Raw genomic sequence first — 130,875 nt, 5'->3', positions numbered from 1 at the left:
AATGACCACAATAAGAAATGTATTTTACATATTCTTTCTCTTCCCTGTTCCTCCACCTCTTTCTAATCTCTGTCTCTGTCTCTGTTTCTGTCTCTGTCTCTATCTCTGTCTCTTTCTCCCTGCCTTACAATACTTACTATATATATATTTAAAATATATTAAAATATATACATAAAACTTTCATGAAACATGCTTATTCTTGCTTGGTACCCTGATAGCTTATATTCTGTCCCATTTTGTTTTTTAAAATGCCACTTGTGACCCACTAAACCGATTTCATGACCTACTGTAGTTTAAAAACCCTTGGTTCTTCTCTGTCTTCTTGTACTGCAGAGGCTTTAAAGCTAAGATGTACATTTCCCAAACACCCTTTGCAGCTAGGCTTCTAGGTGCAATTAAGTTTCCATCAGTCAGATTCAGATGGAATTTGGAAGGTGGGAGTGAGGTGGAGACCATATTTGTGATGCATCGTTTTTTCCTGCTCTGGTCTCCAGGGATGGAGGCATTTGGTCTTGCTGAGGCAGTTTCACCAGAGATGTTGACAGGGGCAACATTGATTAAAATCTTGACAAGATTTTTTGCATAGAACCTGGCAAAATAATTCTAGTAAAGAAAAGTAATGATTTGGGGCTTCCCTCTTGGTGCAGTGGTTAAGAATCCGCCTGCCAATGCAGGGGACACGGGTTGAAGCCCTGGCCCGGGAAGATCCCACATGCCGCAGAGCAACTAAGCCCGTGCGCCACAACTGCTGAGCCCGTGCTCTAGAGTCTGCGAGCCACAACTACTGAGCCTGTGTGCCCCAGCTACTGAAGCCCGTGCACCTAGAGCCTGTGCTCCACAACAAGGGAAGCCACTGCAATGAGAAGTCCGCGCACTGCAGCGAAGAGTAGCCCCTGCTTGCCGCAACTAGAGAAAGCCCGCGCACAGCAATGAAGACCCAATGCAGCCAAAAATAAATAAATAAAATTAAATTTAAAAAAAAGGAATTATTCGAAAGTATTTAACAATCCCAAAAAATAAGAGCAAGCAGAAGGGACTCAACTTCCTAGATATTGAAACTTTTGAAGCCGTGGTGTCAGTGTAGCAATAGATAAGCAGATCAATAGAACATAATAGATCCCAGAACAAGACCAAACATATATAACAATTTGGCATTTTTTGAAGATGGCATGACAAATCAGTGGGAAAAGAACGAACTATTCAGTTATTGATGTGGGAACTACTGGGTTTCCGTATCAAAGAAAACTAAATTAGGACCTTCTCACCGTAACAAAAATTCCAAATAAGTTGAAGACCTAAATGGAAAAAGTCAAAACTTTAAAACAACTATAAAGTGGTATAGGAGAATGTTCTTATGACCTTGGGGGATTGAGGGATTTTTCAGACAAGAAGTAAAAATCACAAATCATTTTTAAAGAGACAGATTGATATGTTTCACTGCATCTAAACTTAAAACTTCTTTGTGTATGACTAGACACACCACAAAGTTGAAAGAAAAGCAATAGATAGGAAGAAAATACTTGCAACTGCTGTAAAAAAAACCAGGATCAATATCCAGAATATAGAAAGAATTAGTGCAGATGAGAAAGAAACAAAGTTTACAAAAATATTTTTAGGCAGTTCACAGATAATAGATGCTCAGCCTCAGTAGAGGATCAGAGAAATGCAAATTGAAAAAAGATTAAGTTGTATAAAATCAATTAGATTGGAGAAAAAGTCTAATACCAAATTTTGGAAGATATGAAGAAAAAGGAATTTACTTACATCCTGATAGTATAAATTTATTCATCAACTAGATTGTCAGTAGCAAGTGAGGTTGAAAAATGTAAATGTTCTATGACAGGAATTTTGCTTCTATATCTATGTCGTGGAAGAGTTTTCAGATATTTTGACTAAAAGTTTAAGAAAACTTTCACACTGACACACAGTACACACACATATACATATCCACACATATATATATCACCAAAAAAAGTTCTATAAAATAATACTTACTAGATACATTGCATTGTATTTTCTATGGTATTATATTTTACTTTAAAATGAAAAAAATGTTGGTGAAGACACACAAAAGTGGTTTCACAATTCATATGCAAATCAAACCAAACAGTTGGAAAAAGTGAAACAAAATTTTTGCTAGATCAAAGTTATTTCATGGTTAAATTCTTAAGTGAGTGACAGGAGTATTTGCCAGTTAAAGAGATTCAAATGCTTTTTAGGCCATACTTTACAGTCAAGACTGTTGATATTCTGTTGCAGAATTCTGTTATTCCCACCCAAATGAAGTGTTATCCCTCTTCCCTATAGGTCTAAATTTCTCTTGGAAAAGAGCTTTGCATCTGTGGAAACATTTGGACTTCTCAGCTGAGACCCTAGAGCTCTGTAATACAAAGCTTAGAAGAGATTACTTATTTATTAAAAAATGTCAAGGGCAGATGTAGTCAAAGTAGTATTAAAATAACTTCAGTCTAGACTTGGCAGAACAATTGATTTTGAATAGAATAGATGTTGATGGAATTTCTTTGCTTCAAAATATAACTTCAAGAAATTGAGTGTAATGATTGTGTAAGATGGGCAAAAATGCACACAATTTGGAAGTGAGTTTAATCAATGAATGATTTACCAATATGTAGGCAGAGCTTCCAGAAACCACAGAACAGAAGGCAGTATGCAGAAGGAAGCCCATTGATACAGTCCACACAGCATAGGTCGAGGAGTGGATCCGGAGAGGTAAACTGTCCAGCACTGGGAAGTACTTGAAAGATGGTAAATATTTGTCATGTCAGATTAGGGTTTTTAAATTGTAGAAGCTACAATATGCTTGCCGGTGATAATATAATAGATTCATTTGTTTCCTAGAGCCACTTTAATTATTAGAGATGCATTTAACCATATATAGGATGTTTGCTTTCCTATTGGCTATTGCAGATGGCATGCATCTATTTAGTTGTGTAGCAGGATCAAGTTATATGTATATGAATATAAGAGGGACTATAACATGTTTTACATTGCCTGCAACTGGAGTGTGATCTGCCAAACGACCTCCCTCAACCGCTCTGATTCTTTCAATGGGTTCTGAGGAAATACTAGTAACATCAAGGGCAGCATTTCACCATATTGATGATATTTCTTAAAGAAACAGGTTGACGATGATCCCCAAATATTTTAAGGTCTCACATCTCCCCCCACTAATTTCCCTGAAAATACAAAATAGAAGAATGGTGAACTGAAATGAATTGTTATGTCTATGATATGCTTGCCTCTAATACAGCAGAGTTAGATTGGAAAACTTAATTCTGAAGTTAACAGGGAAGAAAATTGGTAGAGAGCAGCAGTTCACTTTCAAATAATACCCTTCCCGTACTATTTATTGTCATTAAGTTTTCCATTATAGTTTTCTCTGAATGGATGCTATAACCAAGAGAGAGGAGGAGGAAGAGGAAGAGTATTTTGCTTTTACTGGCAGAATGGCAGCAGAATAGACGGGTGGTTAAGAAATGCCAATCAGGGGCTTCCCTGGTGGTGCAGTGGTTGAGAGTCTGCCTGCCAATGCAGGGGACATGGGTTCGAGCCCTGGTCTGGGAAGATCCCACATGCCGCGGAGCGGCCAGCCCCGTGAGCCACAATTACTGAGCCTGCGCGTCTGGAGCCTGTGCTCCGCAACAAGAGAGGCCGCGATAGTGAGAGGCCTGCGCACCGCGATGAAGAGTGGCCCCCGCTCGCCGCAATTAGAGAAAGCCCTCGCACAGAAACGAAGACCCAACACAGCCGTAAATAAATAAATAAAATACACACACCTTTAAAAAAAAAAAAAAAAAAAAAGAAATGCCAATCAAACTAACTTTTCCATAAAGACTCCCAAGACCCTTTTTAGTTTACATAAGTAATCGGGTGTTACATTAGTTTCCTATTGCTGCTATAACAAAATACCACAAACTTTAGACAACACAGATTTATTCTATTACAGTTTTGGAGGTTAGGCAACGAAGTGAATCATAAGGGGTTAGAATGACAATGTCAGCAGGGCTGTTTTTTCCTGAGTTCTTGGTGGGGGGGTGCATTGGGGGATATCCATTCCTTTGTCTCTTGCAGCTTCTCTCGCAGCTTCTAGAGGCTGCAGCATTCCTCGCTCCTGGCCACATCACTCCAGTCTTGTCTAACACGGCCTACTCGCTCTGACCTTCTGCCTCCCTCTTATAAGGACCTTTGTGACTACATCAGGCCTACCCAGATGATTCAGGCTCCTCTCCCCACTTCAAGATCCTTAATCACATCTGCAAAGTCCCTTTTGCTGTAAAAGGTAACATTCACAGGTTCTGGTGATTAGCATGTGGCTATCTTTGGGGGCCAGTATTCAGCTTATCACAGGTGTCTTAAGTGTGTGTCATTAAAGTTTTCTGAGTAGATGAGACCTGCTGGAGTCATCAGTGTATAATTTTAAGTTTTATGGGAAAACCTAGTCATTATCAAGAGAAGCTGGACCCAGACCACAGGTAACAGCCTCAAATCTACTTTTATTATTGAGTTTATAGACCCAGTTGTCTAAGCCTGAAGTCTTCCAGTTACTGTTTGAAAAAATGAACTGCTTACAAAAGAATTTGAACCTACTAAGACTTTATTTCTGAGGGTTTTTTTGTTGCTGTATCTTAACAATTTCCAGTAGTTTTCTTATCAAAATCAATTGTTATTATCTCTACCTTTGTTACATGCTCTTAAGCATCCTATACTTTTCCATAATTATAGTACTTACTGTGTAATTTAATAAACGATGATGTCTTCCCTACTAAGCCATAAGCTCTATGAAAATTGGGTGCATGTCTGTCTTTTTTCCTACTACATTCCTGCCCATAACACTGGACCCAGTGTTTATTAGGCATTCATATACTTTTAAAGAAATGCATGAATCCCTCACCTCTCTTTCCTGTGAGCTCAGTCAGTACATTGAACTCAAAAGCAACCAAGGGGGCTGTATCTTACTCATCTTAGTAATTCTAAGAACTAGCACAGTATTGGGGACATGGTAGGCATTTATTAAATTTTTAAATGAGTGAATACCTGGACACAAGGTAGTCAAGATTTGCTTAACTGACCTATCAAGTAATATTCTCAAACGGGATATTCTTCCCCAAGATCAATTTGAAAAGAAGGACTATGGATTATTTAGCTCTGAGAAAACTACTCATAGGAAACTAGAAAAACCTTCATTCCACGTTAACCTTCCTATCACGTAAATCACCATTTTGAGCAAAGTTAAGAGTTAGGATTAGAATATGTTCAAGAGAGAAATGATCCCTTTTAAATGTCTACCTTGGTCTAAAATGTCTACCTTGAAAATAGAAGTAAGCAAAGAAGGGTTGATTATTAAATAACAATCTTGTCCATGTATTTATAGGCTTATTACTAAAATACGATTCTTCCCACTGAGTTGTAGGATAATTTTAATTTGGTGATTCTTTTCTTTTCACTGAGGCATCTCCCTCTCCCCATAGAGAGACGTTCTACCCTATGAAGGTATTCTTTGGAGGAATTTTTGGTATAACCTTCAATGTTGTAATATTCACATCTCCTAAAATAATTCATCTAGTGGAAACAACATGTAAAAAGTTCAGACTGTCAATTTGATTCCACGTGCTTGAGGGATCAGCCCAGTAAGAAAAAAGTTTTTAGGAGTTGGATCAATGTCTAGATTTTCCTGTTTGCTAGGTGATTCAGAAGCTGGCTTTAATGTTGACTAAAATATAAGTTTTCCTTGATTTATCAGAGGAATGCTTTGTCAGAGGAATGAATAAATACCTGAAAACAACTCAGAGTAAAGCCTAAGGGGAATGCTGGACAGTTACGCTAGTTGTACTTACTTCTCTCCTGCCATATCCAGAAACTATTTATTATTGGTAAGTTCCAAAGCATCTTCAAGGCCAGAAAATGCATTCAGATGCTGTTGAGCTATAGAATTCTATAATGATTGATTTGCCAATATCAAAGCAGAGTCAGAGCATAGCAGATGCATTTCTCACAGTGAAAGAATTTATTATCTTCCCAATCCAGTCCATCAGGAGAGAGATGAGGCTTGATAAGGATTTAACTGATAAAGGAAAGAATGACTTGGTAAAAAGTTGAAGACCTGGACAGCAGCAGAGAATTTGGGGAAAAAATCAGAGAGCAAAGGTAGTGTTGTTTTGTCTTTTGGAACAAAGTATTTGAGTTAAGCAGAGGTATAGAATCATTAACAGGTTTTGTTGACAAAAGTATCATAAAATGACATCCAATGAGAAGTGGAGTGACCACCTAGGCTTTGTATATCTTTAAATTTTCTTTCAAACCACCCAGATAGCTTCAAGTTTATCCTAGGAAGATGTGCACAAAAGATCAAAAGATTTCCTTAATTAGTTTCTTTGTATCAAAAGATTATTTCAGGGAAAAAAATCATTTACTTATTCATAAAATATTTAGAGTACCTACTATGTGCTGTGTCCTATTCTTGGTGCTGGGTTAAAAGAAAGAACATGTATTGAGCATCACTCTAAACAGCTTCTATTTCTTGGTACATCCAATCCTCAGAAGAAAACTATGAAACGTATACTATGGATTCCATCTTATGGATGAGAAAACTGAGGCCCTAGTTAAGTCACCTCCTCAAATCAGGCAACTAATAGTTGGCAAAGCCTGGATTATCTGACTTCAGAGGCCATTTCTTTTTTTTTTTTTTTCTTTTTAAACATCTTTATTGGAGCATAATTGCTTTACAATGGTGTGTTAGTTTCTGCTTTATAACAAAGTGGATCAGCTATACATATACATATATCCCCATATCCCTTCCCTCTTGCATCTCCCTCCCTCCCATCCTCCCTATCCCACCCCATAGGTGGTCGCAAAGCACCGAGCTGATCTCCCTGTGTTATGTGGCTGCTGCCCACTAGCTATCAATTTTACATTTGGTAGTATATATATATCCATGCCACTCTCTCACTTCGTCCCAGCGTACCCTTCCCCCTCCCCGTGTCCTCAAGTCCATTCTGTACGTCTGCATCTTTATTCCTGTCCTGCCGCTAGGTTCTTCATAACCATTTTTTATTTTTAGATTCCATATATATGTGTTAGCATACGGTATTTGTTTTTCTCTTTCTGACTCACTTCACTCTGCATGACAGACTCTAGGTCCATCCACCTTACTACAAATAACTCAATTTCGTTTCTTTTTATGGCTGATTAATATTCCATGGTATATATGTGCCACATCTTCTTTATCCATTCATCTGTCGATGGACACTTAGGTTGCTTCCATGTCCTGGCTATTGTAAACAGAGCTTCAGTGAACATTGTGGTACATGACTCTTTTGGTGGTACGCGGGCCTCTCACTATTGTGGCCTCTCCCGTTGTGGAGCACAGGCTCCGGACGCGCAGGCCCAGCGGCCATGGCTCACGGGCCCAGCTGCTCCGCGGCATGTGGGATCTTCCCGGACCGGGGCACGAACCCGTGTCCCCTGCATCGGCAGGCAGACTCTCAACCACTGCGCCACCAGGGAAGCCCACATGACTCTTTTTGAATTATGGTTTTCTCAGGGTATATGCCCAGTAGTGGGAATGCTGGGTCATATGGTAGTTCTATTTTTAGTTTTTTAAGGAACCTCCATACTGTTCTCCACAGTGGCTGTATCAATTTACATTCCCACCAACCAGAGGTCATTTCTTAAGTGACTAAGCTATACCACTACAATTCTAGCGGGGCTCTTAAATTTTAGCCAGGCCTTATATTTTCCATAGGCTGTTTGATGATACTGATGATGGTGATTATAACTACTATGCATTGAGTACTATGCATTGAGTACCATGCACCATGTCACCATGTCAATACATTCTGTGGTTATGTCTTAAAATTCTCACAACAGTTCTATTAGGTCGTGTATAATTCTTGCTCTGCTGATGAAAACAACGAAGCTTAGGGGCATTACATAACTTTTTCAAGGTCACAGCTAATAAGAGGCAGTGTTCATTCTAGATCCCATTTTGTCTTACGCCAAGGCCCAGACATTTTGATTAGGCTCTTTCTGGAGGCAGAGCGTTTTAAGGATTCTAATTGGTTAATGACTCTCCCTGTATTTTAGAAGCATTGAGGGTTTTTTTCTCTCCACAATTAAATCAGTAAAGGAATACATTTGTCAGTCAAAAATGTGGATTCAGAAGCTCATCAAGATTCCGACTCCTCATTAATGGGCCAAATCCAGCTATGATCTCATAGAGAAGATGGAAAAATTCTCCGTATCTCTGGAGTACCCTTTGAGGTTACTTTCATTATTCACTTTAGGGCAACTATTAACCTACCATTTCACCAAATATATTCAAGAAAAATTCACTGAGCGCCTACTGTGTACTAGGCATTGTCGTAGGCTTGGAGTTGTCAAAGGTCAGTCAGGTGGGTTTCTCAATCTGTGAGCCTTCCCAGAGGGATTTAAGTACTACAAAGATGAAAAGGCCTTGGTGAAATTGAGATGGCCTCTGGGATCCAAGTTTGGGAAACTTGCTAGTGACAGAAATGGATTTCTTTTTCAATGAAAAATTTCTTGAGCAGTGAGGTCGCAGGCTGAGACTTTTGATAGTGATTTCAAGGAAGTCTAAGTTACGGAACTTTGGAGCTGTCCCTCACCCTATGCTTTTAATTATGCCAACAATTAAAATTAATTAACAGGCTAAAGCCTGTTATCTGGGGAGAGTAAGAGTGCTGCTATCAGCAAAGGCACACCTAAACATTTCCTCTTGTAAATACTCTTTCCCTTTATCAGTTAAAAGTCCAGTGTAAAGACCAGGCCTTCCCGACTGCCACCATTTTTCCCCCCACATTCCTCATTAAATTTCTTTATTTGATTCTTAATAACTTTTAGCTTTGGAGTAGTTCAGAATATTCCCAAAAGATATTTTAAGTACCCTCTGAAATCGTCACAGTATTGCAGGAATATGGTTTTAGAATCAAGAGAGATTTTTTTTTCTCATTCTCATTTTCCTTTTCTTTAACATGAAATATTAATAATATCATTTTTATTATAAGTCCTTGTGCTGATTACTAAGTAATGTGTATGTAAAACTCCAGCTGCCAAGTAGGAGGGCTTCAATAAATTCTACTACCTAGAAACTGCCAAAGATTTTAAAACAAGGATTTAATACACACATTTTTTTAAATGTTTAAAAATAAAGTGAACTCTCATGGTGCCATATTTTTTTCCAAAAATTGATAAGGAATGTTTCAAGAAAACATATTTTCAATCTGGTCCAGTTCATCCGCCACCTAATCATGTAACTGAGGAAATAAGACTTTGGTAAGACCACTTCCTTCTTATCTTCCTTGAAGATCTGTAAGCTCCCTTCCCCCTTTCCCCTCCCACTTTCCTGAGGAATCCTGGTTTGGGGAGGAGCCGGTAGCCTCCTGGTGGGAGGAGAGGAAGGACTATAAAATCAATTTCCTCTAGCCCTGGACGGCAGATCTTCTCTCTTTCCCTTTTGGAACCAGCTTGGAAGGGTAAGTGTGGGAGAGAGGCAATTAGGGTGTGTGTGTGTGTGTGTGTGTGTGTGTTTGTGTGTGTTTCCCATCTAGAGCTCTATAAGGGAACTGGGGAGAGGAAGCCACGAACACCGACTGCACCATTCTCTGGGCTGTAGGGAGAGGGGATGATTCTTGAGGATTCTTTCTGGCTGTAGGTGTGCTCAGGAAGACTGTGCTCTGGCCAGAGTGGCATCTGTGTTTAAATCGTTGAAACTCAAGGGAGCCTTAGGTGAAGGAACAGGAAGCAAATTCAGTTACAATATGTGGACCACCCTTAAGGTTGATGGACAGGTCTTACTGTTTTGAGAACAAACAAATATTACCACTCATTTGTATCTAGTTGTTCCCATGGGTTCTATCCCTTGCCCTTTTCCCTTTCCACTTTATATACACTCCCTGAGCAATCTCAATGCCATCCACTTTGAATATTGAATTTTATTATTTGTATATCTTTTCTCTGATTATAAAAATATCAGTATGTTAACTTAAAAAAAAAAGAATCAATGGAAAGAAAGGTAACATGGAAAGTAAAAATTGGATGCACTCCCACCACCCAGAGAAGACCATTTTAACTTTTTCTACATGTATGGGTAATGTTGTGACCTACTTTTTTCTATCTATCAATAATATCACAAACATTTTTCTGTTATTAAATATTATTTTACTGTATAACTGTTAAAGGCTACAAAGTATTCCATCATATAGATGAATTGTAACTTATTTGCCAGCGTCCAATTGTTGTTTAGTTTATGTCCATTGTTTCCTATTATAAATGAGGCATACAGAGAGTTGGCATACCCCTTATGTTTCCTTCATATAAATTTTAAGATGCAGACTCATTGGGTCAATGGGCATGATTTCTTTAAAGTTTTGATGAAAATTATCCTGTCAGTTTACATTGCCCTTGTTAATAAACATGAAGGCCACATTTCCAGCAGGCTTCTCAGCACTATTACCTTTTTCTAATTTTTGCCAAATTATCAAATTGGGGGATGGGCCAGATGAAGGAGTATCTCATCCTTAGAATTTCATTTGCATGTTTTTTTTTGCGGTATGTGGGCCTCTCACTGTTGTGGCCTCTCCCGTTGCGGAGCACAGGCTCCGGACGTGCAGGCTCAGCGGCCATGGCTCATGGGCCTAGCCACTCCGCGGCATTTGAGATCTTCCCGGACCGGGGCACGAACCCGTGTCCCCTGCATTGGCAGGCGGATTCTCAACCACTGCGCCACCAGGGAAGCCCTGCATGTTTTTGTAATTAGAGATGTAATCGTTTTTTTTTTTTTTAATTAATTAATTAATTAATCTATCTTTGGCTGCATTCGGTCTTCGTTGCTGAGCGCGGGCTTTCTCTGGTTGCTGTGAACAGGGCTACTCTCACTGTGGTGCTCAGGCTTCTCATTGCGGTGGCTTCTCTTGCTGCGGAGCCCTGGCTCTAGGTGCGTGGGCTTTAGTAGTTGTGGCACGTGGGCTTCAGTAGTTGTGGCTCACGGGCTCTAGAGCGCAGGCTCAGTAGTTGTGGTGCACGGGCTTAGTTGCCCTGCGGCATGTGGGATCTCCCCGGACCAGGGCTCGAACCCATGTCCCCTGCATTGGCAGGTGGGTTCTTAACCACTGCGCCACCAGGAAAATCCCGGGGTTTTTTTTTTTTTTTATGTTTATTAACCATTTGTATTTATTCTTCTATGGATTGCCTACTCGGATACTCTGCTTATTCTATATTGTGGAATTATGTTTTCTAATTTTGAAGTTTTTAATTTTTATTTAAAGTTTTCAGGACCTTCAGCGTATGTTCTTCATATACACAAGTTTAGATAAATGTTGATCTCCTTTTTCTTCTGGTTTCTTTTGTGATTTGTTTTTATATGTAACTCCTTCATTTACTTGAAATTTATTTTGGTGTATGAAAGGGTATAGGAGCCTGGCTTTTTTTTTTTTTTTTTTTTATTCCTGAATAGCTGAGCATTTTTCTTTCATCTCAGTGGTTCATATTATCCCCACAGATTAAAATGCCACCTTTATCTCAGAACCTGTAAGGATCCAGAGCTTGTGCATGGTCAGGGTTTTTCAGGCAGAAGAAGGGAGGTGGGTGTGAGGGAATGGGGCTTGGGAAAGGCAGAAAGTAAGAAGACTTCAACTTTGTGAGTAGTATTATGTCAATTACACTTTTTAAAAAAATCATTAGCAAAAAATGACAAATGTTTTCATTTGTGAAGTCTAGATGTATGGGTCTAGAATTATTTTCTGTATTTTTCTGGTGCTGTAAAAAAATTTATGAGAACTGTATATTCCCTGGAAGTTTAAAAGAGTCACCAGTAAACTGAGCCTGACACCTTCTTAACAGTTTTATAATTTCTTCTATAGCGGTTGCCCTTAAAATGTTCTTACTTCTTTTGAGTCAATTTTCCTCATTAATTTTTTCTAGGACATTATCCACTTTATTCAGGTGTTGAATTAATTGGTATGTGGTTTAACAGAGTAACCTCTTTATATCTGTGACTATATCTTTCTGATTCCTATTTTGTATATTGTAATTGTCTTTTTTTTACTTGATGAGATTAACTGAAGTGTCTTTGTGTTTCTGTTGTTTTTAATTATTTTTTAAAAATTTCCAGGTAGTTGGAATTATTTTGTATATAATCATTATTACTTTTTGTTGTTGTTTTGCACTGGTCAAAATATGTAGTCAGTACAGTTTCTTTTTAGAATATTTAAGATTCTCTTTGCCATGATTTTTCCGTGTTTTTTACGAGCACTTGATAAGACTGTTCATGTTTCTGTTTTAATTTTTGCCTACTTGATCTGCCAGGGACTGAAAGAGGAGTGTTAAAACTTCCTACCGCAACTGTGTTTATGCCAAATTCTTTTTGGACTTCTAGTATTTTATGCTTTATATGATTATTCTTAATGTTAGTAATTGTACATGAAGATTCTTACTTGATTACTACATATTCACAATGCCTATTAAAAATAGCAGAAAATTGAAATGACTGTGTTCCATATGCAAGTCTATAAGGGAGTTTAACCCACTGATATTTATTGTCATAATTGATATTTCGGGCTTCTGTCATCTTATGTTTTCTGGCTTGTGTATTTTCTTGCTATATTATATATTTTCTATCTTTTTCTATATGAATTGTGTTTTTTTTATTGTGATAAAATATACATAACATAAAATTTACCATTTTAATCACTTTTAAGTGTACAGTTCTGTGGCATTAAGTACATTCACATTGTTGTACAACAATCACCAGCATCTATCTCGAGAATTTTTTTCATCTTCCCAAACTGAAACTCTATTCAATAAGCACTAAATCCCCATTCTTTCTCTCCCCAGCCCCTGGGAACCACTTTTCTACTTCCTGACTCTATGAATTTGACTACTTTAGGTACCTCACACAAGTGGGATGGTACAATATTTGTCCTTTTGTGACTGGCTTATTTCACTCGGTAAAATGTCTTCAAGATTCATCCATGTTGTTAGAATTTCCTTCCTTTCTAACGTCATGTACCATTCCATTGTTTGTATATACCATATTTTGTTTATCCATTCATCTATTGATGGGCACTTGGATTGCTTCTACCTCTTGGCTGTTGTGAATAATACTGCCATGAACATGGGTGTGCGATATCTGTCCAACTCCCTGCTTTGATTTCTTTTGAGTACAATACCCAGAAGTGAAATTTCTGGGTCAGGTAGTAACTATATGTTTAATTCTTTGAGGAATTGCCATGCTATATTTCACAGCAGCTACACGATTTTACATTCCCAGCAGCAATGTACAAGGGTTCCAATTTCTCCACATCCTCGCCAACATTTATTATTTTCTGATTTTTTAAATTACAGTTTTCCTAAAGGGTGTGAAGTGGTACTTCATTGTGGTTTTGTTTTGCATTTCCCTAATGATTAGTGATGTTGAGCGTCTTTTCATGTGCTCATTGGCTATTTGTAGATCTTCTTTAGAGAAATGATATTCACGTCCTTTGCCCATTTTTTAATTGTTTTGTTGTTGCTGAGTTGTAGAAGTTCTTTATATATCCTATATATCATTCCCCTATCAGATATATGATTTGCAAATATTTTCTCTCATTATGTGGATTGTGTTTTCACTTTCTTGACAATGATTTTTGATGCACAAGTTTTTTTGTTTTTGTTTTTTACGTCTTTATTGGAGTATAATTGCTTTACAATCTTGTGTTAGTTTCTGCTGTACAACAAAGTGAATCAGCTATATGTATACATATATCCCCATATCCCTCCCTCTTGAGCCTCCTTTCCACCCTCCCTATCCCACCCCTCTAGGTTTTCACAAAGCATGGAGCTGATATCCCTGTGATGCACAAGTTTTAAATTTTGGTATAGTCCAATTTCTTTTTACTTTTGTCACCTATGCTTTTGGTGTCATATCCAAGAAACTGTTGCCAAATCCAATGTCATAAAGCTTTTCCCTTATGTTTTCTGCTAAGAGTTTTATGGTTACTGTGTTTATGTTTAGGTCGTTGATCCATTTTGAGTTAAATTTTGTGTGTTGTTTAAGGTAGGGATCCAACTACATTCTTTTGCATGTGGAAATCCAGTTGTCCTCATGAATTTGAGTAAATTTTTCACGATAGCTGCATAGTGGTATACTTTCTAAATTTGTATATTTCTGAGGATATTTTTGCTGTCTTCATGACGAATAAAAATATTTTCCCCCAAAACTTTGTTGGTTTGCTTGATTACAGTCTGTCACTCATTGTTGTAGAGAAGTCTGAGGCTATCTCATTTTTTGCTCCTTTTAAGGTTATTTTTCTCCATCCTGCATACAGTAGAATTCTTTACTTATCATTTATTTATTTATTTATTGTAAATTTATTTATTTATTTTTGGCTGTGTTGAGTCTTCATTGCTGCGCGTGGGCTTTTCTCTAGTTGTGACGAGCAGGGGCTACTTTTCGTTGCAGTGCACGGGCTTCTCATTACGGTGGCTTCTTTTGTTGTGGAGCACAGGCTCTAGGCGCACAGGCCTCAGTAGTTGTGGCATGCGGGCTCAGTAGTTTTGTCTTTTGGGCTCTAGAGCTCAGGCTCAGTAGTTGTGGCACACAGGCTTAGTTGCTCCGCGGCATGTGGGATCTTCCCGGACCAGGGCTCAAACCCATGTCTCCTGCATTGGCAGGTGGATTCTTAACCACTGCGCCACCAGGGAAGTCCCCTACTTATCATTTAAATTGTAAAGATTTGCCTGGACACACCTAACTAATCTTGTCTCTTCAGTTATGTTGTATAGAACATGTGAGTCCTTTATCCTCTGGATTCAGGTCTTTTTTCATTGGAAGAAGCTTCCTTCTATTTTTTAATTTAATTATTGCTTCTGTTCTATTTCTTCTCTCTTCTTAAGGTACACCATATGTAGGATTTCCATTTTCTTTTCTTTATATCCATCATCTTCCCATTATGTTAATATTTTTGTCCTTTTTCTTTGCATTAGAGGAGGTTTCTCAATTTTGTCCACATGATTAATTTGACTTACAGTAATGCAGATTCTTCTCTTTCTGTTTTTAATTGTTTTAAATTCACTTTGATTATTGTTATATTTCTCACAATCTTTATTAAACTAGTCCAGCCAGATCCCTCTTGCCTTAGAGTTTTATCTTTTGCCTTTGATTTAATCAATTCCATGTGTTTTTTAAAATTTTATATACAACATGAAAGCAGAAACCCCCTAAATCTTCTTATAGTACTTTCACAAATATTCTCATGCTCCATGTCTTGAATGATGCTCTTCCTCCATGTTTTTAGGTTATATAATATTTTCACAATCCCATGTTAATTATTAAGTGTTTATGAACCAAAAGGACAAATCCAGTCCTGATGCTTGCCAGGAAATTTCTTGGATTCTTACTGGAGAATCCCCTCACCTGAATACTATTAGAATTTTACTCCCTGGATTTTATCTTTGGGAAATTGTTGATAAAAGTTTACCTAGGTAATTCAGTGTCCCAGGACCTGAATGGAGGGGAGACAGAGCTTGGTCTGCAGGCTGTTTCAGCAGAGGAAATTTGTCTCCTTCAGGCTGGGCAAAACCTCAAAGCCAGGGTCTGGTTTACTGAATTTAATTTTCTGTTTGGTTTAGCTGCCACCCTAGGGGGTCAATGTGCATGCATCCCGGTTCTTACTAGTTTATCCTCCCAGGTCTAGCAGGCTTACAATCTGGTTGGGCTTCTTCTCACCTAGAGACTTCCAATACAATAGCCTCTGAGACTGGTGCCTCACAACTGGGAAGTGGGAGAGGTGAAGCACATCTCCTCTAGCTAGTATCCTACCCTCGCTTTCCAAGTTAGGGTGATTAATGGGTTTCGGCAGAACCCATACCTACCTACTATAACATATATCCCATCCTCACTATCGTTACAGGGAATTGGCTCTCGGTGTCTTCCAATTTGTATCCCTCTGCAGGCTAGTTCCAATGTGAATTAAAAAACAAACATTTTTTCATTAGTCAATTCAGTTGGCTTGGGGGTGAGAGTAGAGGAGGGTTTGTGATGCCTGGGTGTATTTTGTCATTTGATTGGAAGTCTATGGTCACTCAGTGCCTCCTAACTTAATATCTCTATTTGGTTGCCATCTTTATGCCATCAGAGGGATTTATTTCTAGATGCAAATGTTATCATTTTACTCCCCAGCTTAAAAACTCTCAAGCGTTCCCCAGTACCTACAGGACAAAGTTCAGATGCCGCTTCATGTTAGGCCCAGCCATTATCTGGACGCTGCTGACCTCTAGGGTCTCAAATCCGACCACTTTTTCACCTCATTCCAGCAACGACTAACTCATTCCAGTTGCTTAAATACCTTAAGCCTACGTTCTGCTAAGCATTATGCTGGACTCTAGGAAAACAGAATCTTTCTAATAAATTCTAATTTTAAGGATCTTTTAAGACTGGTTGAGGAGACACAGAAATGTATCAGTTTTATTATCAATCCAGTTTTGATAACTCCTATAACAGGAAGCATATAGAGAATGCTTTAGGAAAGTTGTTGTGACTCCATGTTTTCTTTATTTTTTTATTGAGATGTAATTCACATACCATAATATCCACTCTTTTAAAATGTATGCTTCACTGTTTTTTTTTAGCATTAACTATCACCACTCTCTAATTCCAGATTATTTTCATTACCCCAAAAAGAAACCTTGTACCCACTGGCAGTGGTTCCCCATTCCCACTTGTTCCCAGCCACTGGCAATTACTAATCTATTTTCTGTCTCTATGGACTTATTATAGATGCTTCATATAACTTGTGGCCCTTTGTGTCTGGCTCCTTTTACTTAGCATGTTTTCAAGCTTCATCCATATTGTGGCATGTATCTATCCGTATTTTATTCTTTTTTATTGCCAAATGATATTCCATTATATGGATACACTACATTTTATTTATTCATTCATCAGTCAGTGGACAATTAGGTTGTTTCTATGTTTGGGCTATTATTAGTAATGCTGCTATGAACATTCAGGTACAGATTTATGTGTGAACATATGTTTTCATTTATCTTGGGTATATACCTAGGAGTGCTGGGTCATCAGATAACTTTCTGTTTAACTTTTTGAGGTCCTGCAAAATTGTCTCCCAATGTGGCTGCACCATGTTACATTCCCACCAGCAATTTATGAGGATTCTAACTTCCCCTTATCCTCCCAACATTTGTTATTGTCTGTCTTTTTGAGTATAGCCATCCTACTGGATGTGAAGTCACATCTCATTGTGGTTTTAATTTGCATTTTCCTAATGACTAATGGTGTTGAATATCATTTCATGTGTTTATTGGCTTATCTGTATGTCTACTTTGTTGAAATGTGTATTCAGATCCTTTGCCCATTTCTTAATTAACTGTCTTTTTATTGTTGAGTTTTAAGACTTCTTTATAGACTCTGGATACCAGACTCTTTCAGAAATATACATTGCAAATATATTCTCCCATCCTGTAGGTTATCTTTTCACATTTTAATAGTGATCTTTGAAGCACAATAGTTTTTAATTTTTATGAAGTCTAGTTTATCTATTTTTCTTTAATTGTTTGTGCTTTAGATATCATGTCTAAGAAATAATCGCTATTCCAAGGTCATGAAGATTTACACCTATATTTTCTTCAAAGAGTTTTATAGTTCTTACATTTAGATCTTTGTTCCATTTTTATTTAATTTCGTATATGGTATGAGGTATGGATCCACATTCATTCTTTTGCCTATGAATATCCATTGTCTCAACACGATTTTTTGAAGGATTGTTCTTTCCCATCAAATTGTCTTGACATTCTTATTGAAAATCATTTGGTCGTAGACATATGGGTTTTTTCCCCTGAACTCTGAATTCTATTCCATTGTTCTAGATGTCTGTACTTAATGCCAGTGTCACACAGTCATGATTATAGTTGCTTTGTAGTAAGTTTAAATCAGGAAGCATGATTCCTTCAACTTTGTTCTTCTTCAAGATTTCTTTGGCTATTCTTTGTCCCTTGTACTTGCATATAAATTTTAGAATCAGCTTGTCAATTTCTGCCCCAAAAGGTAGTGGGAATTTTTGTAGAGATTGTGCTGAATTTGTAGATCAGTCTGGGGGGTATTTCCATCTTAACCATAGTAAGTCTTCCATTCAATGAACATGAAATGTCTTTCTACCTACTTAAGTATTATTTAATTTCTGTGTTTTTTAATTTTCAGTGTACAAGTCTTATACTTCTTTGGTTAAATGTATTCCTAAGTATTTTATTCTTTTTTATGCTATTATAAATTGAATTATTTTAATTTCATGTTCAGATTGTTCATTTCTAAGTGTATATTAATAAAACTGACTTAACTGATTTAGTATATTGGTTTTGAGCTTATATCCATCAACTTTGCTGAACTTGTTTATTAGCACTAATAGATTTGTGTGTGTGTGGATTCCTTATGATTTTTTATATACAAGATTATGTCATCTTCAAATAGAGATCACTTTACTAAACTCCCTCATGGAATTTTTTTAACTTTTCAAGACTCAGTCTAAGTGTTCCTTCTTCAGTGAGGTTTTCCTTAACCTGCTGGACAGTACTGGTCTTATTTACTTTAGCACTGTTAATGGTCTTGCTCGTACTTATCACTGTTATTATCACCTTGTATGACAATTAAGTGTCTGTGTTTCTCTCATCATGAAAACAGTCCTTTTGTTTCCCTTCCATGAGTTTGGAACTCTTCAGTGTGGCGCCATGTTTAATGTAAAGAAAATTGTTCTCAGTGTTCTATAGCTTAACTTCAATACACACAGCTACCCTGAAAGATTTTACTTAAGGCTTTAAAGTAGCAAATACAAATTTCACTTATCAAAAGATTAAAAACTACTTATTGATAGACCTCCAAATGGCAGACAGATTTGTCAGTTATGTGTTCTTCTATCCACCCTACACAGCAGTCTTGCTGTGAGTGATTGGCTTTTACCCAATTTAGGGTTAAAAACTATATGAAGAATAATTACTTCACCCCCAGCTTGTGGACAAAAGCTGTTATAATCCTTTCATAATTACATCCATGGATTGTTCTGTCTTTACCTGGGTCGTCTCAATTAACCTGAAATATTTTTAACAGATATTTGGTTTAGGAAGCTTCTAGAAGTAGTTAATCAAAAGGAGTTATGTTGAGCTATACTGGGTCCCCAAGCTGAGGTACAAAAACTGCAGACCTGGTTAGCCTTTATGCTATTTCTTTCATTTCCTTTTTAGTAAGGCCTGTGTATGATTAATTTGTTGCCCAGTGTCATTCAACATTGCCTTTTATTTTAGATCATTTTAGTCTCATTTAATGATTGTGGTATAGTTAGACTTAACTGGGAAGCTGAGGATTTATGTAATCTTACCCTTAATTGGATATTAAAGAGGAAATCGGAATCTAAGCAGTTTTTGGTGCCAAGAGCCCAGAAGCCCTTGGATCTCTCCAGTGCTAATGACTGGCTACTTGATGTAATAAGGCAAGAATTTACTGAGAAACAAGATCATTATTTGAAATAAACGCACAGGAGCTGGGGATAAAGGCTTACTCTTTACTTCTTGGTTGATAGTATTCTGGCTGCTTATGACTGATGGGGGTTGTCATAGTGATGGGAGAGAATGATCTGTGATAGACATTGCAGTGTGGAAGAATAGGACTTAACCTACATATCTTTTGTTAATAGGACTTTGTTATAGCCTTCCTCTGAATAGGGCTTGTAATATCATGTTGCCTCTCTTGATGCTAGAGTATAAAATGAAGACAGTAAAATATCCTGTGGTTCTGCAAATCAGACTTGTCTCTGTGTTCACTCCATTATCCCATGACCCTAAGGAGGCTTACATACTGAGACAGAGACTTGGTAGTAAGAAAAATTTTAGTGTTTTATGATAAGTTTAGGAACTAAAGCAAAATGTAAGAGTTATTTCAGTTGGTACCAGTCACTTGGCACTTCGTTCCACCATGATTTTTTTTTTAATGTTTAATAATAAAGACTCCTTGATGTTTAGGAATCAAACTTCATTCATTCTTTTTTTTTTTTTTTTTTTTTTTTTTTTGCGGTATGCGGGCCTCTCACTGCTGTGGCCTCTCCCGTTGCGGAGCACAGGCTCCGGACGCGCAGGCTCAGCGGCCATGGCTCACGGGCCCAGCTGCTCCGCGGCATATGGGATCCTCCCGGACCGGGGCACGAACCCGTATCCCCTGCATCGGCAGGCGGACTCTCAACCACTGCGCCACCAGGGAGGCCCCATTCATTCTTTTCTTATTGTTGTTATTGTTTTCTCTGGATGGGTTGACCTTGATCACTTTTATTGAAGGAACATCTGCCCAAAAGGCCAAATTTTTTTTTCTCAACATTGACTGTAGATTATAAACTTCCATAAACCCATGGTAAAAAGCTATGTTTTCCTTGGCATTTGGTTTCCTTAGTCATGTTTCAAGAACAAATATTGTGGTTTCTGAGTAGTGAAGCAGAGAAGGGGGTCTGAGTGTTTCTTTTGGTGATGAAGCCTCCAGCATGCACTCTGAGAGGAAAGAAGGGGCATTGTTCCTCATGTAGCCTTTGTGGGCTTTCTAGGTTTCCTAAAGTCCTGAGAGAAAGCTCAAAAGAAAGATTTTACTTTAGTAGGTTCCAAGTTGGGGATCTAAATCAAGAATGCTATGTTATTGGACTTCTGGTGGCACAGTGGTTGAGAATCCTCCTGCCAATGCAGGGACCACAGGTTCGAGCCCTGGTCCAGGAAAATCCCACATACCGTGGAGCAAATAAGCCCATCCCCCACAACTACTGAGCCTGAGCACTAGAGCCTGCGAGCTGCGACTGCTGGAGCCCGTGCACCACAACTACTGAAGCTCGCGTGCCTAGAGCTCATGTTCCACAACAAGAGAAGCCACTACAATAAGAAGACCACACACTACAACGAAGAGTAGCCCCTGCTCACCACAACTAGGGAAAGCCTGCATACAGCAACGAAGACCCAACGGCAACCAAAAATTAATTAATTAATTAATTAATTAATTTAAAAAAAAGAATGCTATGTTATCAAGACTTTTTGGGAGACTCATTTGAAGAAAAATAACAAAGAGGGAATTGTGGTGTAAGAGTGAGCTTTCTGTGGTCGTAGGATTGAAAGTCCTGAGTAAAGAAAAAGCTGTCCCCAGCTTCTGGTAGAGGTGGAAAGAGTAGCAGAAACATGTCCCAGAAAAGTAAGAAGCTCACCCTTCAGAAGACACCAGCTGAAATGTTGTTGCCCTTCCTGGGGCAATTGGTTGACTGATGTCAGGGAGTGAACAAAGGGCGGTGCCTTTGTTTAGGCCTGTTTAGCCCTGGGGAACCCACATGAGGTCTTCAACAGAGGAGTACTGGTGTGCAGTGGCTGCTGGAACAAAATACCACAGACTGGGTGGCTTAACAGTGGAAGTTCTTTTCTCAAGGTTCTGGAGATTACAAGTCCAAGATCAGGGAGTCAACAGGTTTGGTTTCTCTTGAGGGCTCTCCTTGGCTTGCAGATGGCCACCTTCTCACTGTGTCTGCACATGGCCTTTCCTCTGTTCACATGCATCCCTGGTGTTTCTCCCTCTTTTTATAAGGACACTAGTCAGATTGGATTTGTACCCACTCAAATGGCCTCATTTTAACTTCATTGCCTCTTTAAAGGCCCTGATTCCAAATACAGTCACATTCTGAGATACTAGGGGTTAGGAATTCAACACATGAATTGAGCAGGGGGGCAACATAAGTTCATAATAAGAGGGGATAGGAGGGAAAGCCCTCCCCCACTTCCCCCCCCAAAAGACCTGTAATTTACAATACTTGGCAACTAATGACCATCTAAGTATAGTCAAAAGAGCTGAAATGTATTCAAAAGAACTGAAACCTCTGGGGTAGTTGGGCACTTTATCCCCATTTATCTTTCTCCCAGAGCAGCAGGAGAAGGAGACAGCAGCAGCGGAATGGTAGGAAATATGCTTATGCTCCTGGAGAAATCAAGGTTTATCAGCATGTCCAATCAGCCAGAGATCTGCTGAGCACTCAGGAGAGTGCTGAGAGGTGGAAGACACAGTCCTAGACATCAGAGAGCACAAAATCTCATTAAAGCACAAGGTAGGAACATGTGGAAAGTTATTAAGTTCAGAGAAATGATCCAAACACTTACCAAGGTTTTTCTGAGACCTCTGTGTGTCCAGCCCTAGGCAAGGCACTGGGAGTTTACTAAGAGCCAAGCAGACCTGGTCCCTGACCTCTTGTGGCTTCCACTCTAGAGCAGGGAACAGATGTGGTCTAAATGCCACACATTTAATCTCAAACTGTGATAAGTGCTCTGAAATCAAAGGGCAGTGGGACAGGATTGAGAGTGACAGAGAGAACGCATTCTGATCCAACTCAGGAATTCTGAGGAACTGACATGCAAGTTGAGGCCTTAAGGATAAGGAACAGTTAGCCAGGCAAAGAATCAGAGAAGCATTGTTCCAGCAGAGAGCACTGTGTGTGCTAAAGCCATAAGCAAAAGACAGCTTTAAAAAAAGAAGATAATGTGAAAGTTTTTTCTGATTATATAAGTGATGCACGCTTATAGAAAATGTTTTTTATGCAGGGAACTGTAAAAAAAATTACCTGAAATTTTACCTTCTTGAGATAACTACTATCAGAATATATGCTGTTTTACCTGGTGAAGAACAGCCTTAAGCTTCTTTTGCTTTTTTAGTTTCTTCCCATCTTCCTTCCGCCTCCTCCCTCTCTGTCTCCCACTTACAAGCCATTTGTACCCCATTTCTTTTTCTTTTTTTTTTTTTCGTGGTACGCGGGCCTCTCACTGTTGTGGCCTCTCCTGTTGCGGAGCACAGGCTCTGGACGCGCAGGCTCAGCGGCCATGGCTCACGGGCCTAGCCACTCCGCGGCATGTGGGATCTTCCCGGACCGGGGCACCAGTGTCTCCTGCATCGGCAGGCGGACTTTCAACCACTGCGCCACCAGGGAAGCCCTGTACCCCATTTCTTAACTAATAACAACAATGTGTGTATATATCTGTACTTTTTTCATGTTCATATATATATACTTTTCCCATGTATTATTATATATGATATATATATACTATATATAATATATGACATTTTATATAAGTATATATATTTTTTATCTATATCAAATAGTGTGTCTATATACACCAAATATAAATGTAGAAGAAAGATATACACTCAGATTGGGGTTGTTTATTTGTCATTGTTTTAAAAAATCGCATTATGGGGACTTCCCTGGTGGCGCAGTAGTTAAGAATTCGCCTGCCAGTGCAGGGGACACGGGTTCGAATGCTGGTCCGGAAAGATCCCACATGCCGCAGAGCAACTAAGCCCGCAAGCCACAACTACTGAGCCCATGTGCCGCAACTACTGAAGCCCACAAGCTCTAGGGTCCACGTGCTGCAGCTACTGAAGCCTGTGTGCCTAGAGCCCATGCTCTGCAACGAGAAGCCACCGCAATGAGAAGCCCATGCACTGCAACAAAGAGTAGCCCCCGCTCACCACAACTACAGAAAGCCCACGCACAGCAATGAAAACCCAATGCAGCCAAAAAATTAATAAAATAAATAAATAATTAATTAACATTTTTAAAATGGCGTTATGAAATGCAACCTTCCTGGCATCTTTAGTAATTTGTTATGGACATCCCTCCAAGTTAACTGCCAAATATAACTCAATGACTGTCACCCTAACTGACCCCCAGAGACTGATTTAATTGGTTTGGGGTGGGACCCAAGCATGTTTTTCAGAAGCTACTCAGATGATTCTGTGTGTAACCAGGGTTGAGAACTAATCCAAATCATTCTTTTAAATAGTTACACGCTGTTGTATGATGTGGATGGTCAGATTTTTTTTTTACTTTTTAAAATATTTATTTATTTATTTTTGGCTGCATTGGGTCTTAGTTGTGGCATGCAGGATCTTTCCTTGAGGTGTGCGGGGTTCTCTCTAGTTGTGGTGCATGGGCTCCAGAGCACGCTGTAGTTGTGGTGCACCGGCCTTCTAGTTGTGGCACTCAGGCTTAGTTGCCCTGCAGCATGTGGGATCTTAGTTCCCGACCAGGGATCAAACCCACATCTGATGCATTGGAAGAGACCTCTGGACCACTGGGGAAGTCCCTAAACAATTTTTTTAAAGATTATACTCCATTTATAGTTATTATAAAATATTGACTATATTTCTTGTGTTATACAATATATCCTTGTAGCTTATTTTATACCTAATACTTTGTACCTTTTACTCCCCTACCCTTATATTGCCCCTCCCTCCTTCCCTCTCCCCACTGGTAACCACTAGTTTGTTCTCTATATGTCTGCTTCTTTTTTGTTATATTCACTAGTTTGTTGTATTTTTTAGATTCCACATATCAGTAATATCATATAGGATTTGTCTTTCTCTGACTTATTTCACTTAGCACAATACCCTCCAAGTCCACCCATGTTGCTGCAAATGGCAAATTTTCATTCTTTTTTATGGCTGAGTAGTACTCCATTGTATATATATATATATATATACACCACATCTTCTTTATCCATTCATCTGTTGTTGAACACTCAGGTTGCTTCCATTTTTTAAAAAATTTATTTTATTGTATTTTATTTTTGGCTGCGTTGGGTCTTTGTTGCTGCACATGGGCTTTCTCTAGTTGTGGAGAGTGGGGGCTACTCTTCATTGCTGTGTGCGGGCTTCTTATTGTGGTGGCTTCTCTTGTTGTGGAGCATGGGCTCTAGGCGCACGGGCTTCAGTAGTTGTGGCACGCGGGCTCAGTAGTTGTGGCCTGTGGGCTCTCGAGCACAGGCTCAGTAGTTGTGGCGCACAGGCTTAGTTGCTCCGTGGCATGTGGGATCTTCCTGGACCAGGACTCGAACCCATGTCCCCTGCATTGGCAGGCGGATTCTTAACCACTGTGCCACCAAGGAAGTCCCAGGTTGCTTCCATTTGATGGTCACATTTTATTCAACTATTCCAGCAATGATAGGCAACCCTTTTGTCTTTATTATAAATAATGCTGTAATAAACATCCTTATATTTACATTTTCTAGTACATTTGTAAAATGAGAAAAGTAATAGTACTTATCTCACTGGGTTGTCATGTAGATAAAATGGCTTAATATTTGTAAAATATTTTAAATGGTATCTGGCATATAAAATGTTTTTAATATATGTTAGCTATTATTATTGATTGTGTTGTCATTATTACTTATATCTGGTATCTTCATATATGATCATTTATTTCTTTGAATTAGATTCCCAAGGGTGAGGTAGAGAAGCAATGGCAATGGCGGTCAGGAGGAATGGATGGATGGACCTAAGAGTTATTTTAGAGGCAGACAGGATTGAATGGAAGACTGAATGTGGGAGGTGAAGGATAGGAAAAAGACAAAGATGACTTTAAATTTGGGATGATGATGGTTCCTTTTTCTCATCTCCATAAAACTGGACAAAGAGCAGATTTGGGAGAAATATCGAGGGTTTAGTATGAAGAAATGAAAATAATCATAAAGGAATATTATTATATAAAAGTTTGTGACAATAAACTTGAAAATTTAGAGGAAATGGATGATTTTTGAGTCAACTATAAACTGCCAACATTGACCCTAGAAGAGGTAGAAAAATTAAACATATCAGTATTGAGAGATGTTCAAAAATAAATTTTTTTATTTTTAAAAGGACCAAGCTAAAATGCTTTGGCAGCTGAGTTCTATCTAAGCTTTGAAGAAAAGACATTCCTTACATTATTTAAGCCATTCTAAACTCTCAAAAAATATAGATGAATTGCAGCATTGTTTGTTTCCAGGCAGAAACCTGGAAACAAAGGGAATGCCCATCAGAAGTGGAGTAAATTGTGACATGCTTATACTATAGACTATTATATAACTGCTTAAGGAGTGAATTCTGTCTATAGCAGTAAACATGGCAGGGTAAGGGGGTGGGAATTTCCACACTATATTGTTAGGGAGATACAGAGAAATTGTATATAATTCTCTCCTATTTCCTCGTCAAGCCATAAACCTTTGTGAGGGCTGCTTCTTCCTGGAAGATCTTTTTCACACAGGTATGGTCAGCTCACCAAGCATTGGCCTTGTAGGACTGAGTCTACCCAGAGGGGCCATCCTTCCTGATTTGCACAGTGGTGTTAAAGCAGCCAGTATCAGCCCTGAGTCCCACAACAACAGTGAATCAGACACAATCTATGCCTGCAAGGCTGACAAGCTAATAGAGATGGATAATCTCATAGACAACTAGCTGCAAAATAAATCACTTTAAAGAACTTCTGTCCTATCAGTGTCTAAAATCCTTCAAAGGCTCTCCAGTGCCTACAAGGAAAAATCAAAATACCTTAGCCTTGAATTCAGTGCCTTGTGTAATCTCTTCAAGCTAATCTGGCATCCTTCAAGTGTTCTGCTCTGACCACAGTCCCTGGCTATGTCTCTATACCTGTGCCCAGCTGTTATCCCTGGCTTAGGATGCCGCCTCCCACCTACCTCTCTTATCACTCACCTCAGCCTTCCCTCCCATGCTTCCCTACAGCAATTCCTGTCTGGGCCAGCTGGGGCTTGACTCTTCAGTATAGGACTGATGATAACCACTCTTTATACTATGGCCTCAACTCTCTAATTTTACCTGAGGGAGGAACCTATGGAATCAATAGGATCTTTGCATTTTGGGCACCCAACACAGGACTTGGACAAAGCAGGAGGGCAATGAGTTTGGTTGTATCATCTGAAGATTCTTTTAAAATTTCCCAGTGTACTTTCAAATATTAAATGCTTGCCCTTGAAATTGTGTAGCTACCTTGAAAAGATAGACATGTACTGCAAAATGATTTATGAATGTTCTCTTACTGCCTCTGACCTACATTTGTTTCTTTTTCTGATTATATCTTTCCTGCCTCAGCATGATACATCTTAATAAAGAAAACCAACATAGAAATATATACGTTACAGTTGCACTAATAGTATTTTCCTACTTTTGAGCATTTATAAGATTGGGTCTGTTTTCTGATTATGCAAAATAATGTTGGCAAAACTGGAAAGCAAATATAAAAAGAAGCATCAAGAAATGAATTCATTTTGTTTTATTTTAAATAGCATTTGTAGCATTTACACCTTTTTCTGATTATAAATAGCATATGGTCTTTGTAGAAAATGTATAAAAACCAATTCACAAAAAGAAATAAGCCCATAATTATTCCACCATCCACAAATAACAACTGTTAATTTCACTGCATATTTTTCTCCCTCTCCTCTTTGTTCTACATATTCTTAAAAATTTCCAAAATGTCTGTTTAAAATATATTATTCAGAAAGACCACTGTCCAAGGCAGTAATAGCACATTTACTTATGCAGAATTACCCGCCTGATTTTCACTCATAATATTAGACTTAATTATTTAAATCTGACTTGTTAGCTGTCTGATTTTAAAATTTTCAATTACTATTAGCGTTTTAATAACTAGCAATATTTGAGATCTAATAATGAGAGTTCAAAACAGACACTATTGGATGTCTGGTCTCTGGTTCCACATGTAAAGAGCTTGGAAGTTACTACTGGATGCTTACAATGACAAAAAAGGCTGAGCAGACTGAAAAATCAACTCCTCTTGGATTAGTAAAAGAGGAGATAACACAAGGCAGACCACTCTCCCCCAAATTGAAGAGACAGACAAGCAAATACAGGGAGTCACAGAGCAGAGGCATGGACATAGAAACCACCATGGGAACCAGCACCAAGGTAGGGAAACCTGCACTGTAATTGATGAATTGCTGGAAGCTCAATGCAGAAAACTCCAGGGACCTGGTCATGGGAGGGCCTTCACAATTTTGTGAGACTTACCTTTGGGTTCTCCACCAGATCCTCACAGTAAATATCAGAAAGCACAAAACAAAACAAAACAAAAAATTCCTCGTGCTTCCTGCAGGGGAGGGAAAATGAACCAGAGCAATCTATTCTTTTTAGCAAGGCCTGTCCTCAGCAGAAACTGGTTAACCAAAACCTAACCTGCTGGGTTATTATCAGACCTGAGAGAAGGGAAACTCTAGTAAGCTCTAACTTTCCATAAGGGAGAAGGAGGATAGCCAACACCAGTCCACTCTAGCCATCCTGTCCCACTTCAGGAAGGAGGATAAAAACCCTGAGAAACACTAGTGAAGTCCATGGTCCAAGGCACAGGCTCACTAAAAGACTGATCATAGGACTCTAGAATATTTTCCCACCACCACATTACTAGAGCCTATTTACATCAGTTCTTTTACCCAGCACATTATGTTTGACAAGAAAAAATTACAAGGCATATGAAACAACAAAAAACACAGTTTGAATCAGACATGGCAAAGATGTCAGAACTTTCAGATAGGGAATTTAAAACAACTATAATTAATATGCTAAGGGTTCTATTGGATAAAGTAGACAGCATATACTAACAGATGGGTAATGTAAGCAGAGAGAAGGAAATTCTAAAAAAGAACCAAAAAGAAGTGCTAGAGAAGAAAAAAAAACCCAAAACATTGAAACAAATGAAAATGCCTTTGATGGGCTTATTAGTAGACTGGACATGGCTGAGGGAAAAAAATCTCTGAGCTAGAGACTATCTTAATAGAAACCTCCAAAACTGAAAAATAAAGAGAACAAAGACTATAAAAAACTAGTTAAGGACTGTGGGAAAATTGCAAAAGGTGTAAATACACATAATGAGAATACCAGAAGGAAAAGAAACAAACAGAATATTTGAAACAATAATGACTGGTAATTTCCCCCCAATAAATTGCAGATACCACACCACAGATCCAGGAAGCTCAGAGAATACCAAGTGTAATAAATGCCATAAAAACTGCACCTAGGTGTATCATATCCAAATTACAGAAAATCAAAGACAAGGAAAAAAATACTGACCTATAAAAGAACAAAGAAATTACATCTGATTTCTCAGAAATGATGCAAGAAAAGGGTGGAGTGAAATATTTAAAGTGTTGAGAGAATAAAAACCACCAATATAGTATTCTTCAGAAATGAAGGAGAAAGAAAGACTTTCTTGGACAAACAAAAATTGAGAGAATATGTTACCATTAGACTTGCCTTGCAAGAAATGTTAAAGAAGTTGAAGTTCTTTAGAGAAGGAAAATAATATAAGTCAAAAACTTGGATCTACATAAAAAAAAAAAGAACATTGAAGGAGGAATACAAGAAGGAAAATAAAAACTTATTTTTCTTATTCTTAATTGATCTAACAGAAAACAATTTGTTCAAAATAATAATGGCAACAATGAATTTGACTATGTGTATTTCTGTATATTATATATATGTGTGTGTATATATATAATACATTTATATATATACATACACATTTAAGTATGCTTATATATAAATGAATGATAACAATGATACAAGGGATGAGAGGAAGAAATTAGGATTATTTCGTTATTATAAGGTACTCACACCACCTGTGAAGTGGTATAGTGTTCTTTGAAAGTAGACTTGGGTTAATTATAAGTGTATATTGCAAACTCTAGGTCAACCACTTAAAAAATGTTAAAATAAGTTAACTTATTAATTAACTGATATGCTAAGAAAAGAGAGAAAATGGAATCACAAAAAATGCTTAATTAAAACCCCAAAAGGCAGAAAAAAGAGTGGAAGACAAAAACAGGCACAAAGAATAAGGGCAACAAATAGAAAACAGTAACAAACATGTTAGATATGAATCCAACTATATCAAGAATCACTTTGAATGTCAATGATCTAAATTCACCAATTAAAAGACAAAGATTGTCAGAGTGGATCAAAAACCAAGACCTAAGGCCCAACTGTATGTTGTCTACAAGAAACCCACTTTAAATATAAAGATAAAAGGTAAATATATGGAGAAAAATACTCCATGCTATCTCTAATCAAAAGAAAGCAGGAATAATTATATTAATTTCAAACAGCAGACTTCAAAACAAGGAAAGTTATCAGGGGTAAAGAAGGACGTTATGTAATGATAAAGGAGTCACATCTCCAAGAAGACATAGCAGTCTTTAACATGTATGCACCTAACAACAGAGTGTCAAACTATGTGAGGCAAAAACCAACAGAATTGCAAGGAGAAATAGATGACACCATTATCATAGCTGGAGACATCAATACTCCTCTATCAGAAATGGACAGATCCAGCAAGCAGAAAATCAGTAAGGACATAGTTGAATTCAATAACACCATCAACTTGTTAAAAGTTGTTAGTTGTTAAAAAACAACTAAATATTTATCTAATAAAAATACCAAATATAATTGATATCTACAGACTATTTTATCCAACAGCAGAATACACATTCTTCTTGAACTCAGATGGAACATTCACCAAGACAGACCACATTCTGGGCCATAAAGCAAATTTAAAAGAACAGAAATCATACAATGTCTGCTGTCAAACCATAATGGAATTAAACTAAAAAAACAATAACGGATAACTGGAAAATCCCCAAATGCATGGAGATTAAATAAACAACACACTTCTAAATAATACATGGGTCAAAGAAGAAATCTCAGGAGAAATTGTAAAATATTTTGAACTAAATGAAAAAACACAACCTATCAAAATTTGTGGGATGCAGTGAAAGCAGTGCTTAGAGGGAATTTTATGGCATTGAATGGATATATTAAAAAGGAAGAAAGATCTAAAATCAATAATCTAAGTTTCCACCTTAGGAAACTAGGAAAAAAATCCAAAATACACAGAAGAAAAGAATAAGAATTAGAGCAGAAATAAATGAAATTGAAAATAGAAAATCAATAGTGAAAATCAACAAAACTAAAACTGATTCTTTGAAAAGATCAATAAAATTGATAAGCCTCTAGCCAGACTAAGAAAAAAAGAGAGAGGACAGAAATTACTAATATCAGAAATGAAAGAGGGGTGGGACTTCCCTGGTGGTGCATTGGTTAAGAATCTGCCTGCCAGTGCAGGGAACATGGGTTTGATCCCTGGTCCGGGAAGTTCCCACATGCTATGGAGCAACTAAGCTGGTGCACCATGGCTGCTGAGACTGCGCTCTGGAGCCGGTGAGCCACAACTGCTGAATCCTGTGCGCCTGGGGCCCGTGCTCCACAACAAGAGAAGCCACCACAAAGGCCTGTGCACCACGATGAAGAGTGGCCCCCGCTCGCCGCAACTAGGGAAAGCCCCTGTGCAGCAACGGAGACCCAACACAGCCAAAAATAAATAAATAATTAAAAAAAAAACAATGAAAGGGGATATCACTACAAGTCCTATGAACATTAAAAGGATAATAAAGAAATACTATGAACGACTCTATGCCCACAGATTTAATCACCTTGATGAAATGGACCCATTCCTAGAAAGACATAATTTGCCAAAACTCATAGAAGAAGAAATAGGCAATCTGAATAGGCCTATATGTTTTAAAGAAATTGAATCAATAATTAATAACCTTGCAAAACAGAAAGCACCAGGCCGATGTGTGTTCAGTGGTAAATTCTACTGAACATTTAAGGAAGAAATTATACCAACTCCCTAAAATTTCTTTCAGAGGATAGAAGCAGAAGGAATACTTCCTAATTCATTCTATGAGGCCAGCACTACCCTAATACTCAAATGAGACAAAGACATTACAAGGAAAGAAAACTATAGACCCATATCTCTTATGAACACAGATGCAGAATTCTTCAACAAAATATCAGTAATGATGTATAGAAAGAATTATACACCAAGACCAAGTAGGATTTATCCCAGGTACGCAAGGCTGGTTCAACATTCAAAACTTAAATAATATAATTTATCACATCAACAGCCTAAGAAAGAAAAATCACATGATCATATCAATAGAAACAAAAAAAGTATTTGACAAAATTTAACACTGGTTTGAGATAAAAATTCTCAGTAAACTAAGAATAGAGGGTAACTTCTTCAACTTGGTAAAGAATATCTACAAAAAACCTACAGCTAACATCATATTTAATGGTGAGAAACTAGAAGATTTCCCACTAAGATCAAGAACAAAGCAAGGATGTCCCCTCTCACCACTCCTTATCAACATCATACTGGAAGTCCTTGCTAATGCAATAAGGCAAGAAAAGGAAATAAAAGGTATACAGATTTAAAAAGGAAAAATAAAACTTTCTTTGTTCTCAGGTGACATGATCCTCTATATAGAAAATCTGAAAAAATCAACAGAAAATAACCCCTGCAACTAATAAGCAATTATAGACAGGTTGCAGAATATAAGGTTAATATACAAAGCCAATGGCTTTCCTATATATCAGCAATGAGCAAGTGGAATTTGAAGTTAAAAATACAATGCCATTTACATTAGCATCCCCCCCAAATGGAATACTTAGGTACAAGATCCATAAATAAATGAAGAGATATTCTATGTACATGGATAGGAAGACTTAACATTGTCAAGATGTCAGTTTTTCCCAACTTGATTAAATGCAATCCCAATAAAAATCCCAGCAAGTCATTTTGTGGATATTGAGAAATTGATTCTAAAGTTTATATGGAAAGGCAAAAGACACAAATAGCTAACATAATATTGAAGGAGAGAACAAAGTTGGAGGACTGACAATACTTGACTTCAAGACTTACTGTAGAGCTACAGTAATTAAGACAGTGTAGTATTGACAAAAGAATAGACAAATAGATGGATGAACAGAATGGAGAACCTAGAAACAGACCCCTATAAATATAGTCAATTGATCTTTAACAAAAGAGCAAAGGTAATACAATGAAACATAATATTTTCAACAAATAATGCTGGGACAATGGACATCCATATGCCAAAAAAAAAAAAAAAGAAAAGAAAAAAGAATCTAGACACATACACTCTTCACAAAAACTAACTCAAAATGGATAGTAGGCCTAAATGTAAAAAACAAAACTGTAAAAATCCTAGAATATAGCTTAAGAGAAAACCTGGATGACTTTGGGTATGGTGATGACTTTTTACATAAAGTACCAAAGGCACCATCTGTGAAAGAACTAATGAATAAACTGGACTTCATTAAAAGTAAAAACTTCTGATCTATGAGAGACAATGGCAAGTGAATGAGAAGACAAGCCACAGACTGAGAGAAAATATTTGCCAAAGACACATCTGATGAAGGACTATTACCCAAAATATACAAAGAACTCTTAAAATTTAAGAAGAGGGCTTCCCTGGTGGCGCAGTGGTTGAGAGTCCGCCTGCCGATGCAGGGTACGCAGGTTTGTGCCCTGGTCTGGGAAGATCCCACATGCCGTGGAGCAGCTGGGCCTGTGAGCCATGGCCACTGAGCCTGCGCGTCCGGAGCCTGTGCTCTGCAACGGGAGGGAGAGGCCACAACAGTGAGAGGCCTGCGTACCGCAAAAAAAAAAAAAAAAGAAGAAGAAGAAAACAAAAAATCCAGTTAGAAAATGTGCCAAAGACCTTAGCAAGACACCTCACCACTGCCATACAGATAGCAGATAAGCATATGAGAAGATGCTCCACCTTATAAGTCATCAGAGAAATGCTAATTAAAACAACAATGAGATACCACTACACAACTATAAGAATGGGTAAAATCTGAAACACTGACAGTACAAAATGCTGGAGAGGATGTGGAGCAGCAGGAAATTATAATCATTGCTGGTGGAAATACAAAATGGTACAACCACTTTGGAAGACAGTTTGGTGGATTCTTACAAAACCAAATATATCCTTGTCATACGATCCAGCAATTACCCTCTTTGGTATTTACCCAAAGGAGCTGAAAACTTACATCCACATAAAAACCTGTAACTGGATGTTTGTAGCAGCTTTATGCATAATTTCCAAAACTTGGAAGCAACCACGATGTCTTTCAGTAGGCGACGGATAAATAAACTGTGGTACATCCAGACAATGGAATATTATTTAGCACTAAAAAGAATGAGCTATCAAGCCATGAAAAGACATGGAGGAACTTAAACGCATATTACTAAGCGAAAGAAGCCAATCTAAAAAGGCTACATACTATATGATTCCAACTATATGACATTCTGGAAAGGGTGAAACTGTGGAGACTCTAAAAAAGAATAGTTGCCAGGAGTTGGTGGGGGCTGGGGGTGGAGGAGGGATGATTGGCAGAACACAGGTTATTTTTAGGTCAGTGAAAATACTTTGTACAATATTATAATGATGGATACATTTGTCCAAACCCATAAATGCATAACACCAAGAGTCAACCATAATGTAAATTAGGACTTTGGGTGATAATGGTGTGACAGTGTAGGTTCATCAACTGTGACAAATGTACCACTCTGGTGGCAGATGTTGATAATGGAGGAGGCTATGCATGTCTTGGGGGAGGGAGTATATGGGAAATCTCTACCTTCCTCCCAATTTTTCTGTGAACCTAAAACTGTTCTAAATTTTTTTTTAAAAAAGATACTATTTGATTACACAGTACTTACATTTTCCCATAAAATAACACAAAATGTATTATCTATGAGGACCTGGTAACTTGATTGTATTTTCATTATAATCAATATCTTTGGGTTTCTTTATTTAAAAATGATCTATAGTAACACTTTTTTTTCTGGTGAAAAGTTGTATGAATTTTAACATATCTACAGATTCATGAAAACCCCACCAAAATCAGAACACAGAACAGTTAGACCGTTCCAAAAACCTCTCTCATGCTATTCCTTGGTAGTCACACCCTCACCTCACCCCAAGACCCCTGGCAACCACTGATCTGTTCTCCACCACTATAACTTGGACTTTTTTAAAGAATTTTTGAGAATGCCAAATTAATGGAATCATACAATATGTAACTTTTTGAAACTGGGTTCTCTCACTCAGCACAATGTATTTAAGATTCATCCAAGTTGTGTATATCAATAATTTGTTCCTTTTTATTGTTGTATATTATTATATGCTATGGATGTACCACAGTTTATCAATTTACCTGTTGAGAAGCTTTGGGGTGGCATCCAACTTTTGACTGTCACAAATAACAGTGCTGTGAACAATCATGTACAGGTTTTTGTGTAAACCAGGTTTTCATTTCTCTAGGCTATATGCCTAGGAGTGGAATTGCTGGGGGTCGAATATATATTTAACTTCATAAAAAATTACTAAACCATTTTTCATTCCCATCAGAAATGTGCGAGAGTTTCAGTTGCTCCGTATACTTGTCAACACTAGGTATTGTCACCATTTTTTCATTTTAGCCATTCAATTAAGTATGTAATTATATCTTTTCGTGTTTTTAATTTGCATTTCCTCAATGTCTAATGATACTGACTATATTTTCACATGCTTATTTGCCATCCTTATATCCTCTTTGGTGAAGTGTCTGTTCAAGCCCTTTACTCATTTTTAAGTTGTGTTGTTCTCTTATTAAGTTTGAGAGTTCTTTACATATTCTGGATACAAGTCCTTTGTTGGGTATGTAGTTTTCAAATATATCCTCCTAGTGCATATCTTGTTTCTTCATTCTCATGACAGTATCTTTTGAAGAACAAAAGTTCTTAAATTTGATGAAGTCTAACTTATCAATTTTTTTTTTATCATTCCTAAGAACTCTTGGCCTAACCTCAGGTCACAAGGATTTAGCTTATGTTTCTCATTTAGATCTATGATCCATTTTGAGTTAATCTTTATGTAGGGTATGAGATTTATATCAAGGTTTATTTCTTTTCCTATGGACAACCAATTTTTCCAATACACATTAGTGGAAAGAAATATCTTCCCTCCACTGAAATGTGTTTACACTTCATCAAAGATCAAATGACTGTGTTTGTGTGAGTCTATTTCTAGACTTTCTATTTTGTTCCCTCGATCTCTATGTCTTTATCTTCTGGCTGGGTCTCTTTTAACTAAAAACAGATAAATTTGTCATGTGTCATGAGCAATAGAGGGGGGAGGAAAAGCAGTCCCCTGTGTTCCCAAGAACTAGGAACAATTAATTCCTCCCATCACCTATTTCCTGACACTTCCTAACTCAGGTATCACAGAAACTTAGGTGAACCAGTTAGTTTCATGGTATAACAAATTAATAAAACCAAATGTCTTCTTCTTTAAAGGCTTTCTTCACGCCCAGTGTTTTCCTGGTGATGTCAACTGAAAAATATGCCAGCCTCACATGACTCTGAACAGAGGGAAGGGAGTTGCACCCTGAGTTAAGGAAAAGTTTCAGATGAAAATATAACTCTGTTTACCAGGTAGAGAGATATGAACATGGAAATACCTTACTATTTAATTTGAAAATAAGGTGTCATCCAAGCCATAGCGGGAGTTTTATTACATCGACAGCTGGTCTCTGTTAAAAATAAGTTTCTGGGTTGCCTTTCAGCATTGGGCCATTTGAGTGAGGAAGATCCAAAATGACATTCCAGCGCACAGAAATATAAGTGGATGGACACACAGCCAGATGGATACAGATCTAGATATTTTCCTTTCCTTTCCTCTAGCCCAATCTGGGGTCACTGAGTATATACTATGTTGTAACAGGTCATCTTTGCTGTTTTATGCATCTCGAAGTATTTTATTTATTAGAATGGTCACTTTAATGTTTAAGGCAAAGAAATATTCACCACTATTCATTGAGGGTCAGTTATGTGTTAGGTTAGTGCTTCCCAACATTTTTGGCACCAAGGACTGGTTTCATGGAAGACAATTTTTCCACGGACAGGGTGGGGGGCTGGGTGTGGCGGGGTGATGGTTCAGGTGGTAACGAGAACTTTGGGGAGCAGCAGATGAAGCTTCGCTCGCTCGCCCGCCGCCCACCTCCTGCCATGTGGCCCGATTCCTAACAGGCCGCAGACCAGTATCGGTCCACGGCCCGGGGGTTGGGGACCCCTGTGTTAGGTACCGGGCTACACAGGTGACACAGAACAGACAGGGTCTGTTCATTGTTGGAGGCTTCCTCACAGCTTAAACAATTATCTGTACTTGGTCCTCTGAACTGTCAGATTTGAGTCACCCTGGCATTAAAAGAAATCTTTGAAAGAATAAGTCAGAATTTGTAATCTCGGTGAAGTTGAACAAATTTGTATATTTCAGATTGATCTGAATCAAGCCAACCCTTCCCCTTTTTGGTATGAAAATCCTGGCCACTAAGATAAATCAGTAACAAACACCTTTGCTGGTGAACCAGGTGACATGATCTTCCCAGGGCTTCTTATATTGATGGTTTAGGGTTTGAATGCCTTGTTAAACTGACTTTAAAGAATAACTTCTTGGTCCTCACAACAGAAACTGAGCTAAGGTTGGTTTACATGTTCATACTTGCATTTGGTGTGAGTCATGAGAAACGAGGATATTTATTTCCGGAGGAAAGAGGGGAATCTGATTCCATTTTTAATCCCTCTCAGTGACACAGCACAGTGCCTTGGGCAATCTGTTGCTCAATAAATATTTGCTGATCCAATATCCAATTAGCCAGAGATTTCTATCTACAAAGAAACTTTGTCTTTGCCAATCTGTCAGAGCACCTGTGTTTGTGGGACTGCCCTGTATTTCAGAACCTTTGCCCGTAAGGAACATCATGGAGCAGGGAACTGGTTGTGTTGATACAACACCCCATTTCCTGGGTACAGCATCCAGGTAAAATTAGACTCTAGAAAGCCACCGTGAGCACGTGCTCCTTCTTCTCCCAGGCTCCTCAGTTGGACCTGTTCATTGCTTTCCCCGCTCACATCTGGCGAGTGTCACTGGACCCTAGCACGAGAGAATAATGCCACTTTCAGCATTTTGATCAGCTGCAGTACTGGAGCAATTGAGGTAAGGCCACCACAGGCACAAAAGGATGAAAGTTTGTGCATCTGATGACGGACCACTGGGGTAACCTTAGAATAGTAGGAAAGACCCCACCAGAGGAAAGTGCTCCTGCATTAATGATTACAGTGAAGCAGAAGTAAGGACAACAGCAAGAACACCTGGGAAAAACAGGAGGACTTTGGTGAAGTTGAAAATGAGGTGGAAAGACAACTCTGAATTGCAAGAAGCACAGAGGAAAGAGACTCTTGGTCTGTGAAAAACTGATAGTTTGGAACGACTGACCAGCAGTAAGAGAAGGCAAAAGAAGAAGATTCTGAAATATTTGGGAACATTTGCTATCAAAAGAAGGAGGTTTAAAATTACAAATGGAAGAAAATGAAAAGTCGAGGTGGTATTGAGGAGGGGTGGCTTTACCGTATTCATATCAGACTGCAGGTTGCCAGAGGGGAGCTGCAGGAGCTGGACGTAACACTGGGATTAGTGAGGTGGGTGGAGCACGGAGCAGCCAGAGCTCTGATGTGGATGTGGCTTTCAGATGGTGCCAAGTTCGGGAAGCTATGCGAATGCTGTGGTTACAGAATGCAGAGCAGCCTGGGCGCCCAACATGGTTGCTGAGCACCCAGAGGATGCACTCAGAGGTGGGTTTGGAAAAAACACTTGCCTTTGGAACATTGCTCCGAATTGAGCTGGGCTCCCAGAAGTGCTCTAATACCTTTAGATCATCTGATAGCAGACTCTGATGTTTACCAGTTTCAGGGAGATCAAGCCATTGTGAAATTTTTTTTCTGTAATAAAACTAGCCCCAGCCAGCCAGACTGGGAATTTGCTGCCTGAGCTGTTTTCCAACATAGTTTTGCTGGCAAAACCAGATGTGAGTGTTTCCTCGACTCTTGAGGAGCCTGTTTACACTGACTTTATTTTTACTGCTAGCTTTCAGGTGGGAAGAGGGAGATTTAAAGGTCAGCAGGTGAGCGGAAGGATCCTGTCCTGCCATGCCTGGGTGTGCTTCTGTGTGCCGGTGTGTGTCCATGCCTGTGTGTGTATGTGCCTGTGTGTGTGTTTATGTGCCTGTGTGTGTGCCTTTGTGTGTGTCCATACCTGTGTGTGTGTGTATGTGCCTGTGTGTGTCCATACCTGTGTGTGTGTTTCCACATGCGAATTGTTGTGTCCTGATCACTTGTTTGTAGGCATAATCATGGGTGCCAGGCTGGTTGTTTGGCAGTTTCTTATTTGTTTATTGTAAAGAAGGTAAATCCATCTGTGGGGTTTTCTGGATTGGAGGGCAAGGGATATTTACTGTCAACAGGATTAGAACAAGGAGATATAAGATACTGAGCTCAAAGGTGTATCTAGTGTCAGGATAAGAGCATAAATAGTTCAGAAGAAGCCAACTACAGGGCATTTCCATCTTGAATGGAACTTTTGAGTATTTGACTGGGAAATACAACTTGGAAAATTGCCCTTCGGTCAACGCACCAGTCAACAGAGCTAAATAGAGTAAAATTTGGCTGGACTCAAATGCAGTTTCATCAACTCTCCTTCTTCAATTCTTTTTTTTTTTTTTTTAATTTCCCAAAAGATGAAAGATGGATGCTCACAATTTGGAAATGAGAGCTTGAATGAAGAATTGAGAAGGCAAGTCTGTGGTCCACATACACATTCCCAGAGAAAGTCAGCACCCAGAGATTAGTATCACTGAGAAATCTACGCACAAGTGCTCTCTCTGCTGAGAGACAAACCAAGACGTTGCTCCTCTGCTCAACGTAGACCAAGAAGACATGAAATCCCTAATGGAAGGAAACTTAGAAGATTGCCTGCTGAATAAGGTAAGGACAGATACAGGTCTCTCCCATGCGCCCCTCCCACCCTCCCGCCCCACCAACCTTGATGCAGAAAGAATTTCAGCCTGTTTCCAAAGATAACAGAAAATGCTCCTCAGGAACTCAAGACCATTACCCATAAGAGTGTTCAGGGACTTACCATATTTCAGTCCTCTCTTTGAGGTTCTAGTGCAAGAGGTACGTTGGGAATAGAATGTGGAAGGAAGAGTTAGAACTTGGGCTGGAACTCCAGCTCTGCCACTGATGCCTGGGTGGTCATGAGCAAGACACTTAACCTGTCTGACCCTCAGTTTTCTTCTCTGTAAAATGGGAGTGATAACAGGATCTTAGTAGGGTCTTTGAAAAAGAGTAAATAAGAAAACTCTTTGAAAACTGTAAAACTGCTAGATCAAAATATGTATGTATGGGCTTCCCTGGTGGCGCAGTGGTTGAGAGTCCGCCTGCCGATGCAGGGGACACGGGTTCGTGCCCCTATCCCGGAAGATCCCACATGCCGCGGAGCGGCTGGGCCCGCGAGCCATGGCCGCGGAGCCTGTGTGTCCGGAGCCTGTGCTCCGCAACGGGAGAGGCCACAGCAGTGAGAGGCCCGCGTACAGCAAAAAAAAAAAAAAAAAAAAAAAAATATGTATGTATTACCACTATATTTTTAGTATGCATCAATTAAGAACTAATTTAATTTCTTCTCTATAGAGTCATAGGCTCTTTGGATGTTAGAACTTGAAGGGACATTAAATATTATCTAGTTTAAGCCTTTCCATTTACAGCCAAAGCGATTAAGGCACAGAGCCACCCTTAAAACTAAAACATTTAAACAAAGAGTTAGGCACTAGTCTAAGGTTTTCATGCCTTTACGAGTAAACAAAGCAGAGTTCATTATTATAATGATAAGTCAAGTTGATTTCTTAGGCAAAACCATTAAGAGGGATAAATAGGGAAAACTTATCATAATAAAAATTATAGCAGGGCTTTCCTGGTGGCGCAGTGGTTGAGAGTCCACCTGCCGATGGAGGGGTCATGGGTTTGTGCCCCTGGTCCGGGAGGATCCCGCATGCCGCGGAGCGGCTGGGCCCGTGAGCCATGGCCGCTGAGCCTGCGCGTCCGGAGCCTGTGCTCCGCAACGGGCGAGGCTGCAATAGTGAGAGGCACGCCTACCGCAAAAAAAAAAAAAAAAAAAAAATTATAGCAAACAAAATGATTTCTCCTTTTGGGGGCTATAAGTGGAAGGGGAGTTAGCTGGCATTTCCCCATTGTCCTGTGTTTTCTGAAAGAAAAAAATCCAGATATTTTAGCCTGGCCTTCAAATAATACTTTATCTTTCTACCCTTTGCTTCCCTGCATCTTCAATCACAGAAATTCTAAACAAAAGCTCTCTGTGTTGAATCCAGCCTGAGCATGTGTTTTCTTTGGCCTGCAGAGAATTTTTAAATTTTGTCAAATTTGTTACAAACATTTCAAAATAGTAAGATTTTGCATAGAAATCCAGCTTTCCATCTTCTCTGGAAAAAAATCAGGCTATCTGGCAACCACAGGTCCCAGTTTCTTACCTGGCAGCCATGGGCTGGAGCTGAGTGTGTGTCCCACTGGAGACTGCGACACTGCTGGGGTCTGACACCCGCCTCCCCACCCCCCTGCCCCATGTGTGTCCCCTACTCTGCCCCGTAGGTGGTTGAGTCTGACAGCCCTGTCCCACAAGAACTGTGCCCTGAGAAGGTCTCAGGCCAGAGCGTCCCTCCCCCCGACCTGGGGAGATATCCTGTCTCTTCTTCATTTTTCTGGCTCATCCTCATCCTTCAAACTCAGCTCAGAGTCCACTTGCTCATGAAAGATTAATCTGACACCCCAACACAAAACGTTTGTGTCTTCCTGTGAACTCCCATCATAATGATCACTGATCATATTTATTTGGCGATCAATTGTATCTTGACTCCTGACGCCTTTCCTGTTGTTATCTTGGTGGCAACTTAAATAGTATATCATTTTATTGTTTATAAGTTTCCAGAGGGAAGAACAGTGTCTTGGATATCTTTATTCCCCTTGAATTCACATAGTATCATTGCATGTATGTGGTCAGAAGTATCTACAGGGCTCATTGAAAATAATGCAAGACGAGTGTTAAAGGTGCTAGCAGGTTGAGGCCCTACAGTGTCTCATTTAATCAACAATCATGTGACACGTGCATATTACCTCCATTTTAACAGAGGAGGAAGCAGGGCTCATGCTGATTAAATAGGGTGTCCAAAGTCACACAGTTAGTGAAGATGCTGCAGTTTCAGCCTATTCCTTTTTTACACCAAACCACATTTCATCTGCTAAACCCTCTATATCACCATAAACACACACAGTGCAAAACACAGTGCCCAAAACACAGGTCTGGATGTGGCCTGCTTAGTGAGAGAGAAATTTTGTGTTTGGGTATCTTTAAGGGTGGCCCTATCTCACCTGCAGATTTTGCACGTAACCCCAAAGGTAAAAGGAGGAAGTTCCCCATGCAGACAGCAAATGCTTAACATCACAAGCGCTACATAGAGATTTATTTATTTAATTTTATTTTCAGCTGCATTGGATCTTCGTTGCTGCACGCGGGCTTTCTCGAGTTGCAGGGAGCAGGGGCTACTCTTCATTGTGGTGCACAGGCTTCTCATTGCAGTGGCTTCTCTTATTGTGGAGCACGCGCTCTAGGTGCACAGGCTTCAGTAGTTGCAGCACACAAGCTCAGTAGTTGTGGCTCGCAGGCTCTAGAGAGTAGGCTCAGTGGTTGTGGTGCACGGGCTTAGTTGCTCCATGGCATGTGGGATCTTCCCGGACCAGGGCTCGAACCCGTGTCCCCTGCGTTGGCGGGCGGATTCTCAACCACTGTGCCACCAGAGAAGCCCACTACATAGAGATTTAAACAAGGTGCTGGAGGGGAAGAAAGCAGTGTGACCTCTGATGGGAGAGGCGTTTCACAGAAAGAGTGATGACAAAGCCTTAGCGCGTGCATAATGCATAGGGTTTTTTGTTTGTTTTGTTTTGTTTTGTTTTTTTGCAGTACGCGGGCCTCTCATGTTGTGGCCTCTCCCGTTGCGGAGCACAGGCTCCGGACGCGCAGGCTCAGCGGCCACGGCTCACGGGCCCAGCCGCTCCGCGGCATGTGGGATCTTCCCAGATTGGGGCACGAACCCACGTCCCCTACATCGGCAGGCAGACTCTCAACCACTGCGCCAGGGTTTTAACAAGTGGAGGAGAGGCCTTCCAGCTCCTGGAACCCCATTCAAGCAGTTAGCGGTTTTCATTCCCAGTCTCCTTGTCCTTGGGGAGGCAGAGCGGTGCAGTGGTTATGAACAAGGGCACTGCCTGGGTGTGGATTCCTGTTCTGTGACTTACGGACTCCGGGACCCTGGGTAAGTTATTACACTTTCTGAACTCCAGTGTCGTCCTCTGTAAAATGGGGATTATCATAGCATCCACCTTTAAGGATTATTGGGAGTCTCAAAGGAGCTAACCCTTATAAAGTAACCTGCGCACAGCAACGCCTCACCAGTCTTAGGTCCACAGTGCTGCTGTTGCTATGGCTTCTGCTGTTTGGGAGCTGCAAATATCCTGTGGGGCCCAAGCATTTGCTTCATGGAAGAATTAGTCTAAAAAGATGGAGAATGTGATGTCTTATCTGTATGGATCACTGAATTTAAGTCTCCATGCCTTTAAATTATTAACCCCTGGAAGACAGAGACAGTCAGTGTCTGTGCCCCCCACCCCACCACTTTTTTAAACTGATTATTGGAGTTAGTGCAATTCCAGAATTAAAAGTCTGACTTCCTGTTGTCTAGAAGGAAGTTCTCCGCCTTCTTCCCCAGTGGCACTCACCATGGATGACATTCACATTGGCCACATGCTCCTGGGTGTGGCCAGGCCTGTGTGGCATTCCTGGTGCACTATTTAGCATACCCCCTACCTCCCTCTCAGGAAAGCATGTGGGAATACAAGTGAGTCAGACTGATGTAATTATAAGGAATAACCTTGAATTCTCAATAATTTATAGTTGAAACAGGAAATTGTTCACAAACTTGAGCTATTAATAGTAGCAAATGATGTGGGACAACAATGGGCCTGACGCTGTGCCTGGGGAGGTGGACATGCATGTGGGCACATAGACAAGCCCTGGAGGGAGGCCCACAGAAAATGGATGGCAACCTTAAAGGTGCCAGCAGTCTCTAATGACTGTTTCTGCGTAAACTCTGCTTAGTTAGAGTGACTGAATCTGCATGCTAAGGAGTGTGGCATAACTTTTGCAGGGTCAGTGCAATGCAGGGGTTGGATTAGATGATCTAACCACATCTAACATCATGGGCCTGGTTAATTTACCACAATTCATTTCTGCTTTTGCTCTGCCACGCCCACAAATGCTTCCCTTTAGAAACAAAGTGTTTCTCTTTATTTATTTATTTTTTAAGACAAAGTCTCTTTTACTTATTTATTTATTTATTTATTTATTTATTTATTTATTTATTTGGGCTACGTCAGACCCTAGTTGCAGCACACGAGATCTTCATTGCAGCGCACGGGTTCTTTCGTTGTGGCACTCGGGCTTCTCTCTAGTTGAGGCGTGCAGGCTTCTCTCTAGTTGTGGTGCGCGGGCTCCAGAGCACGTGGGCTCTGCAGTTTGCGGCACGCAGGCTCTCTAGTTGAGGCACACGGGCACAGTAGTTGCCACGCGTGGGCTTAGTTGCCCCTTGGCATGTGGGATCTTAATTACCTGACCACGGATCGAACATGCATCCCCTGCATTGGAAGGCAGATTCTTTACCATTGGACCACCAGGGAAGTCCCAACCTTTGTGCATTGACCTAATCAGCAGAGGACGTGAATGAAACTTAAACAGGCACTCGAGGTCAAGTTTGGACTGCATGAGGGAATTCCCTGGTGGTCCAGTGGTTAGGACTTGGCGCTTTCACTCTTAGGGCCCAGGTTCAATCCCTGGTCAGGGAAATAAGATGCCACAAGCCGTGGGGAGCAGCCAAAAAAAAAAAAAAAATTGGACCGAATGGGCTTTTATCCATCTTCTTAAATTATCATATTTCCTCCTTAAGTTTGTTTCAAAGCTTTGCTGTGAAATAAATTTAGTGACAAGGCTGCTTCAAGGTTACAACTGGTATCTTAGCTTGCTTCCTGAAGTTTGAGAGGCAGCAAAGGGATTCTGACATCGGGCTGGCTACAGGTCTCTACCTGCGGTGGAGCCTCCTTCTTTCACCAAGACTGCTCCCTGTAAAGCTGCCTCAGGCCCCATTTCCTGCTTTTCCACACAGTGAAATGGAATCTTCTTACCGTACCTCAATAGGCATGGTCAGGACAAGCGGAGGGAAACAACCTGGGGCTTCTGGGTTGTGGTTTAGACCATGCGAGTGACAAGAGGTACGTGGGACTGAGCCTGGGAAACCCCCAGCCCAAACCCCTTTGGGGGCCAGTGCATAGCTCTGTGATCCTGTTTGCTAAGAACCAATGGCAGGAAGTGTATCCAGAGACATAGGCAGGAAGGGGCTGCCCATCACCTAACAGGAAAGTGGCTCCCCCTTGACTCCAGTGGCTTGGGTCCTGGGGCAGGCCTGTCCAAGGCAGGGCTCCCCCTCCACAGCTCTGGTTAAGCCCTGCATCACTGTCCGGCCCCTGCTGTGTTGCCCTTATGTGTCTGCGGCATGCCAGAACAACTTTGGACTTGTTATTTCATGAACTCCAAATTGAGGGCATGGTCAGGTTCAGAAAGAGGATAAAGGTAGGTATTATTTCTGGAACTCCTAATTGAGGGTGTAGCACAGTGTGACAGAAGGAAGAGCTGGGGAACCTGGGCATTAGGTCTAGTCATACTGCTAAGTACCAGTGCGGTATTAGGAGGGCCACCCTGTCACTCTGGCCTTCTGTAAAAGGATACCAGACAAGACGATTTCTGAGACTCTTCCAATTCTAAGATCCTGAGTTTAAATGGCAGCAAAAGTGACAGATAAAGAAAATTAAAACCAGAATTTGTGGCTCTATGCCCAGAGAAGTATTTCCTTATTCTGACTTTTATCTTCACACGTCAAAACAGGTCATAAAGAGGAATAATGAATGAGAAATTATAGGTGTCTTCTAAGGGGAGTCTGAACTTGTCCTGCCGGTAAGAAAATTCTACCATCCAATGGCGGCATAATTTGTAGATGAGGTTCACAATGGAGAACTGTTCCCACTAGGTGCGTGTGCACACACACACACAGACACACACACACACACACACTTTCAAGCTTTTATCAGTTAAAAATTATTTGATAGGGCTTCCCTGGTGGCGCAGTGGTTGAGAGTCTGTCTGCCGATGCGGGGGACACGGGTTCGTGCCCCGCTCCGGGAGGATCCCACGTGCCGCGGAGCGGCTGGGCCCGTGAGCCATGGCCACTGAGCCTGCGCGTCCGGAGCCTGTGCTCTGCAACGGGAGAGGCCACAACAGTGAGAGGCCCGCATACCACAAAAAAATATATATATATTTGATAGTATCAATACGGTAATGAATTTTTCATTAGTTTATTAACATAGGAAACAAAATGTATCTGCATATATAGAGTCACCACTGTGTTACTAACAGTCAAGTTCTATGGACTCACATCAGTGGACTTGGAAGATTTGGGAAATTAGCCTTAGTCCTCAACAGATTCTGAGAACTTAACTATTCGAGATTACTATTTCCCAGCCATTCTGACTGCAATGTTCTATCTAGTTAGCCCTTGTCTTACTTTTTCCCACTATTCCTGATCAGATGTCTGGCCCCTGAACTTGTCCAATGTCCCCTAATCTACCAAACTGGCTTCATCCATTCTCTGCCCAGGGTCGAAAACATGGCCCTCCACTGACCTCTTCCCTTGCTCTTCTCCAGACCTTGCCAGCAAACTCTAATCTCAGCACCTCCACTGTTACCCCTGGAGGACCAGGAGGTACTGGACAACCTCTTATAAATGAGCCCACTGGTATCCCATGGCCTCATGCACCCACAGCTGAGTCTTGGTTCTGCCTGGCAACCTTTGCCCATGTGCCCAAATGGCCCTTCATCCCTTAGAGAAGCTACTGCCAACGTCTGTCACCCTGAAGTCCCCTGCCTTCCTCTTCTCACCTCACTGTCAGTGCACTGCCTTGTCTCCTGCTGACGTCAGGCAGGAAATCTCTATGCTTTTATCTGCATTTGCACCCATCTTCTTTTCCTTCTGACCCACGGAGACGAGCTCCTCACCAGGTTTCTGGATTTCCACAGTGCTTCCTAGCCGGGAAACCCTTGCTCAGGGGTTTTGCTCTCTGCCCTCTTCCTTCTTCACTGGCTCTTTTCTCTCAGCATCTAAACATGTTCGAACCTGTGTGTCCTTTTGAAAAAAACCCGTTGCTGTCCTTGTTTTTGTTTTTTCCTGCCCCCAGCCAGACTTGTGGGAGGAGTCGCTTAACTCTGACTTCACTTGCTGGTTTCCCATTCTCTCTAAACCCACTGCCATCTGGCTTGATGCCCACGGTTTCCCCAAACACATCAATCCTGTTCTAGTTACCAAACTCTACAGGCATTTTGAGGGCCTTACCTCACTCAGCCACTTACTGTTGACTTTGTTCTTGAAATTCTTCTTCCTTTACTTTCAAGACCTCTCACCGTTTGTTCTCCCACCTCACCATTCTCCTCCAAGGCAATGTCTGCTCCAACAAAGTAGAAACAATTGCAGTTCTCCCTTGTGCTCCTTGTGTTAGGTATCTACCATTTTCTCTTTCTAGAACAACCTTCTCTTTCTAGTTAACTCCTGCTAACCTTTCAAGGTACAACTCTGATATACCATGCCTTCAGGAAGGCCTCCAGGCTAGATGCAGTTTCCCTTTTTTGTGTACCCTTAGCATCCTTTGCAAACCTATACTTAGCACTAATGGCTGTAATTTTAATTTCCAGCTTATTGGTCTTGCTTTATCATCTTATCTGTCAACCTCTTGACAACACTGTAGGCACAGAACCTGGCATGAAGTGGATGTTCAACAAAAATTGGTCAAATGGAATTGAATCCCAGCACATCAGAGAAGTCCTACACTGGAGAGACCCTTAATTATGCTTCTACAAGCAATTGCCTTTATTTTGGGCATGGCAAATGACCTGCCCCTCTCTGTGACTACCTTCTCTCTTCCGCTTACATACTCTAAAAGATGCAGAATCTTGATAGTTTACAGATGCGCAAAAAAGCTACCCTTTGTCCGTTCTCCCATGATGAATGTTGTGAGATGAACACACAGAGAGGGGTGGGTGGCTGCTGGTGGCAAGAAGATGATATTAAAAGCTAGTATAGAACTGATCATCATACTTAAGGTCATATAAGACACATGCTCTGCAGCATCTCTGAGGGAGATGCTTATCATACACCAGCCTGCAGGTGCCTCCGGAGCAGCGTAACAAAGAGCCCCTTCCAGTTCTTGGAGACTTGCCGTGCAGATTCAGAAGAAACATCAGTGCACGCCTTTTTTTAAGGGTCTAGGAGCCAAAGGAGGGGGTGAGTGCAGGGGAGAAGGGAACCATCATTTATTGATGACATACAGAAAGCAATCCGCCGCATGTTCATGTGCATTAGACTATGTTATATTCACCAACCTGGACAGCAGGCATTCGTATCCCATTTTAGAGTCTCACCATGTTTCACAAAACCCTGTGGGATGGCCTGGCCCCCACCATGCTTTCCAACTTCATCTCCTATCACCCTCCTTCTTCTTTTCCTATAAACACAGCAAAGGCCTCCTTGCTGGCCCTTGAGCCTTGCCAAGCTTACTCCTGCTTTAGGGGCCTTGGAATTTGCTTTCCCAAGCTGTCATCAGGGCTCACTCAAATCTCACCTCCTTCGAGAGGCCTTCGCTGGCCACCCGGTCTATAATAGCAGCCCCTTTATTCTCTAGTCCCTTATCCTATTGTATTGTTCTTGGGACTTATACCTGATCTTACATTATACATATGTGTGTACACATATATGTATATATGTTTGTGTGTATGTATGTATGTATACACACACACATATGCATGTGTCCTGTATTTTCAACTAGAAAGCAAGTATCTCTATCTTGTTCGCTGCTGTCCTGTTCACTGTCATGCCGAGGACCTAGAAAGCACCTACCGCAAGGCAGGTACTACATAAATATTGAGCAACGCTTCCATTTCCGAAGAGAACACTGAGGCACCAACGAGTGTCATCAGACCTAAGTTCATCTCTCCCGGAGTTCTTGGAAGGGCAGGATTTTCTGAGCTGACTGCTTGGTGCCCTGTCTCATCACTTCCTTGGGGCTTGATCCGGAAATAACTGCCTTTGCTGATCCTTTCACACCCAGGTGGACTTGAGGCGCCAGTGGATTTCCCAGATGGTGGAAGAGGTGCAGAAAATTGTCCATCATCTGACCACAGAAATCAGCTACCAAGACATTCGATTTCAAGCCGTCCTTTACTCTGACACGTACAATGAGAACATTAAGGTATGTGGGTCACTTGGCTCTAAGTGCCCACCCAGCGAGCCAGGAAACGGGGGGGGGGGGTGGTCTCAGCATGTGTCAGGCACTCGCACCACTAAGGTTACTAACAAGATCTCTTAGTATTTACCATTTACACTCATTGCATAGATGTTACTGCAGTTGAAGCCCCACATTCCTACTTTACAGATGATAAAAATGGAGGCTTAAAAAAGTCAAATGACTTGATCAAGTCATATTAGGCACTTAAATCAGAACTCCACCTGTGGCTTCTGATTCCAAAGCATGTTCCACTGTACCAATTAAAGTTCAGTTAAGCACACATTCATTTATTAAGCACTCATTTAATAGATTGGGGACTGGGTAGAGGGAACTCAAGGCATTGGTGAGAAAAGAGTTGAAAGTGATAGTGGATGGGCTACCGGTGGGGGAAGGAAGAAAGTGGAAGAGGTGGCCCTTAGGAACTGCAGGAGCAGCCTGGCAACTCTGTCCCTGCTGAGGAATCCCACAGAGCTGTAAGCCCCCAGGGCCCGTGTGTGACAACCAGCATTCATGCAACATTGTAGTGTGGGCAAAGCCAGTCTCACAGAAATGATCTCACCCAAACCTGCACACAACCTAGTGGAACAGACATTATGGTTTGCTCCCTTTTAGAGATGAGAGAAATGAGGCTCTGAATCGTTCTAAATCCCTGTGCTCCTTTATCTTGATTTTTCTTGTGACACACAAGAACCCCTTTCATATAAGTATTAAACTTATGTGTATGCATGCCCCAGCTCTCACACAAGCCCATAAGTTCCTTGCTTATAAGGATCATGTTTCTTGATTGCTCCCTTCCTAGCACCCAGCATAGTGTGTGGCCCATGATAGGCACTCAACTTCTGTTGAATGAATGAGGAAGCAAAATAATTAGTACCTGAACGAAAGACCATTGCTAGTCTAGTACATTTCAAGTTTGGTGGGTACAAGGACCACCCACAAGATGCTGGGACTTTTGGATTTGGGGACAGAATCAGACTTTAGGAAATTTACTCCAGGATGAAAATTATAAAATTAGATTGGATCCTGGAATGTCAGAACATCATCTGCCCACCTCTACTACTTTGCCAACCTAAACAGGACAAATATAGGCAAGTGACTAGGAATAGAAACATAACACCACTTTTCCTAGAACTGTATCTGGAGAAATTTCCTTCTGTGGTCGCACTTAGAATTCATAGCTTAAAGTATATCATGCATTTATATATACTGTATCCTGCATATTATATAAGTTTTGAAAATAGTTACAGTGGGGCATATAAAAATGCTTTTATTTTATCTTGGCCCAAATTCAATAAGCATTTATTAACCACCATTTTTGTGACTAATAACATGAGAGTTGTGTTCTTGGATTCACATGCAAGTGGGTTCAAAAAATGTATAGATTTGGGATTTTTTGTTTGTTTTTGTTTGTTTGTTTTGGCCGCGCCGCACAGCATGCAGGATCTTAGTTCCCCGAACAAGGATCGAGCCCGTGCCCCCTGCAGTGGAAGCGCAGAGTCTTAACCACTGGACCGCCAGGGAAGTCCCCCAAAATATATAGATTTTAAATGCCATAGTTTAGATCCCCCCTCCCTTGTTTTAACCCCACCACATTTCAATGGACACCAGAAGTCATGTGCACCCATCATCTAAAGCATCCATACTACTGTTCCATGAAAATGAGGCAGAATGAGTTATTGCTGATTTCGGTGTTCACCCCTGAATTCGCCACTGACTGGTCCCCGGGCAAAGGTTATTCAAATTCCACTGTCAGAACTTTCCGTGGAAAGGAGGTGGCTCTTCCAGTGTATAGCTGAGTGATGGGGAAACATGCAGGGTGGAGTGGGCTGCTGTGTGATATGATTAAAGGTCATCTCCCTTTGGTGGTACTGCACTGTGGACTAATTTGTTCTATCTCTTGGACTATTGGCCTGACCACTGCTTTCCCGGTTCCTGTAGAAACAGAGTAAGTAGATTCTTAGTGTTTACTTCTTCCGATTAAACTTAGAATCATCTCAATAGCTCACCTTGTCTCAACAAACAGGCTTTCATGTCACCTGTGATTCTGTAAGGATTAGTCATTAGCACTGTCTGTGGGTCCTCAGTACAAGCAAAAAGAAAGGGAGGCATTTTGCAGGACTCTTTCACATCCTCTCCCATCTCTTCCCACCCTTAATTCATACCGGATCCTTCACCCGTCCCGGGTCGTTGATTCTTGACTAAGAACCAGCTCAGCAGAGGCAATTAACCATTGAACAAGCGATTGGAAGACCTAGAGTCAAGTTCTGGCTCTACCACTGACTGGCTGTGTGTCCCTGGGGAGACTTGGAGCCCCTCTGAGCCTCAGGTTCCTCATCTGGGAAATGTTAGCAAAGCCTACCTCATGTGTAGCTGTGGACATGAGATAGGCTCATGCACAAGAATTGCAGTGCTTGGTAGGTGCAGAAAGCAGTGACTACTAGTTCCCCTCCCTGCTTTTCGTCCCCCTCCCCTCAAGCTTTAGGTGCCTCTAGAGTTCCGGGTCCACTTCACTCTTTTTCCTTGCAGATCCATGAAACCCAGGCCTCACTGAGTTAATTTCTTTGCCCGAAGCGTTACAATGGGCTAGTGGCACAACAGAGACGGAATCCTCTGCCAACAGGCGGGCAGGTGGGCGCAGTTCTGTCCTCCTTGTCACATTGCTAAGGGTTGAGTGGTTAACTGAGCGGCCTGGGTCAGCAGGGCGGCTCCCTGAGGGCTTCTCTCACCTCCCGAGTCTACGAACTCACACTCCTTCTCCCTCCTTTCCTAACCCCAGGTTTTGGCCCCCACCCAGCTCCTCATCACAGTCCCGATGAGAGGCCTGGCCGGGTACAGGGAGGCCCGGCAGCAGCGCTGGCGCTACTACACCCTGCAGGGCTCCCGGCTGCCCTGCCCCCTGCGGGACCCAGAGGGCCTGCAGCAGTGGCTGGAGGTGGAGCAGTTTCTGAAGAGCCTGTGGCAGTGGCATGAGGCGGATGTGAACATTGATGGAGACATTGTGCCCGCCAAGGTCCTCCAGGTGTTCCGGAAACTGGTCGAAAAGGCAATTGAAACCTGTCACCTGTCAGGTGAGCCAATCAGGAAATGTACAAGGAAAATGTCTGGCATTTCCATTTTGCTCTAAAAAAAAGGCCTCTGCTTGGGTGTTTCCTGAAGCTCACACCCCTAGATTGAGGATAAAATCATGTGCTTCTTTTCAATTTTATATTAATTTGTAAGTTCATATGTCTAATATCTGTCTTATCTGCTACTGTATAGCCAATACTTAGCTCAGTGCCTGGAACCTGGGAGATCCTCAATAGTTATGTGTTAATTGAATAATTAAATGAATGAATGACTCCAAAAAAAAATTATGTGCTTTTTACTTCTGTCTAATCCCCATAATATGAATTAGCTCTTTTTTATGCTGTGACACACAGAATGGAATTCATACTCACAACACACTTCCGTGGCCTCAATAGATTACTGCCCTGGCGTAGATAAGACAGTCTTTGGGTTATGCACCGTTTCCAAGATGTTAGCTTCAAAACCTGGGTACTTTCGCAAATTACTCATCAACCTCAGATCTTTGTTGTTAACACATTTCCACTACAACACCCTCCAACTGACTGCAGTATTCCAGTGTGCTGGGACAGCACATCTGGGAACCACTGACATACCAAAACACAAAAAGCCAGAAGCCATAAGGAACTGATTATGTTTGACAACCCCAAAATCTTTTTTTTTTTTTCTTTTTTATTGAAGTATAGTTGATTTACAATGTTGTGTTAGTTTCCGGTGTATTGAGTATAGTTCCCTGTGCTATACAGTAGGTCCTTGCTGGTTATCTGTTTTATAAGTAGTGGATATATGTTAATCCCAAACTCCTAATCTATCCCTCTCCACGCCCCTTTCACCCTTGGTAACCATAAGTTTGTTTTCTATGTCTATGGGTCTATTTCTGTTTTGTAAATAAGTTCATTTATATCCTTTTTTTTTTTTTTAGATTCCACATATAAGTGATATCTGTCTTTGGCTTACTTCACTTATATGATGATCTCTAGGTCTGTCCATGTTGCTGCAAATTATTCATTCTTTTTATGGCTGAGTGATATTTCATTTTATATATATATACACACCACATCTTCTTTATCCATTCATCTGTTGATGGACATTTAGGTTGCTTCCATGCCTTGGCTATTGTAAATAATGCTGCAATGAACATTGGGGTGCATGAATCTTTTCGAATTATAATTTTCTCACAACCCCAAAATCCTAAGCTACTGTACAGTGTAGCATATGTGCACACCTGCCCACACACATGTTTCTGTTCACACAGAGTAAAAAGGTGAATTTCAAACTGGGAAAATGGCTAATTTCCTTAATTATAAAAGAGTATTTATAAACCAATAAGAAAAGCTATGAGCAGACCAATAGAAATACTGACCGAAAAGCACGACTCACAGAAAAAGAATGTAAATGGCTAGTAAAAATAAAAAATGCTCCATCTAACATACATTTCAAGAAATATACACTAAAACACCTGGTAGGCTGACATGTAATCATGCTCAGTGCAGGAGTGAGTATGGTTAAATAGGCATTTTCATGCATTGTTCTTGGAAGTGTAAATTGGTGCCTCCTTTTTCAAAGGGCAGCTAGTCCATTTTTATTTTTGTTATGTGCTTACTTGGCAATTCAACAATTCCAGTTCTAAAGATACATTCCTGCAGATACACAAAGAAATATGCATGAGGATATCCACTGAATTGGTTTTGTAATAGTAAGTAATTAGAAATCATCTAATGGCTAACAAAGGAAAACTGACTTCATCAATTATGCTACCTCTGCCTAGTGGACTATCATGCGGCCTTTAAAAAGCACGAGGTGTGTCGATAATGGATTGGAGCCCCACACCCCCTGTCTATGCAACACCATTCACACTCCATGTGCATATCGGGGTGTGTTTCTCCAAGAAGACTTGTGTTTGATTTTTCCTGGTACTCTCAGAAGTACCACCGTACCTAGATGACTTGGGAATGTAAACATCCAGGCCCTAAACGCTAGATGGTGACTAACGCCTTTGAAATTCTAGGGAGGAGGGAAGAGCTTGGTTTTTGTTGTTGTTTGTATTAAATCAACTATCCAGAGCCCACAGAAAATCTGTCTATTCCTCTTAGTTCATAATTTCCCTCAAGGTACAGCTTTTCCTGATTCCAGGTTTGTGAGGCTTACCACCTAGCATAAGCCCCAGGCTCAGCCCATTAGACCTCCTCTCTTCCTCTCTGTGCAGTTTCTATACACAGAAGCTGTAAGTACCGAGGCTTAATGTCATGAGGGTATTTTGGCAATTCTCCCACTTAGTACTTTCCTGGGTAGGTGTTCTTGCTTCATTGCTAGTTTCAAATGATTCTCCTACTTTCTGGCAGTCTCACTACATACAAATAATGTTTTTAAACTTTTGTATGTCTTATTGGCAGTGGGTTTGGGGATCTCCAATCCAACATATTACTTTAACAGAAATCCCTCCTTTTCATTTCCCTTTTAAAATACTTTGTTGACTTTTGCATCTGCATATATTTCTCATTGGTGGAGTAAATTGAAGTAAAAGATACATTAGAATTAAAAAAAGAATGGGGTGTGTGTGGTGTATATATGCACACACAGAGTTATGAAAAATGCCCGTGCAACATAATTAAGTGAACAACCAAATTGCTAAATAATATGCAACCCCACTTGTAAAGAAAGAAAAGAATTTGCATGTACTTTTGCTTGCCTAGACAGAATAGTTCTGAAAGATTCTGTAATGGAAATAGCTCGTGTTGAATGGATTTTTACCATGTAGAGGGTGCGTTCATGGATTATTTCATTTAATACTCATAGCAACCCTGTTAGAGTTAGGATCATTTTTCATACTGTTGTACAGACAAGAAAACTGAGATTTAGAGAGATTAAGTAACAGGCCAAAGGTCACACACTGAGTTAGCAGAGTAGCCGAAGCAGGGTGTGGGCCAGGCAGGCTGGTGCCAACATTTGCTCAACCACCTCACTCTGCGACACTGTTAATAGTGAAAGTGCATATAAGAGATTCAAACTGAGCCAGGTTGATGAGGTGCTTTCAGTAAATAATGCTGAAGTGCCAGACGTTGTCATGTTCCTGTCTGCGCAGCTCTGATGAGATGCAGACAATAAGCTCTTTATCACACCCCAGCCAAGGAGAGGAGTGTTCTCCTTTTGAACAGCCTAACACAATTAATAAATGAGTTTCCGTTTCCTTCTCTGAGCAAGGAAAAGCAAAATAACAGATCCCGATTCAAGACGGCTCATCCTTATCTACGATGAAGGCAAGCAAACAAACAAAATATTACTGTGTATCTGTTGAAAGAAAGGGGAACAAACTGGAAATGAATTCTAATGTATGAGCTGGAAAACTTTCCCAGATCCATTCCTTTTCTCTCCCTCTCTTTGCCTGATTGGAAAAGACAGGGAGGGCTTCTTTCTGCTTACTTGACTATTCAAGCCAGCGGCTATGCCACACTTTGAAGTATTTTATGATTTCAAGGCTTATGATGATAAATCCATCTGAGGCTAGGCTGGTTAATGGGTGGTGGGAACAAATACCATCTCTGAGACTGTGACTTAGTAAAGAGACAGGTTAAGCTGAACTCCACCAAAGGCAAGTGAATAAGTAAGGGGTCTGAGGCTGTCCTAAATGGGGTCGACATCTGGGTGGAATGGAGGGGTTATAGAAAAGTGCTTGGATTTCATCTTACAGTAGCAAAAGCTACACCTTTTCCTTGTATTCTCTGTCTCTTTCAGTCGAGCCTTCTGGAAAGAGTCTATTAATTTTTTAGAAAAGGTAGGGGAGGAGGATGAAAGAAAAAAGTAAACCCCACCAACAATGAGATTTTCTAGCAATGTTTCTATCACTATTTACTTAGCTAATTGTCTAGTGTTGACATAAACACCCTGCCCTGGTGTGCTACTGAGACTCTGAAAGTTGCCCCACCAGTTACAAGGAGCTGGTAGGAGCCACAGCTCACAAATGCCTTCTTTGAACCCTAGTGTTGAGCCAAGCTTTGTCTTCCCATTGTCTGTCATTTACCACCAGGTAAGGTCAGCATGCTAATGGACCGCCCTGCAGTTCGAGTTGCCGTGGAAACCTCCATAGGTCGGGTGGAACTAGAGCTGACCCCCTCAGTGGAGATCCCCACCGCCTGGTCCAAGAAAGCCCGGTGGCCTTCGTGTCTGAAGCGCTGGCCTTCTGCAGAGAGAGTGCAGTGCATCAAGGTATTAGCCTTCAGGGTCCCGGCTCACCAGAGATGCTCTCACCTTAACCAAACCACAGCATCACTAACCACCAACCAGCTTCGGAAGGAAAATTGAAATTTCATTAGATCCCCAGAACCTGCAGCGGCACCTGGGAATCTGTTGTAAATGCAGATTCCCGGGCCCCGCTCTGGCCCTAGGGAATGAGACTCGGTGGGCAGGGCCCAGCAATTTGTGTTCTCACAGGCCCTCCAGGTGATTCTGGGGCAGGCTCAAGTTGGAGAACCACTGCCCAAGAGAAAGTGGACACAGCCTCCCCAGTTAATTGCCTGCGTGCAAGGGGCTCCCCTGAGGCTCCCTCCGTGTCCCCACGTGGGATGTGCTGCCCGCCCAGTGGCAGGTCCCCCCTCCTAGTGGACTGCTTCGGAGATGGCTTTCTCCTCAACCAGCATCATCCTTCTTGTTTCCTGCTGTTTTTCTCTTCCCCAGTCATTTGGGTTTAGCTTGTTGGCCTGTTCAAACTATCACTGGCAGCTGAGCTTCTTGCGGGCTGAACATTTGCTGCTGGAGCAGCTGGATGAAGACGGGGGCTGCCGCAGGAAGTGTCTTCAGGCCATGAGGCAGATGAAGGAGGACGTCTGGTGTCCAGGGAAAAGACCTGTGATCACGTCCTACCACCTTCAGGTGAGTGTTCCGCCCCGGCCTAGAGGGCCAGGGCGGCTGGGGCTGGGTGGGTCCCTCTGCGGCCTCTGCAGGGTCACCAGAGCCACTCACAACGGGGGTGTGTGAGACGAGTAGGAGGGGGCCTAGTGTCCATATTTGCCATCTCACAAATTCGTACTCCTTATGGAGATATACAGCCCCAGCTGCGTGCATGTCCACACCATCCCTGCCCAGGATCCCTGTCCTCCACCTCCTTTCTTCCCTCTTCCAGTTTCCCTCTTCCCTTTCTTCCTTTCTGTCTTGCCTTCTCTCCCTCTCCGTCTCCCCTCCTTTTATTTCACTCAACAAACCAACACAAGCGCCCACTATGTGCCAGAAACCCGGCTGAGGTTCAGAAATGAATGACAGCATGCAGTCTCTGCCCCTGAGAAATCTACAGTCTGGTGAAATCTTGGGAGTTCCTCAAACCTGAGATGGATTCACATTTTCCCTCATGTTATGACTCATTCATTCCCCATTCTAGCCCAAGTGCAGCCATTCATGCGCACACACATACACACTCACACATGCACTCTGTGCAGAGGAGAAAACCAGGAAATGTGGTGGTACCCGACAAAGCTGGCAGCAAACCTGAATTTCTGGGTTGCAAATCACCAGGCAAGGACCTACCATTAGACAGCCATAAATGCATTCACTCACTCACTCAGCAAATGTTTATTGAGATCCCTGTGGGCCAGTCACTTGCCCCCACACCTGCTGTGTGCTCTACACCTGGCAGTACAAAGTGAACAAACGCAGACGTGGTTCCTGCTCTCATGGACCTTGTGGTCCAGCGGGGGAGACAGACGTTGGTCAGTCAGTCTGCAGGTGTGCGTGGAATCGTGCCACGTGGGGGAATGCCAGGGTGGAGAGGAGTGCTGCTCTAGGAAGGCTCAGGGTAGCAGAACCTGACCTGGACCAGGGGATCAGGGGGTCCCCCCTGGGGAGATGGCCTTTGATCACACTCTCAGCTCCTTTCTCAAATTTCTGACCACCCATGGTTAACTGGATGCTCAGGTGTGGTGGGGGGAGGTATCAGACTCTTAGTAGCCCCAGCCCAGCTAGTATCCCTCCTGGAGCTTCGACCCTTCTCCTCAACCTACTACACAGGTAAGCACAGGTCCCTGGGGTGTGCGGTGCCTTCATTGCATGCTCCTACCTGGGCCTCGTCTCATCCAGTAGACAACCATTTCCCAACCCTGTGTTACTCTTTCAGGCCTAACACAAGCTATTTAAGGGCAACTCATACCGATCCCTTTGTATCTCTCCCAATGGTTTGTATGTAGTAGTTGCTCAGTAAATATTTGCTGATCATCTGAATGAATGACTTCACATTTTACTCCACTTTCCACCCCCCCCCCCAGCAAAATTGTTCATCTTTGCTTTGCTTTCTTATCTTTTCTGATAACCTGTTCTCCCTGACCTGCCCAAGAATCTGTTAACATCTCATTTGCACATACTGGGGCCTTTCTCTCCAGTTTCAACATTCTTAAAGTGTCCCCAAACATGTCCCCCTAAAAACACACACCTGTTCTCCTGGATCGAGGACACGTACTTTCTGAAGCTAGTCTAATTCATTTCAGGGATTTAGCTTCTTTCTTACTTGCCTTTCCACTGGCCACACTAGGAAAAGTCAGAGCTGAGAAGGAAACTCCAGGCGGTCTCATATCAAATCTCATACTTTTAACTAACCACTGACTTCACTGCTCCACAATTAGGGTAGATGAAAACACTTTAAGTACCATGAGTATTTTAGAAAGATTGAATAGGGCCACCACGGGCCTCCCAGCCCTTGACTGCTCTCAAAACTGCATTCCATCCAGGATTTACTTGTATTCCAGTGGCTTCTAAATCATCTAGAGGATTTCAGGGCAACTCCTTAAAGGTCCCCTGTTTTAGTCTTCCCTAACCCACCTACACGGCATAATAAAATTGTGCATTCTCAAGAATGAGCATTTAAAAGGGGGTTATTTGTTGAGAAATCGAAACAGTACTGACTGCCTTTTCCCCTCATCTTCCACCCTTGTGCAAGGGTAGAATTCTCTCACATGGAGGCATTGGGATGGATGTGGCTGCTGGTAGTGTGGTATGAGATACCATCCTGGATGATGGCTTGAGTGTGCAGGATCCTTGCCAAGACTTTAGTCTGGGGAAAGTAGAAGACACTGGGTTGCAAAACAGCATCAGGAAAGATGTGCCAATCATGGGCACCTCCTAGAAGGTCTTTACCTCCTCCCCAAAGAGGCTTCTCCCCCATAGCAATTTCATGTGAAGAGCTTATCTTTCATTGGCTTATTTATTCCTAAACCTGCTCAAAGGCACAGAGACTTGCTTCTAATAGGCTTAACTGCTTCTGTTTGCTTAGAGAGAGAAAAGCTTAACTACAAGAGGAATTAAAACATGTTTTTTATCTAGGTTATCTTGACTAGCATGAAATTATCTCCAACTCATTTACTCAAAACAATGTACTCCAAATCAAAACACATTCAGTATCTTGCTGTGAACCTAAAACTGCTCTTTTACTTTTTAGGAAAGTCTATATTTTCAAAATACTCAACATCTAAACCCAAACATTAATTATTTCACTCAGTCAATAAATGTCAATTGACTGCCTCCGGTGGGCCAGGCCTTCTGCTGAATGTAGTAACATCAGCGTGAATACAAATAGGTCTAGTCCTCTGCTCACCTAGAGTTTGCCATCTAGTAGGGAATCACCTAAATACATAGGAAAACGACCACCACTGTCGTCATTGCTGCATATGAGAAGTATGGGATGAAGAGAGTGCTTAATGGGTGTCATAGGGAAGTTTGATCTGATGGATGAGTTTCCTGGACAAGTTGGGGAAGGAAGTACGCTCCATACGGAAGAAGTGGGTTGTGAAAGGCCCTTTGATAGAAGAGAGCATGAAACGAGGCCAGTGTGGCTAGAAGGAAAGAGCGAGGGAGAACACAGGGCGAGATGAGGCTGGAAAGGAAGGGAGGGACCAAACCTTGTCAACCAAACCATGCTAAGGATGGTATTTTTTAATTAACAAAAAATGGGAAGACTGTGAAGTATTTTAGACAAGAAGAAACATAGATTTGTATTTCAAAGAGATCACGTTGGCTGCAGTGTGGATGACGACAGATAGGCTGGTGACAAGAAGAGGTGCAGACTGTGGAGGAGGTCCGGGTGAGACACGGTGGGAAAGGGCGATTGAATTGGGTGGATTGAAAAATACCTAGGCAGGAGGATTGGCAGGACTTGATTGGAGGTGGTGAGGGAGAGGAATGACTCCTAGGTTTGCGTCTTGCGTAACAGCCTGGATAAACAACCCTGGAAGCACACGAGGTATGTGGGGGAGGGCCAGGAGTTCAGTTTGGACGTATGGACTGAGATAACTTTCAGATGGCCAAGAGATACCAGGTAAGGAGGTCAGAGAAGAAGTGTGAACTGGAGAAAAGAAATAGCAAGTTATCTATATTTAGTGGGAGAAGAGGGCCTGGAATGGAGCCCCCAAAACTCCAGCATTAGGGCAGATGGAGGGTGAGCACTCCAAGGCATAGCCACACTGCTCAGAGAAACCCACCTGGAAGCCAAGTGAAGAATGGCTCAAGAGTGAGGGTATGCATGAGAGAACCAGATTCCACTGGAAGGTCAGGTAGGGTGAGAGCTGGAAAGAGCCTGCTGGATTTAGCAAACATGGGGATCACTGGACCTTAAGGAGAGCAGCCTTTGAGGACTGATGGCAGAAGAATCCATGTTGGAGTGGGTCAAGGCAGGAAATCAGAGGAGAGGAAATGACAAATTATTAAGATGATTCTCTGCAGAAACGTGGATTTGCAGAGAGGTGAGAGTTAGGGCAGGAGGGAGATATGGCACTTGGGGAGCAGGAGAGCTTTAATAGATTTAAAAGCCAATGAGGAAGAAGAAACTCAATCATTTACAGCTCCTGGAAGGGGAGATCCCAGCCCCGCAGAGGGATTTTCCCAGGCTAGGGGGATGCGGAGAGGAAGATACCAAATGAAGGAACGATGGCTGGTTTGCACGCACGAGGCATTTTCCCTGTAAAGGAGGCAAAGTCATCTCCCAGGTGTGGGGAATCGTGAATTTTAGGAGAGTGGAGATCATTGGAAATGCCAGTGGAGAGAGAATAAATTACCAAAGAGGCATAGGAGACCAGCAGGAGGAGGCTGAGAGCCCATCCAAGGCTGGGGATCATAAATCCACGGCAGACCCAGCTTGCCCCTGGGGCTCCTGTCTCCTCCTTCCAAGGCCACGTGAGCTCAGGAACGTTCCTGAAGACACTCTCCTCAATAGACCGGGACGATGTCTGACACCGCCTCTTCCTTCCACAGACAGTGCTCTTCTGGACTTGTGAGAAGTATCCCCACCCAAAGGACTGGCGGGTCTTCAGCAGAGCGTTCCTGCGCCTGGTGAGGAAGCTGCACAAGTGCGTGAGCCAGCACTTTCTGAAACACTACTTCGTGCGGAAGAGCAACCTCCTGCGGTATGCCAATTCAGGCGAGCTGGGGGCCCTGGCCCAGAAGCTGGCCTTCTTCCTGAAGAACCCCCAGATCAGCCTGCCCTGATGCTGCCCTGCGTGGGATGCTCTTGGACATTTCATTCAAGCTCGACCTCACTCTCTGTGGATCGTTCCTCAGTCAGAGGCCAGGATCCTGCCCAGGAGAGAAGCAATGGATGGCAGAGGAAAATTCCATCAAGCCAGCAGCACTTCAGGGGGGAAAACTGTGCCCCAAGATGTCTGGTCCAGGCCTCCCTGCAGCCAAGCAAGCATTTCTGCCCCCACTAGCTACCTCTTTGGGAGACAGCTCTCATCAAGCTTCCCCGAGCCATAGTTTCCGAACTGATGGCAGTTCTGAATTTATTTTCCCTTGCTCAGGCTCTGGTTGTCTGTCAGGGAGGATGTAGAGAGAACCCCCGGAAGGCCAGGCGTCAGCCTGCTGCCCACGAGTGGTTCTCCAGCCCACTGACCACGGGCTCATTATTTTTCCATTTGTAAAATGGGACTGTTCACATGCCTCCCTCAGAGCAGGGCTGCGAGCTTACGGACTGTGCTGCTGCCCTTTCAAGGGGAAGGTGCTGGATCAACACAAAGTGTTACTCGTTGGTTTAGGGGCTGGTGTTTGCATTCAGGATCAGTATCTACACCACCGATTAAATGATTACGTCTGATGGGTTAGCATGCCTGTGTTGCCCGTGTGCCCTCCAGTTCTCCTAAACTGTGGTTCAGGCTTGTGGATCTGCCTGCTTCCCTGGTGTTCTCTAAGAAGGGAGGAGTGGTTTTGATGACTGGTGCAGTCAAAGATGAGAGTGCAGCAACCCCAGTGACTGCGCTTCCTTGCTTCCCATGCCGTGGGTCAGGGATGAGACATCCTTCTGTTTATGGAATGAACTTGGTACTGCGATCTGCATTGAATGACTTTGGTGTCACTCACCTCTCAGTTCCTTCCTTTGCTCACTTAGTGGTTCACTTCCTCATTCATTGATAAATATATACGCATTAGGTACTGGGGATGCAGCAAAAGCAAGATGGACAAGGACTTACCTGATGCAGCTGATGCCTAATGGTAAAGACAGGAAATGAACAACAGATATACACACTTGATTGTTACAAATTGTAGCAAGTGGCCTGAAGAAAATAAACAGAATATTGAAAGAGAGCCACAGAGAGATCCTTGAAGGATGAAAATGCAAACAGCTGAAAGGGAAGAAAAGAGGGCCAAGGGCAGACTTAGAGGGGCTGGCATGAGCCAGATCACTTGGCCTTGTAAACCTGGTAAGGAATCTGTATTTTACCTTAAAATCAGATGTGTGATATTTGACCTCTCCAGAAGCAGAAGGGTATTATGATTTGATTTGCATTTTAAATGCCCATTCCGGCAACTGTGTAAAGGGGGTCTGCGGACCCACACGAGGATGGGGACACTGAAGGCCCTTGAGCCCACTCATTTTGAATTTCACTGAGGTCCTCAAGGCCACACATCCTGTGACACACACACACCAGGAATTCTAGGAGCTCTCGGGAGATCCATAGTTTCTTCTGGCACTTATAAACGCTTCTCAATTCAAGGGAATCCTTTATTACTTAGAACATTTTCCCCAGATAAATAATTTCTAAAAGCAAGAACTGCTGATTCTTTTTTAAATAAAAGTCACATATGAAAATGAAAACAATTATTTTTACAAAAATACTGTAACCAAGTGGTGGGGTTATCCCACCACTTGGTTACAGTATTTTTTTCCTATGGACTATCACATAGGAAATCATGGTTTTAAAATGTTGAACAAACTTACAATCAGTCTATAGTTTTTGAAAACATGAAAGTATGAACAAACCAATATTTTATTAAGTCATCAAAACCAGCATTCGAATTCGCATATTCTTGGATCTTGAGAAACATCATTTTCGAGAAGGTGGCAGATATATATTTTTTAATGATGAAAACAACTGACAATTTTAAAACAGCTGCACAGTCACGGAATGCCAAGTGAAAGTTGACTGTACCATTGATTTGAAATGTATGTATATGTATGGAAAGGAGTGGGACTGACATACTCCACGCTGCAGAAATACAAAAGATCATGAGAGATTACCACAGTCTGATTCCAGTAGATTCTTCCCACCTTTCCCTATGGATTTGTAGTTTTTGGATGAAGTAGGGCTGTCTGCACATTCCTGGGTGTTCCTAACTGCTGGCCAGCAGAGAGCAGTGGGGGACTGCCTATGAAAAGAGCCAGGTTCCCACCCATGCACCGCAGAGCCCAGCAGGTGTCGCCCTCCTCAGCTCATAATTTACACCGGGCTTCTCCAAAAAGGGAACCAGGGACTGAGGACTACAGCGGATGCTATGAGTTGTTGGCCTTTACTGCCATTTTGGCCAAAAACTACAGTCTTTTTGATTAAAGCTCAGATTTAAAAAGGGAGTGTATGAGAGGACAGTTCATCTATTCTGTTTCCTGGGACAGATTGCACAGCTCTGAAAGTCTAATAATATAATAGTACTCCTTTATTCGGAAGATTTTTTTTTTTTTTTTTAATTCTCCAAAAGCCTTTTTTCATGCATCTCCACTCTTCTGGGCACCAGACTGTTTTTTAGCGGAACCGTTGGCATTCAGAGACTGCAACTGATCTGGTTGCATTCGCATCCCAGCTCTTACACTGTACCTGCATGCCCTTGGCAAGTTGTTCAACCTCCCTAAATCTCCATGTCTTTATGGGCATTGTTATGGGCTGGATTGTGTCCCCCAGCCTCGAAATTCACATGTTGAAGCCCTAACTTCCAGTACCTCAGAATGTGACTGTATTTAGAGCTAAGGCCTTTAAAGAGGTGATTAAGTTAAAATGAGGCCATTAGGGTTTGAGCCCTAATCCAATAGGACTGATGTTCTTAGAAGAAGAGGTAGAGACCCCATGGGCAAGGGTGCAAAGGAAAAAGGCCATCTGCAAACTGAGCAGAGGCCTCAGGAGAAACCAGCAAGGCTAGCACCTTGATCGTGGGCTTGCAGCCTCCAGAACTGTGAGAAAATAATTTTCTGTTGTTTAAGCCATGCTGTTTAAGTCTGTGGTATATTGTTATGGTGATCCTGGGAAATGAATACGTCATAAGAGAACATATACCGCATTGCTTTGATGGGGGGAATAAGCAGAGCAATGGATGTACAAAACTCTTCGTTTAGACGTGGCATGGAGTAACTGTGGAATAAATGTGTAGCATTTTAGATGCCTACTCCTCATGTCCGTTTGTCCATTTGATAACTACCACCACCCCACAGATAAATTCTTCACAAAGAAATTAGAAACCATCACAAGGAAAACATGCCCAAAATACACTACATATTCCATAAACCCACCTTTTCCTTTGTCACTCTTGCTGCAATAGAGGAATATCTCTCCTGATGTCTCCACGTGCGATGGGCTGGCCCCCCAGCTTCTCAGGGCCGTCTTCCCTGTAGCATCCTCCACACCCTCCCCCAACCACCACCTGCCTCTCTTCCCCCCTTTCTATCCAGCTTCCCGAATTATTATACATGTCTCCACTTCCTTACCTCTTCACACTTTTCTAATTGTAAAAAATATCATACGTGTGAGAGTCTAAACTGTTTCAAGAATTATAGTAAAACAAATACCAATATACTCACTGTCCAGGTGAAAAAAATAACATTTTGCCAATACTTTAGAATTCTCCTAGGTGACCCTTCCATTCCTTAGCCCCCTCTCTCCCTGAACATAGGTAGCTGTGATCCCAAATTTTAGGTTAGTCATTCTGCTTTTCTTTCATTCTACCACCTATCATATTTCATTGAACCTAAGCCCCCAACAACTGTGAGATGCATTATTATTTCACGTCTAAGAAAGAAAAAGTGCTGCTAAGGGTAATTACAAAACACCACTGATCATAAGATGCATCCTAATTTTAGAGGATGAGATGCATCCTAATTTTAGAGATTAAAAGGTGAAAAAGTAAATTTTAGAATCAACAAAATGTGACCTGCGGGACTTCCCTGGTGGTGCAGTGGTTAAGAATCTGCCTGCCAATGCAGGGGACACGAGTTGGAGCCCTGGTCCGGGAAGATCCCCCATGCCACGGAGCAACTAAGCCCATGTGCCAGAACTACTGAGCCTGCGTTCTAGAGCCGATGAGCCACAACTACTGAAGCCCGCATGCCACAACTACTGAGCCCACATGCCACAACTACTGAAGCCCGTGCCCCTAGAACCCGTGCTCTGCAACAAGAGAAGCCACCACAATGAGAAGCCCGCGCACCACAACAAAGAGTAGCCCCCACTCACTGCAACTTGAGAAAAGCCTATGCGCAGCAACGAAGACCCAAACGCAGCCAAAAATAAATAAATAAATTTACTAAAAGAAAATAAAAGAAATACTGTTCTTGATAAAGATGCAGTCAGAAATCATTTTTTTAAAAAATGTGACCTGCGTATATCCCAATTGTCTTTTTAGTTTTGCCTGTTTTTAAGCTTTATGTATATGGAACCATCCCGAACAAAGTGGTCTGTGATTTGCTTCTTATGTCCACAGTACACCTTTGAGACTCTCCCATGTGGATGCATGTGGAGTGGTGTGTTCCTTTTAGCTCCTGCATAATATTCCTCTGTAAGATTATGCCACTTTATATATTTATGTTACTGCAATTAGGTATTTGGGTTGTTTATAGTTTCAGTGATTTGAACTGCCTTTATGTACAGTTTTATCTATGTCTTCTGATGCTCTCAAGTCTTTTAAGGGTACATACATAGGAGTGAAATTTCAGGTTCAAGGAATAAATGTGTGTTTAAGTTTATGAGGTAATGTCAACATAGTTTCTGAAGTGATAACACTGATCTAAATTCTTCATTTTAACATAGGTGAATTTTCAGTGATTTTCTCCATTATAATGGAGCACATTTTGTGTGTTGTTTAAGAAATCTTTCCCATTCATTTTTTTTAAGGTCATGGAGATATGCTCCTATATTGTTCTCTAAAATTTTATAGTTGTGCCTTTCACCAGGTTTAGGAAGTGCCCTCTATTTTTTCTATTCTATTCTATTTCATGCATAAATTATTCTTGAAAGTTTGGTAAAACTCACCTAAGATGCCGACTGGGCCTTCTGTTTTCTTTGTCAGAAGATTTTAAACTATTTATTTTCTTTTAGGGATAAAGGATATTCAGGTTTTCTAGTTCTTCTTGAGCAAGTGTTATCAATTTGTATTTTATTAGAAATTTACCCATTTTATCTAAGTTTTCAAATTTACTGACAAACTTGTTCATAATATTTTATTAGCTATTTAAACTCTGATATATCTATACACATCTTTCTTGATAATCTGTTAGAGACTTATCAAAGAATCAGTTGTGAGTTTTGTTGATCTTATCCATTGTATACCTGTTTTCTGTTTCATTCATTTCTGCTCATATCTTTCTTTCCCTCTACTTTCCTCAGGTTTATCCTGATGTTCTTTTTATAACTTCTTAAATTAATGCTTAGCTCAGAAATCTTCAGTTTTTCTTCTTTTCTAACTATATAAATCTCCTCTTCACACCACTTTAGTGGAATTTTACAACTTTTGGTATATTGTGTTTTCATCTTTTTTCAGTTCTATTTATTTTCTAATTTCAGCCATGATTTCCTCTTTGAATTATGAGGTGCTTAGAAGTTTTTAAAAAGTATTATTTTCAAATTCATTGTGTTTCCTAATTATGTTTTTGTGTTTTTTTTATTTTATTATTATTTTTTTTGCGGTACGCGGGCTTCTCACTGCTGTGGCCTCTCCCGTTGCGGAGCACAGGCTCCGGACGCGCAGGCTCAGCGGCCATGGCGCACGGACCCAGCCGCTCCACGGCATGTGGGATCCTCCCAGACCAGGGCACGACCCCGCGTCCCCTGCATCGGCAGGCGGACTCTCAACCACTGCGCCACCAGGGAAGCCCCTGTTTTTGTTACTGATTTCTAACTAAATTGAATTATAGTCAGAGAAAGTCTGAAAGGCCTCAATCCTCTGATACCCCTCGAGGTCAGCTTTTTAGCCTAGCATTTTTTCCTTATTTTATGTCATACAAAGAAGCGTTGAAAGTTTAGATACAATGTTCAAGAAATGTCAGATCAAAAAAAAAAAAAGAATGTCAGATCATGCACTGCTCAAATTTTCCATGTATCACAAATTGCCTTTTGGCTGCGTTTTCCAACATTTACTGAGAGAGGTTTTTTTTTTTTTTTTTTTTTGGCTGCGTTGGGTCTTCGTTGCTGCACACAGGCTTTCTCTAGTTGCGGTGAGCAGGGGCTACTCTTCGTTGCAGTGTGTGGGCTTCTCATTGTGTTGGCTTCTCTTGTTGCAGAGCATGGGCTCTAGGCCCACGGGCTTCAGTAGTTGTGGCACACGGGCTCAGTCGCTGTGGCTCATGGACTCTAGAGCGCAGGCTTGGTAGTTGTGGCGCACGGGTTTAGTTGCTCCACGGCATGTGGGATCTTCCCGGACCAGGAATCGAATCCATATCCCCTGCGTTGGCAAGTGGATTCTTAACCACGGTGCCACCAGCGAAGTCCTGAAAGAGTTATTTTTAAATCTTCCATTGAGTGTGGATTTTTCAATTTCTCCTTATCATTCTGTCAAACTTTTACTTAACCCACTTTGAGAAGATATTATTAGGGACATACAGATTTAGAATTTTTACGTCTTCCCAGTTAAAGATTCTGTCACTATAAAGTGACCTTTTTTAAACTATTATAAGTGTTTTGCCTAAACATTGATTTTGTCTGGTCTTAATATAGGGACACCACTTTATTTTGCCTCCCTGTCGCCTCATATCTTTTCCCATCCTTTAACTGTTAACCTATTTGTGTCTCTGTGTAGTTGATAACTGTCTCTTGTAAATGGTGGATTTTCTAAAAAATCCCATCTGACAGTTGAGATCTGCAACTCTAATGCTTAATCCATGTGCGTCTCTTCCAGTGAATAATGTATTTGGATTCATTTGTCTCTTGTTATTTAATTTCTACTTGACCCATGTCTTCCTCTGCCTCCCACCTCACCTTCTTGCCTTTTAAAACCTTGATTTTTTTTCTTTTTCTTTTTTTCATTGCTTTTCCCCCCTTACTAGTTTGGAAGGCTCATATCCTATCTCTGTCCTTTTAATGGTTACAAAGCCTATCCATATAGACTAAACTCTAGAGTCAAAAGTTAGCCAACACTTTTACTCTCCTCTTTAACAAGGAACCTAGAAGGCGTGGCTCCTGTCATTCCCCGGCCCATGGCACCTGCTGCTGTGAGCCAGGATTTTGGTTCTCGCCTGTTGGCCATCCCCCCTGCCGCCACATACACACACATACGTAAAACAGAAATTTTATTTTTATTTTATAAATGTATTATAATATACTATTATCTATTTATATTATAAATCTTATAATATGTATAAACTATTATAAATTAATATTTAAAATATTTAAATATTTTTAAAATATAACTTTATATTACAGTATAAAATAATATTACACTATCATTTTATAAATAATACAAAGAATCATTATTATTTTCTTATTTTTCTCACATATTTGCCACTCTCAATACTCACCATTCCTTGAATCTCAAACTTCCTATTAGGGATCATTTTCCTTCTGCCTGGACTGTATGCTCCGACATGACCTATAGTGAGAGTCCACAAGAGTAAGCTCTCTGTTTTTATTTGTCTGAAATTGTCCTTATTCACTTTCATTCTTGACAGTTTCTCTGAGTGTTTTGTTTTAGGTTCACACAATTTTTCTCAGCACACTGAAGATATTTTCCACTCTCTTCTGGCTTCAGTGTTGCTCTTGACAAGTCAATCACTAGACTATTTGGTGTTTCTTTGTGGGGTGTCTGCTTTTTCTCTCTGGCTGCTTTTAATTTCTTCTCCTCCCCCTCCCCCATCTCTTCCCCCCTCCTCCTCCTTCTCTTCCTCCTCCTTCTCCTTCTTCTTCTTCTCTCTCTCTCTCTCTCTTCCCTTCCCTCCCACCTCCCATCCTTCTTTTTCTTTGGATTTGTTAGGCTTCCTGAGTCTGAGGAATTATTTCCAGTATTTCTGAAGAATTATCAGCATTTAATGCTAAATGTTGCCTCCTTCCCATTATCTCTATATTCTATTCTAAAGGGAAATCCAATTTACATGTATAGTAGACTCTATCATTCTACTCCCTGTACTTTTATCTCCTCTTTTATAATTTGCATTTTTATCACTCAAAACTGCATTCTCAATAATTTCTTTGGATCTGTCTTCTAGTTGACTAATTCTTTCTTCAGCTGCATCTAGGCTAATGTTTAATCCATCCACTGAGTCTTAAATTTTTAGTGTTACAGTTCTTATTTTCAGTTCTCATTTGGGCCTATTTCTCAAGCCTGCCTGTTCATTCTTTAAAATCTCTTATTCCTGCTCATGTTTTTAAGCTTCTCTTCTATTTGTTTAAGCATATTAAGCATAATTGTTTTATATTCCATATCTAAAATTCAAATATCTGAAATCTTTGACTGGTTGTTTTGCTGTCTATTTTTTGTTTGTTTTTACTGATGGCCAGTCATAGACCTTGTTTCCTTGTGTGTTTTATAAATATTTAAGGTGAACTGTTCATTTTTTCTTAAAACTTTACCTGTGAGAATTGTTCAAGGTCTGGATTGAAGTTGTTTGCGGTACCTGGAAAGGGTTTTTTAAAAATTCTGCCAGTTATCTGAGAGCACTACCAACCCAAGGCCATTTAAATTAAATTTAAATGCTTGAGATTTTTCAGGCCAACCGACAGATAAATTCAGACAGAAAATATTTGAGGCTAGCTCATGGCTGCAAATCCTGGGAGGATTCTTTTCCCTCCACCCAGTGCCAAGGTCAAGGCAAGCTAGTTGCCTTCTTCATGCCACATTTATTCCTTATTCACCTTTATTCTGAGGATACAGCCTTTTGAGGTACAGATTTATGCAGGAAAATACTATCTGACTTCCCACCTGGGGAAGGCCCTAGATGATCTCATTTGTCCCCTAGACTTGCACAGTTGCCAATGAAATGTCCAGATCTCTAAGGGTCAGCAAACCCTCAGGGTAAAAGCGAGCTTGTTCACTCACCTGCCAGCGTTCCTAGTTCTGCTTCATTTTCGAAGTCTATGGATTTATTACTTTCATTCTATCTCAGGGAGACATTTATAAAGGTTTTAAAATATATATATATATATATATAACCCAGCATTTTAGCTCTTTCAGGTGGTGGTGGTGGGGAGTCATCCAGAATACCTAATCTGCTATACTACTGGCTACTTAGCATGACCCAAGGCAGCTAGAAGCTTCAGACATCAACTCAAACGTCACTTCTGCCCAACCCTGCATGCCAAATTGAATGCCACTTCTCCATTGCCATCTTGCACAACCTCTGGGAAGCATTCAGCACAGTCCACCTCTCCTCCTTGCACCACTCTTCTCTGGGTTCCTGTGATGCCCCTCTCTCTCCTCTCCCTCTGCTCCTTCCTAGTCTCCTTTCTGACTCCTTCTCTGCCCACCCCTAAATGTTGTCATCCCTCTCTTGAGGGCTCAGTCCTGAGCTCTCTTCACTTCAGACTCTACACATTCAGCCTAGGCAACTTGACCCACTCCTATAGCTCCAGATACCATCTATCATCCCAGGATGTCCAAGTGCATAGCTCTAGCCAAGCCTTCCTTGTGAATTCCAGGTAATTCCTACAGACCGCCTCCACCTGATATTTCACAGACTGTTCCAACCTAACGTGTTGCCCCCACCCCCAAACGTGAGCACCCTGACTTGGCTCAGGCAGAATCACGTAATTCTTATAGAAAACTCCTCAAGGGGATACTCAGAATTCTATGTCAGTCCTCAGCTCACAATCCTCCAGTCACTTCCCATCTCACTCACATGAAAATCCAAAGGTCCTGGATGATCTGGAGCCCCTGCCTCTATAAATCTATCTCCTCCTCCTTTTCCCCTTTCTCACACTCATCTCCAGTCATATTACTGCCTTCCTTGTTCTTCCTGGAACACTCTAAATGTGACTTCACCTTAGGACTTTTGTACATGCTGTTCCCTCTGTCTGGAGACCTTCCCTAACTTCCTTACATAAAATAGTATCACTAGTCCCCATCCCGTCTTCACCCAAGTCTTGACATGTTCTACCCTCCTTCTCTGCTTTTTCACCACCTGGATGCCCTATGTATCTATCAGTCTATCTATCTATCATCTATCTATCTATCTACCACCAGAGGGAAAGCCCCACAAGGAAGGACTTTTATCTGTATTTTCAAGGTTGTATCTTTACAACCCTAGGCACATAGTAAGTGCCCCATAAATAATGTGTTGAATGAAAATGTTTGCAAAACTTAAAAAAAAATTAACCATTCAGGTCTCAAGTTTCTTGGACTTTGACATGCATTCAGATTTTTTTCTTTCCTTAAAAGCAATAGAATCACAAAATGTTCTAGCTTGAAGAGATAGTGGAGGTCTTTACATTTACAGTAAAGGAAACCGAGGTTCAGACAGGTCGAATGACTATTTGGGCTCAAATCACAAACTTTGAGATAGTTTGTAATTCAAAGGCTAAAGTGCTTTTCCTTTCAAAAGCCCTTGAAACTTCTCAAGTGCAAACCTAAGAAATGTAGGAAATGAAGTGTAAGTCACACTGGCCAGTCATACATTTTTGGTGATTCTTTCTCATCTGTGCCCTCTGCTCTGATTCACTCCCTTCACCCTCCACCCTGTTTCCTTTTTCCTGGTTGTTAGGACAACAGCATGGGTGGGAACCCTTGTGGGACACGGAGACTTGCTTTTGTTCTCTCTCTTTCTCTCTATCTCTTTCTCTCCCCAAAGAAGAATTAGAAGAGTCCTGTCACTTCTTTTCTCTGAATTCAAAATATACTGGTGGGTTTAAAAGACATGAGAATGTGGAAGAATTAAGAAAAATAACCCTAATGACCACAGAGAGATCCTGGGGATCACGTGGGCATCCTCTTTATTTTATAGCTGAGAAGGCAGCGGCCAAAAGAGAGGATGGAAAATGATTTGCTCAAACTTATTATGTCCCAAATTGAACTCTCGAGTTCCCTTCTCAACCCTGCCCTCACCTCTGTAAATGGAATCATTATTCAACTACTTGCTTCAGCCAGAAACCCAGGAGTCATCCTTGAGCCCTCTTTCCATCACCCAAACCCTCAATCCACCAGCAGATCCTTTTGGCTCTACTTTCTAAATATAGTCCAAGTATGACTCCCCACACCCCCAAGCTGCCCCACTGCCAGGCCACTTCGTCCTCCTCTCCTTTCTAGACTCTGCGGGGTTTTCCTAATTGGTCCCTTACACCCACTCAAGCCACCTCACCCCATCCCATAAAAGCCTCCTCCACACAAGAGCCAGAGTGGTCTTTTCCACATGCACATCGAATCATGTGTTTTCCCTGCTCTAATCCTTCCACCAGCTTGAAACTTCCTACCATGGCTCACAAGACCCACACAATCTGCCGCTCCCCTCTCTGCCCTCACCCACTACCACTCCCCTTCACTCTGTGCTGCGGACAGGACACTGGCTCTCTTGTTTTCTTTCAAACACACCAAGTGAACACCAAGTTCCTGCCCCAGGGCCTTTATACCTGTCTGCCCCCCTGCTCAGAAATCCCTTGCCCACTCCTCCCTGACCAGTCTAACAATTAGCAACCCATTCCTCTGCGCTTGCCCTGCTTTATTCTCCCCCTAGTGGGTTGGCTGGTCCCCTGTTAGAATGTAAGCTCTGTGCCAACAGAGGGTTAGTTATCTTGCTCACGGCTGTATCTCCTGCACCCAGAACAATGTTGGTGCATAGCAAGTGTTCGATGCATATTGGTTAAATGGATGAAGGAGTGAATGATTTTGCTCCATGACAGGCATCTGCTTCCTCGCAAGGCCTGGACTTGAACCCAGGTCTTCTGACTCTCGGGCCAGGCTCTTTCCCGCACAAAGTAACATTTTGAGGGGTTGAAGAATCACATCTTTAGCTTTAGAGAAAGAAGAATTACCTCTGGCTCCAGAAGCCTTTTTCCAGGAAGGGCCTGGTTCCTCTCTCGTTGCAGAGCACAGCAGTGGTGCAGCAAAGCCAGGATGCTCACTCATGCTGCAGACACGACGGTGGCATCTCAGCCTCCCTCCACCGCCAGTGGGGATACGGGCACATATTTTTTGTAGAGTGTTTGCCAGATACAGCTACTCAGCCAGCATCCAACACATGTATTTTGTGACTGTAAGCCACACACACACACACACACACACACACACACACACACACACACACTTTGCATTTAAACAAAGCATGTCAGAAAGGCCCTCAGGCCCTCACCCTCCCTTCCTGCCAAGCGTGGCAACGAATAGTAGTGGCAGAAAGTCTCCGAGTCTAGACCATGCGTTTCCGCTCATTCAGCCAGCTTTATTTTTGGCTGTGTGACTTCTTTTGTGAACTTAATATCTTCTGTGCTTGGACGTTGTAACCTGTGACTCTCCGGTCAGGACCTACCCCCTTGAGCACTGGTGCAAAAGACCAGTGAGAGTGCTCCTGTGAGAGAGAATGTGGTTGTAAATGAACAAAACGCCTGGACAGCCTAATGCAGAACCCTTCGTAATCACGTGAAATGTCACTTCCCTCTTCAGGGCACAGAGGGATATTAGGGTATTGGGTCCAGCACCCAGGATATTGCGTGCTCGCTAGGGAGTGCCCCAACGCGTCGTTTGAGACCTGGGAGACCAGACGAGCAAGCCAGGCTGCCCTGGGAGAGAAAGGCACAGCTGGGGACATTTGCGGGGGCGGGGGTGGTGGCAGGGGTCAAAGGGAGCTGAGCTCTGGCTCCTGCCCTGCGCTTATCCCCATTGCCACAGCCACTCAGGCGGGGCCCCTCCTCTCCTCTTGCGCTTTCTTCTCTCCTGCCTCCTTCCGGGATGTTTGCCCACACGGTGAGATGCGAGGGGCATCAAGAATGCTCCCTGCCCTTGACTGTGGCCAGGGGCTACCATTAGTGACTGGTGCCCTTGGCACCCAGGACTTGGGCTCTTGAAGGAGTAAGGAGGAGAAGGAAAGAGGGTGGAAGCGGGCACCCTCGGCTCTGCGCAGGGCGGGCCTGGTAAAACCCTCCGCGGGCTGGGCTGCCCGGGGTGGGGGGCGGGGGACGGGGGACGGGGTGGGGTGGGTGATGAAAAGATAGGGATCCGTGGGGCGGGGCGGCCGTGGCGCTGCGGTGTAGGGCAGCAGGGGGCGCCCGCGGCTCCCTCGAGCGGACCCGCCTCCGCAGCTCGGAACCTGGGGAAATTCCGCCAGCTCAGAGCCAGCCGGCAGCGGGGACAGGCCGGGACACTGCGGACCTCGGCGCCGCTTGTCCCTCTCCAGCTGTCGGGAGCTTGCAGCACCCGCTCCCAGCGGCCCCACCCGGACCCTGCATCCACAGCTCACCCAGTGGCCAGCAAGGCTGTTCTTATCCACAGGGCGGGGCGTGCTTCCTGGGCCCCCCTTTGCAGTGGGGAGTGTTTATTGCACGAGGGGAGGCATGGCCACTCCAGCACAGACCTATCTGTGCCGCTGTAGGTCGCTCGCCCGCCTTCCCTGTAAGGTTGAAGCGGCCGCGGGAGAGGGAAGAAAGTTGCTGTGCTCCTGTGGTCCCCTTTTCCTTAGATAATGCCTGTAGAAAAGGCGAGGGAAAAGTAGAAGCCCAGAGGCGTCCCGGTAGGAGGGTTGAGGAGAGGGTGAATGTTCCAGGATCGGAAAGGAAAGGACGTCCAACAAGACATGTGGACACTTCCATTGTGCCAGGCACATTTGCTGAGTGTTTTATGCTTTCTCTCATTTAATCCCCTCAATAGTTCTTTGAGGTAGGTAGGCATCATCAACCCATTTTGCTGATGAGCTGAATGGAGGCTGAGGGAGTAAGAGAAATTCCCCCAAGGTCACCCTGCTGGAGGTGAACAGGGCCATGTTTTGTGCACTTGGCCTAATGAATTTCTCACAGTGTAGGTGACAGTAGAGACACGTGGAGCAAAGCAGACTAGGGCCTGGGTTCCAAGTGGAAGCCTCTGCCCTTCCTGCTGGCTCTGCAGCCAAACCAGCCTGCAGGAACCAAGGGAGAGGGGCCTGGCAGGAAGGGACCCACACCCTCTGCTCTGGACATAGGACACGCCTCACATGGACAGGGGTCAAGGTCCTCACGGAAGGGGGGATGGGTGGAGAGGATGGGAGAGATATGGCATGAGGATGGGAGAGAGAGAGAGAACTGTTCTTACAATTTGCCCTGGGCTAAAATTTTCTAAACAGCACCTTTGAACGCTATGAAAAATCCTCAAAACTCACTTTCGCAGGAGTTAATCATTCACTCTCTCCACAGGCCAGATGACCTTTGCCATGTGGTTGGGCTTTTGTTTGCTTTTCTTAAAAATCCTGGAGTTTGTAATTGGACCAATGTCCTTTCAGTGAGGAAGAAAGGAATTTGGGGTTCAGGACAAAGCTTGGTTTTCTTCCTTGCCTTCCATCTCCCAGGAGTTTGGAAACATTTTCTCAGTGAGAGGTTATGAATTCAGGACTCTAAGTTGATCATCTATAGCTGTGGCCCCGGGGGGAGGGGGCAGTGCTATATGTAGGAGACCCTAGGAGACAAAGCATACCAAAAACAAAAAACAAATAAAATCCAAGTCACCACCCATCCTGCACCTGATTCTTTTAGGAGCTTGCTCTTATCTGGGTGGCAGCTACGTTTACCCACAGAGATCCAATCAGCTTTGCACTTAGAGAGATGCAAGCTAGGGACTGTTCTATGTTAACATTTCAATCACCTTAAAGTTCATTGACCTCCTGTAAGAATTCGGGAGGCAGATTGGCTGTGTGACCTTGGGCAAGTCACCCCACCCCTCTAGGCCTCAGATTCCCCTTCTGTACAGAGGACGAGTGAGCTCCAAGGTCCCCTCCAAGGCCAGTGCTCTGCGGCCCGTAATCCTGCAGGCTGCCGTCAAAGGCTCCCCCAGCTCTGTTCCACTGACTATTTTTGGCTCAGTGATTAGAGGGCTTGTCGGCCATACCCATATCTCTAACATTCTGACAGCTGACTGGACATTCTCACTAGACATCCCAGTGGGCCCTCTATCTTCAGATGCCCCAAGCAGACACATTGTCCCTCCCCTCTGCCCCTCTTGTCAGCCTAACTCCTCTGACTTCCCCTTTTCTCTTCCTGGCCTGGGAGCTGGGCACCTCAAAACCATCTTTGCAAACTTGCTGTCCTTCAGCCTCCATAATTCCTTCAGTTGCTGAGACCTGAACAGTCTGTCTTATGTGACGTGCCCCTCTTCTGCATAGTCTCACGACTTCTACCCAGTTCAGGCCCTTATTACCTGTCACAGGAGCTCTCACTACTGCCCTCACACCCTCAACAGCCCCCCTGCTTTCACTCTCCACTCCACCCATAGGAAGTGTCACTACTGGGTCACCACACTAATCCCCGGGCTCTAGCCAGCCTCTCCCCACTACAGACACTTGAATGGTTTCCTGTGGCCAAGTGAACAAACTACCACCTGCCCCCGCCATGTAGGCCCAACCTGATGCCCCCTTCGCACGCCCCCTTTGCTTCAGCCAAACTTCGCGTCCCTCACCCAGCCTACTGTTCATTGTCCCCATGCTCTTCCTGTTCTGTCTGGAACATGGACAACTCCCGTACCTGCCTATAAAAATGACCTCTTCATCAAGGCCCAGTGCAAATGCTATGTTTTCCTTGAAACTTTCTAGGAGGCTTCCATGAAGGATCAGTTTCTCCTGGATTCATTCAGTCAGCAAGTATTTACTGAGTATCAACTGTGCCCCAAGTTCTGTTCCGGGCACTGAGAATTCGGGGGCGAATAAGGTAGGTGAGTTTCTGCTCCCAGGGAGCTTACTGTTGAGGGTGACAGAACACACACAAGCAAACAGACAAGAAAATTATCGATTCTAATAAGTACGGTGGGGGAACTCTTGGAGTCACCAGCCCTGATTACAGTCTACTTGTAACGTGCTTCGTTGTCATCAAACACTACCTGGTTAAACCCTCTGAAGGAAGAATCTGAGTCTCACTTCTCTTTGGAACTTCCAGGATGCCAACATCATCCCATCTGTGTAGTGGCCCCTCAGTGTGTGTTTGTGAAAGGAAGGAAAGAAGGAAGGAAGGACAGGAAGAAAGGAAGGGAGGAAAGAAGACAGGGATTTGGAAAACATTTAACAAATACTCCTAGCCAGCAGTGGAGCTGAATTTGTTAAATTCACAGGATGTTCTTATCTTGCATTTGTCAACTTTGCAGTCCCTAGAGATGGCTTTCACTGAGAGAACGTCACTCCAGGTAGGAGAGGCGACATAGGGCAGGGCAAGGGTGCTGTACAAACTCAGGATTTCATCCCTGCCTCACCATGTGACTCTGGAGAGTTTTGAGCAAGTTCCTTAATCCTCCGGACCCTTAGCTTCCTCAAAAGGGGATCATAAAACCTGCCTGACAGAAATGGAAAATCAAATAAGATAGCATGTAAGAAATTGCTTCTTAAACTAAAAATAAAGCACCCCATAATCTTGAAATCAATTCAGGATTATTCTAGGGCCTTGTACTGGCTTTCTTTGCAGAACACTAAGGCAGGCTATCTGCCCTCCAAAGAAGAAAGCTTCTGGATATAAGGATATTTTAAAATATTATTTCTAAATCTACCTTTTTTTTTTTCCGACCCCACCTTGCAAGATCAACTTAGTTCCCCAATCAGAGATTGAACCCAGGCCCTCAGCAGTAAAAACGCAGTGTCCTAACCACTGGACCGCCAGGGAATCCCCTAAATCTACCATTCTTGATTCTTGAGGAAGAAAGAGCCCTGGGTTCCCAGGATAACCTCAGGCTGCCTGAGAAGTGATTGGGTTCTCTCTTACTCGTCCTTAAAATATGTCCTCCTAGGGTTGTGCCTCCTCCAGCCATTAGGATTTGTTGCTTCAAGCACGGGAGCCACACAGTTGGCTTCCCTTAAAAGCGTGTCCCTGTGCTTCATGCTCCCAGAAAAACAAGGTGAAGTCACCTCTTGCCCTTTGCTGTGATTTTACTAGTGCTGGTATATGAAATATGGCTTGCCCGTACCCTCTGCTCACAAAGCACAGGTTACAAAGACCCTGCAAACTTCTCCCTTAGCCTACTGCTCCCTTCCAACATAGCCTCAGACTCAGTTTTACATCTTCTGTGCCCTCCAGAATTCTCTCATCCCTGCAGCCCCCATGCCAGACTTACTCTCGTGAGGTTGGAATGGTAGGGAATGACTCAGCCTTGGGATGCTGCAGCCAGAATCAAGCCTGATGTACTATATTACTCGAGCAAGATGTGATTTCAATAGGGTGACCACTGGTAAATAAACCAGCCCCTTGCTTGTCCAGAGTTTCCTGATGGGTTCTAGCATTTTGGCAAAATTTCCTGCAGTGCCTTGAGCTGTGATTCCATTTTCAAATTAAGTCCTTTGAAAATGGCTTTTGGCCAGTAAGATCTACTTCTCTGATGAAGAAGGGATATAAGCAATTACTTGTATCAAATACCTCTCTGGATATTTGATAAATACTAATTGAATTGAAAGAGGGGAGAGATATACAAAAAAAAAATGCAATCTCTCGTTAGCACGCTTCTCATTGGTGTGTTTCTGGCACATAACCCACTCCTCTGGACCACCTCAATCAACAAGACCCCAGGGGGTGTGCTTCCCCAGGTCCTGCTCTCTCCTCCGCCCTTAACTCACGTGCTTTTTGAGGAGGGTGGGGGTGAGGAGTAGAGGGAGGATCTCTCAGAGAAGGGGTTTAGTGAAGTTGCAGGGAATTAGAGAAAATATTGATAGGATGGGATACTACGGCAATCTTCATTCTCGCTCCTCCACTCACACCTCCCGCTGCTTCCTTGGAACATGGTAGAATACCTTACCCTCACTGTAGGAAAGAAAATCATAAGATGAAAAAAAAAAAACGCATGGAGAGCAGGCATTTAAAGAGTGGAAGGCTTCTCTGTTGCAGGTGAACTGAACTCTCAGGGGGATGGAGTTACCCGCCGTGGCCGGGAGCTAAGACCACAGCTTCCCTGCGCTGTGAGCTCCCAACCCCTTCTCCAGTGAGGTCCCAGCAGCCACTGCCCTTGGGCAGGATTGCTCCTGGATTCGCTTTCTATCCAGGGGACAAGGAATTTCACTGCCATCACCATCGGGTGGTACAAGCACAGAGCCAGGGGAGTCTTAGTGGGAATCTGGGCTTATAAGACCTTCCACTGAGGGTCTGCGCCTGTAGCTTGACTCTCCTCATTAATACACAGGAGGCCATTTCACCTAAGACTCAGATTCCCCATCTGCAAAAATGAGACCAGTAATACATACCTCATATGACTGTAGTTGAGGGGATTTTGTGAAATGTGTTTGAAAGCACACTTTGTATCAAAAGATAAACCATAATGGAAAAGAATATAAAAAAAGAACGTCTCTGTGTATAACTGAGTCACTTTGCTGTACAGGAGAGATTGCCACAGCATTGTAAATCAACTCTTCTTCAACAAAAAAATAAAGTATAATACAAATGCTGGTTACCGTCGTCACAAAGATAACATACACACACACCACACAATTTTTTAAACTTTACTGTAGAAATTAACATACAGTAAAATTGACTGGTTTGTGTGTGTGTGTGTGTGTGTACATTTCTATGACTTGCGATACATTTATAGATTTGTGCAACCAGCACCACAGTGAGAATCTAGAAGAATATCATTGCCTCATTCATTCACTGAAGGACATTTAGTCGTGCTGTGTTATTATTGTATTACATCACTGGATTCAAGTTGCTAATATTTTGTTGAGAATTTTACATCTTTGTTCATGAGAGGTATGGATCTGAAGTTTTATTTTCTTGTAATGTCTTCATCTGGTTTTGGTATCAGTGTAATTGTGGCCCCATCAAATAAGTGGGGAAGTGTTTCTTCCTCTTCTCTTTGCCCTTATTTCTTCTTGAAATGTTGGTTAGAATTTACCAGTGAGACCATATGGCCCTGGAGATTTCTGTTTTCTTTTTTCTTTTTGGCCACAGTGCGCAGCATGCAGGATCTTGTTCCCCCACCAGGGATCGAACCCGCAACCCCTGCAGTGAAAACACGGAGTCTTAACCACTGGACTGCCAGGGAAGTCTCAAGATTTCTTTTTCAAACGGTTTTCGTTTTTTAAATTTATTTATTAATTTATTAATTTATTTATTTATGGCTGTGTTGTGTCTTCGTGGCTGCATGCGGTCTTTCTCTAGTTGCGGCGAGTGGGGGCTACTCTTCGTTGTGGTGTGCAGGCTTCTCATTGCGGTGGCTTCTCTTGCTGCAGAGCACGGACTCTAGGCACATGGGCTTCAGTAGTTGTGGCACGCGGCCTCAGTAGTTGTGGCACACAGGTTTAGCTACTCTGCAGCATGTGGGATCTTCCCGGACCAGGGATCGATCCCATGTCCCCTGCATTGGCAGGCGGATTCTTAACCACTGTGCCACCAGGAAAGCCCTGATATCTGCTCTTATTTTGTTATTTCCTTCTTTCTGCTTGCTTTGGATTGATTTTGCTCTTCTTGGTCTAGTTTCCTAAGGTATAAGCTTGGATGATTGATTTGATATCTTTCTTCTTTTCTACTATAAACATTTAATCCCATAAGTTTCCCTCTAAGCACCGCTGTAAGTACATTCCATAAATTTTGATATGTTATATTTTCATTTTCATTTGGTTCAAAATATTTTCTAATTTTCCTTGAGACTTCCTCTCTGACTAATGGATTGTTTTAAAGTGTTTTATTTAATTTCCAAGAGTGTAGAGATTTTCTCACATATGCTTCTATGACCATTTAACCTAGGAATACTGCAGAAATCTTAAAAAGCTGTTAGTTTTCTTTTGTTTGTTTTGTTTGTTTTTTTTTGTGGTACGCAGGCCTCTCACTGTTGTGACCTCTCCTGTTGCGGAGCACAGGCTCCGGACGCGCAGGCTCAGCGGCCATGGCTCACGGGCCCAGCTGCTCCGCGGCATGTGGGACCCTCCCGGACCAGGGCACGAACCTGCGTCCCCTGCATCGGCAGGCGGACTCTCAACCACTGCGCCTCCAGGGAAGCCCCAAAAGCCGTTAGTTTTAAAACTCAGTAGCTTATTGAACACCTCATGTGTGCAAGGCACTAAGCTAGGTACTGTTTTGGGTCCAAGGCTGCATGAGACTTAATTCCAGCCTTCAAGGAACTGACTGTCTAGGAGGGAAGCCAAGACTTTGGCAAATAAGTGGGATGCATGGTGGTCGGTGATACATGCTTCTGCGTGGTGCAGAGCAGCACGGCAATGAGGGTCTCTTCCGGCTGAGGTGGTCAAGGTCAAGAGTGTGAGGTGGACCTTGAAAATGGGTACAATTGCTATAGTGATGGTCTTAGGGAAGGCCATTTCTAGTTAGACAGAACTTTGCTGGGCAGTGGCAATAGCTCCTGCCCTGTGGGCACCTCTCCTCCTGTGCCCAACTGAGCCTGCTGCCACTTGGCACACTTGACCTGCTCAGTCCACACATATTTGGGGAATGGACTCGTGAGACTCAGTAGACTGAGGGTCTTCTAAAGGTGGGAGGCAGCTCCCAATGCCTTTAGAGAAAGGGATATTGTTGTGTGTTTTCTGGGCCAGCAGAGGTAAAGGTGGGGGTGATAAAAATAAAAATGAAGGTCAAAAGAGTATTCTACCTCCCTCACATCCTGCAAACTCACAGACAGAGCTGGTCCTTCAGCTTTGTCAGAAATTGAGCTAAGAACGTGGAAGTCAAGGACTCGAGACAATCAAGCGACTCATTGGCAGACCCTGGAACATGCTGCTAGGTTGTGACCGTGAGTTAAATTACCTTTGGGATTCTGGCCTCTCTGGCCCACAGAAGCCAGGAAATACTGGAGTCGCTGAAGCCAGAGAAGAGTAGAATGACAAGGGGTGGGAAAGAAAACATTTGCTTCAGGCTGGAGGTCTCCAGCTCATTGCCTGAAGGAACAGAGGGGAAAATGTGAGGTGAAAATAGCTCCCATCCCTTCCAAACACCTGAGCGGTCAACCAACAAGAAAGACTTCTGGAGAAAGTGAGAATTAACAGCCATAAGTCCCCATAACCAGGTCTTTTTCATTCTTCCTGAAGTTTCCAGTCATATTTCACTTCCTTTCCCATTTTTCTTTAAAAGCTGATTCGCAGGGTCTGCTTTCAGCACATAAAACCAAAACAAAACAAAACCAATGTTTCTGAAAATTTGGAATTTGCATTTTTTTCCATCAATTTATTTTGCACTTGCATATTTTGTTTATACTAAAGAATGATTATACATGTGTTGGTGATTTAACAAGAAGAAAATACTTGTTTTAAGTCTTCTAGCAAAGACTAAAATAACTAGATTTAATTTTATTTAAAAAAATTGTCTTTAAAGAAAATGGTTAATTTCTCATTGAATTTCTGTGGGCAAGTTACTTAAACTCTGTTAAGTCTCAGTCTCCTTATCTGCAAAACAGAGATAATAAAACCTACCTCATGGGGTTGCCATGACACGGGGAAGATAAGATAGCAATCTTAAGAGCACCTTGCACTGCTGGGCAAGTGTAGAACCAAGGTATGGATATGAACTGCATGAATAAATCAATGACAAAGTAAATCACCCCAATGCCTTATGAAGTCCTATCTTGGAACTTCCATATAATGCTATAAAATTGGAACTAATCTTGGTACCTTAGTATCTGGCCCCCAGATGAAAGGTCGACATGACCTGTTTTCTTGTGCAAACTAGTTTGTTTTAAAGGGAGGTAATTCTAAAGCAGCAAGAATTTTTATAAAGAACTAGCTTCTGATTTATGCTAAAACAAGATGTCCTGAGGGATTTTCTATTTTTTATGGTGCTTTATAGTTCATAAATGACCTTAACATGCCTCATCTCTTTTGCATTACCAAAATCACCCCCAGAGAAAAGGCTGGGAAGGGATCAATCACTTTGGCTTTACAAATGGGGAAGTGAAGACTCCAAGAGAGTAAAGAACTCACCCATGGCTAATAAGGGCTAGAAGTAGGCTCAAACCTAGACTCTTATGCCCAGTTCTGTCTCTGTGGTCTAGAGGACTATGTTTAAAGCTCTTCAAAAGATGACTGAACCCTTTTGTATTTATTGGTGCATTTTTCTACAGTGCCTGCAAGCATCTGAGTAATAGTTTAGACTAATATTTCATTAGTGTTCATGATGACAGTATATGAGATTTTACCTATGTTACTTAAGTTGCAACATGTGCTCAAACTCCAAGTATATAGTGGGATGAAGTGGGGGAGAAAGAGGGAGTCATGTGGGCTATTCCACAGGCTGCTCTGGGCTTCCTGGATTGACCACTAACCAAGCCGCTGCACTGCATGGTTTCTGCCACTTGGTTGTCCATTTTCAATTCAGCCTGCCCACTTGCAGTTTTGTGCCTCCCCCAATTCAACAGGGGACAGGCCTCGCAGATGGATCTGGCCTGCTCAGGACCGATTATGACACAGTTTAAGGAATACCTGCTTCCGTTCAGACTCCCCAGGTGATCTTACCGGGACAACCCTGCTCAGGGCAGTCCTCGGAAGACACAGTAAGCTACAGCGGGTCCTGAGGTTGTGCCTGGGATCCCATGAAAAACCCAAGAAGGTCCTCGCCTCAAGGCATACAGTCTCATTCCTCCTGTTTGTACTACCTAAACAATTGGATCTGCAAAGGAATTGGTTCTCTAATGCCTTTTCTTTCAGTGAATTCCCAACATTATTTCACGTTACCGGAAGCCGTGAGAAAGAAGCATCAAACGGCCAGCCCGTGTCCCTTGGTGAGTTGCTGTCACATTGCCCAGGACCACCCTGAGCGTTGCCAGATGCTTAGCGTCCCGGGTGCCTGGGTACCAAGTGTTGCTAACCCCCCTCCCCAGTCATTGTGACAACCAAACACATCCACCTAACCTCCTCCTGCCATTTTGAAATACCCATATGGCCCTCACATGAAAATCACTGAATTAGTTTGACTAGTAATTTTTTTGTTTAGAAATATCTTACCCAATGACAGAGGAGCTGGCAGGCTGTGAACCGCAGGCAGAATTTATCCCATGGCCTGCTTTTTGGGGTGACTCTCAAGCTAAGAATGGTTTTCGTATTTTTAAAGAACTGGGAAGAGGAAGAGGAGAGGCAGCAATAGGGTCTGCATGCGGTCTGCAAAGTCTATATTTACTCTTTGGCCCTTTATAGGTAATGTTCACAACTCAGCAAGCAATGACCAAGTACCAAGCATGCTGCCAGGCGCTGGTGATCCCATGATGGATAAGACATCATTGTTGACCTGTGTGGGAGAAAATAAATGCACCTTCACAGCAAGTGCAGTGGGGTCATACACATGTTGCTAGGAGGCACAAATGAGGGTCACCCAGCTCAGCCTTGGGACTGAGGGCGTGCAGATGGGGGAGACTTCCAAGAGGGGGCAGCAGGTGAAATGAGTCTGGAAAGAGAGGAAGCTATTAGCCAGGCGAAAGTGGGGGCAGAGTGATGAGGTAGAAAACAGCCTAGACAGAGAGAGAGAGAGAGAGAGAGAGGTGTGCAAAAGTTGTGAGCGGGACATGAGGTAGAGAGTGTGACGGGCTGAAGCCGGAGGGGGACGCTGAAGTCTGTGCCTCACAGCTAGATGCTGGACTCTACCAGATTCAGATGCTGGCCCTGTCACTTAGGACCTGTGTGGCTTTAAGCAAAGTATTTAACCTTTTGGTGCCTCAGCTTCCTCAACTGTAACATGTGGTTGGGAAGAGTACCTGTCCCATGGGGCTGCTGAGAGCATTAGATGAGACAGTGCATACAAAGCATGCAGAACTGTGCCAGCCAGTAATGAGCCCTTGGCGAACGGTGGTGATAGTTGTTGTTGCTGAGGTCATTGCTCTTATTATGCTATCAGTGACAGGAAGGCACTGAAAAACTGTGAGCACCTACTGTGTACCTGCCTTTACATGAATCACCAGGAATACAGTGGTCTTACTTGTCTTATAACACCTGTACGAGACGTGGACCTCACAGAAATCCAGTCAAAAAGGGTTGTGACTATGGGGTTCCCTGGTGCCGATTGCTGGAGTGTTCAGGAAATGGTAATGATCCATCCATCCTTTGCTGAAGTTGCTTAGGATCAGCTGCAAGCATTAAGAGTGGGTATCTGAGAGCCCAGGGAGGCAGGTTGGCCAAAAGAAGGGCATTAAGAACTCCTCAAGGGCTTCCCTGGTGGTGCAGTGGTTGAGAATCTGCCTGCTAATGCAGGGGACACGGGTTCGTGCCCCAGTCCGGGAAGATCCCACATGCCGTGGAGCAACTAAGCCTGTGAGCCACAACTACTGAGCCTGCACGTCTGGAGCCTGTGCTCCGCAACAAGAGAGGCCGCGATAGTGAGAGGCCCACGCACTGCGATGAAGAGTGGCCCCTACTTGCCACAACTAGAGAAAGCCCTCGCACAGAAATGAAGACCAAACACAGCACAAAATTAATTAATTAATTAATTAATTTTAAAAAATCAGAACATTTCCCGGTTGTGGTCAGAGGAAGTCCTGACTACTGAATAAAGGCACAGAGAGATGCAACATTGGTGCCATAAAAAAAAAAAAAGAAAAAAAAAAAAGAACTCCTCAAGTCGGAAGCCACATGCTTCCCACTTTCTCCTAAAAGGAAAATACCAAATATATTTAATAGTGGAGAAAAGTATCAAGCCTTCATGGTACCAGACTCACACTTGATCCTGGACAGCTTTTTTTTGCCTCAGTGGCCCTATCAAGTCAGCAACTCTCTGAAATTGCTTTGGCCTCACGGAATCCTTCCGTGGGTCTCTGCTTCTTCATACTCTCTCTGCGTGTAGTCCAATCCAGAGCTTGGACAGACACGGGAGGCCCTCACCCATGAGTTGTGCCCACCTGGGTTTCTCCGCCCTGGAAGTGGAGTCCACAGCTCAGCCAGGGCTTGCGCTGGACAGAAGGGGAGTCACTTCCTGCCCTCCCCTGTGGAGCATCCCTCTAGCTGCTCTGTTCCTGGGACCTTCTCAGACACAAACTTAGCCTGCAGGAGAGGCGGAGAGGAAGTGCCAATTTGCTGCAGGCAGGCCTGCACCCCGTCAGCTCATTTCTCCTGCTGACAGTGCAGTGGGTTGAGAGAGCTCCCCTCCTTCTGTGGAGCCCTTCCAAGGCCTCTAAGCTGCTGGTGACCTCCAAGGTCAGTTGCCTCTCCGTGTGGGTTGGCCATGTGGCAGCGAACCCGCTGTGGGAGTTCTGAGGATGCAGCCCTCAGGTTGAGTATGGGGGTGGTGGGGTGTGTGTGTGTGGCAGGGTCCCCGGGATGCCCTTAGCCCACGTGCTGCTGTCCCCCTGCAGGAGCAGCCCGAGCTGGTAAGCCAGCAGCCTCCGCCCCGCAGCGCAGGGCCCGCGCTGGTCGGTCTCTGACTATGCAATCTCTAAGTGTTCTGGGTCCCTTTGAGAAGGAGGCATTTCCTTTGCTATTATTATATAATAATGAGAGAGTGTTCCTGTTTTCTGAGGCTTTCTGGTTGAGCACACTGTACTCTGTGATTCCTCACAGAGTATGCTCTTATTTATTTTCTCTCCAGAATATCAAAGTTGACAGCACAGAGACATAGGTCTGTGGTCAGTTTCAGACCATTTACCTCTCCCGGTCCCACACTCCTCTCCTTAACGGCCACCCTGTCGCCTGCCCCTGGGCCTCCAGCCCTCTCACCCATGTACCACCTCTTTAGAGCACTCACAGTGTACAGCACTCAGCACTTTGTTCAAATGTACCCATTTAATTCTTACAATAGTCCTAGGAGGTAAGTATTATTATTGTTCTCATTTCACAGCTGAGAAAACCTGAGGCCTGGAGAGAATAAGGTGGCTCAGTAACTTGCACAGGGTCACGCAGCCAGTCAGCAGCAGAGCGCAGATTCAAACCCGGGCCATCTGACTCCATCATTTGTGCTTTTAACTTCGTACTATTCAGCCCCCAGGTCTGGTGCTTTTTCGGTGTGGATCTACATACAGAATAAACTGGGGGTACATGACAGGTGGCATCCAGGCCAGCGGACAGTGTGGAGCCGAGGACACAGTCGATCAGCGCTGACGACCACCCACGTGAGAAGAGGAGCCCTGTGGAAGCTTTAGGCCATTCAAAGCGGACAAAGCTCTCCTTTCTCCCTGAGATGTTCCCAGAGCTTCTCAGGTAACCCCAGCTGGTGTGCCTGACGTCCCTGTGGGAAGCCCAGCACCTCCAGAGCAATTCCTGGAATTCTCAAAGCTTCCTAGAACCAGACTTGGTTTGAGTAAATGAGCTACGGACAACTGGGTACTGGACGCCCGGGCTCTGGGACCAGCTTTCCGGGCACGGCCAGCAGTAGGCCACGGGGACCCTGCCCAGGAACACCCAGTGGACACATCTTGGAATCTGTCATGGTGTACCTCTGGGGCTGGGCCTGTCTGTGTAAACAGACAAAGGTGTATTTCACAAGGGTGTGCTTCACTGATTGTCCTTTTGTGTCTTTATCGTCCCCCACGTGTGTGTGTGTGTGTGTGTGTGTGTGTCTTATGTCAAATGTGGGTATGTACCAACATGAGCATAAAGTGTGTCAAAGTCTGTGTGTGTGGAAGAGAGAGGCTGGAGGTATGTAGCTGTGCATCCACGTGTGTGCGAGTGGGCTGACTCTCCTAGAGGCTCTCAACACAACCCTAGTGGCTTATAGCCACCTTGGCATTCCTCCTGTGCTGCTCCAAGGCCCCCAGCAATGTTCCAAGACCATCTGGGCCCTGTTTCACAGAGCAGGCAAGAACTGAGGTGGCTTAGTTCTTTGTTGGCTTCTGTTCCTGTAGGAACAGCCCTTCCAGCTTTCCTCTACTCCCACTGGTTTCTGCTCTCCTCTCCTGCTCTGGCCTACCCATGTGGACTGCCCCCTGGACCCCATCAGAGGGAGCTGGCAAACATTTGGTTTGGAGGCAGCTTTTGAGCTAAAGAAAAGATAGTGCCCAAGAGTCCCCGGCGCCATGGCAGGCCTGTGTCCGTGAACCTCAGCATTCCACACTCCATCCCCTTCTGATCTGAGCCTCTCCCCCCAACCCAGGTGGGCATGGGTGAGGGCCCTCCCCCATCTCTAGTCATTCTGCCTCTGATTGGCTCCAGTGGGGAGCAGCATCGCCCTCCGAGATGCCTCAGGGCTCCTCTCTTGATCTCTGAGGATTATACTCAGAGCCTCCATGGTGCCCTCAATGCTGGGAGAACTGGGGACTGTGAGGGCTGTGACAACCTGTGACTATTTGGACTCTGATGGAGAGGGAAAGGCGAAGCTGCTGATGGGCTGTCAGGAGAGAAGTGCCAGTTCAAGAGGCAGATGTGGGAGATGGGTTCTGCAGCCTGGCAGGGAGAGGCAGCTCTTGGCATTGGCTGCCAGAGGGCGGATGCAAAGTCACTCCCTCTGCAGCAGTTCTCCTGTGCGATGTCGTGCACTCCCTCCTCCTCAGCACCTGTGCCCGGGGCTTCCGGATGTGACTGACCACCCCCACCATGCTCTTTGGCAGTGGGGCTTAGGCAGGGTGCCCGCAGCTGGGGACTCTCTTAGGATGAGGGAAAACAATCAGAAAGCTCTGTGATGTCAGACAAAGTGCTTAAGCCCTCTGTGGCTGTTTTCTAATCTGTAAAGTGGGGATGGTAACAGGGTGATGGTGAGAGTTGAGTTACTGTATGGAAAGCACTTAGGACAGTATCTGGCCCGTAGAAAGCACTCAACAATTGTTTGCTACTATTAAGACAATGCCAGAGGTCAATCTGGCCTTTTCCCAGGGTTCGCAGGGCATGGGGGGTAAGGGAGGGTAGGGAGAACTGTCGTTTGTGGTGTCAAGCCTTGGAGGAAGGGAGCGTCAATGCCCTTCACCCCTGGAAAGGATTCACACTGTCCTGGAATTATTGGGTGCATCTAGGATGCCTGGTGGACCCAGCCCAGGGCCGCCTCCCTGTCAAGGCAGGTGACGGCTGCAAGCATGGCAAAAACCTACCCTCCCAGGACAGGACCTGCCTTTCCCGGCTCTTCTCTCATCTTTGAAGTCTTAAAGGTCAGTAAAGCAGAGAGACCCCTCTAGAATTCATCTCTGGTGATAAGGGCAGCAGACACGGGCTCTAAAAATAAACCTTAATAAGATTTTAAATACACACTTTCCACAACAATTCAGATCACGATTCTTGTTTCTTTCCCGGAGCAATGTGACCTATAGAGAAACCCATCCCCACAGAGGAGGAAATGTCAAAGGCTTCCAGAGTGTGGCACTGAATTTGGATAAGTCTTTGCTCTGGGGCCCAGCCTCGCCAGAAGGCCCTCCAGTCTTTGCATTGAGAGGCCCCTTTCCAGTCCCACCCCAGGGGTGCAGCTGGTTCTCCCGCCTTCACCCCCACCCCAACTGGGGTGAACCTGAGCCCTGTGGCAGCATTTCTGTCCCCAGAGGCCAGCAGGGACAGGAGAAGCTGTCTCTGCTTTGTTACACTTCTCTCCCCGCGCCCGGTCCCCCCGCATGCAGCTCTCAGAGGTGGTGTATGGGGACCACCAAGGCTGACTAGTTTACTGGGTCTGGGGCCAGCCTAGTGGGCACACAGGACAGTGAGGGTGCTGTGCAATGCGCAGGAGGAGGCTCGGGCTCCGGGTCTCCAACAGCTCAGCGGGCCGACTGGGACAAGCCAGCCAAAGCATGCTGCAAAGAAGTCTCTCCAACTCCTTCTCATAGCAAGGCGAGAAAAGGTCAGCGGGGTGCTGGGATCGCTGTCAGGGCACCGGCCTTCTCCTGGGGTGTTCTAAACTGGGGGTGGAGGTGGGAAGGGAGGCTGCACGGGTGGGGGCGGGGTAAGGGAAGAAAGAAGAAGGCGGGGAGAAAAGGGGGGAATGGTACGGGGGAGGAGAGTAAGGGGAAGGAGAAAGTTGGGAAAGAGAAAGGAAGAGAAGGTGGAGCCAGGGGAAGGGCGGGGAGAGGGCGACAAAGGCCGCACTGCGGCTGGCCCTCCCCGCGCTCTGATGCGCCCGCGCTGCAGCCGGTGGGACCCGCCATCCCCGCAGGGGCGTGTGGAGAGGGGGCGCAGGAGCCGCGGGCACAGTTGAGGTGGGAAGAGAAGGAAGGAGCCGGGGAGGAAAAGGGGCGGAAGCACAGGGCCCGGGAGGTTTTACTGACGCCGCCCTGGGAGGTAGGGTGGGGAGGGCTGGCGTGGGGCGCGGGCCGGCTCCCACCTGCGCCCCCAGCGCCGGGTGGCTCCCCGCCGCATCCCGCCGCCGCCCGCTGAATCGCCTCCCACGTACTGGTATTTTCTCCTAGCTTTCAGTTGAATGGTGGAATGTTTTCACCATTTCCTTCCTGGAGCTGAGGTTGAGGCCCACTGTCTCCGCTGGTATGAAATATTATTGTTGTACCCTCGCTTCTGTCTCTGGTTTGGGATTTGAGGATGGAGAAGGTACATTCTCTCATAATTAATTTAGGTGGCTGTCACTGTGGTCACAGCTGGCCCCAGGCGAAGAGCAGAGCCTGAGAAATTGAGGCGATGGAAAGGAAATAATAACATGGCCTGGATGAGCCACAAAGAGAGCCTTACTTAACCTACTGCTAAGTGGCGGAGCCCGCCCGCGCTTCGCTCTCCTCTCTCCAGCACCCACTGTGCGTGAGCACTAACCATCTACTAAGCATTTGTTATACTGCCTCATTTAACCCCCAGAGTCACCCCGTATATTAGCTTTTACAGCCCCCTTTTACAGATCAGAAAAGTACAATTCAGAGGTTAAGTAATTTGCACTCTTCCAGCAGCAGGAAAAGCTCGGATGGGAACCGTGATCTCTCCTGTATACCAGGCAGCCCCTCCTGATTCTTGTCTTTGGAATCCCAACATTCCCAGTTTCCTCCAACCCCCTCTCTCTCCTTATTCCACCCACAGTGAGGTTTCAGGCCTGAAGTGTCCCCTTCTCGTCCCTCCCCAGGATTTGCCTTTTAAATAGAATCTAAGCTTCAGGTGAAAGAGCCATGTCTTAAGGGAACTGATTTAAGTGACAGCCAAGAAGGCAGAGCGGTGTTGTGGGTGCAGCAAGCCCTGCAGCCCCGCCCCCCGGCCCCCGCAGCCCCTAGAGAAGCCGGGCCCTTTCTATCCGTGGGCTCGGCTTTACAGGGAAAAGAGGAGTGGCTGGACCTTAGCTGAGAAGCTACTGAGTGCCTGGCACATTCTGCCGCACGCTTCGTAAAAGTTACCCCTTGATCCCTCACAGCTACCCACGAGGTGGTTGCTACTCTCCGCATCTCACAGAAGAGGAAACGAGGGTCTTCTCAGAGGTGAAAGAACTTGCCCAAGGACAGGCTGCTAGGAAGTGCCTGAGTTGGAATCGAAACCCATTCATTCATTCCTTAAGCGTATTTTTATTCTTTATTATTTTTGCTGTGTGCAGAGATATGGAGATGAGATATTATCCTCCCCTCACTGTTTATGCTCCCAAGCAGGCGAATAGACATTTCACTACAGTTAGGTGTTGTATGATAGTTGCCGTATGGGGTGCTGTGAGCGGACCACAAACGCTAAATCGTGGCCAATTCCACGTAGGCAGGCGGTGGGGAAGTGGAAGGGAGCCAGGAAGAAAAGAAAACCTTTTTGAAAGAGACCTGTTCAGCCTGGCGTTTTTCTTCCCCTTCCCCCGCGTTGCCTCCAGAAACCACTGTGATATGGGGGAGGGGAGCACCGGGGTCCCGGACGGGGCCTCTTTGAATGTCCCTTGATGCCCATGCTCAGGGCCACCTGACTTCACTGCAGCTTTCTGAGGATTATTAGATCATTATGAAGTGCCCTGCATTTCATGGTATATTTGGGCATCCTAAATGTACAGGAATCATCTTTTTTTTTCCCCCCTGCTTTCCCAGTTCAACAGGAGATGATTTTTAAATATGCTTGACTTGAAGAACAAGGATTAAAAAAAATGTGGGGAGCCTGAGGTAAAAATGGAAAAGAGATGAAACCCAAAGTATTTTCAAGGTGTCTTTCTCTGTTTCTATTTTGCAGGTTTTAAAAGCAGAATTAAAGTGTAAAGAAGAGGGAAATGGCTCTGATGCAGCATTTACATAAGAAACATTCAGAAAAAGAGGCTGTGATGCTGAAAGTTTCCTTATTATACTGCACTAAAAATCTCCCTTGGGATCGGCGGAAGTTTAAATTAGCTGGGGAGTGGAGGAAATAAAATCCACCTTTTCAAATTGCAAATCTCTCCCAAACTGAACATTTCGCCTGAGGAAATGGCCACACTGTGTTCAGGAGCAGACAAAGCCCTCTTTGATTGAGGGCTCCACCTTCTCAAGCCTTCATTACAATTCCCTGCCTCACCCTACATCCGCTGGACAAGTCCCTACACTGCGCCGGCGGGCTACGGCACAGGCCTTGAGCGTCTCTCTCAAGGAGGCCCTTGTTTTAGTGGGTGTGCAGTTTGCTCTAGAAATGTGTCCAAAAGCCATATAATTGACTCGAGAAATCAAAGTCAGTGGAAATAGCACAAAATGTCATCCACTTCCACAACCTCCTATTCTTTTTTTTTTTTTTTTTTTTTTTTTTTGCGGTACGCAGACCTCTCACTGTTGTGGCCTCTCCCATTGTGGAGCACAGGCTCCGGACGCGCAGGCTCAGCGGCCATGGCTCACAGGCCCAGCCGCTCCGCGGCATGTGGGATCTTCCTGGACCAGGACACGAACTTGTGTCCCCTGCATCGGCAGGCGGACTCTCAACCACTGCGCCACCAGGGAAGCCCCCACAACCCCCTATTCTGAACGTGTGTATTCCTGTATGTTTTCTCCAACAACTGTCAAATATTTACACGTTACACTGCAAAGAATTCACATAATGCCATCAACACAGTGTCCCGGCTGTCTATGGCTGCATGACGAACTACCCTAAACTTGGTGACTTCAACAGCAAACCTTTTGGTTACATTGTTCTGATTTTGTAGCTCAGGAAGGAGGGCCGGGCTCAGCTGCTGATTCCCCTGCTCCAGGTGGTGTCAACTGGGATCACTTGGTGATATTCAGCTAGTAGTGGGGCTGATCTGGAGGGTCCAGAACAGTTTTATTCACACATGTGGCACCTTGGCAGGGAAGGCTGGAAGGGTGGACTCCACGGGCCCCTCTCTCTTCCTGTAGACTCAAGCCCTCTCTGCACAGTCTCTCCAGCCAGGTGGCCAGACTCTACGTAACCGTTCTGTTACCGAGTCCAAGCTCATACTGCTCCCCGCATGACAGGCCAATAAATTGAGGACAGGTTATCGGGGCAAGGAATAGTGGCTTTATTTGGAAAGCCAGCAGACCAGGAGTATGGAGGACTAGGGTCCCAAGAAACTATCTTACTTGAGTTAGAATTCAGGCTTCTTTTATACTAAAAAAGGAGGGGGTGTGGGTGACTCCTGCAAACTTTATTTTTTTTAATTAATTAATTTATTTTGGGCTGCGTCAGGTCTTCGTTGCTGCGCACGGGCTTTCTCTACTTGCAGTGAGCGGGGACTACTCTTCGTTGCGGTGCGCGGGCTTCTCATTGCAGTGGCTTCTCTTGTTGCAGAGCATGGGCTCTAGGCACGCGGGCTTCAGTAGTTGTGCCACGTGGGCTCAGTAGTTGTGGCTCGGGGGCTCTAGAGCACAGGCTCAGTAGCTGTGGCGCATGGGCTTAGTTGTTCCGTGGCATGTGGGATCTTCCCAGACCAGGCCTCGAACCGTGTCCCCTGCATTGGCAGGCGGATTCTTAACCACTGTGCCACCAGGGAGGTCCCATCCTGCAAACTTCTTGGTGCCAGAATACTTTGTTCTGTCCACGAGTCAGAAGGTTCCTATAAACCTCCAAGAAGAGAATGTTATTCTCTGTTCTGCAACTTTTTATCTCTGTGACTGGAAAAGTGTTACACCTTTAAAGGTCAGAGCCTTGAGAATGGACTATCCCGTATATATCAGGCTATAGGCAACATTCTTAACTTGTAGCAAAAGCAATAGAATACAAAGGTTAAAGTAAAAGAAACAGATCTAATACAGAGTCAAGTTTGTTCTTCCCTATTACAGTTCAGATCTCTTAACGCCAAGGGTTCTGGGACTCCTAAAGCCCCAATTGTCAGTCCCTATTAAAGGTTTTTCTTTGGAGTCCCAACGCTCCCAATTTCTTCCTCACCCTTTCCCTCCCTCCACCTCACCCTGACCCTGCTCAGGACAGCCACTTACTGTGCCCAGAACTGGCACAATGTCATGTCCACTGCAGTCTATTATTGGTCAAAGCAAGTCACAGTGCAGCCCAGAATAATGCGGAGGGGAAATACACCCTACCTGTCTATGGGAGGAGGGTCAAAGAATTTGTGTCCATCCCTAACCCAGTGGCCAACTACACCCAGTATCAGTAGGGCTTATGTGTAGACTTATTTTTCCAGGGATAAGAATAGACTATGCAGAAGCATAGAATCTGAGATTTGGAAGGGACCTTAAACATCATCTAGTTCCACATCCTAATTTTACAGATGATAAGCGAGGCTAAGAGAAAGCTAACAAACTGAGTCACACAGTCACTAGTTGCAAAGGCAAGTCTCAACCCCAGCTGTTCTAACTCCAGATTCAACAAGATATTTACTGAATGCCTACTAGGTTCACAGTGCAGCACTTACACTGAAGGAAGAGATACAAAGTTGAATCTTATGCAGTTCTTGGTATCTAAGAGTTTACAATTCAGGGGAGAGGAAGAGTCAAGAAATGAAGGTAATACAGGAAAATAAGAATTGCAAATAACATGCCATGAAACTCTACAGAAGAATAAATCTAATCCAGCAAGAGAGTTTAGGAAGGGATTTCTGAAGACCTGGGTTTGACATGGGTCTTTAAGGATGGGTGAAACTGTAGACTGGTGGCAGCATAGCAGGAGGCTGCTCCAGTCGGAGCACATGGTGAGCAAAAGGAGAGACAGGGGATAGCCAGGGAAGTGAGGACTTAATTCTGCATCATCCATACTCTGACCTAGTCATGCTGGAGACCCAGGGTGCACCCTGTTCAGATAGATGTCCAGACCTGCAAGGAGCCTGTTGTGGTTCACTGAGATGCTTTACAGTTAATTCTCCTATATGAGCAGGCTCAGCTTTCTGTTCCAGGCCAGCCATTCCCAACACTGACTACACAGTAGAATCTCCATGGATGTTAGATTCTCTGGATGGGACTCAGGTCTTGATTTTGTTTTTAACTCTTCAGGTGATTTTAATGTGCTGGAGCAGTGGTTCTCAAACGCTAATGAGCATCAGAATCACATGGAGGGCTTATCAAAACACAGATTACTGCCCTGCCCCCCGAAGAGGTTCTGGTTTAGAAACTCTGGGGATGGGGCCCAAGAATTAGCCTCTCTCTACCCAAGTGATGACTATGCTGCCTGTCCCTGGACTAACCGCACTTTGAGAACCACTGCCCCAGACAGTTGACCTAACCAGTTACCCATGAATCCACCTACTTGGAAATTCTATCCTTGAAAAGAGAAGCAAAGTTGCAGACTGCATAGCCCAAAGCCCTGCTACTCAAAGTGTGGGCTGCAGACCAGGAGCACTGGGATCACCTGGGAGCTTGTTAGAATGCAGACTCTTGAGCCACACCCCAGACTCAAGGAATCAGAATCTGCATTTTAACAAGGCTGTCCAGGTGATTAGAAGGCACAGTACAGTTTGACAGGCTCTGCTTTTGAGCTAAGTTCTGAGTGTTAATTTCTCCTGGACACCTGAATCTTGATGGTCTCACAAGATGAGCAGAGGCCCCCAGGCATAGTAGCTATGATGACCCACTGGACATGGGCACAAACTGAGATGTTGGTAACATAGGAACTCACCTGAGCTTTTTAATACATAAACTATGAATTTGGATAATAACAGCTAGATAACAAACACAACAGTTCTGTTTTTTTTTTTTTTTTTTTTTTTTTGGTTTGGTTTGGTTTTGCCTTTTGCAGTTAATGAAGCACTTTTACCTACAACTGGTTCTACATCTGTTAAAAAATGTTGAAATACCCAACTCAAGCACAAGTAAAAACTCTAATCACTTAACTATCAGGAGGATCTATGACGTTAAATTCCCTTCACTCCTATCAGTGGGTGACCCCAGGCCATTTTCATAGCATTTGGCCCTATTCCAGACTGGATGTTTCTTTTCTTTTTTTTTTTAATTGTATTTATTTCTTTTCTGAAGTTTCTATTTTGACTTCATGTATTGATTACCTCCTTCATACTGCTTTCAAAACTAAATGCCCCCAGCTAGCTCTGAGTTTCTTGCCTAAGGAGATTTTTCTTTCTTTTACAAAGAGGAGAGTTAGTGATTCATTTGGCAAATATTTCACCCGTGGGTTTGGAATTTGCCTTATTTTCAGGTGGCTTGCTCTAAACCAGCTACACCGATGCCTTACCACTGGCAGGATACTGAAAGCCTTCCCCACCCCTTCCAGCATCCCAGACCTCTTGCCTTAGCTTCTAATCCAATTAGTTCAATTTAATCCCTTTCAGTGGAGGGGTGCAGCAGGGGTCAGGCTGCCGCCCTGTCTCATTCCCAGTTGAGTCCTTCTGTCTCCTTTTGCCAATCTCATGATCTGATGGATTGTTCCCAAATCTCTAGTGTGGTCTTTCATAGAAGAGAAAAAAAATCACCCTGGGAGGTCACTTCAGGTCTCTTGATAGTGCGGGCAGGTATTAAATGCCACGCTGGCAACGCTCCAACCCAGACAGTTCCTCATGGACATTCTTGCCATTTTCACAGGATGCTGAACTTTTCTGTTTTTAACAAAAGAACATCATTGTCGGGATGAGAAAAAGTTTCGGCTTATGCGAAAGAAGAAAGTCACATCAATGCCAATAAAAAAGTAAAGGATCCTGATAGAATACTTGGTTCACTTGTCAAGGTACAGGTGATTATACTGTGACGGGAAGCAATCACCAAAATGATCCTCATCCAGCTGATCAGGTGGTTTTTAAGGAGTGTATTATATCGTGGCAGGAAAGGAGGGGGTGAACTACGCAAGGTAGGTTTCTTTGTGGGGGCATACGTGTGTGGCCAGCTTTGGGGAAAACAATGTACAAAAATTAGTTGGTTGTGAACTTGATCAATCAGGGAGGGATTATCTGCTTGCCAGAAGAATTTGCCAGCAGTGTTTTTGGTTTTTTTTGGTTGCGTCGGGTCTTAGTTGTGGCATGCAGGATCTTCATTGAGACATGCGGCATCGTTCGTTGCAGCACGTGGGCTTCTCTCTACTTGTGGACGTGGGCTCTCGGGTTGAGGCACCTAGGCTTAGTTGCCCCGTGGCATATGGGATCTTAGTTCCCTGACCAGGGATTGAACCTGCATCCTCTGCATTGGAAGGCGGATTCTTCAACACTGGACCACCGGGGAAGTCCCTGACAGCAGTTCCTTTAAATACTAAAGGAACTGGGACTTGGAGAATCTGAGAGGAGATGGTGCTTTTTTTTATTTTAATTGATGTACAATATTACATATGTTTCCAGGGTACAACATAGTGATTCACAATTTTTAAAGGTTATACTCCATTTATAATTATTATAAAATATTGGCTATATTCCCTGTGTTGTACACTATATACTTGTAGCTGTATTTTAAAATTTATTTATTTTATTTACTTATTTTTGGCTGTTTTGGGTCTTCATTGCTACACGCGGGCTTTCTCTAGTTGCGGCGAGCGGGGGCTACCCTTCGTTGCCGTGGGCAGGCTTCTCATTGCGGCGGCTTCTCTTGTTGAGGAGCACGGGCTCTAGGCACGTGGGCTTCAGTAGTTGTGGCATGCGGGTTCAGTAGTTGTGGCACACGGGCTTAGTTGCTCTGTGGCATGTGGGATCTTCCCAGACCAGGGCTTGAACCCACGTCCCCTGCATTGGCAGGCGGATTCTTAACCACTGTGCCACTAGGGAAGCCCCTTGTAGCTTATTTTATACCTAATAGTTTGTACCTCTTACTCCCCTACCCCTATCTTGCCCCTCCCCCGTCCCTCTTCCCACTGGTAATCACTAGTTTGTTCTCTATATCTGTGAGTCTATTTCTGTTTTGTTATATTCAGTAGTTTGTTTTATTTCTTAGATTCCATGTATACGTGGTATCATACAGTATTTGTCTTTCTCTGTCTGACTTATTTCAGTTAGCATAATACCTTCTAAGTCCATCCATGTTGTTGCAAACGGCAAAATTTCTTTTTTATGAGTGAGTAGTATTCCTTTGTGTATATATATTGGGTTGGCCAAAAAGTTCATTTGGGTTTCTCCGTAATATCTCATGGAAAACCATGAATGAACTTTTTGGCTAACCGAATGTGTGAGATATATATATATACACATATATATATATATGCCACATCTTTTTTATCCATTCATCTGTGGGTAGACATTCAGGTTGCATCCATATCTTGGCAATTGTAAATAATGCTGCTGTGAACATTGGCGTGCATGTATCTTTTCGAATTAGTGTTTTCTTTTTTTTAATGGATGTATACCCAGGAGTGGAATTGCAGGGTCATATGGTTGTTCTATTTTTAGTTTTTTGAGAAGCCTCCATAATATTTTCAATACTAGCTGCACCAATTTACATTCTCATCAACAGGGTACAAGGGTTCCCTTTTCGAAATGGAGCTCTTTTGAGGAAAGCCTGCTGGCCAGGTCTCTGAGTATGACAACACCTACAGAGAGATAATGTAGTCCAGAGTCTGTTTCTTGGCCATGCAGATCCAGAAGCTCAGACTGAAAATAAAGTTGACAGAGCTCTGTGGGACTGACTACCCATAATCTAACTCACAAGAGTCCGAAGTATAAGTTAGTTGCTAGGGCTTCCCTCATGGTGCAGTGGTTGAGAATCCGCCTGCCGACGCAGGGGATGCGGGTTCGTGCCCTGGTCCGGGAAGATCCCACATGCCGCGGAGCAGCTGGGCCTGTGAGCCATGGCCGCTGAGCCTGTGCTCTGCAACGGGAGAGGCCACAACAGTGAGAGGCCCGTGTACTCCCCCCCCAAAAAAAAGAAGATTTAGTTGCTAATTTGTTGTTTTCTGTGGGAACTTGCCTTTCCATTAATAAATTCAAAAATTTTATTGGGTACCTGGTATGGGCTCAAACTGCCTGCCCTCATGCTGCATACATTCTAGTGGGGAGACATGATAAGCAGATACCTATAGAATATGTTAGGCATAAATTAGGGTCAGTTAAAGGGAAGAGAAAGTGTTGGGGTGGAAGTGAGAGTAGGAAATTGTTCCTATTTTATTTAGGGATGTCAGGGAAAGTCTTTCTGATCAGGAAACATATGAGCAGAAACGTGAAGGAGCTAGGTTCAGAGATTTCTGCAGGACGAGTACCCCTGGCAGAGTCATAGCAAGTATAAGGTAAGCATGTGCTTGATGGGTTCAGGGAACTACAAGGAGGCCAGCCTAGCAGCTGAGAAGCGAGAGAAGGGAGAAGGGGAATGGGATGACATCAGATAAACTTCCAGGGCCAGATCCCTTGCAGGCCTTTGTAAGGATTTTGGCTTTTGCTCTGAGCGAGACTTTGGGCTGAAGAGTGACATAATCTGATTTACATTTTAATGGCATCTTTTGGCTGGCCGTGTCAAGAATAGGTGATGGGGGTTGGGGGGAGGCAAGGAAAGAAGCAGGGAGACTAGTTAAGATGCTTTTGTAACAGTGGAGGCTGGACAGCAGCATGGCTTGGATCAGAATCAGTGGCAGTAGAAGCTGTGGTCAGGGGTCAGACGCTGGATACATTTTGAAGATAGATCCAGTGGCATTTGCTGATGGTTTGGATGTGGTGTGGGAGAGAAAAGAGTAGAGTCGAGGATGACTCCAGGATTTTGGCATGAGGAGCGGAAAGAATGAAGTCCCCATGTGCTGTGAGTAGGAAGAAAAACTTGGTATATGTGTGCTGGGTTGCTGGGGAAGAAGCAGGAGCCCAGTTTTGGGGAATGTTCATGGTGACATATCCACTATATAAATGGAGATACATGCCATGAGGTCTACGTGTCTGGAATTCAGTGGAGATATCTAGGCTGGAGATATGAATTGGGGGAATCATGACAGGTAGGCAGCATTTAAAATCCTGACACTAGATGAAACTACATCCAGTGAGAATGTAGGTAGAGAGGACTGAGCTCTAGGACTCTCCAGTCTTTAGAGTTCAGTGAAACAAAGAAAACTCAGGAGGAAATACTGAGAGGGAACAGCCGGAGAGGAGAGAGGAGAACCAAGAGAGAGCAGTGGCCAGAAGCCAGTAGAAAGGGTGGCTCCAAATGAGAGGTGACGAGCTGTGTCAGATGCTGCTAACAGGCTGAGTAAGATGGGCACTGGGACTTCAGTACTACTAGAATTAGGAACCAGGACATCATCTTTAACCTTGACAAGAGCAGCTTCAACAGAAAGGTGGAAACTAAAGTTGGAAGGGACTGGGTTCAAGAGAGGATGAAAAAAGGAAGTGAGGAGAGTGAGAATGAAGATCTCAAGAGTTTCACTGTCCAGGGAAACAGAGAATTGAGGTAATGGTTGAGGAGGGATTGGGGTCAAGGGAGTTTTTCTTTCTTTCTTTTTTTAAAATTAATTTTAATTTTTGGCTCTGCTGGGTTTTTGTTGCTGCGCGCGGGCTTTCTCTAGTTGCAGCGAGCAGGGGCTACTCTTTGTTGTGATGCACAGGCTTCTCATTGTGGTGGCTTCTCTTGTTGTGGAGCACGGGCTCTAGGCACGTGGGCTTCAGTAGTTGTGGCTCGCGGGCTCTGGAGCGCAGACTCAGTAGTTGTGGCACACAGGCTTAGTTGCTCCATGGCATGTGGAATCTTCCCAGACCAGAGCTCGAACCCGTGTCCCCAGTGTTGGCAGGTGTATTCTTAACCACTGCGCCACCAGGGAAGTCCAGTTTTTCTATTTTTGGTTGCGTTTTGTTTTGTTTTGAGACAGACAATATCAGAGCATATTTACTAACAAGGGGAACACTTTTTGGAGAGATGTTCTTGGATAGGGGAGACGAGATGAGGTCAAGTGCGCAGATGTAGGGATTGGCCTTCGATATGAGCATGGCCACTCATCCAGAGTAACAGAAAGGAAACCAGAGTGTATGAGTACCATGTTAGATGTGATGGCGGCAGCAGCAAGGTAGTCTCAGTGAAACGGGCAGCAAGGTATTAGTTGAGATGGAGAAGCAAGTGGGGAGAGGTATTAGATGTTTGAGGAAAAAAGATTGTGTTGTCTAAGACAGTAAAGGTCAGTGATCTAGAGCAGTGGTCCCCAACGTATGGTTCCAGGACCCAGAGCATCAGCATCACCTGAGAACTTGTCAGAGATGCAGATTCTCAGGCTCTACCCTAGACCTCCTGGACCAGACATGCTGGTGCCAAGTCTTGCTTGAACAAGCCCCCCAGGTGACTCGGATGCACACTCAAGTGTGAGAAGCACTAGTCTGGGAGTCTCCGGTGTGCTGCAAGGCGGCAATAAGAGCCTTCTTGAGGTGAGTGACCATGAATTTAGAGTGGACAGTCAGTGCAGCTCATCCCAGCCCATCCTGATAATGCATCTCCCTTCCAGCGATTCCATTAAGAATGGACCTATAACCCTATTCTAGCTCATGTGGCAGGAGGAAAAGTCTGCAGGGAAGGGCTTCCAGTGAAGATTCTGTTTATCTTAAAGATGAGCTCAAGGAAGACACAATCCCTTTATGCTGCCGGGGTTTGTGGTATGAGGATGTGGCAGCTGTCTTCTGATCTATGAAGACGGTCTGAGGACAAGGCCAAGAGGTGAGCAGCCTGGAGTGGAAAGATGGAAAGACCTTACTGTTAATGATGTTGAGCCACTGGATTAACCCAGAGCTTCCCCATCTCTGGACTTACTGTTGTGCAAAGTAATAAATTCACACTCAGTCTCATGGTCCTTAACTGTAAAATAGTAGAACTGATAATAATAGCCACCTCCCTGATTATTGTAAAGACCTAGGGAAGATCATAACTTTGAAAATAGCTTCTAGCATTGTAAAGCACTATACAAATGCAAGTTACAAGTGTTATTTGCATTAGTGCATTTGTATTTTTTATTTTTTTTTTGCGGTACGCGGGCCTCTCACTGTTGTGGCCTCTCCCGTTGTGGAGCACAGGCTCTGGACGCGCAGGCTCAGCGGCCATGGCTCACGGGCCCAGCCACTCCGCAGCATGTGGGATCTTCCCAGACCGGGGCACGAACCCATGTCCCCTGCATCGGCAGGCAGACTCTCAGCCACTGTGCCACCAGGGAAGCCCGATGTGCCTTTGTATTTTAATTCAAATTATACACAGTTTGCTCATGTGCAGCTTTCTTGAAAGTGAGGTAGAGTGCGGGTAGAAGCACCAATGCATTTGGGGGTTTCCTTGATGTTGCTACTCCAACATCAAGCAGTGATGAATCCTTTGTCTCAGGATACCAGGTGGCCTTGGACAGTGCAGAGACACTGGTAAACACAGTCCCCCCACTACCACCACCCCACCCGGCTCAGCACAGTGGGGGCCCTCTGCAGCCAACTGGGCAGAACAGGCCCCGAAAGCAGGTGCAAAAGAGCAAACTCCACAACTGCCACCCATCAACCCATTGAAATCTTTCACCTGCTTCTAAATTCCATAGCCCATTTCAACTCTCCCCCAAGATTACAAATTGCATCCTGAGGGCCTCTTTCCAAAACAAGCAAAACCACGCCTTTGCCATAGCAATCTTCCTTCCTGGATGAGGCACATACACACACACCTTCACCCTCCACGTTGAGCCCTCATATGCATCCGACCAGAGTTTGATTCTCCAGTAGGGTCACCTTGTTTGCCCCACCGCTCTTCCTCCTCTCCTTGCCAGTTACTGCTTTTGGGGCCTTTCCCTTTGACCATCTCATGTCCCTGCCGTTCAGCAGCAAGAGGTGTTTCTTTTACATCCTTAGTTACCTTTAAGGCTCACTTTTTTTTTTTAGTTGCAGCATGCGAACTCTTTATTTTCTTTATTTTTTTGGCTGCATCGGGTCTTAGTTGCAGCACTCACAGGGACCGCTGGGTATGCCTCAAGGGATCAGCTTGCTCTCCCACAGAATTGTACCCTCAATGAGATCATGAATGGCTAGGACCTCTAGCAGGAGCCACATTACCCAAACTGGGATCTCTATATAAACCAGGGTCCCAGGATGGATGGTCCCATGCATCTCTAGGAACACAGAGGACTATGTGCTTAACCTGTATGCTCTTCTACTGGACCCTGGGCCTTACAAGGACAGAGGCAGTGCATTATGCATCAGTGGACCCCTGGGGATGAGCCCAGAGTCTGACTCACCAGAATCTATTCTCACTGAAAGTTTGTTGAATCAAAGACCTACTCCTGAGGTGAGCAAACTTTTCCTGTAAAGGACTCAGTGGTAAATATTTTAGGTTTTGTGGGCCATATGGTCTCTATTGTAACCCTATTTCAACTGTGATACAGCCACAGATAATATGTAAACACAGGAGTGGGGTGATGTCCCGATACATTTTTATTTTATGGACAATGATATGTGAATTTTGTGGAACTTTCAAGTCATGAAATATTCTTCTTTTGATTTTTCAACCATTTAAAAATGTAAAAGCCAGGCTCCCTGGTGGCTCAGTGGTTAAGAATCCACCTGCCAATGCAGGGGACACGGGTTCGAGCCCTGGTCCGCGAAGATCCCACATGCCGCGGAGCAACTAAGCCCGTGTGCCACAACTACTGAGCCTGTGCTCTAGAGCCTGCAAGCCACAACTACTGAGGCCCACGCACCTAAAGCCTGTGCTCCGCAACAAGGGAAGCCACGGCAACGAGAAGCCCACGCACCGCAACGAAGAGTAGCCCCTGATCACTGCAACTGGAGAAAGCCTGCACACAGCAACGAAGACCCAACACAGCCAAAAACAAAAAATAAAATAAAATAAAAATGTAAAAGCCATTCTTAAGCTTGTGGGCTGTACAAAAACAAGCAACAAGCCAGATTTGGCCCACAAGTTATAGTTTACTGACCCTTGGCATCAAAAAAGGCCCACTTCCTGTTTTCAGTGGGAGTAAACCTAGATCTTCCATGGGTACTTTTGGGTCACTTAATAGCCATTGGGAGATACTGTGCCTCAACAGCTGGATCATCCACACTCCTCCCTGGTGTGGTGTGTGTGTGTGTGTGCACATATGCACACACACACAGATCCATCTAATACGTGGCCACTGTTCTGGACACCAGGGTGTGAGGGGGGCAGTCTCCGGGTCCATGAACATTGCAGATGCACTCTTAGAAATATTGTTACTTCTAGGTGAGAGAGAGCTGTGTAGACTGTCAGCAACCTGAGGCTGATTTATCTCCCTCCCCCACCCACGATCACGCCAGTGCACTTTAGGTCAGAGTGGGAGACCATAAATTTGTGTGAATCTGGGAGAGAGAGAGGGTAGCAAGGAAAGATAATAAGTGGTCAGGAAAAGGATTTCTAATGTTAGCAGTGATTCCTCTTGAATTTTTACTCTTTTGGGTGCATTTTATCAGGCTCTTTCACACACTTTAGTTGACTTATTCCTTACAACCCCAGGCATGACTTCCCTAAAGAAATTATAGTCTGAAGAGCTTTGGAGTTTGCTTACTGTCACACGGCCTTTAAGTAGCAGAGCCAAGACTCAGATACAGGTATTTTATCCAGAGTTTATTTGTTCATTTATTCAAGTTTTGAGGGCACCAAAGGTCAGGTGATGTGCTGAGCAGGAGGAATATAAAGATGAATAAGACCTGGTTCTTGTCCTGAGTGTATCAGCATCTAGCTGGGACTCTCAGCCATGAGCTGAGCATCCTCTTTCACCTCTGCCTGCTCAGGACTCCAGACCTTAGAGGACACTCCTTCCATCCAGGTGGTGGAGGTCATTCCTAGAACCAGGATTTAGTGTCAGGGTCTGTTAGGTGCTAGGTGCCCAGACATCTTTTAGGATGAAGACAAGCCTCAGGTTTCTTCCTGCATCACTCAGTGTTTGAAGTGAACTCACTGCAGAGGAATACAATGTGAAATTCACATTAAATTACTTAATATGTCATAGAACTCAGTTTCCTAATGTATTTTACTGACATATGATATTCAGGGGACACTTTCTGATTTTTACGTAAGCTTACAACATGTCTTTTTTTGTTTTGTTTTGCTATCCTCCCTTCATACTTTCAGTTTTTGTAGCCATCAGATAGATTCCATCTGGTGTGATCCAAAGTTGTGACTCTCCTGGCCCCATCCTTCTTCCTGGCCTCAGAGGAGGGGCTCTGCCCACCATCTCCTGACTGTCTCTGCTTTCTCCCTCCTTTGGGGAGGACATGGCCCTCTGCCTGGCCACACAGCTCAGAGCCTAGGCAAGGCGTTTTTCTTTCTAGACAGGGGGTTTCTGTCTCATTTTCATATATATATATATATATATATATATATATATATATATATATATATATATGTATGTATTTTTTTTAACCTGAATTAGCTGTGGTTTTATTTAATACTTAGGTTTAAATAGTTGATTGCTTCAAATGGGCTTTGGAGTTATTTATTTTGCTTCTGATGACTCTGTCTTCTGATCTAAAGTATTAAATCCCTCTTTGTTTTGGGATTTACAGCCTGGCTACTCTAGGTTCACAAAGCTTTTCCATTAAAAGTCTCTCTTCTCTGCCAATATTTATTGCTAGAGTCACTGTTTGCCCAGAAGCTGTCTGCTGCATCTGGGAAATGAAATTTATGTCTCCTGGCATTGATGGGGGTGACATCACTGAGGCACTGATTACATCACCAAGTGGCATAAACCCAGAGCCCAAGTCTCCAATGCATGGCAAAGGTGGGACGTGGGAGCAAACAGAGTGGGTTTACATAAACCAACTGGTCTACCTCTTCCTTCCCCTCCCCCAACACAATCCCCTACCCTATCTCACCCACCACTTGTATTTACAGTATCATTATATAATTAATCTCTTAAAATTGACACACCTCCTTATAACAAGTATTGAGGGGCTGGGGTCAATAATGTGGAGGAATAGGCAGGAAGGGGATGCCCAGGCTTTGTATGGAGGGTGTCTGCTCAAAGGGCAACAACCCTGCTTTCCCTCTGTAGCAAGTCACTCTCGTACAAAACACACGACACATGTTTTGCTATCCTCTGCTGAGCTAATTAAGGGACAGGGACTCAGTTTTGCTAGTCCCTAGAAGAACTGGGATTTGAACCTAGCTTTTCTGACCCAGGGCTCTCTCCTTTGCATCCAATGTCTCCTGGTTTGGTGGCATGGGCCTTGATAAAGGTGAGTGGAGCTCTCAGCCCCAGCCCCTCTCTAGCTGCCCTACATGAAAGTCACGCCCAGTTTCCAACACACACTGGCCTAGGAGAGAGAGAGAGAGAAAATGCCTGGGCAGGGACTCCCTAGTGGTGCAGTGGTTAAGAATCCGCCTGCCAATGCAGGGGACATGGGTTTGAGCCCTGGTCCAGGAAGATCCCACATGCCGCGGAACAACTAAGCCCGTGTGCCACAGCTACTGAGCCTGTGCTCTAGAGCCCACGAACCACAACTACTGAAGCCCGTGCACCTAGAGCCTCGCTCCGCAACAAGAGAAGACACCACATTGAGAAGCCCGCAATGAAGAGTAGACCCGGCTCACCGCAACTAGAGAAAGCCCACGTGTAGCAACGAAGACCCAATGTAGCCAAAAAATAAAAACAAATAAATAAAAAATTTTAAAAAGTTTATTAAAAAAAAGGAAAAAGAAAATGCTTGGGCAGTGGTTTGCTGGGGACATGCAGCCTCTGCCCACTCTCTACTTTCTTTCCCTATTTAGCTATCTTTCTCCCACTGCATCATGTCTATTTTCTACAAGAAATGTTGGTGCCATCTCCACTTTCTCACCTCCCATTCAATCCTCTGCCTACTGCATTCTCTTCCGCTTCTCTCCTCCCCAAGTCACCTGAATTGACCAATGATCTCCCAACTGCCCAGCTCAATGGGCAGCTTTGGGTCTGAGGCTGACTTCATGGACATGGTATAAATGCATTTGCACAGGGCCTCACACTCAGAAGGGTTCCACACTCAGAAGGGCCTCCGTGCTTGGTTTAATGCTTCACTGTTGTGGTTTTGAAATTCTTAATAATTTTTTTTTAAATAGCTGGACTCTTTTTTTTTTTTTTAGAAGATGTTGGGGGTAGGAGTTTATTAATTTATTTTTATTTATTTATGCTGTGGTGGGTCTTCGTTTCTGTGCGAGGGCTTTCTCTAGTTGTGGCAAGCAGGGGCCACTCTTCATCGCGGTGCGCGGGCTTCTCACTATTGTGGCCTCTCCCGTTGCAGAGCACAGGCTCCAGATGCGCAGGCTCAGTAGTTGTGGCTCACAGGCTCCAGATGCGCAGGCTCAGTAGTTGTGGCTCACAGGCTCCAGACGTGCAGGCTCAGTAGTTGTGGCTCACGGGCCCAGTTGCTCTGCTGCATGTGGGATCCTCCCAGACCAGGGCTCGAACGCGTGTGCCCTGCATTAGCAGGCAGATTCTCAACCACTGTGCCACCAGGGAAGCCCCTCTTAATGCACTTTGAATCGGGAATCTTAAATTCTTATTTTGCACTGAACCCCGCAAATTATGCTGCCGATCCTGCTTGGGTCATTTAAAAACGTAACATTTGCAACAGACAACACCCATTGTTCGCCCAACACGCATTTGCCCTTCTTCCCTCCAACAGTATCCCATTTTTTTGAGTCACCATTGGAGACCACTTGACTGCAGGGGGAGGCCCTTTCTCAGCTGCAGGGAACGAATCTGATTAAAACACGTAAAACTGACCAGCTTAAACTGGTTTTGCCTCCTTAAATAGGTTGTTGATTAATCAAACCTGGAGTTGTTTCACAGAGGCAGCACTGCGCATGGGCAAGGTGGGAACTCCTGTCTCCAGGATGACCCGGAACCAAGACTCTTCAGTCTACGGCACACAAAGGGTGGAGATGTTGCCGCCAGAGCCCTTTAAGAAGCCAGAAGTTCCTCAGATGAATGGAAAATGTGGCTTCCAGCAGCATGAGTAGCTTAGCTCATGGACTAATTCAAGACTAGCCAATCAGCTTCCAAATTTGAAAGTCTCCTAACCCCTTAAAAATCACGCTGAACCCTGGATCATAGAGACAGGTTTGAGAGTCTTGCCTCCTGTCTCCTTGTCTCCCGATCTCGTGATAAAGCTCTTTCTTTTTTCAAAAGCTGCTGCTGTAGTATTGGCTTCTCCGTGCGTCAGGCGGCGAGCCATAGCTGGGTAACACAATCTCAAGACTTTTGGTCAGGGATTGATCAAGAGGTGAGTATGTGACCCAGATCTCAACAAAGAAAGGAAAGTAAAAGCTTCTTCTGGGAAAGTTTTGGTGTTCCTGAGAAGAATGGACGGGCTCAGCTGGCCTGCCCCTTACCCTTTTGCCCATGCCTCCTCACACGGATGCGGACACACCTGGAGGTGCAGCAGCCATCTTGTGACACAAGAAGGAGGTCCAGCACACTGGGAAGGGCAGAGAGAAAGGAGCTGGGTCTCTGGCAATGTTGAGCCACTGCCCCGTCTTAGACTACCTCCTGAACTTCCTGTCATGCACCAAACAAACAACAACATCGAAAGCATTTTTTTTTTTTTTTTTTTTTTGCACACTGTGTAGCATGTGGGAACTTAGTTCCATGACTAGGGATCAAACCCGTGCCCCCTGCATTTGAAGCGTGGAGTCTTAACTGCTGGACTGCCAGGGAAGTCCCAAAACCATTATTTTTTTAAGTCATTGCTGTGGTATTTTTCTTTTTTTACTTCTAATCAACCATTTTGTAATTGCTACAACTTCTTGGGAATATTTAACACAATGTCTATTCCCTCCACTTAAAACATTCTTTGGCGTTCATGACACTATGTTGCTGGATATTTTGATCCCTTCTCATGTTCCTCCCCTTAGCTTAGTCCTTGACGGTGGAGTCTGGCAGGATTTAGTGGTTCATTCTTTTATCCATTGCTAGGTATTTACTGAGTACTCGTGTGCTACGTGCAGCAGATGCAGCCATGGAGACAGACGAGGCCCCTGCTCTCCTGAAGCTTACACTTGAGTCTAGCCCACTTCCTCAACCACTGTCCACAATTCTCCTGGACAATCTTATTTACTTCCTTGGCTTTACCCTGTGCAGCTGTTCCTTCTTGCATCTTCTGATTCAGGGCTTCACATTGACTTATCCAATTAATCAACAGTCAACAGATTCTCCTAGAAAAGAAAGAAGAGACTGAACAGCGCTTGGTGAGTCAGTCATGAAATAATTTTTTACTTTATATTCCCAGCCAAGATATGAAGAGAAGACATAAAAGAGTTGGCTACCTAAGCTCCAACTTTATTTTTCTGCAACATTCAGATGTGTTAGAGGATTCTATGGCAGTAAATTTCCCTGACAGAATTCTGCCATGTGTGGAGATTTTCTCTTATTTCTCGTAAAAGGTAGTGAAAATTTCAGGTTTAACGATTATTGTACTGTCAGTACTGCCAGGCCCTCCCTCAAGCACAAAATGTGACAGAAAACAAGATGCACTAGGAAATGAAAACCTGTTAAATTCCCCCAGACCACTAGTGAAGGAAGACTGCTGCTATTGATAATAGCATTTTTTAAAAACATGTGCTGCATTTGGGAAAAGTTTAAAATGAAAAAGCTGAAAATAAAATGGCAACACACTAATTTATGAGAATATTAATAGGGGATTTGACCTAAGGTTATAATTCAAATGACAGAAGATAATTGATCCATAGATATGCATATTGTTCATTTATGATTAAAATAATTGGGAAAAATATAACTTGTTATCCATGTAATTCACTACATTCTCTTTATTATTTTTTTAATTGAAGTGTAGTTGATTTACAGTGTTGTGTTAATTTCTGCTGTACAGCAAAGTGATTCAGTTTTATATATATATATTCTTTTTTAATATTCTTTCTATAGTTCCCTGTGCTATACAGTAGGACCTTGTTGTTTATGTATTCTATATATGATAGCTTACATCTGCTAACCCCAACTTCCCACTTCATCCCTCCCCCACACTGCTCCCCCATGACAGCCACAAGTCTGTTCTCTATGTCTATGAGTCTGTTTCTGTTTTGTAGATAGGTTCATTTGTGTCATATTTTAGATTCCACACATAAGTGGTATTTGGTATTGGTGTATGGTATTTGTCTTTTGACTTCACTTAGTACGATAACCTCTAGTTGCATCCATGTTGCTGCAAATGGCTTTATTTCATTCTTTTTTATGGCTGAGTAATATTCCATAGTATGTATGTATCACATCTTCTTTATCCATTCATCTGTTGATGGACATTTTGGTTGTTTTCATGTCTTGGCTGTTGAATTCACTACATTCTTAAAGGAGAGACATGAATAATCATCTTGATAGATACTTAAAAAGTACTTATTAACCTCAATGACCATAATAAATATGTTTGGTAAGCCAGGAATAAGAGGGAAGCTCTTAATTTATAAAGGGTATATATATAAAAAAACCCTACAGCAAACATTATATTGAACAAGGAGACAGAAAAAACCTCCCCATGTGAGTCTGGTAAAACACCTTACAGATACTTTAGAGCTGGGACTATGGTTAGGTGAGTGATGAACTTACTTGAGGTACAAAATTTAAGAGCATGCCAAAAAACTCAGTAATCGGTAGAATAAATAGTATTTTAATGCAGTATTTTAAAAGCAAAATGCAAAAACTTGAAGAACAAAATATACAAAATGGGCAAATTTTGAATATAGACAGGCTCAGTATTTTTCCTGGTCTTTCCTAATGCCTCCAGCTCTGCTATGACTATCACATTCAGTAAAGTATTCTGTATCTCAGTTCCTGAGCTTTTTGGTACCTCCCTAAGTTGTGCCCCCAAGGCAAGTGCTTCACCTCATTCTGGAGTTTACTGAGATACAAATGAACTTCACTGTGGTCCTCTGTGGTGGTTTGTGCAGGACCATAACCCGTCAGTAGAGGCTTGGTGGTCTTCACCCTTTTCCCCAAACCCCCTCATCCTTTAATCCAACCCCTGAAAAGGACCTAGAATAGGGGTTTATTTTCAGCATATATTTAATAGGCATCTTCTGTGTGTCAGCACCAGAAATACAGTGATGCACACACTTCCAGCCTTTGTGGAGGTTACAGTTGGCTGAAGGAGAACAATTAAACAAGCAACAATAATAAAGTATGGTATGCGCCATGATGGGGCTGGGGATCCAGGGAGTTATGAGAGCACTTGGTAGGATTCTTGGCCTAGTTTACCAAGTCAAAGGAAGTGAGGTCCAATCCCAAGCTTGAAGGTTGTTTAGGAGCTAAAGGGGCAAGGAGGGGGTGGGGTGGGGCTATGGAGAAGGATGCCATGTCCCAGATGGAGACAACTGCTTATGAAAAGGTTTATTTGAGAATGTGAAAGAATTACAGTATGGTTGGAGCTCTCAAGAGAGAAGTGTGGTGTAGAAAGAAATAAAACTAGAGAGGCAGATGGGGGCAGATTGTGAAGGACTTTGCAAACCATGTTTAGGAGTTTGGAATTGTTCCTAAGAGTAATGAGGAGACTTTGAAGCAGGAGAATGCCTGGATTGAGTTCGTGTTTTAGAAAGACCATTCCAGCTATGCTGTGAGGAATGCAAAAAGATAATACTGCATCCAGAAGACCAGTTAGGAGGCTGATATGGTGATTGCTATATACTGAATGTTTGTGTCCCCCCAAAATTCATGTTGAAACCTAACCCTCAGTGTGAGGGTAATTGGAGGTGGGGTTCTGGGGAGATGATTAGATCATGAGGGTGGTGCCCTCATGAATAGAATTAATGCCCTTATAAAAGAGACCCCAGGGAGCTCCCTAGTCCCTTCAGCTGTGTCAGGACACAATGAAAAGGAAGCCATCTATGAACCAGGAAGCAGACTGTCAGCAGACACACAATCTGCCAGCACCTTGATCTTAAACTTCCCAGCTTTCAGAAGAGGGAGAAAAAAAAATTCTGTTGTGTATGAGCTACCCAGTCTATGGTATTCCTTAAATAGCATCCCAGATGGACTAAGTAATCTAGGAGAAAATGTTGGTGGTCTGGTTGAGGGTGGTGGCAGGGGGGTGTTGGTACATTTTAGAAATATCGAGTAGGTATAATCAACCAGATTTGGTGATTGGTTAGATGTGGGAGGTACAGAGAGGAAAGAATCAAGGATGACATCCAGGTTTGTGATGTATGCATTGATTTTTTAAATATTAATATCCAGCAACCTTGATGAACATTTCTTTCAGTTCTAAAATTTAACTGTAGATTTTCTACATAAACAATTATATTGCCTGCCACTAAGGATGGTGTTGTCCCTTACCTTCATTTATATTTATATGGCATCAGTCAACATTCAGTCAGGAAAAGAGAAACTGCTCTTGGTATTTCAAGCAGCGATATTTAATAGAGGGGATTGGATGCTTACACAACTGTTGCAAAAATGAGAGTAGGGAGAGCTACTGCTAGCTTTTAGGTTCACCATGGCAGCTGTGGTCCTACAAATTAGAAAGTTGTTGTTGACATCCGGGTCAGGAAACTGCAGGAAGCTGCCACTGATGATCACAGCCGTCCTACGGTAGTGAAGGTGGTAGTCGACAGGGATGCTTTGAGAACTCTGTAAATCCTTGTTTCTGCCAAAGCCCAAACACACACAAGCCACTGCCAGAGACAGAATGACACAGCTCCTTTCCATCCCCAAATGTGAGCAAGTGCATCTCACTGGCTGACTGTTAATGGTGTTCAAAACCCTGGAGGTAAAGGAGGCTGGGATGAGTAGTTCCCAGGCTTCAGCCCCTGTAATAAACAGATAGTAGAAATAAAAGCTGGTTGCAAAAAGAAATCAAGAAAAACCAATATCCAGCAAAGCTTCCCCTTAATTTACTAGCCTATCCTTTTGTGTATAAGGTACCCAAAACACTTTCAAAATGAGCTAAACGCTCCAAATGCTTCACTCACCCTTCTCCCCCATGTACACTGTATTCTAGGAGATGCATGAAATGACATGTAATTTTCCAAACACATTTCCATGTCTTTGCACTTGTCCTACCGCTCAAAAGTTACCTCTCCTCTGCCTGTGAAGACTCTTCCCATTCCTCCACAACCCTACCCCTCCCTGCCCCATGCCTGCATCAGGTGGGATTGACCCGGATCGCTGCAGGGTTTCCCCTGCACAGTTCTATTATGGCAGCTTATAGCAGTGAATTTCAACTTTTAGTCAGAGTATCCATTTTTCTTCCAGTAGACATAAGCATCCTAAGGTAAGGGACCAAGACTTATTTTGTGTTTATGTCCCAAGGACCTACTACAGTGCTTGGAACATAATAGGTGCTCATTGCAGGTTTATTGAATGTGTGAAGGACTGTGTCTACATGGTCCCTCAGGGTAAGTACCTGAGGTCGTACGAAGAGCAACCACCTTCAGAAACAGGTATGCCACTTGTTCCTAAAAGGGGGTCTAACAAGTGATAGAATCTTAGAGGGACAAAAATTCATCTTTATAAATTGCTTATTGATACTAGCTTCATAGTCTAAATCCTTATTTTCTGTTAATGTTGACTTTTTCCTTTCTTTTCCAAGTTTCTACCATCTGTCCTTGCTTCTGAAGCTTGTAGCACTACTTCCCATTAAAATATAATTCCCATGTAACATTCTGGTTGCTCCCATCATATCAAATTAATGCCATGACACGTAAGCTGCTAGAAAAATATGGGTCATTACATGTTGCTGACAGTAACACCGATAGTGACATTGAAGCAGGGACAGAGAACATCTTAAGTGATTTTTTTATGCAAAATCAGAGAACTCTAGAGTTTGAAGTGTTCTTAGAGATCTACCCCTATTGTTTATACAAAAATGGAGATTGAGAATTTCCCATGATTCCTTAGCACAGTGGAAAATTGGTTAGCAAGTTCATCTCCTCCTTCAGGTGGGAGAAGCCTCTACAGTCAAACCTCTGAGACTCTCCAGCACCCAGTACAATGTTAGATGCATAATAAGCAGTTAATCAAATGTTTTAAAATGTGTGTACGTATGTCCTACTTATTAAATCCCTCAAAGCCAACATCGTTTGGTTCCCTAAAGGACCATTTGCCCAAGGTAACCTGGAAAGTTTTCATTTTTCTTTGTGGCAGCTTCTGTGGTTGACTCAGCATCCATTCCCAGCCTCATTTCTCTTGCCCACCTTGTTTATAAAGCCCAGGGAAGCTTTTCTAGCTTCCCTGCACTGGAAGTGACCAGGTGACAGATTTGGCTTGTGCGATGTTAGCAGAAGCTGCAGGAATTTTCTATAAACATTTTGCTTTCCTGATGGAAGGGAAAGAGGAGACAGGTGCTGTCCTCGCTCCTTTTCCTGTCTAGAGGGTGAATGTGTTGGCTATGCCGACACCAGTCTTCCTGTGCCCATGAGGGAAAGGCCAAGAGAATCACAGAGATGTTGGCCCTGATATTGTTGAACTCTCAGACCATCACCAGCACCACCTACCTCCTGACTTCTTGTTATGTGAGAGAAACAAACCCCTCTTTAAGCCACTGAGTTTTTATTCCTTGCTCCTAAGTGCTTTTCTAATATTTGCTCTCTACCAGCCACAGAACCTTCCAGAGTTCATTGCCCAAAACAGGAAGGACAGGTCCACATCATCAAATAGGACAGAGGTGGACATTACCATAAATTCACTTTATAAGTTGAGTTTTGTAACAATTACTTGTCACCACGTTAATCTATAAGGAAAAAAAGGTACCAATGAATATATAAAATTTGAAAACAAGGGAAACCAATGACAGTTATAATCTTATATCAGCCTCATCAATATATTTTTTAATTGATGTATAGTTGCTGTACAATATTATATAAGTTATAGGTGTACAATATAGTGATTCACAATTTTTAAAGGTTATACTCCATTTATAGTTATTATAAACTATTGGCTATATTCCCTGTGTTGTACATTATATCTTTGTAGCTTATTTATTTTATATATAATCGTTTGTACCTCTTAGTTCCCTACCTCTCTCCCCTTCCCTCTCCCCACTGGTAACTACTAGTTTCTTCTCTATAACTGTGAGTCACCTTCTTTTTTGTTATATTTAGTTTGTTGTATTTTTTAGATTCCACATATAAGTGATATCTTACAGTATTCATCTTTCCCTGTCTGACTTACTTCACTTAGCATAATACCCTCCAAATCCATCCATGCTCTCACAAATGGCAAAATACTGCTCAGCCATTTTTTATGGCTGAGTAGTATTCCATTGTGTGCGTGTGTGTGTGTGTGTGTGTGTGTGTGTGTGTGTACCACGTCCTCTTTATCCATTCATCTCTTGATGGACACTTAGTTTGCTTCCACATCTTAGCAATTTGTAAATAATTCTCATTCAATGTATTTAAAAAATTTGTTTTAGTTGCATAGTATTGAGAAAATCTTAATTCACACAAATCAATGGTTGCAAATATATCAGTTTTTCACCCTACAATTTCAGGTCCAAAAGTTTGAAAGAAGGCTATGAGGAGAATTTCCCTTCAAAGTGGAGTCAATAACAGCAGGTAAGATCTGCTCTCATTCCTTAACTGGCAAACATCCAGCCTGGAGGGAGGGAGTCAGTGAACAGCTTTTTCAACCAGTAAATCTTCATTGTTTGAAGGAAAATACGATGTAGTGAATGAGAGTCCAGATTCTGGAGGCAAACTTTGTGGGTTCAAATCCTGGACTACCACTTGCTGGCTGAGTGCCTCTGTCTTGACTCTTCATCTGTAAAACGGGGCACAATAATTGTACCAACCTTACAAGGTTCGTGGTGGTTTAAATCAGTCAATACAGGTGAGACCTTAGAACAGTGCTGGATACATCGTAATAACAACCGTGAGCAGTTATGTCCAGTGATGTCTCAGCTTCTCCATTGCTTATCTCTGTCAGATATTTACTCAAATTTTTAAGATAGACAAATTTATTTTGCTTGGAACACTGAATATGTATTTTAGGTATAATGTCTTTGCTGACCAATTTTCTAGGATTAACCCAGAAGCTTTACCTTGCCAAGGTGAGCTTATTATCTTTAAAAGGGAGAGAAGCATTCACATTTTATAATAGGTGCTAAAACTATATGTAAGGTGACACAATCTTTGCACCACAACACCTTCCTAATTAGTTTTTAAAAACTTATACCATGATCACACAGGGGCTGAGTAAAGGTATATTTCACCTGACAATTTCACAGGGCCCATGCATGGTATATTTGATACTCATGTGTATAGTTTTATGTAAACAGACATGGGAAGGCCTGCATTTAAATAATAATAATATAGAAAGAACCAGTACAGAGCTGCACATTCTGAATAAATGAACATTTACAAAATATTTATGTTAGGAACTGTATACACAGAAGCACAATTTAATGCCTGGGTTGTCTCCAGTAATAAGCATTTGATGTGTGAAATATTTAACTGTGATTTTTTAATTGAGGAATTTTAAATTGTAGAACACAATTCTAAATGAATTTGAATCAAACATTTGTAGGTTTCTAAAGCATCCCTGAATAACTGTAGGGGTCCATTGGTCAGAATTTTAAAAATCACCTAAACTATCTCAAAAGTCTCTTCTAAAATTTGGAATTTGGGGTCATATAGGTTAATTCATGAGATCTTACCCAACCCCTCCTATTCTGGTCATTCATCCAGTTACACTGGCTCTTTATTCTCTGTAAGCCAGGTCTAACTCAAAAATAGCAAATGATCTTACTTTCAGACATTCCATAGAAGGAGTTCCATGGCAAGGGACTCATGTTAATTAGGATGCTTTTGCCAGCAAGTCACTGTCAACTCAATTCAAAATGGCTTAAACAATGAGGGCATTTGCTATCTCATATAACAGGATTTAGAAGGAGGGCAGCTCCTTGGTTAATTCAATATTTCAACAACCTCATCAAAGACCTAGGGTTTTTCTGTACTTTCTGCTCAGCCATCTTCACCTTGTTGGCCATTTTCCCTTGTGGCCACAAGATGGCTGCTACAGCTCCAAGGATCAGATCTGTGTGCAACCATGTTCAGAGGTAGAAAAGAGACCTCTGTACTCTTTGTAGTTCTTTAAAAGGTTAGAAATCTTTCCCAGAAGAGTTACCCTCCGATCTTGTTAACCAGAATTGAGTTACATGTTCCTCCTTTTTTAAAAAAAAAAAAAAGATTTATTTATTTATTTATCTATCTACTATCTATTTATTTATTTAGTTATGTCTGTGTCGGGTCTTAGTTGTGGCACGCAGGATCTTCCTTGAGGCTTGCGGGATCTTTCGTTGCAGCTTGCAGGCTTCTCTCTAGTTGTGGCATGCAGGTTTTCTCTTCTCTAGCTGTGGCACACAGGCTCCAGGGCACGTGGGCTCTGTAGTTTGCAGCACGCAGGCTCTCTTAGTTGAGGTGTGCGAGCTCAATAGTTGTGGTGCGAGGGCTTAGTTGCCCCGACCCCCAACCCCAGCATGTGGGACCTTAGTTCCCCGACCAGGGATCCAACCCGAGTCCCCTGCATTGGAAGGCAGATTCTTTACCACTCAACCAGCAGGGAAGTCCCACATGTTCCTTCTTAAGCCAGTTCCTAGCAAGGGGGAATAAAATTACCGTGATTGGTGAGTTTATCAAGATTGATGTGCTGGGCCTGGGAATAGGGCCAAGTTCAGGAAAGTCCATGACCACCCTGAGGAAAAACAGACAAACTGGGATTCTGGGTGGGAAACCAAGAATGTCTGTTAAAGAGGGTGGGCTGGAGGCTAGCATTCTAAAGAGGACCAGAAACATCATTTCTGGACTGTCTACCTTCTCCCCTCCCCAGGCTGGGTGGTAAATGGGAGGAAAAGACACAGGGAACAGTTAGGACAAGAGAGAGCTAGGCTGTGTCTACACAGAGCCAAAACATTCCAATAAATTGAATATTCAATTGATCTGAGTGTTTTATGTAGCCCAATTCCAAATATTGGAATAATTATAAAGGGCTTAGTTTGGACTAAGTTTGCACTGGAGTATGGATGGGGGTACGTGTTGGATGCAAAAGTGTTCAGCAATAGTTTTTCTTTTTATGATGTGCTGTTTAATGTTTCATGTATCATGAAAACTTTCATGAATCTGCTCAAACTGTGACCTCTCCCCCCCCCAGAAAAAAGAGCAAATATGCCCTCTTATGCAAATTCTGCAAATAATTTTAGGAGATTCACTGATGCCCTGTCACTCATTCATGAACTCTAAGTTATAGCCTCATGATAACCTTGATTGGTATAGTGAAAAAAATTATGTGTGAGGAAATAAGCAAAACAAAACAGCAAAATCAGGAAGTCTGATGGACATTTGTTAGCTGCGTGACCTTATTTGAATCTTTAAGACCTTGATTTTACCTCTATAAAATGGAACTAGCAGAGTTATTTCAAGAACCAAGTGGATAATGTATGAGATTGTTTTAAATTACACAGCACTTTACAAATGTTGGCTTAAAAACTCAAATGGCAATAAATCCAAACAGCGTGATGGCTCTTACTTCCCAATTTAATTAACTGAATTCAAAACAGTGCACCCCATGAGGACAGGCCTGAAAGTAGGCTTTGTGGTTTCAGGGAGCAGAAGGTTCCTTCTCCATAAGCAAATGTCCTCCTCAAGCTCATGGACGAGCCCTGTACCTTTTTTCAGCAGCTGATTTGAGAAAAGGCACCCACTGAAATACCCCTAACCCATCGACAAGCACTATTCCCAGTAGGTGAAGTCGGGACATGCCAATGTAGCTGAAAGACCAGGACAGTCTTCCAGTTGCTTCTTCCTCTGCTTGTCCCAGGCAAGCACCCACCCCTGGGACTATCCCAGGCCATGATTGGTCCCCTCTGTGAGTCTGCTCCAAGTCCCTCAGACCCTTCAAGACAGGAATGCCAGCTCCTGTTCCCTCACCGTGGTACCCAGCTCTCACTCTTCACCTTATACTCCTTCCCATCATTACTTTCTTTCAGTGTAAAAGACCCAGGTTCCTTTCCTGTTTCTCAGATTTTCATAGCATTCTTTCCTTGTCATGCCATACTGCCCTGGCAGCTGTCCGTTTACCACTGGATAGCAAAATGCCCAGTAGAGTTTCCCAAGGGATCCATCAACAAACAGTTACAGAAGGTGACAAACTGTCCAAGGTGCTGAGGTCCCAGGTGGACAGACCTGGCGCCTGTCTCCATAGAGTAGGCCGTCAGTGCATGGACTCTCCCTTGCCTCTCCCAGTGCAAGTAGACAGCTGACTGTGCAGGACCTCCAGATTCGCAGCACCTTGGGAAGAGAGGGAAAAGAAGGATCTATAGCAAATGGGCACCTTTCCCTCCTCTCATCCAATTGCATCCTGACTTAACGAACAATCCCAGAATGCACTGACTTCCTAGCTTGTGGTTACATGAATGCAAAGTTTATGATCTTAACAACCACGTTCATCTTCAGAACCATTTTCGTGACAATGCACAGTCTTTGCAGACAATGATCTGATCCTTCACTCCATGGCCCTCTTCCCTTCCCTCTCCCTGTCTTGTTTTTGTACCAGATCTGGGATAAGCTGAAAGTGTTTAATTCCCTACACCATTCTCCTGGCCTTAACTTACAAGGGAGCTTCTGATTATTGGTTTGTCTGTCCTTCTCTATAGATAGCGTGCTTCACGTTGTTGTTGTTTGGTCCTTCTGGGGCTACATGGAACTTTCTTTTTTCCATCTCTGCTTCATTTGTGTGCATTTTGATTTAATGTGTCTAACAAAAACATCACTCCAACGTTCAGTTTGTGATGACCCTATTAATTTTCCCAGTTTTTCTTCTTTATTTCCCCTCCCCTCTCGATTTCGAGGACATTTTCAGGTTTTCTTAGTCCTGAGGTGTAAGTATAGGAGAAGGAGCACTGCTTTAGGGTCACTGAAGCCTTTGTATGTTCAGGTCCCACTGCCAGCTATGATGCTAAGTTAACCTTTATGAATAGGTGGTGGGAATAAAAGAATCTCTCTTTCCTCTCTTAGAGGGATGTCTTGAGGATAAAATGAGGATGGGTAAAAGAAAGTACCAAAAACTAGTATAAAGACCATATTAATTTCCACGTATTCAGAATTACTCTGTACCAGTCACCAGGCTGAGCTCTTTATATGCTACTGTGTTTCATTCTTATGACGATGCAGTGAGGGGTAGTGTCATTACTATCCATGTTTACTTGAGGCTTAGAGCTGTTCAGTAACTGGTCCAAGATCACAGAGCATGTATAAAGGGAAGAGCCAAGATTTGAATTAAGTCTGTCTGGCACCAGACTGTGGCTCTTAACCACTGTACCATCCTGACACCGTATGAACCAGAGGTACCATCATTCAGTCGGATGCTGGTCATGTCTGTGTAATTCCACTCCAAGAAATCAAGGGAGTCGGAGACAGTGGAAGTCCCAGAATACTCTGTGAGTGGTTATTCATGGTATGGTGGGCTGGAGAGGAATCCCCCACCGAAATTTTGCTTGAGTTTCTAGAATCAAAATTCACACCATTCTCAGGTAGGTCTGTGTCTTGAGAATGGTGTGAATTTTGATTCTAGAAACTCAAGCAAAATTTCGGTATGGGGAGGGGGAAGGGTAAGCTGTGACAAAGCGAAAGAGAGGCATGGACATATATACACTACCAAACGTAAGGTAGATAGATAGTGGGAAGCAGCCGCAGAGCACAGGGAGATCAGCTCGGTGCTTTGTGACCGCCTGGAGGGGTGGGATGGGGAGGGTGGGAGGGAGGGAGATGCATGAGGGAAGGGATGTGGGAACAGATGTATATGTATGACTGATTCACTTTGTTATAAAGCAGAAACTAATAAAAAAATATATAAATTAAAAAAATAATAAAAAAAATAAAAATAAACATATTCATCAAAAAAAAAAAATTCACACCATTGACCAAGGGGCAGCATGGTGTCGAGGTCATTAGCATCGTTGTCTGCAGTTAAAGAGACCAAACTGTGACTTTGGGCAAGTCAGTCTCACTGGCCCCCTAGATACTCACTGGGAAGAGGAGGAGCTTGGATAAGAAAACCCTTAAGGTCTCTGTAAATCACAGTAATAAAAATAACTAACATTTATTAAGTGCTTACTGATTGCCAGGGCTTTTTCTAAGTGCTTTATGTTCAATCTTACATGATTCTCACAACAACCCTAAGAGGTATTGCTATTGATATTATTCCCTTTTTTTAGGTGAAGAAACTGAGGCACAAGGAAGTTTGCCCAAAGTCACATAAAGAGGGGGAAGAGCTGAGAACCCACACACTTAACCATTCAGCTCTCTTTCCTCTCTAACTGATAGGAATTATATTATTAATTGCCTTGGATAGATGGGCAATCACATTTCATCACTTCTTCATAGCCTGACCCAGCTTTTTCCTACTCTCGATAAAATATAGTGTATGTTTTTAAATACCCCATCACACTGCCTAGGACGTAGTAGGTGATCAATAAAAATTCGCTTACCTGATTTTTTTGTCATTAAAATAATTGTGTTAAAAAGAGACAGGCAGGGCTTCCCTGGTGGCGCAGTGGTTGAGAGTCCGCCTGCCGATGCAGGGGACGCGGGTTCGTGCCCCGGTCTGGGAAGATCCCACATGCCGTGGAGCAGCTGCGCCCGTGAGCCATGGCCGCTGAGCCTGCGCGTCCGGAGCCTGTGCTCCGCAAGGGGAGAGGCCACAACAGTGAGAGGCCCGCGTAACGCAAAAAAAAAAAAAAAAAAAAAAAAAAGAGAGACAGGCAAACAAACAAGCATAAACCAAGAAGTAGAGAATAATGAGGCTGTATAACTGAGAGAAATGATCTGACTCAGACCCCCTAATATGTGTTGTCTTATGAGAGAATAATCCAAAGATAAAACCCAATATGAGCCCACACAATTCTTATCTGCATGAAACAGCCACCAAAAAAAAAAAAAAAATTATCTCGGTTGCAGAAACTTGATTATTGACTTTGGCAGTCCTTTCTCCGCATCTTTGTGCCAATAAAGTTATTAGAATTGAATTGAGAGAGGCAGACACACAAGAAGAGCTGAGACAAGATGCTGAGCAGTTGAAATCAACGACCCGAGGAGCTGATCCCCTGCCAAAGGCTACACCAGCTCCCAGGAGGAATCCACCTCTCTGGCCAGCGGTCCGGCACTGCAGAAGCTGCAAGTCAGGTTTCTGGAGGGGACTCCCAGGTGGCTGGGGACCAACAGGTGTAGGAAGGAGGAAAAAGGGGGTCCTTCCCATTACCAAGGGCCAGACAGGCCAGGACCCACCAGGGTTGAGAACAGCGAGGCTTTTCTAGATTCACTATGCTCCCCAGGCTGTGGAAAGAGAAGAGGACGCAGAGGAGGAGGGTGGGAGAGAACACAGTGTTATTCACAATCTGTCGGGGACAGGAAGAAAGAGTGGCTTAATAACCCATAGCTAGATTAATGGAATATTCCTTCTCTCCCCTGGCAGAGCTGGTCTTCTGGTGCTATCACCCATAAAATTGATGGCCACCCAAGGAGACATGGATCTAATTAACAGATCTGCCCCCAAGTGTGCCAAAACCCATTCCACTAGAACTGCAAAGATAACGACTGTTTAGATATCAGCTTAAATGAGGAAACCACTAGTATTCTCTGGAAGCCACCATGACCACTTGGCATTCCTTCTAGCCACTTCCTCCTTCTCAATCAGCTGCCTCCCCACCTCTCCTAGGTTGGCCCCAAACATCTTCCTTCCACTCACCTTCTCTATCATCCACCCAACCATGAAGCATCAGAGCACCATTTAAAGTTTGTGTCCAGCTCTCTGAGAATGATTGCACCTTTGTGAATCTCTACGAAGATCCAAGCAAGGGTATTGGCTTTTGATTAGTTGAATTGTGTATATATTTGCTTCTCTGTGAATGTATTTTCTACAATAACAATAACAGTAGCTTTCAGAATAATAACAAGTATTGAGTACTTGCTTGCTATGTGTCAGGCTCTCTTTTAAACATTTAGAGTGCTTAGGGAATCTGTGTAACCTACAAGGGACAGAGTAGGAATACTGACACAGGAGGTTCTCCAACAATCCTACATTGCAGCACAAAGTCCAAAGCTTCACCCACTTGCCCAGAGTTTTCAGTCAACTTAAAAACTTCCAATCAGATTAATAGTTCCACTCTCTTAATCATGAACAGATATCCCAATACTACTATCTGAGGAGAGCTAATAATGTGGACAATTAACACCAAGACAAACAACAATTAAAGTAGTGTATGGGTGGGGATTTCCCTGGTGGTCCAGTGGTTAAGACTTCACCTTCCAATGCAGGGGGTGAGGGTTTGGTCCCTGGTCAGGGAACCAATATTCCACATGCCTCGAGACCAAAAAACCAAAACATAAAACAGAAACAATATTGCAACAAACTCAATAAAGACTTAAAAAAAAAAAGTAGTGTGTGCGGGAACTGAGAACATGCAAGGAGAGGAGAATTAAAGTGTGTATAAATTACATCTTTACAGAGATAAGAGAACATATTGCATCCAAGAAAAAAGAACAGAGTGAAACAAAAAAGGAACATTCACAGGCCAGAAAGGAATTCATGGAAATTAAAAACAGCAGAAATAAAAAACTCAATAGTTAGTTTCTCAGAAAGTACAGTAAAAAATCAAAGGGATTTTTAAAAATTGGAAAGAAAAGAAAGCAAAATTAGAAGACTAGTCCAAGAAGTCCAATGCATAAATAATAGGAGTTCTAGAGAGAGAACAAGAAAAAACAGAAAACGGAAAGAAGATATTCACAAATGAAATGACTCCCCCAGATTTCCCAGAGATAAAAAAAGACAAAAGGTTCCCGCTTAAAACAATGCATCAAATACCCAACACGTTGGATAATAATAGATCCATATTAAGGTACCTCACTGGACATTTTCAAAAAATTGGAGGAAATAGAGTCTACGAGATTCTGGAGAAAGAAAAAAGTCACATACAAAGAATCAGAAGTGAGAATGGCTTTGGACTTCGCAATACTGGAAACAGAAAGAAGATGAGGCAATGCATTCAACATTCTGAAAGGAAATGCTCTCCAAACTAGAGGTCTATACCCAGCCAAATTATCCAGAAAGTACAAAGATAGAATAAAGACATCTTCAGACATGCAACATCTCAAAAACTGTATTTCCCTTGCAACCTTACCTGAGAAAGGGAAAGATATAACAGGAGCAGAAGTTTCAACACAGGAGAGAAGTAAAAGTATTTCTAGGAGGATGGTACAAAAAAATCCCAGAATACATATTGTTAGAGGCAGAATATACATAGCAGTCATTTTTCTCTGACAGTTTTCCTGTAGGAAGGCCTCAGAAGCCCATGTGCTCAAGAAATAGTAAAGGGGTCTGGAGGGAATATGGGATGAAAACTCTGCCACAATAACCAGTAGTATCTGCTAAGCCTATAATTGGTAGGAAGCTCTTCAGCAGCTTGAAGTGTGAATAGGAATTCAGCTTTTAAATGTTCACTTCCCACTCTCTCCCAAATGATGTTCAGCTAAGGATGCTCTAACTTGGATTCCAAGATCACACTCGCATACTCAGCTGCTGTTTCCAAAGTAGGTCCTTTGTGCTGGCATAGTGGGTCCAGAGAGCAAAGCTGCTGTCCTTGGTTGCTCACTGTGCCAGAATCAGCACTCCTGTGGCAACCATCTAGGCCTAGTGTTGAGTTTAATGAGTTACTCTTGGGGATCCTTGGGCCCTTTACTGCCAGCCAACACCATCTGGAACCATCTCAGTAATTGGAAAGATTATAAGCATGTCAGGGTCTAGGACTTCTGGGTTCCCAGAGGTTCCTTGACTTCAAGCAAGGAAGTTTCTCCCTATAGGGGTTTTTAAAAGAGCAGGCTTTGTCAAACCCAGTGAGGTTCTTGTCATTTCTTTTCCCCTCTAGATAATGGGCACCTATGAAGCTCACATTGAGGGAACACTCAAGTGACTTGAAAACAAAGATCTGCCCTCAGGGGACTTGCTGTCTCCACTCAGACAGATAACTGACCTATCAAATGACAGGTAAACTTCCACCGAAGTTGGTACGGCTCTGCTCTCATAGAAAAGCTTTCGATGAAGTATGAAGCTTGCTAACTTTCTCCTCTGCATTAAGTTCTTTGTATCCAAGACTTCTTCTAGACCAAGTTCTTTGAGGGCAGAATCCATAACAGAGGATTCTTTATATCCCTCGCCCCACACACCCCAGTGACTAGTACGGTGCCTAGCACAGAGTAGCTGCTCAATATATATTTACAGAGTGAACAAATGAATAAATAATTGAATTAACGCTGACTCTTGAGACATCCAGGATGCATACGTCATGTTAGGATAAGGCGGTTCTGCCAGCTCCCAGAAAAGTCAGATACATAATGGAGTATTAAAGTAAAATCTCATGGGCTTCCCTGGTGGCGCAGTGGTTGAGAGTCCACCTGCCGATGCAGGGGACACAGGTTCGTGCCCCGGTCCGGGAAGATCCCACCGGCAGTGGAGCGGCTAGACACGTGAGCCATGGCTGCTGAGCCTGTGCGTCCGGAGCCTGTGCTCTGCAACGGGAGAGGCCACAGCAGTGAGAGGCCCGTGTACTGCAAAACAAAAATAAAAAAATAAAATCTCATGGATCTGAATGTGAGGCAAGAAAGCTTTTTTAAAATTAGTGACAATAGTACATTATAGAAATTAATTATATAGAAATGCATTTATTTTATATTTGAGAACTTACCTCAATTCAAACTGGACCAACCAGGGGTTCTATGATAGAAGTCTTAGTGGATAGGGAAGTGATCTGTTATTTACACAGTAATTGTTAACATATCAATAGATACTTCTGAAGTGTTGATGGTTCTTAAAAGCAGTTGTTCTTTTCAATGTTTTAAGCATTCCTCATTGAACTGCATTTTATTTAAAAATACTATAGGGCCAGAACACTCATACACTGCAAGGGAATATAAATTGGCACAAACACTTTGGCAGCATCTACTAAAGCTGAACAAATATCAACCTATTACCCTTCAGTACCATTCTTGGACATACACCCAACAGAATGAGTGCTATGACCCCAATGTATGTAGCCAAGAACGTTCATGGCAGCACTATTTCTAATAGCCCCAAACTGGAAGAAGCCCTAGCATCTATCAACAGATAGAAAAACTGTGGTATATATTTACACAATGGACTACTTCACAGATAAAAAAAAGAACTTAGACCATTGCACACAACAAAGGACATATTGTTGAGAGAAAGAAATTAGATAACAAAGGACATACACCAAGTGATCCTATTTATAAGAAGACCAAGAACAGGCAAAACTATATAGCAGTAGAGGTCAGAATGATGGTTACTTCGTTGTGGGATACTGTCTGGGTGGGACCATGAGAGCCTTCAAGTGTGCTGACAATATTTGTATGTTGGAATAGTGGTTTCATGGGTTTATACGTATGTAAGAATTCATCAAGCTGTACTATCTTTGTGTCCAGTAATTTACTGTATGTAAGTTATGCCTTAATTTAAAAAATACTATGAAACTCAGTTCTATTAAAAAAAATAAAAGCTCCATGGATTACAACAAAAATGTTTAAGACAGGGTTCTTGCCCTGAAAGAGATACAAAATTAATTACAGAAGATAAGATATACACTCAAATAATCATGATGCAAAGCAGTGTCTGCAGGCGGATGAGTGGTCCAAATGGATGTCATAGGGTTGCAGAGAAGGAATGGAACAGTGAGGGAAAATTGACACATGAGAGCTGAGCTCCACTCTGAGCATCTTCCGCATGCTTGCTCCAATTTTCTCTCTCTTACATCTCCTTAACAGTCTGTTTCTGATTATGTTCAAGTCTCCTCTACTGAACTTTCCTCCTTGGTTCATCCTCCAAGCTCTCTCCTTCCCTTCCTAGCTGAGTTTCTGGGTGGAATAGTCTACCTGCTGTCACCACTTCCTGCCTTTCATTCACTCCTTGACCCACTGCCTTCTGGCTTCTCCCCGCATCTCCCACAGGATCTTCTTCCACCTGGTCAGCAATAAGGACCCAGGTCCTTATTGCCAGGTCTAATGGCTTCTCTTCAGTCCTTATATTCCTTGACCTCTGCATCATTTGACACTGTCAAACACTTCCCCTTTCTTCAAAAAAATCACCCTTCCTTTGTTTTCTGAGCAGCCTGTCTCTTCCCACCTCTTTGCTTGCTCTCCTTGGGGAGTTCACTTTCCTCTGCCCTCAGCGTTCTCTGGCACAGCACCCTCAGTTCACTCCTCTGTCCACGTTTGGACTCTCCCTTGGCAAACTTGCATCTCCGCCTGCTGATGCCCCTGGGACTGGGGATCTCTAGACCACATCTCTCTCTGGGACTTGGATCTCTATATACACCAGCTGACGGGTATCTCAGTTTGACTGCCTCATACAGAAAGCAAGTGCAGCATATCAAACTTAATCATTATCTACTCCGTCACATTCTTCCCTTAGCATTCAGTTACCATTCAGTGATACCTCCATCCACTCAAAGAAATCATGAAGTCGTTCCCAAATGCCCCCTTTCTCTCCCTTCCCCTTATGCCCGTTGATCTTACCTTTGGCCCAGCCTCAGGGCTTTGTTTTGGTCCCCAGTCATTGCTCTCCTGCAAATCACCTTACTCCCGTCCTTGTTTCTAGCTTCATCCTCATCTAGGTCATCCCATGATCTCCCTACGGTTAGAATCTGATTATACACGTCCCAGCTTCCCTTCAAAAATCAGCACCCCGCTCCTCAGCCTGGACCACCACCCTCAGTGTCTTCTTTCCAGACTCACCTCCTTCCCATTTGTCTCAGGTGGCCTGAGCTCCACCTGTAGCGACTTTGAGCATTTCAAATGTTCCACACTCTCCTGTCTGCGTGAACCCCTCTTCCCCTTCTCACATTCACCAGGGAACCCCTGGGGGTCCTTCGAATCCTGACTCCTGCAGATAGAGATGGATGGACCCCCTGTTCTTCCTGTTCCCATAACACCCACAACATGAGAGCTGTTTGCCTGTTTTCCCCACTGTCTAACCTCTCAGAAGACAGATATTTTCATGTCTTATTCATCTTTGTATTCAAAGCACATGGCTCAGTGTTAGTGCTCAAAATATTTGTTGCATAAATAAGTAAACGTTCAGTCCTCAGGTATATAGACTTTTTTGCCTCAAAAATACATAGCTCAGCCACTGCATTTCTAGCATCGTCACTGTTTCTATTTCTGAAGCTAATTGCTATTGCACAGAACTGTTCAGGGCAGAAACTGCAGTAAGTGGAATGGTCCAGCAACTCACTTCCAATGCAAACACTCCATGCTCTTATGAAATTGCTGCAGTCTTAAAAGGGTGTAGGCCTTTGGAATTTTAGACAAGAAGAGAAATCACAGTAAGGTATGCTGCCTGGAAGATTCTTATGCCACTGTTGAAAGTCCCCTCTCTCCAGGATTGCTACCCCCTTTCTCCCCCAGTTCAGATGAATGCCACTGAAAAATCACAAATCTAAGAAATTTAGGACAATCTCATGGGCATAGGAATTGCTGCACGGACCAGAACCCAAGGCCCAAGGGGACAGAGTTCTCCTTCTTTAAGTCCTGCCAAATGCTGGATGTCCTTCCTGGTGGCAAGGGGACACCCCACACAGAGATCAGCCGACCATGAATTTGCCTGAAACTTCATTTGATGTACTTTCTATGCTTACACTCAGCTCCCTCTTGGGTAATGAATTCTGTGAGTTTATTACTTGCTGGAAATGAAATAGATTCCTTTCATGTAACCTAAAAGTCCTCTTGCTCCAATGTCACCAATCCCTTCCTGGACCTACACTGCTGGGATTGCGTGAACGAGGACTTGCTCCCAAGCCCTCTGCGTCCCTGGGGACTTTATGGACCTCTCAGCCTTCTACTTTCCAGACTGAAGGAAATATATAATGTCTGGAAGAAGGCCCTGAACATAATAAATATTGAATGATGATTATGGAGCTGAATGATAAGAGCTGCCTTTAAATGGGGATTCAGATTCTTGCCATGAATCTGAGATGTGAGAATTAACCATTGCCAAACAGAGTCGAGATCAAACAAATGAGAGGGCTGAGGTCCCCCTTGGTGTAGGGCAAGGTTCATTGTTCCCAGACCTTCCCCCAGTTGTTTCCGTTTCTAAGCAAAAACAGTCCCTTTGTGTGCGTGGCAGCCAGCATTTGTGAGATGGCTGGGCACTGCTGAACCTTTCTGAGGATGGTACTCTTGCTTAGGGATGATTGCTCTCCCATTAGGAGGAGGAAGGAGAGAAGGAAGATCTGAGAGAGAAAGAGGAAACCTACTAAATGCCCAGTTCCTATTTTATGCCAGGCCGTGTTCTAGGTGGTTTGCATAGGTCATGTGCTTCAGCCTTCACCATGATCCTATGAAGGGGACTGGGCTCCGTATTGTACAGATGAGGAAAGGAAGGCTCCAGGAGGCTGGGGAACCTGTCCAGGATGCTAGAAGCAGTAGGTCTGGACTTCAAAGCCAGGCCTGTTGGAGCCCAGAGCCGTTTGTGTTAATGGTACTGCCCTAGGCCCCCTACCTAGAGGACTGTGCGGCCCAATGTGATGCTTGCCCCCATAGAGGCATGGCTTTTGCCCCTGCTCAGGGCAACAGCCCAGTTCCCCTTCCTGCCTTTTCCATCTTCCGCAGACTTTTATGGCCGGAGCCCACCCAGGCCTGCAGGTGCTCCATGAGCCGGCCGGGTGCCCCCCCCTTTCTTTTTCCTCCTCTTATCTCCTCGCAGGAAGCACAGGAACAAGATGGCAGCAGTGACTCATGGCTAGAAGAATACAGTCTTGAGTGGGGGCAGCCTGAGTGGCGTAGCTGGATTCTCTAACAATGGAAGAACATCCCCTGAGCTTTTGAGGGGCATTACCATTCACTGCTATAAAACAAAGGCCGAGAAAGGACAGCAACCAGCAGTGGGGGTGGGAGTGCAGGCTGAGGAGAACAGGAATAGAGACCACAGAACTTTCCAGGGTGAAAAAGGAAGAATAAAGGGGATTGGAGACTTTTCTTTGCCTATAATTTGAGCTGTTGGTAATGATAGACAAATCCCAGGTGTTTGTTTAATTTTTATTGAAGTATAGTTAATTTACAATGTTGTGTTAACTTCTGCTGTACAGCAAAGTGATTCACTTATACATATATGTACATTCTTTTTCGTATTCTTTTCCATTATGGTTTATCACAGGATATTGAATATAGTTCCCTGTGCTATGCAGTAGGACCTTGTGGTTTATCC

General features: G+C 43.3%; 1 protein-coding gene across 17 annotated transcripts; it reads left to right on the top strand.

The window, feature by feature from the left end:
- The first annotated feature begins 9,422 nt into the window (after nt 1–9,422).
- Nucleotides 9,423–88,705, top strand: MAB21L3 (mab-21 like 3). Of its 17 annotated transcripts, XR_014014716.1 has the most exons (12): nt 9,429–9,509; nt 37,644–37,767; nt 38,300–38,402; nt 39,344–39,590; nt 48,933–49,073; nt 51,886–52,177; nt 56,197–56,375; nt 56,844–57,038; nt 77,296–77,410; nt 80,618–84,389; nt 84,802–86,787; nt 87,568–87,645. XR_014014716.1 is itself a non-coding variant. In XM_081223637.1 (11 exons), exons 6-11 carry the CDS (start codon nt 39,543–39,545, stop codon nt 61,626–61,628), a joined length of 1,089 nt encoding a protein of 362 aa, XP_081079763.1. In that variant the 5' UTR covers nt 9,429–9,509; nt 21,951–22,127; nt 36,069–36,206; nt 37,644–37,767; nt 38,300–38,402; nt 39,344–39,542; the 3' UTR covers nt 61,629–63,263. The 17 variants fall into 17 exon arrangements, 14 of the variants coding, with proteins under 14 accessions (XP_081079764.1, XP_081079763.1, XP_081079759.1 ...); XR_014014717.1 differs by having other exon boundaries at nt 77,296–84,389; XM_081223637.1 differs by lacking the exons at nt 77,296–77,410; nt 80,618–84,389; nt 84,802–86,787; nt 87,568–87,645 and adding exons at nt 21,951–22,127; nt 36,069–36,206; nt 61,395–63,263.
- Nucleotides 88,706–130,875: the final 42,170 nt, after the last annotated feature.

Source organism: Mesoplodon bidens (genome assembly GCF_964165515.1).
Source record: "Mesoplodon bidens genome assembly, chromosome: 2".
In the NCBI taxonomy this organism is placed as follows: Eukaryota; Metazoa; Chordata; class Mammalia; order Artiodactyla; family Ziphiidae; genus Mesoplodon; species Mesoplodon bidens.
The sequence above is the reverse complement of the archived record's forward strand: the minus strand, read 5'-3'. Positions and strand labels throughout refer to the sequence as shown.

Coding starts and splice junctions, on each gene's coding strand:
- MAB21L3 (XM_081223638.1), top strand. CDS start 39,543: ATGAAATCCCTAATGGAAGGAAACTTAGAAGATTGCCTGCTGAATAAG. Junction 56,376..56,843: donor AGAGAGTGCAGTGCATCAAG/GTATTAGCCTTC, acceptor TCTCTTCCCCAG/TCATTTGGGTTTAGCTTGTT. Junction 57,039..61,394: donor TCACGTCCTACCACCTTCAG/GTGAGTGTTCCG, acceptor TTCCTTCCACAG/ACAGTGCTCTTCTGGACTTG.